The sequence below is a fragment of the Mytilus edulis genome, chromosome 2 (genome assembly GCF_963676685.1).
Source record: "Mytilus edulis chromosome 2, xbMytEdul2.2, whole genome shotgun sequence".
NCBI lineage: Eukaryota > Metazoa > Mollusca > Bivalvia > Mytilida > Mytilidae > Mytilus > Mytilus edulis.
In genome coordinates this window covers 43,088,447-43,232,625 of record NC_092345.1, presented here as the reverse complement: position 1 = coordinate 43,232,625, position 144,179 = coordinate 43,088,447, and the positions used below count along the sequence as shown (strand labels likewise).

The window sequence follows — 144,179 nt, the reverse complement described above, 5'->3', positions numbered from 1 at the left end:
ACTAGATCTAGGTCGTAAAGGTCCTATTACATGTTTGATTGCCAAGAGCGTTGAAATAATTCTGTGTGTATCCAATATGACACCTTGCTTTATTTTTCATTACCGCAATAACGTTTTGCGTTCGAGTTCATATACCATATATTATAAGTTACTTACAGTTTAGTGACTGTGTGAATCCTGTATTAATTTATAATTGACAATTCTTCAAAATAATAAGTATGATATCCAAATTGCAGATAGTATGTATGTGCCGTATAGTCATGAAAGCTGGTGCAGGGATATTATTACAGCATAAAATCAAATTAGTCACGGTGACAAGTACATTTTATACTACACTGATTTGAATAAAACTTATATCTCAGTTTAGTTCTCAGGGACAAATAAACTAATTTTTTTTTAAGTCATACACCATGGGGATTGTAGCAACATCAAAGAAAAAGTAGACATCTCTGACTGAACTGTTTTTTACGCTTAGTTGACTAGTAAAATTGATTTTCCTTCTTTTTGGTGTATCTGATTTTAATGAATATCTAAACTTAGGAAAATTAGCAACTGGAAAATCACATGATATATTTAGTATAAAAGCAGGGATCAGTTCTAAAAGTATCTATGGCAAATACTAGAAAATTTGAGATGGACTAAAAGTCATATAAAAACAATTGTTGACTTTTGAATTCAGTTGATACAATGATTTATCAAATTATTAGTGACATATACATGTAGTTGTTAATTTCTGTGTCATTTGGTCTCTTGTGAATAGTTGTCTCATTATAATCATACCACATCTTCCTTTTTTTATATTGTACAATAGAGTTCAGCAGGCGGAGACAAATTATTCAAACTCGCATATCAATTATAACGTCCACGTTCTAAGTTACTATTCACACGGAAGATAAATTTTGCTTCCATGTCCAACTTAAAGAAGATTCAGCAGGGTCGGATCCAGGTGAGGGCGTAATGGGAGTATGCCCCCCCCCCCCTTTAAAAAAAATATTGTAATCTGCTTATATTGTATTGAAAATGGCAATTTATTTTATTCATTAATCAAACACATGCTCTTTAACTATAAAACATACAGGCTCCAAGTCAGGAACCGTTACATTAGTGCATTTCACAATTATTGTACGGTTTTAAGCAAAAAATGGTCCAACAAATTTTTATCAGTGCAAGTTTCTTGGTATTCCGCCCATTCGTTTCCAAGAAGTCGCCGTAAATTGTATTCATGCGTGAATTTAGACGTCTAGTTCAAAGAGACATAGGGCGTTTTTGACGACTATATGCGTACTGGTCATAAGATGTATACTACATCAGTCATCTTATTCATTACAGTAACAACGTCAATATCCTTTGCAAAAAGGATTAGATATGTAATAAAATGGTAAGGTGAGATTTGTATTTCACAATCTAAAGAATGTTACGGTTCAAATGTTTCTATTTTAAAGATATAAAAATATAAAAATAAGACGATGTGGTTTGACTTCCAATGAGATGTAACTCTCCACAAGAGGCCATATGACATATAAACAAACAACTACAGTCCACCGTACGGCCTTGAACAATGAGCAAAGCCTGAGTGAAGTTTATTTCCTGCGGTATAATTTATTTTAGATCAAACAGCTAGATATGTAGTGTTACTTCATATAAACACGATAACATGTTAGATATGAATACAGAAAGTTTATCATAATAGATATACTCTAATCGCGATAATAGATATACACTATTAGTTTACAGGTCATCAACATGTCAATAGTAAGTTGAATTTTCATACAAAAGAAAAACAACGAATTTAAATTATTGAATTAGGATAAATGAAACTAGTCAATTGTAATGCATAAGAATTCAACACGTGATATTATTCCTCTTTTATTTGACTTTGAAGTTGTATTTTTATATTCACCTCCCTCTTCCAATATAAGACGTCTATAGTGATGTGTTGCAATGCGGAGCTGCTGAGGTTAACAGTAAATAATAAGTTAAAATTGCAGAACAAACAGACTAGAGTTTGTACGTTTGGTAGCTAAAAAAGATATCGTATTAACGAGCCCATTATAAGAACTATGTCCAATAATCAAGGATAAGTATGAAACAAACAAAAACAAGAATCAATGTGTCCATAGTACACGAATGCCTTATCCGCACTATCGTTTTCTTTGCTCAGTATCTTTAATTGGGCATTAAAATTAGAAAGATCATATCATAGGGAACATGTGTACTAAGTTTCAAGTTGATTCGACTTCCACTTCATCAAAAACTACCTCGACCAAAAATTTAAACCTGAAGCGGGACAGATGGACGAACAAACGAACGAACGGACGCACAGACCAGAAAACATAATGCCCATCAATGGGGCATACAATAAAAATGTTCTGACATTGAAACCCAGTCTGATAAAAAAAATCGTTTTATCCTTCTATTTGTACGATTTAACTCAACGGGAAATGGGCGAGATTAAACATAAAATATCCCTTTATAGATTTTACGCATCCGATACGCTCTTCTCGATTTACCTTCATCAAAACAGCTTTAAGCCAAATATTCAAAAGGCATTGATGTATAAGTACCGCGACGGGACATTACATTTGTTTTGTAACTCGCAAAACACTTTTACTAGTTTCTCAATAATTTTCAGTGCCTTCATAATTAGAAAAAAATCAGGAAATGTTGCTAATCAGACACTTATTCATCTGAGACCATAGGACTAGGATATAAGCAATTATTGGTCACCATACGGCATAAGCAATTTGCAGGGCCCTTTCCATAAAGTCCCGGGATAACTAAATGTATTACAATTTAAACGAAATTCCAACGGCGTTATTTATGCTTATAAATGTAAAAACAATACTAGCAAACAAAATCCAACGATAACTCTCATTGGCAATCATACCACATCTTCTTTTTATATAATGTACAAAAGAGTTTAGCAGTCGAATACAAACTTTTTAAACTTGTACAATTGCACAAACCTATCAAGAACTATCCTGGTTCCCGGGACTACGTTCCAGGTATTAGCTATTAGCATACTCTCTCACGAGGTTATATTGGTATATGTGTAACATACTTAATATTGCGATCGGGAACCAGTCTAACCAAGAACCTACCCGTGAAGCAAAAAATGTTCAACAGTTTAATCAGTAATCAAAACTATGTAAATAAATAGTACAAAATACACTCGTCATATCTGAAAACCAAACTCATAGTTACCAAACCAAAGAACAACACAAAGAAAGCACGAACCGTAAATGCAGAATGTAATGCTTCTGCTTTTGCTTTTTGGTAGCCGATATCGTTTCTGATTATTCTACCAATTTTGGTCAAACTACTGCACGCATATACTGATTTACCAGACATTTCTAACATGCTGTAAATATAAAAATGTGCTAATTTAAACAAACTGATTTCATTCTGTATGAATCAGATTACTGAGTCTTGGTTGATTCAAGACTCTTAGTAAGATGGTACTTGAAAGGAACAGCTACTGATATTTCGACTAAATCTGGTTGGTTTAATTAGTCTGTCAGAGACAATTTTGTAGACTAGTCCATTTACGATTGTACAAACGTACTAATCTCGATTTTCTTCTACATGATGCCCGGTCTCATTTTTCTAGCATATCAGTGACAGATGAGTGTTTGGTGTTTGATTTTGAAATCACAATGACAATGAGAGAAATATCACACTATCAACTAGGTATACTGGAGGAAACACCAATGAAACCAAATTGAAGCCATTTAACAGAGAAATTTTAATATTGAAACTGGGAGGTATAGCAAACCAAAAATTTTAGCAAGTGAAAGATACTGCAAACTTTGTAAAGATAAAGTGGAAGATGAAGTTCATTTTCTTTTACATTGTCCTCTATATAAAGACCTTCGAGAGAAGTTTGATATTTTCAAAAACCTTAATAATGATGATGATATTAAATCAACGATCTATTTACTTAACCCAGTAAATCTAGTTAACACCAGACAAATATGTAGTTATTTAAGTCAAGCTTTTGAAGCTCGTAATAATAATCTAATGTCAGTTGGTCTACCATAAGTATAATACTATGTAATACTGTGATATTATATATATAATTGGTACTTCAAATGTTTTCTTTATGTTGTATTTGCATAAATTGTCATGTTTAATGTGTTTATATCTTGGAATACGCATTGTATCATATGTGCTTTGTCCAATAAAATATTTGAATTTGAATTTGAATTGTACCATGTGTAAACAATACACGCTTCGCGTAGAAATAGTTAGTGTCTCGGGGACAATATTTGATATTGACCTCATAGCCAGTGAATATGTATGTATATACTATTTCAGCTCAACTTGGCAAGCTTGAAATCAATATAACTTTGTTAAACATGTAGGAAAGTAACTTTTCAGCACTTTACCTTGTAAACATAAGTTTTTGGAATGATCAATTGTAATTTTACTGTCATGCACATATGAAATAAAATACATGTATCGATATTTTCAGGAAAAGAAAATTTGGTTGGAAGGCCTTGTTCCTGCTGTCTTTACTCCGATGAAAGAAAATGGGTGAGTTCGAAATGTAACAAATAAACAATGGATGCATCGTTCAGTGCGCATTATAAAAGGTAATAACGACAACAATGTAACAGAAAATAAAAAAAAACCAAATAAACAAAAGTTTCGATACACATTATCTCGTCAACATAATGTTACAAAATCAGTACATACGTGTACATAGCAAAATAAAAAAAAGTAAAGGAACAGCGCTTCTATTGCTGTCCTTCTCAAATTTTAATTAGATTGTTCTTCTTAAAGTCACAGTGACGCCTCAAATATAGTCAAAAGGAAGTCTTGATTGTTTTCTCTCTCTTATATAGGAAATCATGTAAAAAGCTATTTTTGTATACGGCAAAGAGATCACAGCACGATGCTTGGCGCAGACCAAACCAGAAAGACATTTTGAGGTTACCGAACTTTCCTAAAGCATTATTTGGTGACAGTAAAGAACAATCAAAAGTACCAACATATCGTGACTAATTTAAAAAAAAAACATGTCAACTGTACAAAATGTATATGCATATAGTTAAACATTTACTAAAATGCTAATTTGTTGTAAAGGAAAGCGATAAATTTCCAAGTTTGTGTCTTATTTCTTACACATGACCTGGTTTTTAAAAAATAAATTACAGATAGAAAATTGATTTCTGTTGTTTTTTATTTTTTTATTTTGCAGTGACATAAATTTTTCACAGATTGAACCATACTGTGAATATCTAATAAACAACAATATTACAGAGATCTACGGTGAGAACAATTTTTTATTGCAATAGATTTAATCATTAGTAATAACATAAACGATACCATTTTTCTGATAACAGATACACAGAAGATGCTAAAGGGATATATGAACTCATTAGTCGAGGACAACGCCATAGTACACAAACGAAAAACAACCAAAAGACAAACAACAGTAACACAATTATACAGAAAACTGAACAACACAAATCCCGCCAAAAAAAGGGGCTGATGTCAGGTACTCTCAAAGGGTACGCAGATCCTTTCACAAGTGACACCTGTAGTGTTACTCCTATAAATTACTTTGATAAAAGCATCTAGCAATAACAGGTTTGAACTTGAATAATATTTAACCTTGATACATCACAAACTTTGTAAACAGTCACTCAAATACATTACCGAACCCTGAAACTTTACCAATATGAACTTCTGTTAGAAACGTATTTCATGACAAAGACCTGAAAAGAATGTTACCGGTACAAATGTATAAATAACACAGAAAAAATATCTTAATCAAATAAAAGTTAACAACGGATAAATATTTCGGATAAGAAATAGCCGTCACCAGTATCAATTACCGAAGTGTGTTATTGGTGAGAAATGGGAAATTTACGATTGATTTTTTTTTAAATCACGTTTGTAAATGTATAGATTATAGTTTGAAGTCGCTATATGTGTCAATATGAAGGTTAAGATCAAGATATGAAGCATACCTCTTACTAAAGTTAGTATATATATCTTTATTGCAAAATTACACCCATAACGGTCAAGCAATACAAACAAACAATTAAACATTTTAAATACAATGCAATACAATGAAATACAATAAAATATAATAAAACATATTTTAAGGTTCAAATTATAAATTGATGTATAAAACATAATCATGAGCTTGTCTGACATGGGTCTGACCCCCTCAGTTCTAAAGACTGCTTAATGAAGACACCAATATGACAAACAAGTTCAGGGATGGGGTTTAGAATGTGTTTTAGTTTATTAAATGCATCAAGATGTCGAAATAATGGTTCATAGTCTTTTAGATAAGCAAACAAATTAGAACGCAATGATATGTTAATGTCACAATACAACAAGAAATGAAATTCGTCATCTAGGACTCCACATTTTTTACATAATATTTGTGCTCTTGGAATGTTTCTGTACCTTCCCAATTATCATATTCCAAAGTTCAATAGAACTAGAACACATCCGCGAAATCGCAGGCATTCAGAGCGTAGTTTAAAGTATATAAAGTGTTGTTGGAAGAATTTTGTAAAATACTGAATGACTGGAGAATTTCAGCAAAAGTATCATAGGTCATAGGTTATTGGGGACAGGAAAATGTTTTTTTTTATCCCTCCACCTTTATTTCCAAAGTTCCCAAATTTTGGTTTTCTATCAATTTCAATATGAACATACATTTAGTATGTTATGAACATTTAAGTAAGGAGCCTGTAATCTTAGTGGTTGTCGTTTGTTTATGTGTTACATATTTGTTTTTCGTTAATTTTTTGTACATAAATAAGGCCACTAGTTTTCTCGTTTGAATTATTTTACATTGTCATTTCCGGGCCTTTCAAAGCTGAGTATGCGGTATGGGCTTTGTTCGTTTTTGAAGGCCGTACAGTGCCCTATACTTGTTAATTTCTGTGTCATTTTGGTCTCTTGTGGAGAGTTGTCTCAACATGGCAATCATACCACATCTTCTTTTTCTTGTAATCAATGAATTTTGTAAAAGATTTAATGACTGGAGAATTTCAGAAAAGGTATCAAAAGTTCACATGAATAATTTTAGCGCTTATCTGTATATTATGAACATTCATTACTAGTTATATAAATAAAGTGTATTTACTTTCAATTCAAAGTTAACTAATCGATCCATGGTGGTCATTGATATAGTATACAGACCCTCTCTATTTAATAAGCTCCAGTGGCGGATCCAGAGGGGGGGTTCCGGGGGTCCGCACCCCCCCTTTATTTTGGCCGATCAATGCATTTGAATCGGGACATATGTTTGCACCCCCCCCCCCCCCCTGCACCCCCCCTTTGCCCTGGGCTAGCACCCCCCCCCCCCCCCTTTTCGAAAATTCCTGCATCCGCCACTGAGCTCTGTGACCGCCGTATACAGAAAAACGCAAACCGGAAGTCTAATCTGACTTAAAATTTCGTCCAATGACGGGACAATATCCGGATGCCTTTATTCTCGTTTTTCTCCCAAAATAACTCAATCTGAATAATCATATGAATGGATGACAAATGCGACTATGCACTGTATCTATAGGACACAGAGGCGTGTTGATTAATTTATTGTGGAAAGAAGAGAAGCGACACACAATATGAGGTCTTCTCGTTTAATAGTATAGATATATCATATGCAAGCACTCATTGAAATGTGGCCTGGTTGCTGAGTGACATAACTTAATATATATGCCTGAAAGTGAAATTAAAAAGCTTTGCAATATACTCATAACTTTTAATCTAGCTTTTAATCAAATAAAGTTATGTCCATGCAATTCCTGGCCGCATTTATATAAGGTTTAACTAATGTGCATGTATACAGATGTTTACCGAAATAAACAGACTGAGTGTTCTTTTACTGAATAGTTCAAAAGGTGGTCATTTATTTGTAATTCGTAGTAGAAATCACATAAACCAATTGTGTTTAAACAAATAAAACCAATGAATATAACAATTTCGAAATGTACTGCAGTGAATGGAACTACAGGTGAAGGGAAGTCATTAACAAAAGAAGAAAGAAAAGAAGTCGTAGAACATTGGATTAAAGTTTCCAAGAAGAGGTACGGAATCGATATTTAGGAAAACTGCCATTTTTTTCATTTCAGTAAACCCATCTACATTATAGTATGAATACCAACATGAAACGAAACACATGCAATGTATTTGATTGAAATCATCTTACATAATAAAAAAAAAAAACAATTTGTTATGCTCTATTCTGAATACAGTTGTATTTTTCTTTTTTTAAGACTGATTGTAATTGTGCATGTTGGCTGCATTAACGTGAAAGAAAGTCAAGAATTGGTATGTTAATTCTGTGGTAGTCTTTGGGAGAAAACGGGTATTGTATATATATATATATATATAGTCATGATACAAAACTCGTGTATGCGCTTTTAAAAACAAGGAGAAGTGGTATAATTACCAATGATACAAGTTGTCAGAAAAGTTCAAATGAAGTGAGTGTAAGAATTACATGTATAAGGAACCATGACCGCATTTTAAATAACATTTTAAAATGTTAATATAGTGCCATTTGGTATTTTAAATGTTTGTTTATTATATCATACACCATTTAGTACAATAGTGCAATGAGTTTTAACCATTTTTTTAAATTTCTTAGGCTAGACATGCTCAAGATGTCGGTGCTGATGCTGTGGCATCGTTACCGTCTTTATTCTTTAAACCGTCAAACATAGGTAAGTAAAGTTGTATGGTAATATTGTCAATGTGTTTTTCGTTTGAAGAATTTGCTGATAATATTGTTTTTTAACAGTTTTTATTTAATTCATCCACATATTTAGAATGTAGGAAATGGTACGGACACCTGTCTATAGTTGTAATTTTAGATGTCGTTGGTAATATGCTGTCTTAATCAATGGTATCTCTATTCATTCATATCAATAATCTTAATTATCAACTATCATGTTGTTCAGATTGTTGTATATTAAAACAAGTAAAAATAGACCCCAGAATAAGTTATACAGTTTCAGGAAATCAGAAGTCACGATTTCTAAGCATAGTCGAATCTTTATAGTCATAATTATAACATTTAAGAGTCAGTTTCAAAGAAACGTATTTTTTTTCTTCAAGATTTTATTTTACAGATGCCCTCGTTCATCACTGTGCAGAGATTGCTAAAAGTGCACCAACACTGCCTTTTATTTATTACCATCTCCCAATAATGACGGGAGTAGAATGTAAGTATAAGTATTAGTATACATTTATATCTAGTTTGTCTATTGTATTGAAAGCTTCACCAGTTATGTTTTGCAAAATACGGATTCTAAACTGAAACGTACTTCACTTTACTAAATAAATCATGTCATAGGAATGAACACCAATGGTAATCACACTGCCATTCATTACGAAGATCAATGCAAAACAAATAGTTAACTGAAATTGTGTTAAATTTCATTGAAGGGGAATAAGAGGGATCGGGGGTCTAAATTAAAAAGATAATAATAATAATTTATCAAATTGTAGTATATATCATGCTTCTTATGTCAAAGTTGTAAAGAATGAATCATTATACATTGCATTTCTGTAATTTAACACAATTTGTTTTTACTAGTTTGACGATTAAACGAAGAATTCACAATGCCGATTAAAAGACTGCACTCAGTTACTGAGTTTCTTAAGCTTGTTTTCAAGTACTCTTTCATATTTGTTTCAATATTTATATTTAAGTAAACATGGAGGACTTTTCATATAGAGCACAGAAAGAGATACCAAACTTTGGAGGAATAAAATTTTCTTCTAAAGACCTTCCAGATATGATTGGAGTGGTTTTCAGTGGTGTAAATGTTCTGTTTGGTTGCGATGAGGTAACGTTTAGTTTCTTCGTTATCATCAGTATTAATATTTTTATCATCATCAACTCTGCTTAAATTATATTGAACCAGCCACAAAAAGGGCAGCAATTTGTTTTTTCCCCCATGATACTCACCTAATTTTAGAAACGCTGACTGTAATATTAATTTGCGCTTGAATTGGTTGATTAATTGATTGATTGGTGTTTAACGCCACTTTTAGCACCATTTGACACTTCGTGGCGGTAAGATTTTTATTTAAGGAATGACTGTAATATTTTTTCTGTCTATGAAGAAATAACATAAAAAATTTGGTGCACACTGAATAACGCGCGTAGCTTGTTATTTAACCCTCTTGCTGCCGGAGGGACACATATGTCCAAACCGGCAGTGCCGGAGGGACACATATGTCCATGGATAAATTTATGCAAGCTTCTCATCAATGCTGTATCTCTTTCAATTAAAATACCGAAGATAAAACAGAGTTATGTTTTCTCCAGTGGGTCCCAAATGTATTGGTCAATATGTCGTGACGTCATATATCGAATGACGTCGTTGTTTGGCATGTTACGTCACAGACGTTGTTCTGTCGTATTTTCCGGCATATGAAATGCAACCTTGAAAAACGGTCGGCAGCAAGAGGGTTAACAGTGTGCACCACATTTTTTATGTTATTTCGAATAGACAGAAAAAATATTACAGTCATTTCTTATAATTTAATTCTACATTCCATTTTAAACCGTAGAAAACAATGAAAAAACGTTGATGACGTCACGGTCACATGACTAAATTATGTCTATGGGCTCATAACAAAATAACGTCAGCCAATCAGAAGACACGTTACATCCAAAATTAAATTATTGAAATTTGTTTCCCGATATATAATATAATCAAAACCCCCAAAACTGGAAACAAAATTAAGTGACTTAATATTTAATTTGTAAAAAAAAATTACCTTTAATTATTTCATTAAACTTTTTATGGTTTATATATATAAACACGATTGTCAACACGATTTAATAACAACATTTTCGTATAATAACATCTTATATCAGTACCGTTGTGCAAATTTTTAGACTGATATATTTTTTTCCTTATCTGCATAGTATCGCCTATTCTAGACGATCCGGTACGTAGTAAATTTGCTGGTTGGTCCTTTATATATGGGCGTTTTTCAATAAAAGCATACATTTCAGACCTAAAAAAAATGAAAATCAACTTGTCTAAAATTTAATTTCAAGATTTATTTTGAATACCTCTATAATAGACCTGTTTGTAAACAAAAAGTGCAATCTTAAATATTCTTTAAAATGATATTATTTTCATAATTTGTGTACTGTTTCGTAGGGGACTTTTGTCCCCTACGAAACTTCTTCTAAACACACATGTTTTTTGCAATTTTAAATGTTTCCTATAGACATTCCAGTTTGTTTACTTTAAATACTAGAAAAATATCATTTTTTTTCTGAATTAGTAAATCATTTTTATCGATAAAGATTAGACAGCACTTCACATATGAAGGTTCAACTCATGTTACGTAGTGGACATTTTGATGCGTTTCGTAGTGGACAAAACCGTTTCGTAGTGGACAAAAAGTTTCGTAGTTGACATCAACCCTATTATATGTTAATAAAATCATAATAAAAATTACATGAAACTAACCCTTGTTATTTGTTTTGCACGAATATAATTGAAAAAAGATTAAAAAAAGACTACATGGTAGTGGTAGTGTCCACTACGAAACGTTTTTCTCCCATACTTGTTTCGTAGGGGACCGTTTCGTAAGGGACGTATTCGCATGCTTTATTTTTTCCCCACAATCCCTATATTGCAGTAGTAACCAGACTGATTGTATTCATCAAAGCATTTATCAAGCTGTACACTGATATTTTTTTCATAATTTTAAAACCAGATACTGAAGGAGATTTGATCCGTTTCGTAGGGGACATTATCAAAAATACGGTATCACTCTGGTCCATTTGATGTGCTCAATTTTTCTTACCAACAATTTAATTGCCGTTATAAAAGCATCACTTCTTTTGTAAGACCCTAATGTTTATATCTCTTGCAAACAAAAATTACATTGATTTTATAAAACTGTTTATTGGCAAATTTTAATGACTTCGTTTCGTAGTGGACAATTTGTGAGGGACACACCTTCTGAAATTAAAAAACCTATATTGAAAGCTGTTTATTCGAATATGTTGGCTCTGAACATACTTTTGAATTATTAAAGAACTTATGTAAAGTAAAAAAACATTAATTTCTTCATTTTTTTACGATATTTTAGAGTATGAATGTTGAACAGGCGGTCTAGGGACATGCCATTTTGGTTGTTTTGAACCATTCAGGAGTCAATATCTTATCAATCCCTATAAAAAATAAACTATTTCTTTGCTTACTGTATTGTTAAAACTTGTGACACTTGAAGAAGGCCATTTGTTGAGCCGAAATATTTGTCAGCACGAATTAATAACAACATTTTCGTATTATAACATCTTATATCAGTACCGTTGTGCAAATCTTTAGACTGATATAATTTTTTCCTTATCTGCATAGTATCGCCTATTCTAGACGATCCGGTACAAAGTAAATTTGCTGGTTGGTCGTTTTTATAGACTTTTATATATATATATATATATATATATATATATATATATATTTCTAGCAATTTGTTGGTGGTTTAGCAATGGGTGCACATGGTGGGGTTGGTAGTTTGTATAATTTTATGCCGAAGATTTACCATAAAATGATAGCGTTGATAAAACAAGGGAGTCTGCCAGAGGCCAGAGAAGAACAAATGAAAGGACAAAGATTATGTCGTGTTATGTATAAGTATGGTAAGTTAATAAGCAAATTAGGAAAGTTGTTGATTATATATCTTATTATAAGTAAACAGGTTTTACCTAAAGATTATAAATTCAATAAAAAAATATTTTTCCTCTGGCAAAAGACAAGCGGAAGATATTTAAGAAACATTCAAACTCATAAGTCGGAAAAAACGCAATGCTAAAAAATAATAATAATAAAACAAACAAATAGTGCACAAAAAGCAACATAGAAAACTAAAGACTGAGCAACACGAACCCCACAAAAGAACTTGGGGTTATTTCAGGTCCTCCGGAAGGGCAAGCAGATCCTGCTCCAAATGTTGCACCGTCGCAATTTATCATAAATACTTGACCCATTTCCCATGTTATAACAGGAGATCTTAACATCGTTCAAGACCGAGAGTTAAAATCATTCCTCAGTAAAGGACCTAAATATCGTCCCCCGTCAATTATTAATTGGAATGAGTGTCGTAATATCATCCACGACTCACTCCATACTTACTGTATGAAATGGATAAAACGGGAAAAAGCTGACAACAAATCTTTGGACTCTTTTTTTAATTCAGTAATGAAGATAGTTGATATACGTATTCAACATTTTAAAGAACATTTTACTATTAACAATAACCACAAAAAACCTATTTCTCGTATCAAACATAAACTAAAAGAACAGCCAAGAAATTTGTTTTTGTCCCGGCCGATAAAGCTGCTAATAATATTATTATTGTTTGACGTAAATTTTACATTGAGGTTTGAAAAAAGAAATCACCAATTCACCAACATTCCAACTGACTCCATTTTCAGAAAACGACATCTGTAACAAACATAAACTTTTAGCTACCGCTTTACAAGCAGAGCCAAATACAATGAAAGTCCCAACTATGTACTGGCTTCCGAAGATACATAAAACACCTTACAAATATAGATTTATTTCGTCTTCAAGCCATTGTTCCACTACTAAATTGTCTATTCTTACCAGCACACTTGGTACAATTAAAAACCTGATAATAAATTGTTCAAATAAGGCCTTCGAAAATAGTGGAATTAATTACTTTTGGAGTGTCAAGAACTCGTTGGAAGTACTTGATAAATTGCATGCTTATATTGGTGATTTTAAATCTGTTCAAAGTTTTGATTTTTCTACCCTGTATACCACATTGCCTCACATTCTCATTAAGAAAAAATTCACACACCTAATTAAATGGGCATTTAAAAAGTCAGAATGTGAATATATATGTTCAAACTCTTTTAGGTCATTTTTTAGTAGCAATTAACAAAAAAACTATGTCAATTGGACATGCTTTGATTAAGAAATAATTCATGGAAGCCATAGATTTGTTGGAAATTTACACATGGCCTGGGCCGTGATATTCGAATTTTATCCTGAGCGTTAGCGAGGGATAAAATTAACGAATATCACGGCCCAGGCCATGTGTAAATTTACAACAAATCTATGGCTTCCATGAATTATTTCGATTCTAATAGGACAAATACGATCATTAAAAAACTGAAGCGATGATGGGTATACCGTGTGTGTGGCTGTTCTATTTTACCCACTGTTCGGTAAATGTAAAACAAATCACATAAATCTGCATGAATGATTTCTTAACTAACCGCTAGAAAAAAAAGTGATTACTTTTTTTACTTCTCAGTAAACCCAACATTTGCAATTTTAGATTTGCATTTTTTATCGTAAGCTACCGTCAAATTCACTGTTGACATGTTGTAACCAAGGAGCCGCCATGTTGACTTGCTGAAATCATTAAATGTGCGAATATTGCAATAGAACAGAAAACAAGCAACACCTACCTCAATACTTTATTTTAATGCAATTGTATCCGAGTTTAGAAGGTAAACGCAATCGAAAAACCTTCAGCTTTGACGTTTTCATTCGTATAACGTCATGTTTTGAAATGACGTTAATGCGCAAAAATCACTACTGGAATTTCGCGGAATTTTAAATTGTTTTGTTTTTGTCCATTTTTCCGTTCTCTAATGTGTAAATTCTTTTTGTTATGCATCAGAATCAGAATAAATGTTCTGTAGGGTTTTATTCAATTGTAATTGTTAACACAGCGAAATCCACAACCGTTTACACATAGGTTACGATACATGTGGATTTACGTGGGAGGCATATTTAAACAGCCATTTGTGTACATCTTGGAGTCTGCGCTAAGTATAGATATATCGAGAATTTTATCACGGTGTTGTTTACAAAGCGAAAGAAGCACGTCATATTAGAATACTTAATTACACCTTATATAAGAAAGCAAGATTTTGATTGGTTGATAGCCAGTGTATTTTTCGCATATTCTAATATGTTTTCCTCATTTCAAACGAATTTGCCTGTTTTTCACCACTGCCGGTGAATTTGCCTCAAATACCATGGTATTTGCCATTTTGGATATTCCTTTTTTACCCTCGCGAGCAGCTTCCCGCCAAAAGATTTCGGATATGACGTTACATAATGAAAGCGAGCTAACGCGTATTAGAACATGTATAATTCCCGCGGTTCTATGATAATATCCACTTATACCCTAAATTATGCATAAACATGTTTATGAATTGCAGCTTGATAGTATTTATCTGCACATGTACAGAGAGTTTCAATCCAAATCTATTCGGTGTAATTAAACAGATATATCATGTTATGGAGGGGTATTTGCGATAAATACCAGTCTTGGGACAGAATTTCCCTTGACTGGTATTTTTCGCAAATACCCCTCCATAACATGATATATCTGTTCAATATATGCCCTTGAATTTTTACTAGATAACATTTTTGTTCGCTTTGGGGATTCCGTATATCGTCAGATTATCGGAATTCCAATGGGGACTAACTGTGCACCACTTATTGCGGACCTGTTTTTGTATTCCTATGAGTTACAATTTATGACAAAAATAAGCAAAGACCCATCGAAACAACATCTGATAAACAAACTTAATAATACTTTTAGATATTTGGATGATATTTTGGCTCTCAATAATGACGACTTCAGTATGTATATTAAAGAAATTTATCCGGTTGAACTTACTTTAAATAAAGCTAATACTAACAATGACCACTGCCCTTTCCTCAATCTTGATATCTATATCACTAACGGAAAGCTGAATACTAAAATTTATGATAAACGAGATGATTCTTTCATTTCCTATCGTTAATTATCCATTTTTAGATGGTGACGTTCCCTTGTGAGAGAAATTTATGTATTACTGAAAAATTATTACACCAGGGTTTTCGATATCACAAACTAGTCAAAACATTTACTAAATTTTATCATCGGTATAAGGACATCATTCGTAAATATATCTCAACATGCAGACTTCTTATACGTTCAGGTATTTCACATCCAATTTTTTATGGAAATATTCTTTATAAAGCACAAAGGTGTCAGTATTCACCTCAAAAACTAACAAAACCTTTGAATAGACTTATTAAGAAGGGATATAGTTACGATACTGTTGTCAGGTCATTAAAGATTGCATATTTTGGCGTTAATATTGATTCACTAATAGGGTCTTTGCATCGGAACTAAACACATTTATTCAAAAACCAGTTGTTGACATGACACGGGTTATGTTCTTCTCATATATGTTATGATGGTATGATACTAAACCCCTAACGGGAAGGATTGTGCCTGATGTTCATATGATGAAATCATAATCTTTCAGTCAGTTTAATTGAAGTCTGGAGCTGGCATGTCAGTTAACTGCTAGTAGTCTGTTGTTATTTGTGTATTATTGTCATTTTGTTTATTTTCTTTGGTTACATCTTCTGACATCAGACTCGGACTTCTCTTGAACTGAATTTTAATGTGCGTATTGTTGTGCGTTTACTTTTCTACATTGGCTAGAGGTATAGGGGGAGGGTTGAGATCTCACAAACATGTTTAACCCCGCCGCATTTTTGCGCCTGTCCCAAGTCAGGAGCCTCTGGCCTTTGTTAGTCTTGTATTATTTTAATTTTAGTTTCTTGTGTACAATTTGGAAATTAGTATGGCGTTCATTATCACTGAACTAGTATATATTTGTTTAGGGGCCAGTTGAAGGACGCCTCCGGGTGCGGGAATTTCTCGCTACATTGAAGACCTGTTGGTGACCTTCTGCTGGGTTTTTTTCTATGGTCGGGTTGTTGTCTCTTTGGCACATTCCCCATTTCCATTCTCAATTTTATTACTCATCATGAGACTTCTAGTCTTTGTATTCTCGACCTTCCTATAGTAGTAAGCTGGGCATATTTTGACTCTACTTTTCAATATTTTTTCGTTCTATTATTTTTATCAAAATCATGTTGGTAGCTGCACTGTGCAGTTTTGTAATGGTTCTTTTAGTTTTCCATCTAGGTAACTCACCATAATCTGTTAAATTTTAAAACAGTCTACTATTATCTGGCCTATGTATTATTTGTTTGTTATATATGGTGGGGTCTTAAGAGTCGGGTGTTGACGGCCTGTTATACATTCCGGTATATTCTACTTTTATAATATCGATTTTTGTCTCGTCTAATGCAAAAGTTGCAGAATTTATTGTCCTTCCCATTATTTTCATGTTTCACTGACTGCTTGAAAAGATTGTGTTTTGTCATATGCGATACTCACTTATTATGAGTAGTATTATAGGAAAACTACATTTGGTATATGGAAACATTGTAAGGTCTACATGTCCGTACGACAGGATTAATCTTACCTCGACCACATATAATAGACCAGTGATAAAAATGTTATTGGTTTAGGAGTAAAGTCCGTATTTCAGACAATATAAGTAGTTATGGATTAAATGTATTTGGTAAATGGGATGGTTTCAAGGTATAACATATATTGTAAGACAGGGGTCATCTGACTTGTCCTCATTTTTAAGGTTCATAGGTCATTGTTATAAAATAAAAATTGTAATTATGTCTTTTTCTCTGATACTATAAGCAATTATTGTAGTTTAAAAAAAAAATTGTGCAATGTGTGAACAAAATTCGTAATAAGTAAAGTAGGAGAGACATCTCAGCGTGTGTGCTATTAAAATATGCCATATGACCTTGTCCTTTTATCTACTGACATCGATTTAAAAAGATTTTCTTCATAGCGTGGTCTGAAATTTTGTTTTAATAGGTTGGTCACAAACCCAAAAGATATCCCCTGGAGACCAAAAGTTTAACAAAATATTAGTCTATCATTCGTCGTTGTGAACTTGTCAATGACCTTCGACATCAGCAAAGAAAGCTTCTTTTGAAATACAGCTTTGAAAACTTTTAAGATAGTGTGAGAATGACCCAAAAGGTATTGTCCACAGACAAAAAAAACTTGTGACGTCCGGTCACCTTTATAACCTGCCGGTTTTCAACATCGTGTAAGCTGACTAGGATCATGGCGTATTCATCAAGGCGTTTGACAATGCTTTAAATGCTGTTTTATTTTAAATATAAAATTGCAAAGAGTATGAAAAGGTCGAAGTATACTTCAATTAGACACGTATCCTACATATATACTGGTCAACATTTTTATTTCAATAATAGACATGTGTCAAACAATATGTAAAAGTGTTCAACATGGAACTTGTGTGTTTTCTCTCATTATTATATGATACGTACATCGTACACTTATTTCACTTCTAATAAAAATGATAAATCACAAGAAAAAGATAGAGAGAGATATTTACTTTTTCGTGCATTTGCTTGTCTACTATTATTGATTCTACAATAAATATAAAAAATTGTTAGCGAATTCTGAAAATCTGTGCTTAAAATGTAACATGATATTAAATTTTTCAGGCAATCTTCAAGGCGGAAATGTTGCTGCTTTAAAACAAATTATGTCATATACGGGAGTAGAGATGGGACCACCAAGGTCGCCAATGAGAGAATGTACAAAAGAAGAAAAAGAAAAATTCAAAAACGAACTTAAAGCTATAGGATTCTTTGAGTGGCTATAGTTCATAGTATATAGTACATTGTATATTTCATATATACTATAAAAAAAAATCCAATTGGAAAAGGACGTCTTGTTAATTCGTTCAAAAACATAAAAAAGAAGACAATTATAGTTTTTCAGGTGGACTGTCATGGTAGTTTTATTATTTTTTTTTTTATCAAATATTAGTTGTTCCTATTTTTGAAAGATATTTTCTTCGCTGCTGTTATTGTAGTTTGAAAAAAATCAGTGCACTGTATGAAAAAATTAAAAATTAAGTGTGGAATTTTATTATCAAAGTAGCAATGTGTAAAAAAAAAAGAGGCGCCATATACCAAACGAACATCAAAACTTTTTGGTCGATGCAATGGCAAAAAACGAAAAAAGACAAACAGACAAACAGCAGTATACAAAACTCTACATGAAATTGAGCAACTTGAACCATAAAAAAAACCCAGAAGTGATCTTCGGGGCTACGAAAGTGTTAGAGATTTTCAGAAACCACTTCCTGTTTGGAGGTACTTAGATAGGTTAGCTATCTTTTTAATCAATGAATATGGAATTGTTCGTTAATGTATATTAACGATTGTGGAAACGTTGCAAGATTTCGCGTTCAACTCCTTGTTTGAATTACCATAATTAAGGTAAGAACAAAATCTAAAAATGACACTCCTATATGCATTAAAGACAGATAACCTACAAAATGTAGCTGGTAAGTTGATGTACAAATTTATTGTTTGAAAATAAGAGGACAGCTCTCTCATTTGATATAGTGCACACATATTTCTTTTGTAAATTTTCGACTACATTTTCTACAATGGATATACATGAAACCAAAGCAAATTTGAATCAAAAGATGCATCAGAAAATGTTACGGTGGGAAAAATAAACATGCACAAAAATAAAAGGAAGATTCTTTGAAATTTTCATTGAAATGCGTTTAGAGATTAAGATTCAGTTACAAATACGAAGAGATAAATTCTAAAGTTATGAGAACCTCTCATGCAGATCTGTTGAAATGGAAGACCTTAACTTAATTTGGATGATGAAATTTCGAACACTGTAAAGTGTACAATCTGATAAGAAATTGAATATTGTGTTTATGCCTTTCTGCAATTAACGGCTTTGTTTTCGATTTCAGGTTGTTTGGAAAAGAGAAAAAAACATATAGTTTATAGGATATCTTATATAGTTTATAAGATAGCTTATATAGTTTATAAGATATCTTATAATAGTTTATAAGATATCTTATATAGTTTACAAGTATGGACACAGACGCAAATTGTCAGTGGGGTTAAAGGTCGTTACAAATGTATTGAAAGCTAGACTGGAAATGTGTATTAACAAATTGAGTTGATGTGTACATGTCTTCATTCAAATGCATTGACTGATAAAAAAAAAGGGGGGGGGGGCTTCAACTTCCACCCCTCTCTGTGAATTAGTTGTTTGAGTGTTTGAATATGGAGTTTGTTAATAAATAGCTGCACTGTAAGCGCATGATATGTCTTGATTCCTTTTAAGCTTGCTTAAAGGTTGAACTATTTTGTTTTGTACAATTATTAGTCTATTTGTTTTCTCATTTCAGTTGTTTTATATTTGTCATTTTAAGGTCTTTTATAGCTGACTGTGCTGTATGAGCTTTTGTCATTGTTGAAGGCTATTTGGGGACCTGTAGTTGTTAATCTTGTTTTAAATTTTGGAATGTAGCTGAAGTCAACAGACATAGACAATTCACCCAAGTTTTATAAAATGATGTGGAAGTGTTTATGTGAATAATTGAGATGGGAAATGAGGAAAGTGTCAAAGTGATAACAACCCAACCATAGAGTAGACAACAGCTGAAGGCCTCCAATGGGTTTTCAATGTAGCCAGAAACTCCTGCACTTAAAGGTGTCCAAAAACTATAAAATCCCTTCTTTTTTTTTAGCATATATAAAAATTCATAACACAGAAATGTATAATCTGAAATTTATTACAATCAAAAGGGACCTTAGGTCAATGGTGTAAACAATTCACCAAAGTTTAATTAAAGGTGATGGATGCATTTTTGTGTTATTGTTCAAAATTGGAAAATTCTCTCTTTTTTAAGGATAAAATCTCTCTTCATAACATGATAATGAAAATTCTAAAATTTATAAAATCGATGTGGAGCTTATGTCAATAGATATAAACATTTCAACAAATTTTCTTGAAAGTAGGGGGAAGTGTTTTCTAGTTATTGTCTGAAGTGTGGATGATGGACTAATAGACAACAGTATACTATATTATGTTGTGTGTGAGACATTGGTATAATAAAATGGTTTCGAATGAATAATGATTAGAAACTGTTTAATGCAGTTATTGAGGGAACGACAGTGAAGAAATTCCTGAGATCAATGCGTTTGAATCCTAAGAATTCAATTTTAGTTGAAATGAAACAAAGTTCAATTTTTGACCCTTTGGATCTTAATGTAAACCAATTTGAAAAAGGGGCAATCCTGTGCAATTGAATATTTCTTGCTATTGTGCAATACTGTGCAATTAAAAATTTCTTGCTATTGCACAATACTGTGCAATTGGAGATTTCTTGCTATTGTGCAATACTGTGCAATTGAAAATTTCTTGGTATTGAACAATACTGTGCAATTGAAGATTTCTTGCTATTGCAGAATACTGCGCAATTGAAAATTTCTTGCTATTGCACAATACTCAGTTAGTATAATAATTTTTGACCCCGATTTGGACCAACATGAAAACTGGGCCCATAATCAAAAATCTAAGTACATGTTAAGACTCACCATATCAAAGAACCCCAAGAATTCAATTTTTATTAAAATCAAGCTTATTTTAATTTTGGACCCTTTGGACTTTAATGTAGACCAATTAGAAAACAGGACCTAAAATTAAGAATTTGGACATGGTTAGATTTGGCATATCAAAGAAGCACAATACCGTATTTCATTTTTTTGATGAAATCAAACAAAGTTTAATTTTGGCCCCTTATTCCTTGGGACCAAAATTAATCCAAACCTACCTTTTGTGGTCATAAACCTTTATAGATTTCAATTAACTTATACTAAAGTTATTGTTCAAAAACCAAGAAAAATGCTTATTTGGGGCCTGTTTTTTGGCCCCTAAATCCTACACTGTTGGAACTAAAATTACCAAAATCTATCCCAACCCTCCTTATGTGGCCATAGACCTTATGTTAAAATATCATAGATTTCTGTTAACCAACTTAAGTTATAGAGCAAAAACCAAGAACAATGCTAATTTGGCCCCTTATTCCTAAACTGTTGAGACCAAAATACCCCAAATCAATCCCACCCTTCCTTTCATGGTCATAAATCTTGTGTCTAAATTTCATATATTTCCATTTTACTTTTACTGAAGTTAGAGTGCGAAAACCGAATGTCTTTGGATGAAGACGATGATGCCAACGTGATACCAATGTACAACCAAAAAGTTTTCAATTTTTGCGGTTGTATAAAAATGATGTCAAATCAAATTTTTAATGGAGTTTGCAACAGTAATTATTCAACTACTCATTTTAATACATCATAAAGTATTAAAGTGTAAATGTCATACAGTCATGGTGATGATGCCTCCGCTAGCATATAACGTTATAAAGGTACATAAATCAAGAACTGTAAAAGTGAAGCTGCTAAAAATTGAACTTAAACCAAGTTTAGAGGTACCGGTAATAAGCATTTGTATACACATTTCACTAAATTTAGTTGAGACAAACTTGAGAAATTTTTCCATTTGTGAAAGGGGATAACCCTAGAATGATAATCAAAGTGCTTGTAATCACTGAATGGCTATTAAAGACTGCTTAAATTTATCAGTTGGTAGTAAAGTGAATTTTGCATTGTATATTGTATACATAGCATTATTTTAAGTCGATTCAACTACTTTTCTGGACAGAGACAGATAACTCCAATTTTCAAAGAAGATTTCATAAAGCAATGGTTTTAGGTAATATTAATTCAATAACCATTCTGGACAAAGAAAGATAACTCCAATTTATTGCCTTGAATCTACAAAAATGTTTGTTTTTGGCCCTCAATTCCTCGACTGTTTGCCCCATAACCCACAAAATAGACCCCAAACTTCTACGTATGGTATTAAATATTATGGTACAGTTTCAAAACAATTGAAATACTTATACACAACTTTTTGTACTGACACAAGATTAATGCTTGTTTTGGGCACCTTTGGAACCCTTATTCATAAACCTTAGGGACTATATATATATAACCGCCCCAAAACAATCCCAAGCTTCCTTTTATGATTATAAATATTATGTTATAATTTAATGGCTTCCTTTTTACTTATACTGAAGTTATTATCTGGAAACCATCCGTCTTGGGAAGACGACGACAGGATACCTACATGTATTTCAACTGCAAAAATTTCTGTGGTTGTATAAAAATTTCAAATATGTACAATGAAATATAGTTTCAAAATTGATAAGCCTAGATAGGCCTTATAATTTTTTCCCCACATAGTTGAAGGACCATTTACACTCAGGACTGAGTCATAAGTAGGCAGTAAAGTCTACAGATGTATTAAAACAACCTAGCATCATATTGCTAGTAGTGGGAGTAGCATTCTTGGGTAAATTTGTTCTTTTTTTATATAATATGTTTGGTTCAAATCAAAATAGAATGCTTTTATCTCCCTAATACTTACATTGTAAATAGAGGTGGTACTACTTTGACAAATCCTTGTACATGAGAGTCTTCTGTCAAATCTTTATTTCACAAAGAATGAATTGCATAACAATGAACTGAGCTCAAAGCAAAGTACTTTAATAATACACTTAGACAAAGAGCTAAATCCAGTGATATACTTTGTACTACTGGTCCTTCATTAACATCCATTGACCAAAACCACATCTCAACGACATTCCATACTACATAGTTGGATTCGGAAGTCCTGAAAAAGACGTGATTTTTTTTAACATATTTTAAGTATATATATATACACAGGTTAAAACTTTCTTGTTGTATAATCATTCCGTATCTAGCAACTATCAATTTGCTTAATGCACATATTGATATATGTTGAGTGTACCTCTGTTGGAAATAAGAACACACAAACCTCCACCTAGTTTTAGTCAATGGACAAAACATTCAAAACTATAAAATATTATAGATCTAAGACTTGTCAGTGTCTATTTACCATTGCCACTGAATCAGTGATATATGTATTGTACACATAATTATATACATGCAAGACTAAAATTATAAAGTACATACATGTTTGTATATAAGACTAAAACTGACATTCAGTCTTTACAACATCTTCATTCCCAAAGTCATTTTCAAATCTGACTTCATGGTAAAATAAGATTCCATATCTACAACCAATTAAAAGGAAAAATCCCTCTGATAGACTAGCATTTAAATCCGATTTCTAAAATGGAAGCTAGGTCACCTTGGAACTTAGAACTAAAAAAAATCAAACAATATATCTGATATATTTCAAATGCATGTACATGAAATAATATAAATCTCTAAAATTCACCATATTGTTCCCTTTTTCATCTTCTGTTAGATACTGTATATCCAGTGGCGGATCCAGAAATTTTTTTAAGTGGGGGCCCACTGACTGACCTAAGAGGGGGCTCGCTCAAGTCATGATTCAGTGATTCCCTATATAAGCAACCAAATTTTGTCTCAAAAAGCAGGCCCCCCCCTAAATCTGCCTCTGATATCAACCTCTAGATGTCTTTCAATTACATTCAGTTTAGTGTGGGTTGATCTTTGATTGTTGTACATGTTACAACCAGATTCCCGGCAGGGGGCAACTTTGTAAGACCGCAGAGGTTCAAGCTTAGATTAATAAGGGGGAAAATGTAACCTTTTCAATTTATAAAACAGGTTCAACATCATTTCTGTACATATATAAACATATTCTAAATTGTGGACACACCTTCATTAAATATTCTACTTCAATTAGTGGAGGAGATCAAATTAAAAAGTTGCAATGGTTAAATACTCCAATCACAGTCTTTCCTGCTAAAATCTCATGTGTAGAATGTGATAAACGGTTTTTGGGTCTATATATTGTCCTTGATATTGAGGTTATCTTGACACAGCAAAATATAAAGAAAATGTAAACTATGATCTGGAAATTGACTTCGTTTTCCCAAAATAAGCCCACTTAAACTGAACTTTAAATGCAAAAGACCTCTAAATGGCTAACAGATATTGCTATATAAAAGAATAGTCCATGATTATACATGTATAATGATATTAAAGAATTCATGAAATTTACACTGATTCTGTCAGTTAAATGGACTAGAATGAGATAAGTTATATACATGATAGACATAAAGGTTTTTTCCAACAGTTGTGGTGTAAATTAATTCAGTTGTATTTTATGGTTGATATATTTATGTATATACATGTATGTAAATCATTGGCTCTTCAACCAATGATATTTTACAATATCAATTATTTGTTTATTTTTCTAATGTTGGTATTTTTCAGCATACTAAAAATGTTTTAGCACAACACGAGCACAAGCTTTATAGGGTGTCCTCACACAGGGTTTCCACTGGCCGTCGCCATTTTTCCCAATTTGCGAAAAAATAATACTTGTGGCGATGAAAATTCGTCATTTGCTTAAGAATTTGGCGAAAGAAATATATAGAAAGATTTATTTTCCTCCTTCTTGTTTATTTACTTTTTTCGAGTTTCTCAGACTTTAACTTATCAGACAATACTCGGAATTCACCTTGACCTCATTAAGATTTTGACAGAAAATCAATTATCAGCTGATTGCAATTTACAGCTATCGACAACAAAGGACTAATTAATAAAGGTGTTGATTGAATTGTTTGTCAAAATGATATGGTTGAATGACTTCCACTAAATGTCACATACAGGAGTTATTTACCACTTTTCTACTCATGTGTTTGAAGAACTCTTTTGACGTCTCCTCTCCATGTAAAGATAGTTTAGAAAAGAAAGTTGTTGTTGTGACAATAAATGTTAAAGGGCAAGAAAAATCTCCGATTTAAAACTTGAATTATTCTTTGACTTTGATGTAAGTAATTGATCAGGGAGACTACTTTAAAGTCGTTTGAGTGACACACGTGTTTCAAGCATAGTTTACCGTCTAAACTTTTTCATTTAAGATGGGCAAGAAAAGATGGTCAAGATGGTGGTTATGAAGAAGGGGGGGGGGGGGAATGCATTCTGGCATCACAATTTCAAATGACAGAGGATAACATATGATCTGTCCATATACATGTATGGGGGTATCTTATTGAAGTATTCTTGCCAAATGAAGATTAAACAGTAATTCTTAGACATGACAATAAAAGAGGGGGGATAGGACCTTTATCGGGACTCCGGGATCGGGTGTTTTTAAGCTCGGGATTATCCCCCCTCATAAAATGTACACTTTTTTCAAGACGATTAAAAAATCAGCTGAATTTGACAAATCACACTATTTGTTTTCCAAAAATAACTGTAATTGGATGGGGGTTCTGTGTATTCACATTATTTTAACAACTCTCCTTGGGCCGAGAAAAAAAAAATCTGTGTTTCAGGTAACCTGACCGACCCTGTTTTTTAGCCCCGACCCTAACTTTTTTATTGGATCTTTCAAAAAAAAAAAAACAATAATAATTATCAACCGACCCTGTTTTTGACACAGGCTTCTGATAAATGACATAATATTTTTTCTCTCTTGCTTCCTCTTGCATAGAAAGCCAGTAAAACATTTTATTAATGTCAAAAGGTATTCCAAATAGATTAAAATCCAAGAAATTTGCACAGCAGGTGCTTCAAAAACATTGCAAATGGCCCAAGACCACAATTAATGACCCCGCTTTTCGTTGTTCACGAATGTAGTTCCTTTTAATTAGTGTATTTTTCCTTAATTTTTTTTCTTTCCCTTCCCCACTCATTTCTTAGATTTTATTGGGTGGAAATGAAAGATGAGAGGTAAAATAATTTTTTGGATGTTGTATTTAAACTCATTTTGATATGGAATGAGTGATTAGGCCAAGTGCAAAAAGGTCATATTTACAGTTTTCGGAACATCTCTTGACTTGTCCATAGGGGTATGGATGTATATTGGCTAAATTTGTAAAAGTGATTGCTTCAATCTTTCTGAATTTTGGATATATTTTTGGACTAGTGCTATACATAAGACACACAAAAAATTTGACAAAAGTGCATGGTGCAATTTTTTTAATGATACAAAATGTTCTAAAGAAATGATAGAGAAATTAATTGTGGTCTGTGGCCAAATGGCACACTTCCGGTTTTTGAAACTAATTATGGATCCGGACTTGGAAAAAACATGATAAATACTTAATAACTCAAATATGAAATTTTGAATCATCACCAAAAAGTATACAGATATTTAGATTAATGTAACTAAGAAGTGTTTAAAGTTTTAAGCCATAATCAAGAATTGTTTTTGAGATACGGTGTGACATGTGAAAAAAACACCCCCCTGTTTAAGTTACAATGTGCCGTAACTCAAAAAGTTTTAATCTTATTTTCACCAAAAAGTATACAGATCATGTGACCATCATAAGAAACAACTATATTAAGTTTCATGAAATTTGGATAAGTCGTTCTCAAGTTACGGTGCCACATGTTTACGCTGGACAGACAGACGGACACCTGACATTTGTATACCATAATAGGTCCCGTCTTTGACGGACGTATAAAAAGCAGTACTAAGCGTGCATGTTACGCTAGAAACATATTCAAAGAATACAGTTTTATAACTTCTTAATGTCATATCCAATATTTATCAAAACCTAAAGGGGAGTTACATGTATCTTACTTCCTATATTTTTTCGTGGATGTCAATACACCTAATCGCTATTTATTCCATACCGGATGAATTCTAAAATTACACAACTTTTTCATCCAGTTGAAGCTATCTGGGGGCCGTTGAAACAATTCACCATGCACAATACTTTTTAATGAGACCCGTTTTAACTTATTGTAAATACTTAAAACAAAATAATTTTTTACTTCAATTTTCAATTTCGAAAAATAGTGGATTATTAACTATTAAAGTTTCTTGATGATCGCTTTCTAAAGTTTTTCCTCCATCAGCTCTCTAGTAAAAAACCTTTATTTTCAGTCGCATGACCCAAACAGAAAGTTGTACATACAGTGTATTACTGTTTTTCCCAGATTGGACTAAATAGCGATAATTAAATAAAGTGTAATTTCCGGGATTGTTGAAAACTTGCATATTCATCACTATCTGATTTTGTGGTTTTAACAATCCAGACAGACAAATAGCAATAAGGTGTTTAGAAAGTTTTTTAAAGATGACCTAAAACCTCCTTCATATGAGACAAAAAAACATGGGAACTCATACTGAATGGTCTAATGTGTTTAATATGAAAATTTGGTAAAATCACAAATCAGCCGTTAATGTAAATGGACTATAAGTATGACTTTTGAGCAAATTTAAAGGGAAATGACGGGGAAGGGGCAAATTAGCTTTCAAGGGGAGCAAATGCTGTTTAAATTGGTAAGCGGGTTTTAAATATAGAGGGAAAGTGGAGTCATCTTTTTAGACTTTAGTTACATGTAAATATAACTTATGTAGACTTACCTTCTAATTCTATAGACTATTAAAAAAAAACACACACACAACTCGGAACTATTTCTAATTCACTTGGACTACTGATATGCAAACCTAAAAACAAAAAGAAAAATATCATAAAATAGTGATTGAAAGATTCATAACACTTTAAAAGGATAATTCAGACACGTGTTACACGGGGAGCATGTTTGTTTACATATAATAATGTCACGTGATCGCGCACTGACCTCGCATGCTGCATCGCCCTTACAATTCACTAATACATGTACATAACCATTTTCATGCAAACATGCAACGTGAATGTGATTGGTTATCAAATAATACAAAAATAATGCATGAACCGTTGAAGAAGAAATTATTTCATCAAATAGAGTGGATTTTTACTTTCGACACGAATAGGTCGAGTTGACATTCCTGTCATCGGAGATAGTATTGAGATAAAAGGGATAAAACGGACCGTCAAAAAGGTCTAGAGAATCACATCAGTAGAACCTTAACATAAATAAGTAATACTTGCCAACATTTCTCTAATTGATAACCTATAGAACTGAAATTTCACAAAAATACCGGTAAATAATTTTGTTGTGATGCTGGTTAAATTGGCGCTAAATAAATATTCTTACTCCTATTGCTTCATGTAAAAAAAAATGTATAGAATTGAATTCGACTACAGTTCAGAATAAAAAATAGTGAATATGCAAAAGCCAGGTAATATGTTAATGATAAAGTGTGTATAAATTTTCGTAAACGAAGTTACCCGTATACTTCCCCAAGAATTACATTTGAGCGCAAAGTTCTGTAATTGTGTGATATGGTTTTGGGTTTATGTAACATAAATTAGACTGGGATCCTGGCTAATCTTGACCTTACGACGCGCAGCTAGATTGGGCCGGATCCCAGTCTAATGTAACATCAACGGAATTTTTTGCGTTGCTATTAGATCATTGAGGCCATCTATTTTTATTGCGGGTTCCACATATTTAAATCGGAATTATAGAAAAAATGGAATGTTGTGAGCAGAATCAAAACAGAAATGATGAACACTGCAACATTTCCAGAAAAATATAAATAGGATGGAGGATCTGTGTATTCACATTATTTGTAAAACTCTCCTTATTCATGTGAAGCGTGTGCTTTACATCGAGGCTTATTCTTTACATCGAGGCTTATTATGCTAATCATTGACGCCACAGTACTTCAACCAATCAGACAATGTTTATTTGGGGCATTCGATCGATTTTAACTCAGATTTTGGAATATTTCAATCGAAATTATAGAAAAATGGAATGTTGCTGGTACATATAAAATAGAAAATGATGAATACTTTTAGCTAAAGATAATTTGGATGGGGGTTCTGTGTATTCACATTATTTGCACAACTCTCCTTACTGATGCCATATTTTGGAATTTCCGTGACCTAAATGGTTCGGGAAAATTAATATTTGTATATATAGTATAGTAATAAGATATTTTAGATAGTTTATAGATTTTCAATGCGTGACTAACTTTTTTTGCAATCCGATTTTCACAAATCAAATTTAGTTTAAACAATATCTTATTCACATAAATTGAATTGGATTGGGCAACAGGCATAGCCTATGTAAGCCCTCTCCACAAAACAAGGTACAATATATTACATTCAAACAAACAACACGTACACAAACATAATGACAAAACAGAATTATTTTTCACTCTTAGCTGACTGGAATGATGTTTCAAATAGTTAACTCTCAAAAATAAAAAAATAAAAAAAATTATGAAAAAAGTTTAAATATTTAAATCAAATTAAAGTATAATAATAATTAAATACAAAAAGATGTGGTATCATTGTCAATGAGACAACTAGACACAAAAACTAAAATGAAACTGGCATTAACAACTACATACATGTATAGGTCACCGTACGGCTTTCAACAATGAGCAAAGCCCATACCGCATAGTCAGCTACATGTATAAAAGGCCCCGATAAGACAAATGTAAAACAATAAACGAGAAAAAAATGGCCAAATTAATGTACAAAAAAATGAACGAAAAACAAATGTGTAACACAGCAACAAACGACAACCACTGAAATACAATCTCCTGACTGACACATACACATATAGCATATACACATATTGCGAAATGTTTTTGTTTACCCCGTCCTGAATATTACACAACGCACTCGTTTTATTTGCTTTGCATAGACAGGAATACAGTTTGTCCCACTAATTTGCTGTTTCTCCTTACAAAAAGGTCTAAACTATATAAATTGAAAAATGACTATTGAATTAAATTTCATGAAGAAAACTTGATTCTCTGGTTCAGGAATAAATGTGAATAAATAGTGCGGACTGATAAACGAACAGATTCTCTGGTTCAGAAATAAATGTGAATAACTAGGGTGAACTGATAAACGAGCAGAAAGATAATTATACTAAGCCTATACTAGGTATATTTATCTACGTTATTTGGTCTCTATAGTGGAAAGTTGACTCTTGATAATCATACGGAATTATCTATAATTGTATGGCAAATATCTAATCTTGCATCCTACATACTGCCATTTTCCGATGAAAGTTGAAATTTTGTTTGACCGATTTATTGTAAATTTATTCTCGTCCTGAATTTGCAGCCATCTTTGCCACTAGATATTACATGTAAGCAAAAACAATCAATTAGAGGTTTGACTTAACGGATTTTGATTGGACTGGCAACTAAAACAATTGTTGGACCGTCTGATATGCCGTTCTAAAGTTACATTATGGTAATCGTCAGACAGAAAATGGCTATTTTTTTTTAAATGTACTATGTTGTTAACTCGAATAATTCTGCGCCCTCTAGCGGCATAAAGCCTATCCAGGTTTAGCAATCGGAGATTAGACGGAGATCGGCGGAATATAACGACTGACATTATTCGGATTACTATGTTGTGTGTTTGGATCAATTTACTGCAAAATTAATACTGTTGTTGTGTTTGGTGAATGCATAATTTCGAATTTTTTAATTTTTGGTTTGTCATTCTAGATTCATGGGACTATAAACAGTCATAATTGAAACAATATTTATAAGACATGTATGTTTTTCCCCTTCAGAGTCAATCTATATTCTTCGTACTGAATGTCTTAATTCTATCCAATTTGAAACAATTTCAATATGCACAAAAATACTGAACTCAGAGGAAAATCAATTCGGAAAGTCTATAATCACATGGCAAAATCAAATAACAAAACGCATCAAAAACGAATGGACAACTGAACTGTCATATTCCTGACTTGGTACAGGCTTTTTCAAATGTAAATTAAGGGCATATATGTGGACATTTTCAAAAGTAAATTAAGGGCATATATGCGCTCTTGGTGCAGCTATTTAGTTTTTATATTGTGCTAGCTGTTACACTAATGTGCCAGGGTAGGGGAATATTTGGAACCCCCGCCACATTATTTGACTCAGGCGTGTCACAAGTTTTATTTTCGCTTAGGCAATTGTCTCAGAAAGGAATCCTATTTGAGAGTCACTGATGAGTCTTGTGTAGACGAAACGCGCGTCTGGCGTACTAATGTATAATCCTGGTACCTTCGATAACTATTTACACCACTGGGTCGATGCCACTGCTGGTGGAAGTTTCTTCCCGAGGGTATCATTGGCCCAGAAGTCAGCACTTCGGTGTTGATATGAATATCAATACTGTGGTCATTTTATAAATTTCCTGTTTACAAAACTTTTTCGAAAAACTAAGGATTTTCTTACCCCAGACAAAGATAACCTTAGCCGTATTTGGCACATCTTTTGGGAATTTTTTTTTATCCTCAATGCTCTTCAACTTTGTACTTGTTTGGCTTTATAAATATGTTGATATGAGCGTCACTGATGAGTCTTATGCAGACGAAAAGCGCGTCTGGCGTACTAAATTATAATCCTGGTACCTTTGATAACTGTATACCTGCCTGTTGTTTTTCGTTAAATTGGTATCATTCATAATTCAAGTGAAGAATGGATAAGAGGCAGTAACTGGGTAACAGTTTTATTCACGTGATGACAAAATAATATCCATTGTTTACCTTATTTCGATAACAATATTTGTCAAGTAAATCATCTTAAAGTACCTATCATATTGAATCCCTCAACGATTAAATTAAAAAGCGATGTGTTAGATCTTTTTAAACCAATATGATAAAATTGATACTAAATTTATTAACTATAAACCTTTAAAACAAATCACCATAAGAGACCAGATTTATTGATAAGCTTTAAAAGTGTGGACACAGATCAGTATGGATAGTATGTTTGAATGATTGACAGTGTGTTCTGACAAAACAGTTTCTAGTAACTGTTTTTCTTCTCTCCATAATGTTCTATGTTAAACTGTGTTCCATTGTGCATATCAGGCCAGAACCAACCACTAAAACAATTGAAAACAACACGATTTATAATGTTATGCGTCCAATGCGCTTTTCTGGATTTACCTTCATGCAGGAACACTCAAAGCCAAATATTTAAAAGCCGAGGATGCATAAGTACCGAAACAGTTGAATAGCTAAAGACAAAAAATACCTTAAAAAAAGGCCAAATCCATCTAATTTTTTTGTTTGGTCAACTTTGCACGAGGAGTTGAAACGGACAATTTTTAGAAAGGTTTGTTATAATTCATGTCAGTTACGAAGTACTAACTGCTGAGCGAATTATACCCTCGGAGACTGATAGTCCACCAGCAGAGGTATTGACCCAGTAATGAAAAAAATTGAAAATAATTTTAGGCGTCCGAACCGCTTTTCTTGATAAAAATTAGCAGCAGTGTCACATATTCAACATTTGTTGTTAATTGTTTAGACTGTCATGGAGGCGACACTATTTGTATATTTTGCATGGATGACTAAATGATTCTGTTAAACCATAAATCAATATAAATATTTCAAACTAGAAGCTCCATGATGCCTGTATTACTCATTACGAGATAGGGTACATGTTTTGCTCATTGTTGTAGGTCGCACTGTGACATGTTATAGAAGCTTACATGTAGGTCTATTGGCTTCTGGTGGATAGGTTGCACGTAGCAATTGATTCTGACATAATTTAGAATAAACCTCTCTAAAATTGTTTGCTAATTATTTTCTTAATTATGAAAAACTGAGGTTTTAACTCTCGCAGGAAAAAAATAGGGATTTGGCTATTGATTTTGGTCCTTTGTAGTCATATGTTTTGATTTTTATACATCATTGGTTCTCACATGTTGGGCTTTGGGAGTTCTTGATGAAGACAAATCCAGAAAAGCGTGTCGGACGCATGAAATATACAACATTTTTTTTTTTTTTTTTGTTTTGCAATCTTAAAACGAGAGTATTTTTGGAATTGATGAAGAGTGTTTTAAACATAAATGCATAACACTCTAGAATATTAGAGTTTAAATGTCTAGGTTGGTATCATGTGAAGAAGTGTATTGAAACAATTCGTACATTGATTTTTTTTTTTAAATGTTGCATTTTTCCAAGAGACATGTGACGACTAACGTATATGTAAGAAAATAATTATCAATAGCAAAACCCAATCGTTTGATTTTGTTATGGGAAACACCCGAAATTAACTCGAATCCAAAACATAAATAAGAGGTGTCCATCTGCATGTCAAACAGAAGACTACACTACGTTTACTGAAATTCCCTTAGTTTGTTTTTCAGGATTTGCGACAATCAATATTTATAAGTGAATTTAAAGGGTTCAGTAACAGAGGTTTAAAATTATGCAATGCAAAAACCTTGTAGTTAATAAAAAACCAGGTCAAATTCCGAAAACTTAATTTGTCTCTCATTTTGCGTTTTGTTATATCTTTCTGAAATTATTTCTTAAACAAGTTCATTGCCCTTCATTATATTTAACATACGGTTTTTTACATTAAATTGGAACGCTTTTTTTTTTTTTATCGAAAACAAAACATGATGCAGATGTACTGTAACACTTTACTTGATGTGAATGCTTTGCATATACACTACGAACAATTTCTTGTTTACATAAGTAATTGTTCAAATGCTTCGGTTTTTATGTATCTAAATTTTGAACTGTTAAGTTAACGCTTATCTCTAAAGAGTACCTTTTATACTTAAACATTCCATTTGTAACGTAGTAGATAATCGGTCTGCAAATTACTTTTTCGATAAAAGTAGAGCGTAACCTTAAACAATCAGAATTATGAACATGTGATAAATATATGTGTTAGTTAGTCACCATAACCCCTTATATACATTAGATATCTTCAGAAGTTCACTTTTCTGCAAAGAGATGGCAGTTAAAGTGTCCTATCTATTGCTTCTGTTAGTTGCAAAATGTTTCGGAAAACCTAGTCCAGAGGATAGTTTGCCGGCAACTACAACAGAACCAATTCCTACCGAGAGCTTTGGTAACGTCTGGAAGTTAGATGTACAAGGGAACTACTGGCTGTTTTGGAAAACGAACACATCACACGTAATCTTTGAGACACACGTGAAAATTAAAGGATATGTTGGTTTTGGGCTTTCATCTAATGGTAAAATGTTTCCCTCAGATGTTGTCATCGGATGGGTTGACAGCAATGGCACAACACACTTTAAGGTTTGCGTTTGATAGAGTTATAACATTGATAATTTGTAATGAGAGGTAGAGAAAGGGGTATAACTCAAGCCATCTTACATTATACAGTTTTTAAATATTATTTACATCTGTACTTATTAAAGTACCAATTTGACAACAACGCTTCAAGGGACCGTATCTTTTTTTAAATAAAAATATTAGGCTTGATATAAATGAAATGTTCATATATATGCAAGGATTTGAATTTTGTACGCAAGACGCGAGTTTCGTATACAAAAGACAGTGACACTCGAATAAAAAAAAAACTAAATTAGCCATCGCTTAGTCTTATTTGGAAATACAGTTCTCGAATATTTCTGTTTGACAAGAATTACTTAAAAGAAATAACTGTTGCATTGGCAGCAATGTAGTGTGCTAAGCTTTCAAAGTTCCAAATACGAGCGTTGGACGCTGAAAACAAATTACATACATGTACATATTTAGTAGTTCATTATGTCTAATTCTAATCAATTCAATGAAATTCAATTGATTTGTAGGATTGTCATACAGAAGGACATTATGCACCGATAATTGATGCTAGTCAGGACTGGTTTTTGTTACTCGGCAAAGAGGATAATTTTGGAACAGTTCTTAAGTTTACTAGAAAGTTGGACACATGTGATGATAAGGACTATCTTATAACGGTAATTTATACAATAAATAGTTTACTTTATTTGATATTTATTTTGCCTATGTATGGATTGGATTTTGAAATAATAATTTTGCTTATCTTATAGAATTTTGCTTAAAATAAATGATAATCGGACTCTCATTACAGATCGACAAAACCATCAAGTATTAACAGTAGAGTTTACAATAATGAGGTGTCAATAATGTGTTAATGTGTTTATCTTATTTTTTTCAAGTGACTTAGACTAAGTTATACTGGAAAGTATTATCATGTTTTTACTGTTTTATGTATAACTGTATTCAAATTCTGTTTATCTGTCCGATAAATAGATAATCAACCGAATATCTCAAAACGGTACCAATGTTATGCTGCTTAGTAATTTTGTGTTCTTCTCTTCCTGGGATTCGCGCTACCAATCTCTACATAATTGGGTAAATGAAAATACATTTAATGAAATTAGATTCAATGAGGTATAATTATTCACTTGCAAGTGAATAATTTATCAGTGATGTTCTTTTCTCATCGAGACAATATTAAATCAAAATGGCTGCAAGTCCAGATAACCAAATTATACATAAGACAAAAGTAACTTCTAAAGAATGTCAATGTAGTTTGAAAATATAAAAATTCAAAAAATTAATTGTCTCCCATAGATTGCCATAAATCAGCCTAAGTCTATAAATTGATTAAGAAACTTTTTTCCCTCAGGTCAGAGTGACTACCAATGACTAATTGTTATGTCAATGACATTGAATATAATATTTTGTTACTTTGTTTAAAATTCCCCATTTCCATTCTCAATTTCATGTCATATAAATTTATCAAATTATTTACTGTTCTTTGTTTTTTAATTCATTTGATTTTATAGCTCAAACTTTGGACACCATGATTGGTCAATACAATATCTCGAATATTGTAAGGCAATTTTTAAGTGTTTATCCGTCTGCCTTATCACGGAAAGATTTTCTCACTTACAAGTATCTAGTCGACAACAAACGGAACAAAAGGCAAATCCACTTGACACTTTGTTCGAAAGCATAGTTCTTTCAAAAGAAGTAAATGCTAATCGATACCCGTAAGCAATTCTCAGATAACGAAAATGATTTCATATCTTATATTTCAGGAAAGTACTGTCAAAGTAATATACTCATACCATCCTGATGATCCTGCTTCGTTTAGTTCCCTACCTTGGCATGGTGCAGAAAGACGAGGGACCAAAAGTTTGATGTTGCTGACGTCTGTAAAAGCAAATGAATACGTCCCACCCTCTGATGCAGAACAGTTTGATATGCTTTACCATAATGTAAGACACATTACTATTTTTTTTAAATACGAAAATAAACACGGTTTAAATTTTATAAATATCACTCTTACGCTTTCACATTTCGTACGACTAGTCTGTATCCTTTTGTGGAAGACCCGTTGGATACGATCATGCAGCGCAATTGTCGTAAAGAAACATTTTTCTTTTATTATTATATCTCCAATTTGTGAAACAAATAAACTGGTAACGGTTTCTGTTTACTGTATATTGTTGAAATAGTTCAGCATGACTAATGATAAAGTTGATTTCATGATGTTTGATTATTTGTGCGTCGGGTTTAAACTCAACTTCAATTTATATTCCTTTTGTATTAAATCGTCAATGCATTTGAAAATGACAATCAAGTGATTATACTAAAGAACAATACTAATGTTTTAGCAGTTATGATCAGAAATTAAAATATTACAAGTTACTGTTTGAAGACATTGATAATCTTAGACCTTACGTTCCTGACGATGAAAACGCTCAATGAAATATTTGATTGTTACTGATAAAATAACTGGTTGCTGAAATATATGATGATTAAAAAAAACATGATAGAAAACTTGAAAAAATTGATGTCATTTTGGGATCAAAAAGAAGAAAAAATATTACATTGGACATCTTTCCTATTTAAACTTAATACTCATACTTTCCATCCTTTTAAAACGATCTCGATACCAAAATGTTGTACTATTCATATTAATATCATAAAAAATGGATCATGACAAAATGGTTTGTAAAAACACTGTGTATGCCTTTGTGGCCATTTAATTTAAGCAACCTTACAAGATTGATAAGAAATATTGCTAAAGAACAGCATCATTAAGATCGTGCCAGTGTGCAAAACAAATTTGCTGGAGAAATTTACGTTCTCGATAAAAGAGGGGCGAGCGATAACAGAAAAACAGTCAAACTCACCAATCGAAAACTAACTGACAATGTCATGGCTAAAAAAGAAAAAGACAAACAAATATTTGTAAACAAGACACAACATAGATAACTAAGCAACATGTACCCCACCAAGAACTGGGGAAGATCGCAGGTGCTCCGGAAGGGTAAGCAGATCCTGCTCCACATGTGGCACCCGTCTTGTTTCAAATATTAATACAAACCTTGTAAATAGTCTTATCTGATAGGTCATATTCAAGAAAAAGGAACGGGATTGTAGTTATGACATAAGGAACATATCCGATATCAGCTGTGAAACGAATATTCTGTTACGGTCCACCAACTCGTGATGGCGTCCGTAAAATATACAAAGAGATGAATTCAACTTCACCATTTGGAACTCTTGGTTAAAGCTTCCCTGTGAGCAGTAACCCTGTATCAAAGAAATCATGAAAGGAAATACAAGTCCGGGATTATCGTATCAATTGGGAGATATATACTCCGTATTATTTTGTTCACGTTATATAATTTTCTTTTTGAATATTGTAGTTCCATGTACCAGCAAAGAAAACGACTTATCAATGTAAAGTTTTTAAAGTCCCGCAAAAACCTCAGAAGTATCATATGATCAGGGTAGGTACTCTTACTTGTTTCTCTTGTCGAATTTCTCCCGAGAATACTGCTGTTATTTTATTTAATATCATCTTGAGATTTTTTATTAAAGTTAAGGTAAGGTAGGCAAGGATGTAAATATACACCGCCCCAAAGGAGGACAATGTACTGCTTTATCATGTCATAAACATTTTGTGGCATTTGTATACGCCCTTTCGGGGAATGTATTGTGGTTTAACGTTGTCCGTCTGTCTGTACATGTCCATCCATCCGTCGTTACCATGTCGGAGTTTGCCCCATATTTGCATGAAACTTAAGGGAACTGTTTATATTTATTGATTTTAGCTCTCTTTCGATTTTTATTAATATTGAATTTAACATATCCGAGTTATTAGGGCTTAGTCATTTAAAATGGTGATATCCAGTTATCGGACAATAACTGAAAGATTCTTCTGGCAGTTTTCATGAACCTTTAAACAATAAAAACAACACGTTCTAAGTTTCATGCGGGAACATTTTGCCCCAAGGAGTTGAATCATATCAATACCAAAGCACTGGCTACTTATCTGATGATATTCTAGAGGACTGATAGTCCACCAACAGAGGTATCGATCGAGTGCCTTCCTCAAGATTACACAAAGTCGATCATTTGTAAGATAAGAATGTACAAGAAACAAAACAGTCGAAGAGCTGTATAACCAAAAAGTACAAAAACATAGCCAAAATCCATCTTACTTAAAGGTCAATTTTGCCAAAGGGAGTTTGAACTTAGTTTCTTTATAATTTGTGAATTTATGAACAGACAATTGTAGAAATGTTTGTTGATTAATCATGTCAGTTCTGAAGTATTAAAATAACTCCCCTTTAGTTTTTTTGATAATTTTCTTATATCACATTGAGAAGTTATGGAACTTGGTTCTTGTTAAAGCGACGGACGTATCATGCTCTAATGGCACAAGTCTTTATCATTAGGAACTGCATTTCACAGTTTCCAGAAATTTGGTAAGAATCTTTGTTAGAACTTGATTCACAGTGTACTGTAATGTATTTTCACATCCATCGGTCATCTACTTTCGATCAACCGAATAATAAAAAAATTCTTACACATGAGGATATGTACATGTATGAAATTAATATAAAATTTTCGTCGCTTTTTTTTTCTGGAACTAAAAGTCATTGCTTCCTGAAATTTTGTGCCATGCTTTAAGTGGACAAACTCTACCATAATATGCATTTGAAACCTTTGCTGTATTAAAGTAAACAATTATTGTATCATTTGATAATTTCAGTATGAACCAATAATAACACCAGGTAATGAAGATTACGTTCATCATATTGTGGTTTCTAATTGCCCAAACGCTACAGATGCTGATAAAGACGAGGTATTTGAATGCTATGGACATCGACCTAAACATCTAGAGTGTAATGATATTGTGATTGCATGGGCTGTTGGAGGTGTCGTAAGTAAACTTACTAACGAATTTTATTTCAATTTTATTTTCAGTTAAGTAAGAAATAACCTTCGGTTTTCCTATAACCGGTGGAAATATTGAATAAAATATTCTCAAAGAATTTAGTAATACTCTTAGCAACATATCTTGTTTGTAGTGTTTCAATTTAAATTTTAGTGTTGAGAACTATGCAATCTATCCCATGTCTGGAGCATCTGGCCTTTGTTAGTCTTGTATGATTTTTGAATTTTATGTTCTTTTGTATAATTTGGAGTTAAGTATGACGTCCAAAATCACTGAACTAGTATATATATATATATATGTTTAGGGGCCACCTGAAGGACGCGGTGCGGGAGTTTCTGGCTGCATTGAAGACCTATTGGTGACCTTCTGCTGTTGTCTGTTCTATGGTCGGGTTGTTGTCTCTTTGACATATTTCCCATTTCCATTCTCAATTTTATTTAACTCAAAATGGTTTGTTTGTAACTAATGTTCGTTGACAGTGCATTAGACGTCTATGATCGTGGGGTAAGGATTTTTCTTTTTTTAAATGTCCTGTACCAAGCAAGAATATGACAGTTTTTATCAAAAAGTTCGTTTCTATGTATGTTGGCGTTTGTTTTTGTTGCACTTCATTTTTCCTGTTGCTCCTTTGTTTTCCTCTTATATTGTTCTATGTATTTCCCTCGGTTTTCGTTTGTAACCCTGTTTTGTTTTCTCTAAATCGATTTATGACTTTTGAACACCGGTATACATCTGTTGCCTTTATTGAAGGCATACTTAGACAGATGATCACACCTTATTTATGATATTCAGTTGAAAATATTTCTCAGATGATTCCATTAAAAATAAGAAAATGGACACTTACAGAACTTAATAAGAAACATAAAGTATTCTATAAGGAAAGTTCAGGGAAAATGAACATTCGTTCTTATGGTGTACTGTTATACCAGGTTAGGGGATGGTTGGGATCCTGTTAGTATGTTTAAACCCACCACATTATGTATGTGTGTGCCTGTCTCAAGTCAGGAGCCTGTAATTCAGTGGTTGTTGCTTGTTTATGTGTTCCATATTTGTTTTTCGTTCATTTTTGTACATGACTCAAGCCGTTTGTTTTCTCGTTTGAATTGTTTTACATTGTCATTTCGGGGCCTTTTATATCTGACTATGCGGTATTGGCTTTGCTTATTGTTGAAGGCCGTTCGGTGACCTACAGTTGTTAATTCTTGTGTCATTTCGGTCTTTTATTGAGGTGTAATACCACCAAATCATGGTACGTCACATCCGGTTGTATACGAAAGTATGTCGAAAAAAATATTCCCTTGAATTTGATAGTTGTAGGTAATTAATCCTACATTTTATTGCAGTAAAACCATTTCTGTGTCATAAACATATGTCTTGGGTATTTCAAAACACCATTATTTTTTATTTGGGATTTCTATAGAAAATTGTGTAATCTTGAGGTTACATTGTGACTAAAACTCGTACACAGATAAAATAAGGGGAGAAATTTGATTGGTTAACTTCCAATAATGGTCATTTTCTTATATGCAATGAAATGTTATGTGAATTTTTTTCTATAGAACTGGACAGGATAAAACTTTACTCATGCCAAGTATTTCTTTATTTGAAACAAAGATAAATTCTGCACATTTTTTTGAAAAGTGCAAATTTAACAAAGACTAATAGAGGAAAATCAATAGGGGTATTACACCTGGAGTGTTGTTTCATTGGCAATCATACCACATCTTCCTTTTTATATATAGATGGATTTGGCCATTATTCATGTTCCTAAAGGAATTTTTCTCTTGTGATCATATATCCTTTCACGTAGTCAGGTGGTTATAAATCGTTGGTTTTCAATTTTTTTAATATGAGCGCTCCTGGTTACGGTTACTAAAAAAACACATTGAACGCAAGGAGGATGTTAACTAAAGGCTAGAATTGGCCATAAGATTTTCAAGGTGTTTTTTTTTAAGTCAGACCAAAGTACTTCACATTTTACATAGAAATACTTGTGATAATACTTTTAAGACATAAATGCATTTTTTGCACCTTCCCTCAAAATTTATGATCCAAAAAGTTTTTATTTTGGTGAATTTTATATCAAAATTTGAATCTTTTGGTTAAAACATTTTGAATCCTAGGTGGCGGCCAAGGTTCTACGAAAACTTTTCCCGCTATATAGATGATGTTCTTTCACTAAATAATTCAAAATTTGGTAACCATGTTGAACGAATCTATCCAATTGAACTAGAGATAAAGGATACTACAGATACAGTTCAGTCTACCTCATATCTTGACTTACATTTAGAAATTGACAATGAGGGTCGTTTGAAAACAAAACTTAACGACAATAGAGATGATTTCAGCTTCCCAATTTTGAACTTTCCATTTCTATGTAGCAACATTCGAGAAGTGCCTGCATACGAAGTATTTAATCTCCCAATTGATAAAATATTCCCGGGCTTGTATTTCCTATCATGATTTCTTTGATAGAGGGTTGCTACTCACAAGTCAAATATAAAATCAAGAGTTCTAAATGGTAAAGTTGAAATCATCCCTTCTTACATTTTACGGACGCCATCACAAATTGGTTGACCGTTATAGAAACAATCGTTTCACAAATGAAATCGGATATGTTCTTTTTGTCGTAGCTACAATCCACTTTCCTTTTTAATGAATGTGACCTTTTTACCGGGTTTGCAATAACATAAGCAACACGACGGGTGCCATATGTGGAGCAGGATCTGCTTATCCTTCCGGGGTACCTGAGATCACCCCTAGTTTTTGGTGGGGTTTGTGTTGCTAAGTCTTTAACTTTCTTTGTTGTGTCTTGTGTAATTTTATTTGTCTGGTTTTTTTATAGCCATGGCGTTGTCAGTTTATATTCGATTTATGATTTTGAGTGACCTTTTGTTATTTCGCCCACTCCTTTTATGTCTTAAAGTAACACAAAATCATCAAATTATGACAAAATTTTCTAAATTGGCTTATTCTGGAGAATATAATTTACTTTTATGAAAAGAACTGATTTATTTAGAATAAGGCCTTTAAAATAGACCAATTTACGATCTAAGTTGAGACCTTTATGCTATGATAAAGTTGATATTTTAGACCAAGTATACCTTGTTCTTTATTGATAGTTGCTTTCATTTCCTGCACTAGCTCAAAACAGGTGCGATGCTGGTGGGCTGTTTGCCCAACAATCATCAACTCAGTTGTCAGTGCTTAGATATTGGTATGTTTTATGACACATCTTTTAAAATTCTCTATTTATGATTAATTTAGAATCTAAGGCATCATATGAATTCTTTAAAGTTTATGTGCCAAAGACGAAAAAACACCTTTGGCGGAAAATGAATAAGGGTTTTGGGGATGCTAACTACTAATCAAAAGTACAACGAAGTAGTTAGTAAATCGTTTCATTTAAATGTTGATTTCTGAAATGATTTGGAGATGACTGTCTCTCAAACTTGCTTGCAAGTCCCCAGCCAGAAATAAAGGCAACAATAGTATACCGCTGTTCGTAAGTCATAAATTGATTGACAAAAAAAAAATCCGGGTTACAAACTGAAACCGAGGAAAACATATCAATTATAAGAGAAAAACAACGAAACAACAGAAACACTGAAGTGAACAAACAAAAACAACGACAATGCAACACACACAAAAACGAACTATAAGATAACAGCTGCAATTTTCCCGACTTGAAACAGGACATTCTAAGAAAAACTTGTGGGTTGAAACTGGTTTTGTGGCTAGCCAAAACCTCGTAATTGAAAGTCAATATTAAATATAAAACTAAAATGACACCGTTAAATGACAGGAATACAGTACAAAGAAATGCATGAACATTCCGAACAGTGAAATACACACATAAACAATACAATATTACATTTCGATATGCTAACCATAGAATAAAAACGAACACGTAAAACAACATAGAACAACACTAAAACAGCACAACAGGAGCATGTAATTTAGTCGTTCTCGTTTGCTGCTGTGTAGCATTTTTGTTTTTAATTCATGTTTTGGTACATTAATTAGACCTTCGGTTTTTTTGCTTGAATTGTTTTTGTTTGTCATTTAGGGACCTTTTATAGCTGATTATACGGTATGAACTTTGCTCATTCTTGAAGCCGAGCAGTGACCTGAAGTTGTTCATGTCTGTCCCAGTTGTGTCTCTTATGAAGGGTTGTCTCATTGTCAATCATACCACATTTTCATTTCTATATTTACAAAAAATGTAAGTCTGCTTCGCACCATTATGGTAACCGAATTTGTAAAAAGCTTATATAAAACTGTGAATAAAAACGGGGAATGTGTCAAGGAGACACATGCCAATATCACCAATGGGTCTTTAACACAGCAAGAAAATCACGCATCTTGAAGACGGCTTCAGCTTGCACCTAAACACTGATTTATACTGGTTCAGCAATAATTGACGTCACACTAAACTCAAAAAAATATAAATGAATTAAGATTAGATAAAAACAACACACAACATTTACGAAACACCATTGGTTCTTTACTTTGGACAGGGGCAAAAGTGTGCAGGATTAAACATGTTTTGTAAGATCTCACCCTTCCCCGTATACCCTGAGCCATTGCGGAATAAGCAAATAAACAGAAGTATGAACAGTAAAACGTAGTTGAGAAAAAAATCCAATGTTAGAAAATTAACAGAGAAAAATCTATTTTTTTTTTTTTTACAATAATAGCATAAATTAACAAGGACTACTAGCAGTTACCGACATTCCAGCTCCAGACCTCTAAGCACAATCTTTCCTTCTATGGATTTAGTGTAATGACATCATAAAATATACGAGAAGAACATGACTCGTTGTATGTCAACATATACAATGGTTTTATTTCTAAGGTCTCAGATTTAACTATTTTTAGTCAGATAAGTTAAAAAAAAATGTTTGTTTAATTTCAATGTGTTTAAATATTAATTTCGATATATTTTTGCGTTTTTTTAGGCATTTGATTTCCCATCGAACGCTGGATTCTCTTTCAATACACCAGGTGACCCGAAGTTCCTTTTAATGGAAACTCACTTTAATAATCCAACAATGAAATCGGGTAAGATTCATCAAACTATTTATAAGGCATATTGTGTAATAGAAAATATCTTCTCTATTCAGGTTTAATACTGCCAGCCAAATACTACCTACCGTTGTGCTGACATAATAAGATATATTTGGCTATTTCTAATTTGAAAGGTCTTCAGTGTAAATTATATTGGATAACAATAAAAATAAAAATTGACATAACTGCAGAGCTTTAAGGTGGTACCCAACACTTTCACTAAAATAAATTTGGCTCGTTTAATTTTCATAAAATTTTGACAAAGTATTTACTTTGACCCTTTAACAAAAATATAAAAATTTCAAAAATTTTGAACCAACAGTTTTGTCAGAAGAATTACACTGGTTATATAGTAGTTTGACTTACACCCATTTTGATCGTTGAGAAGCTTATTATTCCCTTTACAACACAACGTAATTAAAACGTTAAGCTGATTTTACAGAGTTATCTCCCTGTAGTGTTAGGTACCACCTTAATATTACAAATTTTTTTATTAAAGCGTCAAGCGACACAATACAAACTTATCTTAGATATAACATGCCCTGAGAGATCATTACTAAGATGAATTCGTCTTGTTATGTATTTCTTTTACAAATGCAGGTATTATTGATAGTTCTGGTATAAGGATAACAGCTACACAGAGACTACGTCAATATGACTCCGGAGTTTTGCAAACAGGTGCTATTGTTAATAAACTTCAGTTTATTCCTCCCCATGAGAAAAACTTTTTATCAAGACATTCATGTAGTCAACAGTGTTTAGAAAAGGTAAAACATTTTTAAAAAATAATTAAAAAAATATAGAAAGAAGATTTATTTTCTTTGTCGTGAATTTTTACCATTACACGCTATTTCCGTATCATCAACGTTTTGCAATTTTTTTTTTCGTTTTTAATTACTATATAGCATTTAAACTTCTTCAATTTAGCAATGGGAACATGGGAGGAATTGAAATCGAGTACATATGACTGTGTTTATGTATTCAAAACTAACCAGAACTAGTGCGACTTCCTAAAGGGGAACGTAAATGTAACGTTTGTTGCATCTACCAAAGGAATCAAAAGTTTATCAATGTCACGTCATACGTGTACGATTTGATTGGTTTTTTTTTTGGTATGTTTGTTTGATACGAAATGGAAAGTATTTTATTTTCAAAACGAGAGAGAAATTAACAATAACTAAACATTTATGATTTGTCAAGAGGATGGAACACAATATTTTTTCATCTCGAAATGGCACTTCCTTAGCATGTATCATATTTTATATATCCAGTTATCCATATAATTGTAAGTAATTTTAGCAGTTAATTGTTTTATTGTTTTTTAACGAATGTGCAAGTTACCTAATTTAGTTCTGTTATTTTATTTTGTGTAATTTTTTTAGAAGAGAAAATATACATACCTTTTTTTTTAGGCTTTGGTGACCCAACAAAACAGTATGAAAGTTTTTGCAACACTTCTTCATTCCCATTTACTTGGCACGAGTATGGTAGCTCATCATATTCGGGGTGACGTAGAATTAGAACCTTTGGCACAAGACCTTTCTTATGATTTTGATTACCAAGATGCGAGAGTTTTATCAAAAGAGAGAGAAATTAAATATGTAAATAAGATATATATATATATATGTATTGATGATTGATGCAAGCTGTGTTAAATAGACAAAATAACAAAATATATAGATATTGAGATACAATTGATTACAATGATACAGATTGATTAAATGATTGAATTTCATTGGACCATTGAATAGCTTTGACTGATTCTTTTTCTTTTTTGTTTTGCTGACAACAAAATATGAAATATAATGTGGGAAAAGTGATGTCAGTATAAAAGTTACGCCTATTATCAATATGACGGTATCAGTATACGTATGATTTTATTGTTTTGTTTCTGAACCCGATTAATAGAAAAGTCTATTTTGTACCGTTGATTTTTATAAATGATTGACCGATATATATCTCCATTCTCAAAATTAATGCTTCCTAAGAATAATCTCGAAACTAAAGGTGATGCTGTATAATTTCTATTACCGCATATCCAATACAACTTTGTAAAATTTAAGTATTTCTGTCTTATTATTGTGAACAAGAACCTATTTTTGAAAAGAGATTGCATTGTGTTTATTAGAGGACTAAAAGAGGGGCGAAATATACCAAAGGGACAGTCAAACCGATAGATCGAAAATAAATTGACAACACCATGGCTAGAAAATAAGAGAAAGACAAACGGACAAATAATAGTACGCAAGACAATATAGAAAACTAAGCATCATAAGCACCATCAGATGAGAAGACATTATCTGTTTTAAAAATAAATTGCATCGTTTTTATGTGTGACACAATGGTAACTTAGATAATTGTTTAATTATTACTTAATAGATCTTGTTTTAATTTTTCAGGGCGATAGTTTAACAATTGATTGTCATTATGATTCAACAGGAAGAACTAAACCGACATTGGTAATATATTTTATTTCACAACTGCTACTGGGGGATACACATAACCAAACAGTGGATGTATCCAGTTTGATGCTATTAGTAACGATACAATTTTCCTGCACCAAATGCACATTTCGACTAATGATGTTTCTTGAATTGGCTTTTTTTTGGTAGAAAAAAAAAAACCTAATTAAATTTTGAACTATCCCATATATGAAAAGTACAACCATTACTTATAGCAAACAAAAAGGTAAAATCACAAAATACTGAAATCGGAGGAAAATTCAAAACGGAAAGTCCCTAATCAAATGGCAAAATCAAAATTTCAAACACATCAAACGAATGGAAAACAACTGTCATATTCCTGACTTACATTTTCTTATGTAGATTAAACCTGGTTTACAGCTAGCAAACCTCTCACTTGTATGACAGTCGCATCAACGCGTTGTAGTGGGAACTGTGTTACAGTCAAACCAGATTAAACCGGACCCGGAATAAACTGGATTCCTGTCCATTTCGGTCGTAAACTAAGGTTCCATTTTCCCCCTTCAATGTCGTTGTTAAAATACTATTGTGAACCGGGCCCTGTGTATTCCGAATTCCCGCTGAATGATTGAGTCCCAATACTCTTAATTACATCAATTATTACCTGATAAAACCGGTTTGTCTACTCGAAGTAATTTAAAATTATAACAGTATTGATCGATATACATTCAAAACATATTTGTTTATACAATAATTAATTAGTCAGGTGTTGAACCTGATAAAGTTATGACATTTACCAACGTCGGAAATGACGCCAAAGAAAACTCTCCTGTCACAACACGAGGATTATGATGCAAACAATGAACACAAAGTAAAAGTGAAACTGACAAGTCCGACACTGATGGTACCGAGGTCTTTTTGACACGGGAAATCGATCTGATAGGCTTTCCAGTATTAAATTGATAAAATCTCCGACTTTACGAGACTTCGTCATATTTGTGGATTTTGGTAGCGTCTGACTGAAAAAGTATTAGAACTGCACAATAAATCAACAACACCGCTAATATATATGTTCACACTTCGACATACGAGGATAAGTAAAAAATAAAGTTGAATAATACTTAACGGTCGAAGAACAACCACTTTCTTGACTTTCTATAGACAATGCATAAAAAGATACATAACGATCGTGCAAAGTTATTACGTTTTTACGTTTTGTATTTATTAGTTTATAATAAAAATTTATATTCAGACAATAACTTTTGCATGCAATTTATCGAACATCACAAGTCATTCACTTCCTGTCAAAACAGAAACCTGAATATACCAGCCGACTGTCCAAACCAGCCGTTTATTATAATAGTCCAATAGCCGGCCGGTTTATACAGGTTTTACTGTACCTAAATTGTTTATTTGTAGTCTTTAGTTGTCCGTAATCTGTCTATCTGTTGCATCTGGGTTTTTTTTTTGTTCTTTCTTAATTTTGGTCATTGTATTAAGCGTATTTGTTTTTTGTTTGAGTTACGATTCTATAAAAGGAAAAATCGTTTTCCAATACTATTTCAAGTAAGTGTATTAAAAAATATTTAATATTTTTTCTAGGGAGGATTGTCAACTGCAGAAGAGATGTGTTTAGCCTTCATCTATTACTATCCAAAAGCTGAAATAAGCAACTGTCAAAGTTTGCCATTGTATGATCAACTCGGTTCAAACCCTGGTCATAATGTTGATATGATGTATAGTTGGAACTGGCAGAACCAGGATGTGAAGGCCAAATTTCAAGATATTATGAATAAGACAAATGTTTACCATATATGCAATAGTCCCACACATCCTGATAGCACAAATGTATGTATTGATTGTTTTTGTATGTTGATATGATTTTGATGATATAGTTGAAATTAGCGTCTTACAAATAGAATTCCATATTTTGTACACACAAAAAGGACTTACGATCTTTTTTAATTTCACTGTTTTTGGGAGACGTGGTATGAATGGGTTGATATGATACTTCAAATTCAAGTGTTAAATGTTGCTTTCAGTAAATACATGTTGTCATTGATACGGTTGGGTTTGTTAAGTAATTTTGTACAAACGAAAAAGAACACAAAAAATATTTAATATCTTTATTTATATTTTATTGTGTATTGATTTATGTTTGTAGGTGTAATTGTGTATTTGTTCATTTGTTTTTAATAGGCAATTATTATTTTTTATAATATATTATTGTGTGCATTAACGGGAAACATTTTCTTTTTTCAGTATCAACAGAATATGTACCGTGTACCGGAACCTCGAACAAAATACACACCACCTCCTAGACAGTGCCCGGGTAGCCAGTAAAGGAACAGATTTTTTTTTTATTTTACGCACATTTATATAATAATATAATAACAATAGTTTTGTCTTTTGATGGATTTATATTATTGCAGAAGATTCTGTTTCGAATTGTAATAAAAAGAGTTAAAATTCAAATGTCTAATTTTATTTGTTTAAGATAACATTTGTGAACGGTTAAAATTTTCTTTATATAGACGTTGATCTTTCTGAAGGTTTGAATAAATTGAAAGAAGAATTAGTTAGAAAAATCATTAAAGACATGAATTTGTTTCAATCTTGCTTTAACTGGCCTACTCTTTGTTTTGTATGCAAGGTTTGTATAAGATATGAGGTTTGATATTGTAAACTGTTGGCATTTATTTTATGATGACATTTTTAAAATATGTCTATGAGCCGCAACTAAAATTTGGCACGAAGCTATGCATATGCTATATTTCTTTTATTCTACATAAAAACGTCAATATGTCAGATTTTGATAGGTTAAAACGAGGGACATATTTTCGTCTTATAGCCTACCGGGAGACAGTTTATTTTAGTGCCATCGTTCTTTTAGATTTGATTCCATTTATTTTTTTTTCTAAAAAGAAATTGTAACAAATAGAATAGAACAATTGCATAAATAATTTATGTAAAACTTTGGGCCAAAAAACAGCCTGTAAAAATGCTACATCATATAATTATCATAATTCTTTCTCTCTCTTATTCTCGTCCTTTTTAATATTATGCCCGGAGGCAGGTAGGGCAAGGAATAGATCTGTCCACTCATCTCAGTTCTGTGTTTTCTTTTCTATTTCTTCACAGCTGATTCCATGTTCTTTCATTTCAGCTTCAACTGTTGTTCTTCTCCAAGTTATTTTGGGTCGTTCTTTCTATCTTTTTTCCTCAGGTGCCCATCCTAGGACGACTTTGTTCAAGTCCTCAGCTGGTCCTCTAAACACATGGTTAATCCATCTCCATCTTTTATTTGCTCCAACAGAGTCTCCATGTTGTTGGATCCTGTTGATTCATTGAGGTCTCTGTTGGTGATTCTACGCGGCCAGAATATCCTTAAGATCCTTCTTATGTAATTGTTATGAAATCTGGAGAGATTGTTGATGTCTTTATGCCCCACCTACGATAGTAGAGGGGCATTATGTTTTCTGGGCAGTGCCTCCGTTCGTTCGTTCGTTCGTTCGTGCGTCCGTTCGCTTCAGGTTAAAGTTTTTGGTCATGGTAGTTTTTGAAGAAGTTTAACTCCAATCAACTTTGAAACTTATTAGTACACAAGTTCCCCATGATATGATCTTTCTAATTTGAATGCCAAATTATAGTTTTGACCCCAATTTCATGGTCCAATGAACATAGAAAATGATAGTCCGAAGTTCAGATTAAAGTTTTTGGTCAAGGTTGTTTTTGATGAAGTTAGAGTTACACCAACTTGAAACTTAGTACACATGTGCCCTATGATATGATCTTTCTAATTTTAATTCCAAATTAGAGTTTTGACCCCAATTTAACGGTCCACTGAACATAGAAAATGATAGTGCGAGTGGGGCATCCGTGTACTATGGACACATTCTTGTTTTGTCATTCTCCAGAATTCTGCCCAATATAGTAGCACTGCTAGTACACAACTAGTGTAAAGTCTAAGTTTAATGTTCTTACTGATGTTGCTTGACTTTCAGATATCACGTAGCTTTAAAAATGCAATTCTGGGTTGTCCTATTCTGGCTCTGATGTCTTTGTCTGCTCTTCCTGTAGATGTTACAATGCTGCCCAAGTAAGTAAACAATGAGGTGTAATCCAAGTGTGTGCCATTGAATTCTATTACAAGAGGCTCTGGGATGTTTAGAGGCCTGACTTCTAATTTCTCGATGTTGATATACAGTCCAATCATACTTGCATTTTTTAATGGTTATCGTAATATCGTGACTTAAGTTTTAATTTTTACGGCAAGTTCTCATTTCGCCATTATGCTATTTAAAAAATGAACAACATCCAAAATCTGAGCTGAAGGAAAATGTTTTCTTCATATAACTTTATAACAAAACAACAAAATTGGAGGAAAAACCCTCACTGTACCATATCGTCAGAAAATAATTTTAAAGTAAGGAACACAACACGTATCCCAATTTTGTAGATATACGGTAGCATCTGAATCATGTTAACAACATGCCTGCAATAGAAGTTTAATCAGCAAATAGATCAAAACCAAAAGTGTAACATATATACATAAACCTTTACCATATTCTAATCTACAAAAGGGTCATATGGTATAATATGAAACCATTCAAAAGCGATAACCAACAACTATATTTTTAATACGTAAACAATAAAAAAAAATATAGGATAAATAGGATAAACATCAATTACTTAATCACTGATTCCTGCCTTAAAACATACACATAACATTGGTGGTATTTATGAGCGCCCAATCATTCACCTTAGCTTGGGCAGTGGTGTCACAACTCTAAAAAATCTATAATTTCAATCAGAAGCTTGAAAGTGATTAACACATCAGAACAAAATCCAAACAACAAAAATCAGTTGATATATAGTAAATATCTAACAGTACTGGCAGTGCAGTGATTGAAAGCTAGTGAACTGATTCCCTTTGATTCTAAAAAGATCGCATGAGATCACCCCCGTTTTTAAGTTGCTCAGCCTTTAGTCTTTTACTACGTGTTTGTTTTAGTGTTTGTCTATTGATCTTTTTATGTGTTTTGCCATGACATTGTTTACTTGTTTTCGACGTTGAATATCCCTTACGATTCTCTGCCTCTCTTTTTTTTTTTAATGAAGACCAGGGCCGTAACTAGCCTCTTTTAATAGTGATGCAAAATTTATTCGCCGAGAGGAGCGAGGCGAAAAATTTTGGGCGAAGGGTCTGGGGGCCGCTTAAGGCCCCCAGAAACTCTGAGAAAAATAACGCAAAATCGTGCATTCTGAGCGTTTCCCAGATTCTTTCTTGCATTAATTTTTAGATTTTTTTTTCGACAATCAGGTACGAAAGCAAAAACAAAGATTCATTGTAATTTAAGACTTTTAGGTATTAGAGACAACATTAAAAGACCGATATGTAGGATAAAGCAAAAATCGTAATTCTCACAATTATTAATACCGTATCTGTCTGTTTGTTCTTGTCTTGTATTGTAATTAGACTTTGAAGATTTTTTTTTATGACTAGATTTAAATATAGTGACATTGCAGTATTATACTTTAAGTACTAGTACTGCTTAAGTCCACACTAGGGACCGTCTTCACCTTGTTTTACGATCTTTTACGGTATTAATGATTCTTTAAAAGTATTGTTGAAGACCATCCGGCAACTATCAAGATGAAGAGCAGAACACAAACTTTGACCATTGATCATTTGTATTTTTTCTATGCATTGACTTTGTGTGCGGCTATGTCCCCATACTCCTTTATTATCTGTTAAAGGTTCTCAACACGACTTAATGCAAGTTTAACCTTTCAATGTAAAAGGTCATATATGGCAATACCTTGTTTTTTTCTTCAAATTATTTGATACCGGGAAATATGTGACCTTACTTTGATTCAAACTATGTCAGCTATCTAGTTTTATTTACAATAAAACAAACAGTTTTGTATTCTTTGATATAAACTCTGAAAACTAAAATGAAACTAGAAACATGAATAACAAAAAACATCCAGGGGATACACCAGAGATTGAAGAGAACGTCTTGCTTCTTGCAAGACACTTTCCGCGAATTTGATATCAGAACAACCTTTTGTTCCATTTTTTTTTTGAAATGTTTTACATGAGGCATTTGCCTCATTTGCCTCAATGTAGTTACGGCCCTGAAGACTTATCTCACGAAATAGAAATGCAGTGTTCCTCCGAAAAATTATGATCCACAAACTACAGTGTTGAAAAGTTAAACTGACAACCAGTTTACTAGCTTAACATTGAAACAGAAATCAACGCTGGTTGATGATGATGAAATAATGTTGAATTACCAGTTGCAATACAACTCCAACTTACATGTATGGTGAGGAGAATGCGTTCATTATTTTCTTCTGAAAACGAATGCTTTGATTTGCTGTCGTAGCATTTTAAGTATTCAAACTACAGTTGTTGTTCTGACATACAAAAACATGTGAGTACTACCATAAAAGTACTTCATTGTCATTTAGTAACTACATACTATATGTACTATAAGTATTATAATGTTTTCTATTATATTTCTCCGTTGTCCGCATTCAAACTATATTGACAATTTAGAACTAAACACTTTAAACAATTATGAACAACTATCACATTAAATCATGTCTGCATCAATATCATCTATCATGTTAAGCCTGTTAAAGGGTAATGGATTTTAAAAAACAAAAAAAATAAAAAATAAAACCCACGGAGCTGACAGTATCATCACGACTTACAAATAAGAGGGAACAACCTCCGTAATACAATACTACAAATCCATCTCTATAAACATCATTAAAAAGGCACCAAAACACAAAATGGTAATAACAGACTTCGACTCTAAGACATACAGTTAACACAGTAAACCAATAAAATTCAAATACATATCTACTAGTATCTATTCATGCAAACCCCATTTCCTAGTAATATTGAAAGAATTCGAGAAAGCATAAAACCGCGGTCTCCAAACTGATATTGCCATCTTAAATTTCTCTAAAGCTTTCGACAAACTTCTATCACAATTGGCGAGCGTGGAATTAGACGGCAAATAAAAAAGTGAAAAACAGGAAAAGGAAAATGTTAATAGAAGGAAAACATTCATCGAAAGTAACAGTAGAATAAATAAGAAGATATGCGTGACATGTAGAATGATTTTATAATCTAAAAATCACCAATCCGATTGAAAAATTATTTGTCCGTTTGAGTGTTATGTTTTTCCAAATTGTACATATTTGTTTAGTGGCCAGCTTACGCTTACGGGTGCGGAAGTTACTGCATTGAAGATCAATTAGCCGTGGCCTTCGGCTGTTGCTTGCTCTATGGTCGGCTTGTTGTCTGTTTGACACTTTACCCATTTCTTTTCTCAATTTTATTCAAAAATATGTGAAAAAAAAAATTCTGTGAGTTAACAGTTCCAGATCCTTTATAAACATGTAATACATAATTATTTTTTTAGCATGCATTTTTTCTAATGATGTCATAAAATGTTTATCCCCTCAATCAATGAATATTCAAACACCTTAAGTAATGTCTTCATTAACATCAATATTTTATTGTTAAGAGGCTGTCCAAGTAAATATCAGGCAAATCCTATGATATAGGTGGCTTTGAGAAAGAATGAATTTGTGATATGAAATAGATGAAAAAAATTTGAAACCAAAATATGTCATGTGCCATCCACTGCCTGGTTTTTCCATGGACACCCTCTTAATTGTTTCGTTTAGAATGAATTGCAGTAGTCTTAATTGTCACTGTTATCCTCAACTTCGCACATACATTGTAACCCGGCTGGATTCCAAAAATCTACCATGAACAGATGACCAGGTTAGTTTACCTTTCTCAATGATTCTTTGAAATCGACATTGTTATTACCTAACTAGAATTGCACATGACCCCAATTAAGGAAAATTAAACGAGCCAAAAGGTTACTCATAGCTTCGTTTTCACTGCATAATTTTGCCAATCAGGAATATTCACATCTAGATCAAATATATCCCATCTGATATTCTGGTAGGTTTTTTTTAGGGGTAAGTTGTCTGCGCGTTTCTACTACAGTAGAAAGGGGAAAAATGAAATAATAAAAAATTGTTTTCATTCATTTTTCTGTAGATTATAATCGAATTATGTACAAGAGAGTGAAAGATGGACTTTGTCGGAAATTTGTAGCTTCATTTTTTTAGTGTTAATAATTATTTCAGCTTTTCAAGTTATCGTTTTTGCAACTTACATCTCAACGATCTTGACCATATCTACAAGAAAAAATCATTTACATTCATTCACGATGACACTTTGATAAAGTTGGCGATTCTCTTATCATGATTAGCATGCTAACAATGTTCATCGCCTTATCAACAGAAATCGGCGTTACTAAGCGAGGAAGAAAACTGAGTTTTGGGGAACGAAAGAACATTTTGATTTACCTTCATAATTGGTATTAGGGATATGTTTCCCTTTTATCACAACGTCCTTTGAAACTATAAGTCTTTTTTTATGTTTTTATGGCAAATAATCATAGAATAAATTTTTGCATTACCGCCCCCCCCCCCCCTCCTCTTTTTCTCTTCCAACCACACACCCTTTTTCAAGATTTTTTGGGAAGAAAAATAAATGACTATCGAGTATGAATCAAACGGCAACAATTCTTTAAACGTACCTTTATTTGACAAACAAATCCAACTGACAGATATAGATCACGTCACTATTTGATTGACGTATCTAAAAGTGTAGACATGTTTTATTGGTTAGGGTTTAACCTTTAACATGTGTCATAGCCCATTAATGTTACAAATCATACATAGACACGCCTTACTCATTAACATATTTAATCCACCCAAAGCTACGCTTTTCGTAAATTAAATAAAATAATTCGTAAAAAGTAAAATCCCAAAAATACTGAACTCAGAGGAAAATCAATTCGGAAAGTCCATAATCACATGGCAAAATCAAATAACAAAACGCATAAAAGGCGTGCTATATATATAACTTGTATCTACATTCCAGTTGCCGATTATGTCTCGTTATTATTTGATGTTATTCATTATTTTCTTTTTGCGTTTTCATTTTTTTTTTCTTGATTACTTTGCTAATCAAAAGGAAGAAATCCTCGTGTAATTTTGTATACACTGAAAAGTACTCGACAACGATTCTATCGATGAACTGACGTGAACTAAAATGTACTTAACAGTACTGGATTTAACGTTATGCGTATTTTCTTAAATACCCGAACCAGTACTGGCTGGTACCTGATCGATCGCGATAGTTCGTGTATTGAACATGTACTGAACAACTGACAAAAATCTTGACATTTTTCCTTGCGGATATTCAGGCATTTAAGAATTGTTCAGTTTAAAATTACCGTTTCAGTAATAAAAACAGTTACTAGTGAGTTTACTCTGCTGTTCCACAAGGCTCCGTTCAATGACCGTTACTCTTTGTCATATATATTATGTTATATTATTAATTCGTATATTTTAACAAATTTGATTCGTTTAGGGATAGTCACATGCATATGTTAAACTATATTTTCGAAGGTAGAGAGAAAACGGCGGATAGCAAAAAGCATATTGCACGGTTATTTTTAGAATAGCTAAAAAACCGATATACTTTGTGACGTCATGTAATGAATTTCAGGTTATCGTTAAACGTTTTGAAACAAATGATATCTGTGATCGATTATTTGACGAAAAAAATCTTCAAATACATAAGATGTCAAACAAATAAAAAAAAGTAACTAATATGTTGATATTGTTAAGGAGACAATATGATATCTATAAAATTCAAACAAAATCAAATGACGATTTTGATACAAATATGGTCTTAAATTAATAATATAACAAATATAGCCTTTGTATTAGATCAATACAGGATATATCGACCCAAAGAAGTATATCGACCTCGGACAATATACTTCTTTCAGGTCAATACATCCTTGTATCGACCTCATACAAAGGCTATATTTGTATTATATTATATGTAACTATTCAGATCCGCAGAGACACAAAACCAGTGACATTCTAAAAAGATCTTCAGAACTTAAAAGTATTGGCTATACACTAGGAAATAAGGTTCAACGCAAAGTAATGTTTCATTTAAAGCATAAAAAGAAGAGAATAAAAATTTTATGCTTTAAATGGACACATTTTACAAAAGTGAAACATAACCTATACATAAGATCGCGACTATGAAACTTAAGAAGACCTAAAATAGACCATTCATAGTTTTACCTAAGCGAAAAAGTAGAACTAAACACTAGGTTTTCTGAGAAGGAATAGGAAATAATGTCCCCAAGAATGCAAGAAAACAGCATATAGTTCACTTTTGAGGTCAACAATATGTATGTAGCGAAATTAGAGACACATACACACCTCCAGACATCAACCGACGTGTAAGAATACAGCGACGATCAGCAACATTTATAACAGTATATTTCATATCAAACGAAGATGGTTGTTTCCCTTATAGTTTTCTTACCTGAATCTTCCAAATCTCCAGCAAAAAAAGGTCTTTTGTGGGTTCAAAGTTAATTTATAGAACCAAACGAATATTCATAGGTTGCACTTTGTAAATACAGTTGTTTCACATACCATGTTTATCTAAGGATTATGTACTCCTGTGTTGATTCAATGCTAAACATATGGAAATTTTATAGAAAAACAACAGCCTTATTCCTTGTGCTCTCAAATTTGGCAATTCTGTACTTGATAGATAGAGGATTATTGCATGCAGTGCTAGCAATGATTTCCTTAAAACAGACTTATAAATTTAGATATTGATTAAAATAAATACAAATATTAATATGGACCAATTCAAATACATCTTCTAGGTTGCGATCGACTTTAGTGACTCAGCACGAGGTGTTTAGGAATTTAAAGCTGATAAAAAAAAAAGAAGTTGGTAAATTATATTTAATAATAAAAATATCTGTATTAAAGTCTGTGCATTTGCTACAAAATTTTTGATTTTATTTTCACCAAATTCCCTTTTTCTATTAAACTATAAATAATTATGCTTTTCACAAAGGTTCCCTTGGTATATGTACAGAATGGCCCATCTCTATTATTCATTATCTTTGCTGTTTTGATACTATTGCAGTTTGAAAAGTTCATAATTCACAGGCCACAGAAGGGGTCATCAACCTTAAAAGAGATATATAACGTTTACAGATATTTTGTTTAGTAAACTACTGGTTCCAAGACAAGATCTCTATGTTTCATTTCGTAGAGACATAACTTCTGAATATTTACCAGTATCAATAAACATAAATAGCGGCCAATTTGAATTAAGGAGAAAAACAAAGTAAAAGGAGAGTCTGCACAAAAATATTGTACAAATTTAAACAGTAAAAAGTGTCGGTGTGGGGGATAAAAATGTTCAAAATTTGCCACACGTACCTTACAACCGTTAAAGACAAAAAAATGATAATACGAACACTTAATTTGCCTCTTATTTTGAATTTTGTAATGATATCTTTCGGAAATGAATCTTTTGACAAGTAAACTGTACTAAATTAGACAGATATTTACATTAAATTGGAACTATTTCATTTGAAAATTAAGAACATGGAACCGATTTACAGCTTACTTGATGTGAATAATTTGCATTTACAAACAATTTCATGTTTATGGAGGTACATGTACGTTTGTTTAAGGTTCGGTGTTCTTGTACTAGCGAAATTTCAAACTATGAAAGATAACGCTTATCTGAAGAGGAAATTGATAGTCATACACATTCCATTTGTAACGTAAACAATCGCTTTGACAATCCAAATTCCGATAAAACTATACAGTAACCTTAACTTATTAGAAATAAACTGGGGATAAATGTGTGTAATTTAGTTACTATAAACCCTTGTAGATATTATATATTTTCTAAAGTTTACTTTTCCGCAAAGAAATGGCTGTGAAAGTTTTTCTATTTATTGTCCCTGTTAGTAACAAAATGTATCGGAAAACCTAGTACAGAAGATAATGTTCCGGCAACAACAACAGAACCAATCTTACCGAGCGTTTTGGTAATGTCTGGAAGTTAGGTGTACAAGGGAACTACTGACTGTTCTGGAAAACGAACGCAATACACGTGATCTTCGCGACACACGTGAATACTAAGGAATATGTTGGTTTTGGGCTTTCATTTGATGGTAAAATGTTTTCTTCAGATCTTGTCATCAGATGGGTTGACAGCAATGTATAACCGTTTCATTTTTTTTTTTTTTTTTGCAATCATAAAACGAGAATGTTTTTGGATAGATGAAGAGTATTTTAAACATAGATGCATAACACTCCATAATATAGAGTTTAAATGTCTAGGTTGGTACCTATGTGAAGTGTATTGAAACTAGGAAAACTAGAAACTAAAAAAAGACTACAATACGTTTACAGGAATTCCCTTAGCTTGTTTTCCAGAAATTTGGACAATCGATATATATCAGTGAATTAAGAGAGTTCAGTAAAACAGGATTAAAATTATGCGATACAAATACCTTGTAGTTATAAAACAAGCCAAAAATACGAAAACTTAATATGCCTCTCACTTTGAATTTTGTGTTGACATCTTTCGGACATTATTACTCAACAAGTCAATTTCCCTGAATGTTTCAGAGGAGAATGTGCAACTGAATTACAAAATTTAAAAAGAAAGATTCGTAATATAAACATATGCAACCTGCTAGGAAGATTAGAACAAGAAAACACAGAAGAATATAAACAGGAATTAGACATCCTTTCGGTCTTTATTGTAAAACAGGACGTTTTTACTTACCAGCACATCTGCAACCTCAATCATAACAGCAAAAACAGATTAAAGTACACGGAGGAAAATACACGGAGGAAGATTCACATAGGGCGTGATAAGCACCAATGAGAGCAGTTATGCCATAAGGCCATAAGATTGAGGAGTGATGTCCCTTTATATAACATACTTTTTTTTACATTAATTTGAACGATTTCAAACAAAAACAAAATTATGATGCAGATGTACTGTAAAAGTTTACTTAGTATGACTACTTTGCATATACAAACAGTTTCTTGTTTATATAAGTTATTGTTCAAATGCTTCAGTTTTTATTCTACATTTTGAACTGTTAAGATATCTCTAAAGATTACATTGATACTAAAACATTCCATTTGTAACGTAGTAGACAATCGGTCTCAAAATTCCATTTTCGATTAACTTAGAACGTAACCTTTAACAATCAGAATAATCATGTGATAAATGTGTGCGTCAGTTAGTCACTATAACCCCTTATAAACATCAGATACCTTCTGAAGTTTGCCTTTTGTGCAAAGAGATGGCATTCAAGGTGTCCTATCTATTGTTTCTGTTAGTTGCAAAATGTATCGCAAAACCTAATCCAGAGGATAATGTTCCGGCAACAACAACAGAACCAACTCCTACCGAGAGTTTTGGTAACGTCTGGAAGTTAGATGTACAAGGGAACTACTGGTTGTTTTGGAAAACGAATGCAACACACATAACCTTCGAGACACACGTAAAGACTAAAGGATATGTTGGCTTTGGACTTTCTTCTAATGGTAAAATGTTTCCGTCAGATGTTGTCATGGGATGGGTTGACAGCAATGGCACAGCACACTTTAAGGTTTGCGTTTGTAGAATTATAAAATTGATCATTTGAACATAGAGATAGGGAAAGGGGGTAACATAAGCCTTTGAAAGTTTTAACACTATACTGTTTTGAAATACTAGAATTAAGAACAATTGTATCATTCTAATTACCAATTGGACAATAAAACCTCACTGCATTTATTTTAAATAAAGTGTATTCTGTGTTTTTTTTTAATAAATAAAATAATCATAGATACCAGGATTTAATTTTTATTCTCAAGACGAGGCTTTCGTCTACACTAGACTTATCAGTGACGCCCAACTCAAAACAAGTTAAACCACACCATAAGACATCGCTGAATTTTATCTGGAAATACACTTTGATTTTATTTGGTTTTTATATAAGAAATACTAAAAACTGAAAAATGTTGCCTTGTGAAGGATAATGTGTCTTCAAATTTCCAAATTACGAGCGTTGGACGATGAAAACAAGTTTTAATTTCAAATAATATGCATATTAATATTTATTAAAATGTCTAATATAAATTTAATGAAATTCAATTAATTTGTAGGATTGTCATACAGAAGGACACTATGCACCGATAATTGATGCTAGTCAGGACTGGTTTTTGTTACTTGGCAAAGAGGATAATTTTGGAACAGTTTTAAAATTTACAAGAAAGTTGGATACATGTGATGATAACGACTATCTTATAACGGTAATACATACAATATATGATTTATGTTAATTGGGTCTGTATCAGCTGTCATTAAAACATGTACACCACATCAAATAATTTTGCATCCCTTGACGTTTATACCCAACTACGTCAGATTTATATATCTACATATTTGCATATATAATCTACCAGAAACGCATCAAAAGGTTATTTCACTTGAAAAATCGTTTAAGAGCATAGTTTTTTTCAAAAAAGAAAATAATAATCAAGATGTATAACCTACCAATCTAGGCCATCGTGACTGTCATAACCGTTAGCAATCCTTAGGTATTAAAATTAAATTTACATCCTATATTTCAGGAGAGTACTGTCAAAGTAATCTACTCATACCATCCTGATGATCCTGCTTCGTTTAGTTCCCTACCTTGGCATGGTGCAGAAAGACGAGGGGCCAAAAGTTTGATGTTGCTATCATCTGTAAAAGCAAATGAATATGTTCCACCCTCTGATGCAGAACAGTTTGATATGCTTCACAATAATGTAAGAAACGATAACCAACAGGTCTAAATTAATTAAATATCACTCATATGCATCAATACCTAACACGTATAATTTTTAAGGCCTGTTTGATACGATCATGCAGTGCGAATTTCACAAGAAAACAATTATTTTATAATTATTTCTTATGGAAGATACTATCAACAGATTTGGTTTACTGTATAAGTACTTCTTTGTCTATTTTTGTTCCTTTTGTAATCGCCAATGAAGTTTGAATATGACAATAACGTAACTTTACAAAAAATAACAGTTTGTACAATTTTCCAGACTAGAGTGGAAACAGTTATGATTGTAAATTAAAAAAAAAATACCAGATATACTTTGATGGCAATGTACACGTCATGTGTCACAAGTAGAGCAGGATCTGCTTACCCTTCTGAGACAACTGGCATCACACCGGGGATTTTTATGGGATAAATTGTTATCATGGATTGACCGTCACAGACATCGACAAACACGATAACAAAACTGTTTGGGAAGCTTTATAAATGCATAGACAAATATAGCTTTACGGCAAAACTGTAGAATATTTCCAACTTTATATAAAATTCAAAGAGAGACAGAAAATACCAAAGGAATGGTCATACTTAGATTGAAACAAACTGACAATGAAATGGTAAAAACCGAGGAAAAAAAAAAATAAAAAAAATTAATAGTACACAGAACACAATATAGAAAACTAAAGTATAGGGGGTGATCTCAGTTGTTCAAGAAGGGTAAGCAGATTCTTCTTTAGATGTGACCTTAACGTGTTTATCATACACTTGCAAGTATGAAACCACTGACGAGTATAATTCACATTTCAGAAAAAAAGGACGGAATAGTGGTTAAGAGTGTTGTTATCATTTAATTTTATTTTTATACATCATGTTAAAATACTAGATTTTGATTGGTTAATACATATGGACAATTGACCCTATCCCATGGCAAATACTCTATTACCACCCACTGAGACGCTTGCTCAAGTGTGCACTCTGATAAATACGGATGATTGTTATGTACAAAACGACATAGTTTATAACTTTAAATTTTAAATTTAACAGACTCTGTAATAACAAAACATTAAGTATAATACATTAAATTAAATATATCTGAGAGGTTGATAGAGCAGATTGTAAACCCTCGAAAAGACATTGTCAACGTTGGCTTCGCGTACGCTGATAACTTTTCCAAGGGTAACACTCTGCTTTATCACCCTCTCAGCTATGTGTTGTTTACATAGTGACAAGTGTTATTCACATGACTATTTTACTGAAATTTTGTAAAAGAAGTTCATTATCTAAATCATTACTGTGTTAAAACACCAATAAAGTAGGAGGGAACACGAACCCTCGGGGATTACAGCCACACCGCCCACAGATATATAGTTCTGTATGTATGATTATATGATTTTCTTTTGAATATTTCAGTTCCATGTACCAGCAAAGGACACGACTTATCAATGTAGAGTTTTTAAAGTTCCGCACAAACCCCAGAAGTATCATATGATAAGGGTAGGTACTTTTACTTGTTTCTTGTCAAAATTCGTACGTGAGTATTAATTTACGTAAGTTTCTCGTTCACCTTTTAGTTAACTTTAAGGTAGGTTAGGGTGTTATTATATCCCGATCTGAAATAAGGCAGCATTCTGCTATATCCATGTCGGTTCGTCTTATGAAATTCTTGTGGCATTTTTACCAGGAACGTCATAAGCTACCAGAAATTTGATATCAATCTTTATGTGAGCACGTTACACAGTGAATTGTATTTTCACATCTATCAAACACCAAATTTCGTCTTACCGAAAATTTAAAATATCCTTACACATGAAATTAATATGAGATTTGAATGTTTCTGAAACTTGAAATCACTTCTTCCTGAAATTCAATATTATGCTTTAAGTGGATATGTTTTACCATGTGATGCTTTTGGCATCAGTCGTATAATTTATATATGTGTTTCATTATACTTAGTTCCTGCTACTGAATTTGACTATAGTTGATTCATTTCATAATTTCAGTATGAACCCGTAATATCTCCCGGTAATGAGGCATACGTTCATCATATTTTGGTATATAACTGTCCTACCGCTACAGATGCAGACGTTCACAAGGTATATGAATGCTATAGACATCGACCTAGAAATCTCGAGTGTAGTGAAGTGGTGATTGCATGGGCTGTTGGTGGTGTGGTGAGTAAATTTACTGATTAATTTTATAGATTATTTCTTTTTAAAGTTCATGTTGAGAACAATGCAGACACTATAAAAAATGAAAACACTATTTTAAATAATTTCATTGGTGAGAGAACTTTTCTGGATTTATCTTCATCAAGAACACTCAAAGACGAATATTTGACGGCCTAGAATGTATAAGCAGTTCCTATTAGTAGAAATGTTAGTGTTGCATGACAACCATAAACAATATATGTGATCATGCGGCAAAATTTACATCAAATGCAGTTGAATGAAATCGTCATTTTTTTGGCTAAATGAAAAAAAAAAGATTTGTAATGACTCCGACGAACAGAAACGGAATTTATTTCCTGTACGTAAAATATGAATTTGCTTTTCTGAAATTTTTAAACCTCAATGCTTTCGATTAAACTTTAAATCCTGTATCATCCAATCAGAAGCACGATTCTTTTTCGAGTACCATCGTTAAAACTTGTTAAAAAAATGTTAACAAATAATGGCGCTTTGGTTATATAGCTCTTCGCGCAGTCAGATGCTTATACATACTTAGCTTTCATTTTTGAATTGAGCGGTCCTGGTGAACGTTATTGAAGAAAAGCGTTTTGAACATTTTACCTAAGGAAAGCGTTATCCAATCTTACAGAACATTTTTGTGAGATTTCGTTTAAAGTAAATACATTTACATATTTTAAATTAAAATTGTAGCGCAAGATACACGTGATTTAAACACTGTGATTATTTAGTTTGAGTAGTGAAGTTGTTTACGAGCAACAACAACATTCGATGATAAATTCATAAAAGATTATGCAATTTTCGAAAAAGAAAAAGAAAGAAATAGTAAGTTAATCACTTCATTCAAATAGTGATTACTTAAATGAGATATTAATGTTGTAAATTTAAATTTTGATATGACTGTCTCACATAATATTTATATTCATGTTCTTGTGTTTCGCACTATTTTTGTTAACTGAATTTGTGGAAAGCTTACTATACTAATGGTTTTGCTTGCTCATATTTGACTATTCAGTCACAGAAGTTAAACTGTAAATCTTATTCATTTTATTAAATACTTTCTTTGTTTTAATTCAAATTTTGATATATTAACGTAGGCATTTGATTTTCCATCGAACGCTGGATTCTCTTTCATGACACCTGGTGACCCACAGTACCTTGTAATGGAAACTCACTTTAATAATCCAACAATGAAGTCGGGTAAGATTCATGAAAAAAATCATATTTTTCCGTATTGTGTAATAAATCTTTTGTTATAACCTCTTATGTTAAATGCATTTCTCTCGGTTTTTGTTTGTACCCCGGATTTGTTTTTTTCAATCGATTTATGAGTTTTGGACAGCGGTATACTACTGTTGCCTTTATTTGTAACTAATTCAAAGAAGCCGTCATTGTAATCAGCTTAGTTCTACCTTTGCACTGGCTTTATAATATATTTGTTTGTAGTTTTGAATCTGAAAGTCAATTTGTAAATGAAAATTCATCCTTTTCCTGAACACTCTCGATCTTTTTAACGATCGTACAAATTGTACCATTGCATTGAGTTTGATACGATACTTCTCATCCGAGGCATTTTAATATCCAAATTAATATTTAAATAAGGAGATGTGTCGTTCAAATCGTATTGCATTACATTTTGAGTTATATAATATGTAAACAAGTTTTGTTTTTCTTTACCTTCACAAGGGATTGATTTGGGTAAAGAACCCCTGAATTAATATGAGTTTTCTCACGGGGTATCAAAATTTTCCCTCTAGAACCGTATCAGTCTGGTGTTGTTTAATCAATATCATCTCAAATTCTAAACATTATCATGTAATCCTTTCGTTTTGATGCTATGTTTTAAAGTTGGAATACATCCATAACAAACAAAATAGTATGTAAACATACTGTTTTCAGAATTAAATTATTATGTCTGTGATTTAAATATCACTTTATGATTGACCTAGAAATCCTTTTTTTTCTGAATGTTAACTTTGACATCATCTGACCAGATGTTTAAGCCATTACATCATCAAGTCCTAATACCTTTTTTGTGTTTTTAACCGGATTTTTGTGACGAAAATGTCGGTTATTGATTTGGGGATGTACGGCAGTCGGGTTTTTGGGCCGGCGGCAGTCAAATGTTGTTCGTGCATTTACTCATGAACCATTTAACCAAGCTTTAAAATTTTAATATGTTGTTACTGACAACAAAATGGAAGTCAAGTTCAATAATGACACTTTTGACTTTTACGGTTCTGGAGTTATGGTTCTTGAAAGATTGAAAAATGGTGTTTTCAGTCCTGTCCGTGAATTTACTCATGAACTGTTCAACCAAAGCTTTTAAAATTTAAATATATTGTTACTGATGACAAAATTGGGGTCAAGTTCAATGAAGGCGATATTCACTTTTTCTATTCAGGAGTTATGGTTCTTGAAATATGGAAAAATTGTGTTACCAGTCATGTTGGTGCATTTACTCATGAACCATTCAATCAAAGCTTTTCAAATTTTGATATGCTGTTACTGACAACAAAATGGAGGTCAAGTTTGATAGTGATGATTTTCACTTAAACCGTGCATCAGTTATGGTTCTTGTGATATTGAAAAATGCCAGGACACGAATTAATATGAATAAATCCAGTTGCAATCGCTCTGACAGCCAATTATTTTCTCTTCCATTAGTTTATGTTTCTGAACTTGAATTTTAGTTAGATTTTTATTAAGGTACTCGGAACTGTAAGTCAAAATCATGCTTCAACTGGGCTAGAGGTATAGGGGGAGGGTTGAGATCTCACAAACATGTATAACCCCGCCGCATTTTTGCGCCTGTCCCAAGTCAGGAGCCTCTAGCCTTTGTAAGTCTTGTATTATTTTAACTTTTAGTTTCTTGTGTACAATTTGGAGTTTAGTATGGCGTTCATTATCACTGAACTAGTAATTATATATTTGTTAAGGAGCCAGCTGAAGGACGCCTCCGGGTGTGGGAATTTCTCGTTACATTGAAGACCTGTTGGTGACCTTCGGCTGTTGTCTGCTCTATGGTCGGGTTGTTGTCTCTTTGGCACATTCCCCATTTCCATTCTCAATTTTATTTAAAAAACTGAATTTCGTCTCGACTTATAAATGTTTGACTAGCCTCATAAAAAACACCTTATAACTACGTTGAAAGAATTGTTATGTATGGACCTGCCTCATTTTTCCTTTAATTTCTTTTTATAACAAATGCAGGTATTGTTGATAGTTCCGGTTTAAGGATTACAGCTACGCACACAATACGTCAGCATGATGCTGGAATTTTGCAAGCAGGTGCTAAAGTTAATAAACTTCAGTTTGTTCCTCCGTATGAGAAAGACTTTCTATCACGACATTCATGTAGTCAACAGTGTTTACAAAAGGTAAAAACTTTTCTAAAATGTAGTTCATAAGACAGATGACGCAATAATAAAATATACTTCATTTATTCGTTACTAAATTGTGCTACTTTTTGCTTATGCATACAAATGTTTACATATCGTCTAATTTGTAAAGTTATCGTCATATTTTCCCGCCAAAAACACGCAAGGCCTTTGTGAACTAGATCCTCTGTATTCGCTAACGATTATAGATCGGCACAACTCCTTGAATTCAATTTGATGAAAATCCCAGTAACCTTAACTGATTCTTCTTTATTTTTTGGGCATGACGTTTTGCACCGGCCACTTCAACTTTTAGTCTGATTTTGAATATGTGTGTGGTTTTTTTGTGAGTGGGGGAGTCTATACTACAAGAAATATTACTCAGTGTGTCTGTTAATCATTTTATGTCAAAAGAATTATTCTAAGAACTCAAACGCGTATACCTTTATGAAGTCTTTTGATATAACATATAATTGCTGCATTTCTAAAAACACTCAAATACTGCCTTTAACATTTCATTTTTTATTTTTCCTATTTCAATCAAAAATAGGAACAGTTTTAAAAACGCTTTATATTTCCATTTTTTGTTATGTTTGCGAGGTAGAAACTTCTATAGTCAGGTCCAGAAAGAATTGAATATTAGCATAACATAATAAAGTTTGTCAAATAAATTGATACGTAGGCGTCATGCAGTAATTGAAAGGGTTACCCCGTATACAACACAGGACATATAATATTCTAGTGCTCCAATAGTGTAGATCAGATAAAATATAACTATGCACTAATCTATATACTTGTAAGTCATTTTGAAGTTAATGCCTGATGATTTAAGGATGTACTTAGGTGATCTTAGATAAAATTAGATAAATAAAGAATTCAAAATTGATACTTTAAGCTGGAAGAGTGTTAGTTAAGGATCAAAATAAGCTAAAAATATCGATAGATCATTGAGCCCCTTTTCCAGATATTTGATTTATAAAATATGGCAGGAAAAGGCTGCCTCGGACCTTAACCTTATATTTTCATTGGTATTTTTTGGGTCTCAAATCAAAAGAAAAGAAACTCAAGAATCTACCTAAATTTTGTCAAATTACCATTTATGAGCTATTAAGGTGGTACCTAACACTTTCACTAAAATTAATTTGTCTCGTTTAATTTTAATAAAATTTTGACAAAGTATTTAACAAAAATATAAAAATTTCAAAAATTTTGAACCAACCGTTTTGTAAGAAAAAATACACTGGTTATATAGCAGTTTGACAAGCACCAATTTTGATCATTAAGAAGCTTAATATTCCCTTTACAACACAACGTAATTAAAACGTTAAGCGGACTTTACAGAGTTATCTCCCTGTAGTGTTAGGTACCACCTTAAGTCTTATGTTAAAAAATAAATATGTGTTATGGGGCAAAATATTTTACCTTGTATCTTGTGGAAAACACTGAAGAGTCCGAACATTTGACTCTTGTTCTAAAACCTCACCGAAGTACATCCTCAATCAATTATTATTGGTGATTAAATCAATTACTGCGTTTAGTTTTATATGAATTTTGTTATTACATAGGCAAGCATGTAACTATAATACATTTACTCTAATTTTCTCAATTATATCATTTGCATAATTTTTAGAAAGAGGAAATTCACATACTTATGTTTCAGGCTTTGGTGACAAATCAAAACAGTATGAAAGCTTTTGCAACACTTCTTCATTCCCATTTACTTGGAACAAGTATTGTTGCTCGTCATATTCGTGGTGACGTAGAATTAGAACCTTTGGCACAAGACCTTTCTTATGACTTTGACTACCAAGATACTAGAATGTTTCCAAAAGAGAGAGAAATTAAATATGTAAGTACTCAATGTTTGTATCGTGGCGCATGCTGTGTGAATAGATCAATTAAACTATGTTAAAATATTGGAATACATGTATTATAGTTTATCTAAAATTACACGTTACAGCCATATTAACATGAACATTCAACATGTTTTTACTGTTAAATTTTTTTTCTTGTTTGTGTTGACAAAGCATACATGAAAGTACGAGTGTGAAACGTCATGTCAGCATTTAGGGTAAGGTGCATATGTGACTGATTCAGACGAGTGTAACTATGAGAACATTAAAGTAAAAAATAAATGCATTCGGCAAGTAAAGGCAACAGTTGTATATCAGTATTCAAAAGTCATAAATCGATTGAGAATAATCAAATCTGGGTTACAAACCAGAACTGAAGGATACAAAAGAACAGGACAATAACAAACGTAAACATACAAAAATTAACTATTTGATAACAAATGCCATATTCCTGACTTGGTAACGGATTGGTTAATTTTGATTTATTTTATTGTTTCCTTACCATATAAATATGTATATTATGTATGTATTTTTGCACCGTTAATTTTTATAAATGAATGGACTGTACTCCATCCTCCAAATCATTGCTCATAAAACTAGTTTAGACTCAGACAAAATTGATGCTGAATAATTTCTTTTATTACATATTTACGTTTAGACATATTTATTTATAATGGATTGGGAAACAAGTTTTGCAACTGATATTAATCCCTTTCTACTTTGCGGGTTTAGCATAGCGTTATGATATTATCATAGTTTTGTGAATACGAACATATTTTTGAAATAAAAAGAGACCAAAAGGAAATATGTAGTAGCAATATCTATATTCAAATGATTGGCATCTGTATAAGTGTGACAGACTTGGCAACCCAGACAATCTTAATAGATAGTGTTTTACTTTTTTCCAATAGATCTTGTTTTATTTTTTCAGGGCGATAGTTTAACCATTGACTGCCATTACGATTCAACAGGAAGAACTAAACCGACATTGGTAACATCCATTTATCCTAACAATAACTAGACATATGGGTGGGGCAGATATACATAGGTTGATGTGTGATATACATGAACGAGTCATTGCTGTTTAAACATAAATACAACCCTCCCCAATTATTGTTTATTGATATTTGGTTTTAAAGGTCTGCAAAAGTTTTTAACATATAGCGACATGAATAACTTCAATTCAAATGCAACACTATCATGAACTCTACGAAAAAGGTTAAAATTAATATTTTATTGTCTAGGTCTATTTTTATCTCTATTTTTAAAAATTCGGTTATACAAACATGTTTTGAGTTAAGTATTTTTTTCTTCTGGTATATATCTATCGTACATTCTTTTATGTCGGTTTTAATTATCTACTGACCGAAATTTAGACTAGAGACTACCAGGAGCCTGTGTCGCTCGCCATATATTTTTTATTTACAATTGGTGCATGAAATAATGCAACCGTTATACTTTTTTGCTTTATGCTTTAGGTTTAGAGATATAAGTCAAAAACTACATTCCCCCCTATGTTCTATTTCCTACCATTTTTGCCATGATTGTTGACAGGCAGGGTCATCGGACACTTTTTCAACAAGCTACTCTTATGATAAATGTGGCCAAGTTTGGTTAAATTTGTCTCAGTTGTCTCAGGAAAATGTAAAAGACTACAAAAATTTCAAGAAAAAATGTTACATTTGTCTTTAAAGGGCAATAAATCCCGTTGGACCATTTTGATCCTGTTGATCTTTTTGTAGATCTTGCTTTGTGAACATTATTGCTGTTTATAGTTTATCTCTTTTTTTAATGATATTGAAGATAATAACCAAAAACTGAAAAATTTACTTACAATTACCAATTCAGGTGCAGCAACCCTACAACTGCTTGTCTGATACATCTGAAAATTTCAGGACAGATAGATCTCAAACTGATGAACATTTTGACCAATGTAAAATTTGCCTTAAATGCTTTAGTGTCAAAGATATATTTCAAAAACTATACGTTCTATTTTTAGCCATCTCGTCCATGCTGGTTGGCAAGCAGAGTCATCGGATACAATTTTTAAACTAGATACTATAATAGTGATTTAAATCAATTTTGATTTAATTTCTCTCAGTAGTTTCAGAGGAAAAGTTCAAATATTTACTCTTGAGATGAATTATTTGAAGTGTGCTTCATCATGCTTTTAAATTAAGGCCATTTTGTGTAATAACCTTTGAATGTATCAGACGTGTATTTCAAATAATGTCTCTTGAGTAATGCTTCGTCCCGAATATTTTGAAACTATAAATTACGTTATATGAAAAGTATGATTTTCTAATTCACCCAGCTCAAACGAATATAAAGCATTAAATAAAGAAACGACACAAGCAGCCTTTAATATAAATTACAATCAAAATTCTTCAAACTTAAACAAAGTCCTTCACTATAAATACAGGCAAGCAAACTACCGATCCAATCATATACTAGCTCAATCAAGATCTATCTTCAAAAGAGGAAAATACATATTTATATAATGTGATATATTAAATTTATAACCACACGAACAATAATCAAATGGGTGGGTAGTTATAACGATCTGCTGCTACGTTAATTAACGGCAGGCAAACTTCGTATAAATTATTTTTTTAAAACAAACCCCTTAGATTATACTTGGTCATGCTTTTAACGAATCTCATGAGCTGCATGTACCCGTACAAATCTGTTTTATTTGATTTCTTCTCTGGTCCATTGTTTGACTATCTGTTTCACATGGGTAGTTTCTATTAGTCAATGTCAATTTGTATTTAAAACTTTAAAAGTTTCTTTTCAGGGAGGATTGTCAACTGCGGAAGAAATGTGTTTAGCCTTTATCTATTACTATCCAAAAACTGATATAAGCAACTGTCAAAGTATGCCTTTGTATGATCAAATCGGTTCAAACCCTTACCACAATGTTGATACGATGTATAGTTGGAACTGGCAGAACCAAGATGTTAAGAACAAATTCAAAGATATTATGAATAAGACCAATCTGTACCAGGATTGTGATAGTCACACACATCCACATAGCGCACTTGTATGTATAGATTGATTTATATGTAAAACCATTTTGATAATATCATAGTAATAAACCTCTTGCAAATAACTGCAAATGTTTATAAAACGCAAACAAGACTGTTTGAAATAAACGATATAACTTGGTTGATATGATAACTAGAAATTTAATTGTTAAGTGTTGATTTCGGTAACAAGATGTTCTCAATGAAACGGTTGTTTTTTTTTAGTAATTTGGGTTATACAGCCACAGACCACAATTAATTCCTCTGTTAGTTCTTTATAACGTTATGTCTCATTAAAATTGGCCCTGCCATTTTTGGAAATCTTTTGTATGTGTAATGTATACTGTATAGTACTAGTTCAAAAATATCTCCAAAATTCAGAAAGATTGAAGCGATCATTTCTACAAAGGAGTAAGTTCGGTAAGGGCCATATTTGGCCCCGATTATAAAATTGAATTGTAGAAGATAAAATATGTTTTAATTTGTCTTAACCTTTTCGCGGCCAAAATTTTTCAAAATCAAAAATAACGTTACACCTATGACGTTGATAAATTTTACTACAACGTCGGCGAATGCCATTGAAAACCTTGTACAAATGCAGTGTAAACGTTACGCTGCACACATCTGTCATCTTCAATAAATCAAGTTCAAAATATACTGAATTGATGCAAATTTTGTTTGGCATATACTAATGTACAAACTATTTAATTCTTAATATCGAAAGTAAATATGATTTTTATAATTATAGGCTACAATATCCTGAATATGTGTGAAATGTAACGATTACGAATATTAGTGAAAGAGATTTGCATTCCTACCAGCCCCATTCTCCCATCCTCAGAATTTTAAATGGTCATCCCTAAAGACTGGATTTCGTTGACCGTCAACGGTATTCATGACTTCGTAATGGCTATGGCCGCACCTTCTGTTGCATAAGTTTACAAAACAAGATAAAGAAATACTTTCAGAATATATGTTAAAAGCGGGAAAACATTAACAAGAAAAATGGGTCCTTTATATCATAAATTATAAATATGTTTGTTTTAAGTAAAACACTTGATAAATTTCATGCTTCCGTAGCCCTTTTCTGGATTTACTTTCATCATGCAGAAATGCTTAAAATTAAATATTTAAAAGCAAAGAATGTTTAAGAAGCGAAACATGTGAAGACAGTACATGATCAAAAGTATTCGTCACCTCTATTTTTTTTTTGGCCATATATTTATTTTATGTAAAAACAACTTTTGGAAAATAGGAGGAGGGCAAAAAAAATGTGCCCAGTCCCTAAGTACCTTTGAATTTTGATACCTCTCCTGAAATTCTCCAGTCAGCATATTTTTTTTTACAGTTTACATACGCTCTATTTCCCCGCGATTTCGCGGGTGTGTTCTAGTTTTTTTGAAAATACGTAGTTATATATGATATATAAAGTGAAAGATCACAAGTTACGAATTCTTATGGACCAAATGATAAAAAAGACCAATCTGTCTTCGTTCAACTTAATATGTCTTATTGAAATTATCAACAATATAAACATAAGAAGATATGGTATGATTACCAATGTAGCAATTGCCAAACATCTTCTTTGAGACCATTTGACGTGATGAATGATATCGTAAACCACCGTAAGGCCTTCAAGACCTTCAACAAGGATGAGCAAAACCGATATCGTACAGTAAGGATCCGAAATGACAAAGTGTGAAACATTTAAAACAACAACAAAACAAAAAAAAAACCAACGGATTGATTAACGAACAGCAAAATTCAGATATGATAGCTAAACATGCATGACATCATTGTAACGTCATAAAAATGGCTAAATGACGTCATGAAAAATGAAAAAATGAAATGAGAATGAAATGGCATTGACAGAACATCATTAAATTATGCTTTTATTGCTAAAATTAATATTTATTTTATTAACCTTAACCTTCGGCCATATCGGCCCATTGGCAGTTAAAGAACAACTAAATCGGCCCAATCGGCCCTTTGGCAGTTAAAGACAACGTCAATCGGCCCGATCGGCCCATTGGCAGTTAAAGGTAACGTCAATCGGCCCAGACAGGTTAGAAATTAAAATTGAACTATTTGAATCAAAGTTTTTATTATAAAGCGTTGATTTCTACATCCAAAAAAGGTCAAAATAAGAGATTTTGACGAAAATTGGCCAGATTTGAACTAAATTTTGGACCCGGAAAAATAAAGCGCAGGCGTCGACAAACTAAATATTCCAGTTAAACATGTAAAATGTCATTACAAACATCGTGTTCAAAAATCTTTTGTCGACGTATGCGCTCTATGTTTCCTGTCACATAATCAATGCAAAATTTACCAATTTTCATTGATTTTTCGTGGAAAATCAAAATCAGTACTTTTTGTGACGTCATCAGTAGAACGCAGGAACGTAAATTTTCAACAAATAGGTTTATTTCCTTTCTAGTCAATGTATTAGCTATGAATCACTGTGATATTGGTCAATAAATCCTAATTTGAAATTTGAGGTAAAAAAGAGGGCCATTTTAGGGTCTTATCGAACCTACTCCTTTAGCCAATACACATCCTTACCCCTATGGACAAGTCAAGCGATGTTCGGAAAACTGTAAATATGAACTTCTTGCACTTGGCCTAATCACTCTTTCCATATCAAACTCAGTTAAAATACAACATCCAAAAGTTTATTTCACCTCTCTTCTTGAATTTCCACCACACAAAAAAAAAGAAATGAAAGAGGAAGGGAAAGAAAAAAAATAAGAAAAAATATACTCTATAGTCGCCGTCACGTAAAATTGGCACCATGTTTTTTGTCAAATTTTCCTTAAATATCGACCATGTTTACTAAAGATCATGTTTTTCAATTAGTGGAATCAAATATCATTCCAAAAATCAACTACTGTCCTACCTTTTATTGTGTTTGCACTGTATAATCCTGACCTTCACATAATCCAAGATCATTTTGTATGGTGGAATCCGACATTGTTATTACCGGAAGTGTTTCCGTTGAGTTCCACGTGCTCTCCATTTTCTTGTGTCTCTCTGAGCTTATCGTCATTGTTACGTTAAAAGCGCGGGAAATTGTATCATCAATGACAATGATATTACCAAAGAGTAACGAATGTTATGGAATAAGGGACCCTCATAGAAACCAAGATGGCGGTTATACAATGTAAATAATCTTGAAAAATGTGAAGGTCAGGATTATACAGTGCAAACACAATAAAAGGTAGGACAGTAGTGGATATTTGGACAGGAATTTACTTCCGCTAAATGAAAAACATCATCTTGAGTAAACGCGGCTGATATTTAAAAAATTTTTGACAAAAAACATGGTGCCAATTTTACGTGACGGCGACCATAATTGAAAATAAGTATATGGACAACGAAAACTGGGGTCATTAATTTTGGACTTTTGCCTTTTACGTAATTGTGCAAAAAGGTTTTTCAAAAGAACCAGGACCCAAAAAAATAAAAAAAAAACCAGACAAAATCACGGATCCATTATTATGCATCAACATTGCATTTTTTTTTATTCTGCATTTAATTAACTAATGAACTAATTTACGAAGAAAAGAGAATTTTTAATTCCACCTCATTTTTTATAAATTTTTGAAACAAAAAACAAAAACTTATTTCGATTTTTTTCTCAACATCGTTGCCAATGTCTCCCTTATTTTTCATCTCTTTTTTTTGTTTGAACGAATAGAGGCTAGATAAATGTATAATTTAAATTGATTCCATGATTTTATTCTAATTTTATGATGTATGAATTTGTGTGTGTTTGTTTATTTCTTATTTCATTTATCTTTATTCTACGATTGTATAATTGAAATTGATTCCATGACTTTATTCTAATTTTATGGTGTATTAATTTATGTGTGTTTGTTTATTTCTTATTTTATTTATCTTTATTCTTTTATAGTTTTCATTATAAACGTTATCAGAACAATTTTTTTCTTTTTTTCAGTATCAACAGAATGTTTTCCGTGTTCCAGAACCTCGAATTAAATACACACCACCCCCTAGACAGTGCCCGGGGAGCCAGTAAAGGAGCAGAATTTAATATATTTCTTGCACATATGAAATACTAGTATTAACCTTTTAAGAATTGATTTAAAACATAAGATTCTTTTCTCGAATTGTAATAAAAAGAGTTAAAAGTCAAATGTCTTATTCCAATTTATTAACAAATCAAATCAAATATTTTTTTTTTTTTTTTTTTATTGTCATATTAACTTTACAGTTTGTGACCAACATATATAAACACAATAATTAACGATAACATTTGTGAAAGGATGGAAAATGTTTTGGATTGACGTCAATCTTTCTTGATTAACTTTGCTTGCTCTTCTTTTGCGTCTAAGGTATGAACAACACTGAAAATCTGAGATTGAAGAAATGTATCCTTTCATAACTATACAACTTAAAGACAAAATTGGGAGAAAAATAAGCAGCGTACTGTATCATAAAAAAAACAATGTTAAATTATGGAACAAAAAGCGTATCTTAATTTTGTAAATATACGGCGGCATCTGAAACATCTATAATACTAACATGACGAGGTCCAATTTGTCAGCCGTCATTAAAATTTTAATCAGTAAGACTTTCTTAGATAACAATACGAATACTAAAAATCTGGACTTAAAATAATGCGTATAGGTACAGTTTTCAATTTGTTAGCGGGCATGACGTAAAACAGCGAATCAAAGAATTCAACTTTATTTATATCTAATATAGGATAAAATTGAGAATGGAAATGGGGAATGTGCCAAAGAGACAACAACCCGACCATAGAGCAGACAACAGCCGAAGGTCACCAACAGGTCTCCAATGCAACGAGAAATTCCCGCACCAGGAGGCGTTCTTCAGCTGGCCCTTAATCAAATATATACTAGTTCAGTGATAATGAACGCCATACTAAACTCCAAATTGTACACAAGAAACTAAAAGTTAAAGTACAAGACTAACAAAGGCCAGAGGCTCATGACTTGGGACAGGCGCAAAAATGCGGCGGGGTTAAACATGTTTGTGAGATCTCAACCCTCCCCCTATACCTCTAGCCAATGCAGAAAAGTAAACGCATAAAAATACGCACATTAAAATTCAGTTCAAGAGAAGTCCGAGTCTGATGTCAAAAGATGTAACCAAAGAAAATAAACAAAATGACAATAATACATAAATAACATCAGACTACTAGCAGTTAACAGACATGCCAGCTCCAGACTTCAATTAAACTGATTAAAACATTATGTCTTCGTCATATGAATATCAGGCACAATCCTCCCCGTGAGGGGTTTAATATCATACCATCATAACATATGTGAGAAGAACATAACCCGTGTCATGCTGGTTTATTAATAATAAATGTGTGTAGTTCCGATACAAAGACCCTATAAGTGAATCAATATTAACGCCAAAATATGCAATCTTTAATGACCTGACAACAGTATCGTAACTATATCCCTTCTTAATAAGTCTATTTAAAGGTTTATAATCCTGGTACTTTTGATAACTATTTGTTAGCTTCTGAGGTGAATACAGACATTTTTGTGCTTTATAAAGAATATTTCCATAAAATATTGGATGTGAAATACCTGAACGTATAATAAGTCTTCATGTTGAGCTATATTTCCGAATGATGTCCTTATACCGATGATAAAATTTAGTAAATGTTTTGACTAGCTTGTGATATCGAAAACCCTGTTGTAATAATTTTTCAGTAATACATAAATTTCTCTCGTTAAAATCTAAAACATTGTTACATACACGAACGAATCGTACAAGTTGATATATATAAACACCGTATAGGTGACAAGGGAACGTCACCATCTAAAAATGGATAATTAACGATAGGAAATGAGAAATCATCTCTTTTATCATAAATTTTAAGATTAAGCTTTCCGTTAATGATATATATATATATCAAGATCGAGGAACGGGCAGTGGTCATTGTTAGTATTAGCTTTATTTAAAGTAAGTTCAACAGGATAAATTTCGTTAGTATACATACAGAAGTCGTCATTATTCAGAGCCAACATAGCATCCAAATATCTAAAAGTATTAATAAATTTGTGTATCAGATGTTGTTTCGATAGGTCTTTTCTGATTTTTGTCATAAATTGTAACGTAAAGCAATACAGAAAACAGGTCCGCAATAAGTGGTGCACAGTAAGTCCCCATTGGAATTCCGATAATCTGACGATATACGGAATCTCCAAAGCCAACAAAAATGTTATCTAGTAAACATTCAAGGGCAGATGTAGTATCAAAGCATGTCCAATTGACATATTTTTTTTTTTGGTTTATTGCTACTAAAAAATGACCTAAAAGAGTATGAACATATATATTCATATTCTGACTTTTTAAATGCCCATTTAATTAGGTGTGTGATTTTTTCTTAATGAGAATGTGATGCAATGGGGTATATAGGGTAGAAAAATCAAAACTTTGAACAGATTCAAAATCACCAATACAAGCATGCAATTTATCAAGTACTTCCAACGAGTTTTTGACACTCCAAAAGTAATGAATTCCACTATTTTCGAAGGCCTTATTTGAACAATTTATTATCAGGTTTTTGATTGTAACAAGTGTACTGGTAAGACGAATAGATAATTTAGTAGTGGAACAATGGCTTGAAGACGAAATAAATCTATATTTGTAAGGTGTTTTGTGCAGTTTCGGAAGCCAATATATAGTTGGGACTTTCATTGTTTTTGGTTCTGCTTGTAAAGCGGTAGCTAAAAGTTTATGTTTGTTACAGATGTCGTTCTCTGAAAATGGAGTCAGTTGGAATGTTGGTGTATTGGTGATTTTTTTTTTGTAGAACCTCAATGTAAAATTTACGTCAAACAATAATAATATTGTTAGCAGATAGGACAATGTTGTTGATTAAACAATTATTATACTCCATTCACCTTTTGTTTTCCAAATAATTAATATTACCAATAATTGATAAGTTCCAGGTCGACGGGTTCACACAGAAAGAGTTTGAAAGCAGAGAAAACTGTGTATCTTATAATCGGCATAACTTTATCAGATGACAATACCAATACTTAAATAAGGCTTACGCATAGTTATATACTTTAATTCAGTCACGGACCTGCGATTTTACGGGTGTGTTCTTATGTAAACAAAATGTCGGCAAAGAAAGTTAAATCAGTAAGCAGATCAAGAACAAAAAAGAAACGTATGTACGAAAGCTGACAAAATATCAGAGGAGAACCAATTTAGTTTTATTCTTTTCAAGTGATAAGCCTGTGTCCTCGGTGTTACTTAGGAATTAAGGGTATAAGGGGAACTAGCTGTCTACTGACGTATACTTTTCTCTACTCCATAGTTTGGTTATTGACGACAACGTTGTCGTTATTTTACAGGTATCTCACTTGAAATGTCCCAAGAATAACTGACTCTTGTATAAAGTTACATTTTTAATTCCATCTCAATTATTGAAATATCTTTTATAATTATTAATAGGTGTGTATAGTTTCAGCTAAGATTAACAACAGGCCACTCATAAGTATTTCTTTCTCATTCCCACGATCGCAACTTTAACCTTTCAACTCTAACATGTGTTTTCATTCAATTCTCACTCCTATCTAGATCTTACCAACTTTACCCTAAAGTGCACTCGCCACACAAGTTACAACTGTATAAAAACACGATGTTCTTTAAATATTACCACTATTTGTTACTTTGCACAATGTCATACATAATAGACGGAACATTATTGCGTACTTTGCCACACGTAATACACATTAAAATACCAAATGTATAGCATATTAAAAGTAATTGTTTATTCATTTGTTAAGAAATAATTTTAAATCTTCTTTAATTATTCAATTGATTCATTTATTATTCATATAAATATAAAATTTTATAAAATGCTACCATTTTACTGTTACATACAATCATAAAAAGAAGTAGATTTCGCAAATGAAACAAATATGGTAGACATCAACCACTTAATCACTAGTCTGACTCGTATCTTTACTTCCATCTAGATATAAACAATGGCTCCTAACAAAATTTTGAGACAACAGAGGTGATTTCAGTTTCAAAATTGTGAACTTTCCATTTCTATGTAGCAACACAGTAGCAGTACTTCCATATGAAGTATTTATCTCCCATTTGAGACGATATGCCATGGCTTGTAGTTCCTAACATGATTTGCTTGATAGAGGGTTGCTTTTCACAATGCAGGTATAAAATCAATAGTTCCAAAGGATAAAAACATCCCTTCAACTTTTTACGGACAATATATCACGAGATAAATCAACGCTATGGAATACCGGTTTCTATTTCTGATGACGACGGATATGTAAAAAATGTCGTTATCACAATTTTTTCTTCTTTCCTCCGAATGTGACCTAATCGACGGTTGGTACTAACATGATTTCACTAATGGCGGCCAATGCGGATCATGATCTGCTTACATTATCAACGTACTTGGGATCCCACACAATTTATGTTGAGGTTCAAGTTGCTTTGTTCATTTTTGTTTGTCTCTTGGTCTTTTTACGTGTTTTGCAATGGTCTTATCCGTTTGTTTTCGACTAATGAGTTTAAATATGTATTGGTATCTTACGGCTCTCTTTTTTAAGGTAGAATTATTTCAATAAATAAAATGCAAGGTTCTTTGACTAAAAGTCTGAGTGATACAGAAATTAAAGTGATGAAGAGTTATATCAACAGTAGGCCTTGCTTAACAGTGAAACTGAAATCAACGCTAGTTGTTTATGATGAATTGATGGTAAATATCCAGTGGTAAAAAGTGTTCTCGTTTATTATGACGAAAACGCGCTGATAAGTTTCTTTTGAAAACGAAAGTTTTGTTTAATACTTTGGTAATATGCTTTGTCTTTTTGTGTTGTTGGGTTTCTTTGTTACATATGACGTGGCTCTGTACCTATACATCACGTCGAGAAATTCAAGTTATCAAACTACAATTGTTAGTTTAACACACAAAATTGGAGAAAATCCCTACATCGACGCAATTAAATAAAGCGAAGGTAATACAGCATATAAATATGGAAACACTAAGCGGTGGAGTCTTTATTCAAGTTCATAACAGTAGACAAACCAGGGTTTATATGCATAAACTACTTCAGTAAAGATATACAATCACAGTACTTATTTCTCGAAGGACGTGTAAAAAAATCCGTCTGTTCGAAACAAATCTGTCTATTCATGCGAACCCCATTTACAGTCATATTGAACGTCCCCATGAGAGAATATGACCCCGGTCCCTAAACTGATATAGCCATGTCCGATTTTTCCAAAGCTTTTGACAAATTATCCCGGTTCATACTACTTTCAAAATCAGCGAAATTCGAATTAAATGGTCAATAAAAAAGTTACTAGACATGGTTTTAATAAACAGAAAAAATGATATTGGTAGTTGAAGGAGATCAATCAGAGGAAGTAGCAGTTCACTATGCTGTTACGCAAGGCACAGTCAAAGGCCCGTTACTCTTTCTTTGTCATATAAATAACTATCCAGGTACAGTCAATGTTTGTTTATGTAATTTATACGTGTTTCTCGTTTCTCGTTTTTTATATACATGTAGATAAGACCGTTGGTTTTACCATTTGAATGGTTGTACACTAGTAATTCTTGGGGCCCTTTATAGCTTTTTGTTCGGTGTGAACCAAGGCCCCGTGTTGAAGGCCGTACATTGACCTATAATTGTTTACTTTTATAAATTGTTATTTGGATGGAGAGTTGTCTCATTGGCACTCACACCACATCTTCCTATATCTATATCATGTTTGATTATTCGACTGTTTACTATTCACAAATACAAAGACGCATAGAATATATGGTTATCTCTAAAAAGATCTTCAAAACCTAGAAGTATTTGCTGAACATTAAGGAATGAGATTCCATAGTAATGTTAAATCTTGAGCATATAAAACAAGAGCCAAAAATCTATGGTTTAATAGACAAACTATGCAAATTGGGTTTATTCATTGTTGAAGGTCGTACGGTGACCTATAATTGTTGATTTCTGTGTCATTTGGTCTCTTGTTGACAATTAGATTACATTTTCCTATTTCTTATACCATGGATTCATTTATTTTCGTGGGTATCAATTTTCGTGGATTGCCGAAAACTTGCTTATTCGAGGGTTTTTGATTTCGTGGTTTTGCCAATTCGTTGTTTTGCCAATCTCTGTAGAGAAAGCCTATTAAAAAAAGGAAATTCGTTGAATATTTAAATTCGTGGTTCGCCTGTTACCACAAAACACACGAAAATTGGTATCCATAAATAATAATGAATTCGCAGTAGTTTATATCTTCTACCGAAGTCAAACATAGGCAATACTTCTGCCGGAATTCGAAATATTGCCCACAAGAATCAAGACAACATTTAATATTTCACTTGTCAGATCAACAATGGTTTTTGGAGCAATATCATGGGACCCATGCACATCTACAAACATCAACCAACTTGTATACACGAAAAGATACAACATTTAAAACAGCAGATTACAAATCAAACGCTAATGGATGTTTTATAAAAGGGCTCGCAAAACTGGAACTTCAAAATTTTCAGTGAAGACGCTGAGACAAAAGTTTTTTTCAAAGTTGTTGAGGGGATGGTTATAATAGAGTCAAACGAATATTTACAGAAAGTTCGTCTAAAAAGACTAATCACTTCATGACTTCCAGACAATAAATATATTAGAAAAACAAGTGAAGAGCAATATAAACTGTTTCGATATTTCAAACAACAAAATACCATAATATTCAAACTCATTATTTGTGATAACCTTAATCGAGTGAAACTATCTTGAAAAAACTGAGTGTTGGTAGTTTCATATCTACTCTCTTGTACCGTACTTTAATCGACGGCGAGCATTCCGCCGTTGTATTAAACGCATTATTGTATCCACAACGTATGTATGCAGAAACCGATATAGAGCTGTTCACTTTAGGTTCATAATAAAACAAAATTTAAATACACCATAACGTATCAAATAGAGTTTTAATTCACCAAGATTACCCTGTAGATGAACGTATACTATAATGTAGATAATATAAATTATGTCAAACTAGAAGTACCTAAATATAACAGTGAAAGTCACCACTATGTAGTGAAAGTTTTATGTCAAATTCATTAGATATAAGATGGTGTTCTGAGGGGGAAAAAAATCTTCACAATATGTAAATACAATTAAAATATTTGAAGGTACCATGACATAATTATATAAATTCTGCACCAGATGTGCATTTTGACAATTAATGTCGTTTCAGTGATTTTCGAGTCCCCAATGTTTGAAAATTAAGCTCATAAACTAAAAGAACAAATAAAAAAAGGTAAAGACAAAGCCAAATATATAAAATTGAAAAACCTTGAACATCAAATATCTTTAAAAAAAAAGTCCGACCATATTTTGATCTCTCGTTTATCTTAAACATTTTTTGCCGTCATGGTCAACATTTCATACTCAAGAGCTTCAGGTAGCTTAAATGTAAATATTTATTCAACAATCTTATCAGAATTTATTTCAAAATAGACATCAAATTCTATGTTACAGTGGATTGTATCTGATTATTAGCGATAAAAAAAAAGTTACGTATGTATAGGTTCTTAACATATCACAATACATTTCAAAATCATCATATCTAGTTATTCACCTTTAGTCTGTAGGTATTTAAGCAAGATTATACGTTAAGGTATTGCGAGAAAAGAAATTACAATGAAGCGCGCAATTTATTTTGCATTTCTTTATATGTTCGGTACAAGCATAGGAAAACCAAATGCCGTTACCCAACATGTGTCGCCCTCCAAACCGACGCCAACTGAGATTTTCGGGAATAGCTGGCAACTAGACAGTGATGGAAATTATTGGTTATTTTGGAAAACTAATACAACACATATAACGTTTGAGACTCACGTTAAGACTAAGGGATATGTCGGCTTTGGTCTATCATCTAATGGTAAAATGTTTCCATCTGATGTAGTTGTTGGCTGGGTTGACAGCAACGGAACGGCTCATTTTAAGGTTAGTCATTTAAATATAGACAGTTTTACATCCAGTACACGCGTGTGTGTGTATGTGTGTTTGTTTGTACATTGATGTTATAACATTTAAGAGATAAACTTATAGAGATAAACTTATTATTTAGTATTTTTGATAAATGTATATGTGAATGCAAATTTTCAATGTATTTTACTTTTTATATGTTATATCAATGATATTCAGGGGTTTTCATGGTTTACCATAATTCATATAGGATTGTCATACTGAAGGTCACTATGCTCCTACCATTGATGTAAGCCAGGACTGGATGCTTCTACAGGGACTTGAAGATAACTTTGGAACAGTATTAAAGTTTGTTAGGAAGTTAGATACATGTGACGACAAAGACTACCAAATTACAGTGAGTATAATTTTGTCTAGAAGATTTATTAAATTTTTGAACTATTTAAACATTTAAAATGGAAAAAAAAGATGATAATGTAAAAAATGAGGAGATATAAAAAAGAATAATTAAACCATAACTAAAAAAGAATAATTAAAACCACTAACTAAACAAATATAATTAAAACCATAACTAAAAAAGAATAATTAAAACCATAACTAAAAAAGACTAATATAATAGGTAAAAAAGAAGACGAAAAGACCAACACCAGTACATAAAATACTGGTCGAAAATGTAATGATTGAGGGAAATTCCTTCAAATATCATTACCTTTGACTTTGGCGGAAACACTAGTCTTCCATTGTATATTGACCGTTAGATATATATTCCATATTCAAATGAAGCATGCATCTTTCTTCATCAAAATGTAAAGTTCACGATAGGATGATTGAAGTCATCTCTTTCAACTTCTCAGCTATGAGTTATTTAACTAATTTGAGCTAATAATCTTTTTTAGTTTCTAAACACGTATATTTTAAGTGTTTTTGAATTAAAAAAAATATGCATTGTTAAAAAAACGAAACAAAAGACAAACACTTACTAGTACATGCCATTAAGATTTTAATTTACATTTGTCAATTATTCTAATTTATATAATTTACTTTGAAAAGGATAATACTATCAAGGTTATATATTCGTACCACCCTGATGATCCTGCATCGTTCGATACACTGCCATGGCATGGGGCAAACAGACGAGGAGCTAAAAGTTTAATGTTGCTCTCGGCGGTCAAGGCAAATGACTACCAATTACCACCTGATGCAGAACAATTCGATATACTTCATAACAATGTAAGGATATGTTTCTATACACTTATGTAAAGTAAACAAATAAAGGCAACAGTAGTATACCGCTGTTCGAAATTCATAAACCGATAGAGAAAAAACAAATCCAGGTTGAAAACTAAAACTGAGGGAAAATATAAGACAACTAAGACACAACAGAAACACAACATTAAAATGTAACACACACAGAAACGAACTAAAATATAACAATGGCCATTTCCCTGACTTGGTACAGGGCATTTTTAAATAAAAATGGTGGGTTGAACCTGGTTTTGTGACATGCCAAACCTCCCGCTTTTGGACCTTTTGGATTATAGCTCTTCATCTTTCATATAAGCTTTGGATTTCAAATATTTTGGCCATGAGCATCACTGAAGAGACATGTATTGTAGAAATGCGCATCTGGTGCAAGAAAATTGGTACCGTTAATTGTATTACTACCACAGGGTCGATGCCTCTACTGGTGGACTATAAGTCCCCGAGGGTATCACCAGTCCAGTAGCCAGTACCTCGGTACTGGCATGAAAATACGGATTTTTTTGTGTAATTAAAATTTGCTGTTACAAAGTAATAGAAGTTATTATAAATTAAGGACTGTATCTCCCTCATGCAAAGCTGTGATTCCTTTCACGGATTTGGCTATACTTTTTGGACCTTTTGGATTGTGGCTCTTCATCTTTTATATAAGCTTTGGATTTCAAATATTTTGGCCACGAGCATTACTGAAGAGACATGTATTGTCGAAATGCGCATCTGGTGCAGGAAAATTGGTACCGTTAATTTTATTAATAGCAATGCTAATTATAACATTAAAATGACAATATTACATGACAGGACTACAATACGAATAAATGAGAGAAAATATAGGACAGAGAAACAAATGAATAATAGCCAACAAATGTATCAAGTTAAAAAATTAACAAACTTGAAACAGAATTTAAAAATTTATTGGTTAAATTATTCTTAAGATTGACGTTTTAAACATTTAAACATTGAAGAAATCAAAAGTTATTTTGTTATTCAAGATGTCGATCATTAGAAGACACGATTATTTTATAGGTTTGTTTTTCAATATCATGTTGATTATTGCTTTACGTTCTAGTGTACTATTCTTCATAAAAATAACTACAGGATAATGCATTTGGCTAGCAAATAAGAAAGGAAGATAATAGTGACATTACGTAGGTAAATAACATGGATACGGAATGTAAGATTTGATTGCCTTACAATACGTTGTTCATATTCATTTTTATTTCAGTTTCATGTTCCAGCCAATACAGATACTACATACCAATGTACAATTTTTAAGGTGCCAGAAAAACCTTCCAAGCGCCATATGATAAGGGTACTTCTTTTTTTACATTTTCACTTTTATCAATGAACTTTTCCAATAAACTAGGCACAAATTGTGTAAGCCAACCCCGAGGTTTGTCTACAAAAGACATACCAGTCAGAGTGTATAAGGCAAATTAAAGTACGAAGTTGAAGAGCATTGAGGATCAAAAATTCCGAAGTTTTGTCTACGCTTAAGTAATCTGTTCCTGTATTACATATCGATCAGGGGATATAAGCTGTCACATTTATCAACTCCGAATTGATCGACACTGTCTTATTTGATTCTCAAGGCAATTACATATCTACGATGTATTAAGCTGTTTTTTACAAAGTTGAACCAAACTGGTTTTTTTTTAAATTATTAGGTCAAGAACTTTATTTGTATAAAGCGTCTCATAAAGAACTCTGCATTTTGTTTATTTCATGTTTCAACCAATTTATTCAATCTCTAAACTTATTTCTATTTTTTTACAAAATTGTGTTAACCATGTACTATAATCTAATATATATATATATATTCAATAACCCGAAAACGAAATTATGCACTGCTAGACCAATGTTTATTCCAATTTTTTTTAAAGTTTGAGCCAATAATCACCCGTGGTAATGAAGATATCGTCCATCACTTTGTTGTATACAGTTGTCCAACTGCAACAGATAACGATGAAGGATCTGTCTTTAACTGTTATGGTGTCAAACCAAAGAAATTTGAAAAATGCAACGATGTCATGTTAGCATGGGCAGTTGGTGGCGTTGTAAGTTATATAAATAAAGGCAATATTAGTATACCGGTGTTCGATGAAGTGATTTACAACTGTGACCCTTTTTTTCTAAACTTGCATTCCATCAATATATTAACTTTTCGAAAATTTCTGAGTCAACTTTTCAAGATTCTAGGACTGCAGGCATCCGTTAGCATCAGTTTGTTTATGGTAAATGCCTTGATATATTTGACTAATGATATAACGTCATACTAGAGATAAACTGACATGGGTTTTATTGGATTAAAATGAAATTTTGAACTAAAATATATTCTTATTTTTGGAACTAAAGCTTTAACAAATCAGTTACCCGCCACAACTGTTGTCTTAGCAAATTATTTTTTGTCTTTTGTATTCAACAATAATTGAAATGAAAAAAGACATTAGAATTTAGTATATGATATGCGATGAAACGACAAGTGTGTTTGAAGTATCGTCTACACAAGACTCATCTGTTGCACCGCTCTAATCTAGCGAGTTCAAATATCAACTTTATCAGTTGAAATGCATTGAAAACAAAAATTGAAAACATTTCATGTCCACAATAAGTATTTTTGTTAGAAATTACAAAAGCGCCAACTATCAAACTAATGCTACTTTGAACTCGGAAACGATACTTCTAGTACAACTATTATGAGGTTTAGATAAAAGAGGGGCGAAAATTACCAGAGGGACAGTCAAACTCATAGATCGAAAACTGACAACGGTATGACAAAAAATGTAAAAAGACAAACAGGCAAATAAGAGTACACATGACACAACATAGAAAACTAAAGACTAAGCAACACGAACCTCACCAAATCATGGGGTGATCTCAGGTGCTCCGGAAGGGTAAAAATGATAATATCATTTTTTCTGGTAAACGGGAGATAACAGAAATAAACCACATTGAATCGTCCATTTCAATTAAGTTATTAGTTATGTATATGCCCTTTTTCCGGCCGTCTTTACAATCATTTTCATTGAAAATCAAAATAACTTTGTAAATATTCAATTTATTCTTGTGTGTCAACTTTTATTAAATATTTCAGGGATATGACTTTCCTCATAACGTTGGGTTTTCATTGAATGCACCTGGAGATCCACGATATCTACTTCTGGAAACACATTTCACTAATCCAACATTAAAATCAGGTATGGGTGCAGAGTAAATAAATTATGTCGTCGGTATTCCCTGCTTACTGCAATTTTTCTTTAACGAAACAGAAAATTCAGTTCTATTCAGTGAAGGTGTCAAAAGAAAACACTTGGCTAATATTTAACGCAAACGAAGAAACTAACGAGTTTTTCAAGCAGGTGTATGAATACTAACAGTTAATCTTATCGTCGTATGGTGTCCACCTGGTATCCGCGGTACTGGTCAATTTTACTTACGATTTAGTAATTTTGTAAAACAATTAGTCAAATGTAACAGACTATATATTTTTGGTCTTCCAACAGACTATTGGAATCTCAATGGGTACCAATTGCGCTCCTCAATACGTTAGGATTTTATTAGTCCAGTCTTTTAATTTTACCTTTCGTACTGTCTCTTAATAATAATAGATTCAGTGATCACTTACATTTACTATATCCAAGTAAAATTGAAATTAAAGATACTACCGACACAGATAAATCTGCTTCATATTAAGACCTTTTTCTCCAAATGACTACTGATGGTAGGTTGAATACCAAAATTTATGACAAACGCGATCATTTTAATTTTCCTATAGTCAACTTTTCATTTCTGTGTAGCAACATCTCAGCAGCACCAGCATATGGAGTTTATGTGTCTCAATTGATACGTTACTCTAGAGCTAGCTCAAAGTATGTTGATTTTGTTGAACGAGGAATACTGTTTTCTCAAAAGTTGCTAAGACAGGGCTATGAATCAATCAAATTAAGGTCATCAGTCAAGAAATTTCACGGTCGCCATCATGAGCTGATTGACCATTATGACAAAAGTGTGTCAGAAATCATATCTGATATTCTTCCTCAGTCATAATAACCTTCCATCATTACCGAACTGAACATAGAAATAACACGACGGGTGCCGTATACGGTGCAGGAAAGGCTTACCCTTCCGGAACACCTGATTTCACTCCCGGTTTTTAGTGGAGTTCGTGTTGTTTCTAATTTATTATTCATAACTGTTGATGTAAATATTCTTTGTTTTCTCCTTGGTTTTGATTGTTATTGTCTTTGTATATATAACTTATTTGAATGTAAAGTCCAGTTCGTAACCTATCGAACTATCATGTCATATATCATTTTACCTGTTTCAGTTCTTATAATTCCTAGGCTTTTAAATATAGCCTTGAAAGTTCCTAATCCATTTAAATTCAGAAAAGCGCTTTGGACATATGCAATTTAGTAAGTAGTGTTTTTATTTTGAACAATACTAGGTCGATACGGCTGCTACAGAACTATGAGCCACCTCCTCCCCCAGGGTAACACGAACTCAGGAGTTAGTGCTTTAGTACTGTTTTATTACAAATTTATTACAAATCTCTCTAAAATTGTCCGTCTGTGAATTGATAAATTATAATGAATCTACGGTTTCAACTTCCTCCGACAAATTTGACATTGGACGGATTTGGCTGTTTTTATAATTTTTTTTTCTTTGTATAGCTCTTCAAATGTTTGGGTCCTTATCTTATTATTTCCAACCTTATATCTTCGTCTTTGTTGAGATATGTATCGTATACCGTTATCTGTTGCACTTTGTTCAGCCTCAAATATGACGTCTTGCAATTCAATTGTATGGCAATTTGTTTATCTGATTCCGTGAAATCTAAGAAAGTAAACTTTCAATAATGTGACGTGACTCCGAACAATCACATATAGAATGCGTTCGACTCTCCTCTAACATGGAACCGTTGTGTAACACCGCAACCTGAGACCACCAAATAAGATGACACTGTAAAATCAGTTGTAAAGGATTTCTGACGTTTAAAGTGTAATATTATTAGGGCTTTATTCCAAGGCTGGATATAGATATATAAAATAACTGACTGTACAAAAAGTAGTTATTGATGATGCAATCTAATTTTCTTAACAAAAATATATTTCCAAATGTTTGTTTTTGTGTCAATGATAATGTTTACTATTTAACTATAAATAGATTACAAAAATTACAGGCATCGTAGATAGTTCAGGTTTCAGAATAACAGTCACGCCAACATTAAGACAGTATGATGCAGGAATGCTTGAAATTGGTGCAATGGTTAACAACTTACAGTTTATTCCCCCATACGAAAAGGGATTCGTATCAAAAAGTCACTGTCACGAGGACTGCATTAAAATGGTAAGACTGCATTGCTATGATATTTTTCTAACTGTTATTGTATTACCAATTGACTGGATAAGTCGTATACTGTTCTGACGTAGCATGTCCATCCGCTCGAGGTTCTTTTGTCTTTTCGTCATTTATTCTCTCAAAAAGTTTCGTTACTTCCTAATATTGGTTGTTGAAAAAGGAAAGACAAAAGATCCCAGTGGACATTCAAAGTCAAAAGTCGTGTCTAGAAAATAAAAAAAATAGAGACAAACAGACAAAGAATAGTTCACAAAACACGACAAAGAAAACAAAAAAAGAGCAATACGAGTGTTAAGGATTGACTCTGTATCTAATATTGAACATCATTATGCTGAGATGTAACAACTTACAGTTTATTCCCCCATACGAAAAGGGATTCGTATCAAAAAGTCACTGTCACGAGGACTGCATTAAAATGGTAAGACTGTATTGCTATGATATTTTTCTAACTGATATTGTATTACCAATTGACTGGATAAATCGTATACTGTTCTGACGTAGCATGTCCATCCGCTCGAGGTTCTTTTGTCTTTTCGTCATTTATTCTCTCAAAAAGTTTCGTTACTTCCTAATATTGGTTGTTGAAAAAGGAAAGACAAAAGATCCAAGAGGGACATTCAAAGTCAAAAGTCGTGGCTAGAAAATTAAAAAAATAGAGACAAACAGACAAAGAATAGTTCACAAAACACGACAAAGAAAACAAAAACAGAGCAAAACGAGTGTTAAGGATTGACTCTGTATCTAATATTGAACATCATTATGCTGAGATGTAACGTGTAAATGATTTTCCGATCTACTGGAAGACATTTTCTGTAAACAGTATTTTTAATTTGTTTGTATCCCCTGAGAATAGACGTATTCCATGTATACACCAATATTTAATTACAAGTAAGAACATACTCTTGCAACATATTGCTTTCTTTGATTAGCAGGAAACATTCAGATAGCTATGTTAACCTCATCAAAGAGTTATTGCCCTTGACCGATATAATTTACTCGTGTATTTGTGTTTACGTAAATTTAAGTAGATCGAAAGGAAATATATTTTACAAAATGACCATACGGACAAGATCTTATATTTAGTTCATTCAGCTTTAAACCATGTTTTTTTTTGCGTAAACAATAGAAGTTGGAAAGGAACTGGAAGTAACAAACTTTATCAGCAATACAAGGACATGTCATATTTCGACAATCATCATATCGATAGATATGAGAAGATGTCATATGAGTGCCAATGAAACAACTCTCCATCTAAATCACAATTTGTAAAAAGCAAATAAATGTAGGTCAAAGTACGGTCTTTACATCGGAGCCTTGACTAGCCAATGACTAGTGTAAATAATTCAAACAGGGAAAAACAACGGTCTCATCTATATTTAAAAAAAACGAGAAACGTATTTCAATTTTTTTTAATAAAGCCAACAATAGTATACATCTAGTTATAAAACGATTGAGTGAAAAATTCTGGTTCACAAATCAAAACCGAGTTAAACACATCAGCTATAAGAGGAAATGAAAAAAACAACAGAAACACTGAACTGCACAAAAAAAGTTAAATAAAAGTACCACTCAGGACAGAGAAGTACATTACTGAATGCGATTTTGTTTTCTCTTTCAGTGGAATAATTTTCTTAACTTACTTATCTTTCTTTCGAAAGGCGGTTGGTAATCAGACAAACAGTTTAAAGTCTTTTGTGTTCTGCTTTCTTTCCACGGGCTATTGGTAATCAGACAAACAGTTTAAAGGTGTTTCGTGTTCTGCTTATTTTCCACAGGCTGTTGGTAATCAGACAAACAGTTTAAAGGTGTTTGGTGTTCTTCTTCATGCCCATTTACTGGGTGCCAAGTTGACAGCACGTCATTTTCGAGGGGATAGAGAACTTGAGCCATTCTCGAAAGACGACAACTATGATTTTGATTACCAAGATTTTAGGGCCATGAAACAAGAAAGAGAAATCAAATACGTAAGCTTAGTCTCAGTGCAATATTCTAATTTAAGCGTCATGTTTTAATTCTACATCTAGATTAATAAGTTGCTGTTGTTGATAACTATGTGTATTTATTTTAACAATACAATTAGTGTGTCACTATATCAGAGGTATGTTTATTTATTGAAGTGATTGCTTCTGTTGTGTTTGTCTTTACAGCTCATATACTTTTGTCTTTAATCATGGTCTGGATCGCAATGCTTCTCCTAATAAATTAGTTGTGACCGATTCAAAATAAAATTGTTTTTTTACCTTTTGCAATAAAGTTAATCTCTTTCTTTTTAATAATTTATACTGAAAATATCTAAATATTTAAGCGTTTAATACAAGAAACACACGTACGAAACATAGATTCTATTTATATAGATATATTTAAAACGTCGATGGGTAGAAAATACATAATAGTTTTAAAATTTCAAAACCAAAAACATAAGAGAACGAATTAGATGTTTAAAACCAAAACACAAAAAAGAATTCAACAATATTTGTGCTTGTTTTAACACTAGGAGAGAAATAAACATATAGAAAAAGACATAAAACTCAAACTTTTTTATACAGGGCGACAGCCTTGCAATGGACTGTACCTACGATTCCTCGTCAAGAACCAAACCAACTGTTGTAAGTTACTTTGATATATAGTTTATTAAACTAAATGCATATTTTCTCCTTGGTTCATCGTTATTGCTAACCTTGTTTTCTTCTTAACTTAATAGATTTTGTTCATTAATTGTACGATTAAATAGGGTAAAGGTCCTCCATGACCAAGTGGTCTTAAAAGGTTCCATTACTGTTAAACTATACTGTCAACATTGATGCTGATGAGTTTAAACCTTGCACATGGCAGGTGATATCGACTACACGAAATATTTATTGTGTTAAAATTTGCAATTAAATCCAATAAATTCAATCAATAATAGTTTCATTCATTTTCATTTTAAAAGTTTTGTACACATATCGATGCAAACTTGGTGCCTTTTTGTTTATAAAGCTCATAAAAGGATACTTTTGGTTTTTTTTTTCATCCTAACATAACACGTGTTTCAAAATTTATAAAAATATTGTAGGGTGGTTTACCGACCACATCCGAGATGTGCTTGGCTTTCTTGTTCTACTATCCAAAAGTGAATGTTACGTTTTGTCTCAGTCAACCCAACTATGACCAACTTAGCAGCGTTCCTTGGCATGCTGTAAAACAACTAAATACTTGGGACTGGAAAGATAAATCTGTTCGTGATAACTTTAATGAAATCGTTGACAATTCTACGTACAATTATATCTGCTATGGACTTGACAAAAGCGCTAATATCCATGTAAGTAAACAGTATAAAAAGAGAGAGATAATAATCCCAGATATTCTGCAAACGATAATTAACATTAAATGATACAATTTAACTGAACTTCGTAAACCAATTTCTCTTCTGTAATTTCAATGTTAAAATGTTTGGCAATGTTATACCGTATAACGTCAGACGTCAGTATAGATAATACTAGGGCGTCTTCAGCAAGAGACTGTGAATTTTAAATATTTTCCCAATAGATATGTTATATATAACAGGATACCTCAACATCGTTCAACATCAAACATTTTTTACGGTAGTCTTTCGCTTGATCAATCCTGACACTAATCGGTGTGTTAAACAACACAAATAATTACTCAGAAATGAAGGTTACAATTCCGTTACACAAATTTTCACCTTAGATGAATTCCGCAATCCCGTTTATATCTTTTTGTCATTAAGCTCCTAACATATTCATCATTAGATTTTAACTGTTTATAATTTAAACATTTCTGATTCTGAAGAGTGCTTGATAAAGAAATATTCATATGTTGGAGCCCACTGACTGCCTAAGAGGGGACCAGCTCCAGTCATGCTTCTGTGATTCCCTATATAATCAAATAAATCCGCCTCTGTGACTTTAAAGGACGTTTATGAAAATCGTTTTCTACTGACCATATGCTTAAAAGCATACACATTTTAAAAAAAGTACATGCCACAATAAAAAAAAGTCGCTGTTAAAAAAAATGGAAGGTTGTGATAGCAAAGTTGAAATAGTGTTTGACGTTCTGTTTTCCAACTTTTAAAAAAATTGATATATAAAGAATGACATTTTTTCTATTATAATTGACTTATTCAGCTGTGTTTAGTTTTTTTTAAATACGTATATGACAACTGCATTTATTTTTTGGAAGCATTAGTCCAAACGTTGGCTTACTAACCCCTCCCCCTTTCAATATCCTGGATCTGCAGCTGAAATTATTAGCGATTAGTTCGTCATTTTTTAATTTCAAATTTGAACTTTTTTAATGAAACAGGCACTCTGTCAGTACTAATGTATAAGTTTTATATATAAAGTTCTTCGACGAGAATGTACCAATTTATTACATTTTTTATATTTCAGTTTAAACAGGGCAATTTCCATCTTCCCGAACCAACAAAGTATGCTCCGCCTCCTAGACAATGTCCAAGTGGTCATTGATACTTTTAAATTGTGTAATAAAATAATATCTGAAATTTATATGATTGTTTACTGTATATGTTCAAAAAGCTCTTATAACGAATGGAAAACGTCTTGAACCATGTTTATGGTTCTGACATCATTTTCACAAAAGTCAGCAGTTTCGGATTTCCGTTCTGGTAACCCTGAGCTGTGTTGGTGAAATTTTGCTGTGCATGATATCAATTTTAAAACAAAACTATTAATTATACTGGCATTGTATATATTGATTGTTTATTTTCATTCGTATCTCTATAAACGTTACAGATTTCTTAAGATGATATCAAAAACACATTGGATGAGCAATTTACTTAGCATGTCGTGGTTTTATTGTTGAGTTTATAATGTATATTGAAAATATTTTATTTTAGGTTTTAAAGTTTCAAAAGTAAGGTTATTAACTTATCATTTAAAAAAAAGGATTTGATTGTTATATTATACAACCTGTAAGTTTTAAATTATTGCTCTCTAGTATTATGTGGCACCAATTCAAATCGCTTGGTCTCAGGCGTTCCTGCTTTATCTTATTAGATAAACACATGAAGGGCACATTACATATAATAACTATTTCCAGAAGTGCAACATATAAAAGAAAATTATTGCAATTGACGTTAATGTAACCTACCGAATTAGAATATTTACCGAATTTGTAATAACATAAGCAACACGTAGGGTGCCACATGTGGAGCAGGATCTGCTTACACTTCCGGAACACCTGAGATCCCCCCCAGTTTTTGGTGGGGTTCTTGTTGCTTAGTCTTTAGTTTTCTATGTTGTGTCTTCTGTACTATTATTTGTCTGTTTGTCTTTTTATTTTTAGCCATGGTGTTGTCAGTTTATTTTCAATCTATGAGTTTGACTCTCCCTCTTGTATCTTTCGTCCCTCTTTTATTTACGTTCATACACAACAAATACAATGGTTTCGTATAAAGTGATTTAAAGATTGAATATCACAACACCAAAACAGCAATTCTATAACACTTTAATGTACGCTTTACTTAAAAACTAATCAATATTTTACCCTAAGAACGAACTCTTTTCATTGTTTACTTATCAGACAGTTCCTTTGTTTTATGTGTTTTGTTCAAACTTTATCATTTGATAACAATGTTGTTTTCGAGCGAAGTGATTTCACTGAAGTCAGACAACAAACCATGGAATTTAGCGTACATGTATGTTATGTAAATGTGAACAACAAATCAGAAGTTAAAAAAGCGATGTTCTGGATTTACCTTCATTAGGAACGTTCAAAGCCGAATATATAAAGTGTCAGAATTTTTATAGACAATACAATTCGACTTAATTTGAATGTTTCTAATGACAACAGAGAAAAACCAAACTAAGCTGAACAGAAATATAAATGTATATAGATGAAGCAAGATGTACATGTGCAGTTAATTTCTTTTTTAAATTGCAAGATGATATAATTTTGCATATGGACTGCAAATGATCCTTGATAGTATAAAGCAATGAAGTGCCTTTGACCATACAAGAAAATAGTACAGTGTTCAGTGTCTTATATTATCTCCTGAAGACCGCAGCGTAATGTAAGCGTTCTGTATACCATGATCGATAGTATGTAATGTTGCTTGGCAGTGCAGCTGACTAGCTAATTTGGCTATGTCACATGTACTTTAAAACAGTCTGCGTTTTAGTTCAATGTTTTTCTGCCTTGTATCGATCTGATGAGTTAAACCCTTTTTAACTGTTTTTTATAGTATTTTTCTTGTGTTGTGATGTTACACCACTGTCTCTGGTTAGGGGAGGGTTTGTTAACTTCTATGTTATTTTTTGGATATTTTTGTATATGGGGGAAAGTTGTCTCAATGGCAATCATTCTTTTTTATTATTCAAAAGCAGGGTGTTCTCTGGCTATTCCTACATTTTGTATTGTACTAGTTTGGCTGTTCCTAAGGTGTCTTCCCGATTGTCCCACTTTTTGAAATGACAGGTAAAAAAGTAAGGAAATTTTGTGGTCAAGCGGGAATATGTTTGTGGGATAACTGGGAAGTTTAAATATGGGACAATTGGGAATTGTTTTGGTAGTGATTAATCTGTATTTATAGTGTGTTACAGTTGATTAAAGATTACTAATAAATGTAACTTATAAGATATGAAAAAAGTGAGCAAACTATAATATTTGCATACTAGTATTTTCTTTTGCACATATTATGTACAATTGAGGTAACTATCATCAAATATGTACTTTGATGCTGTTTATTTTGGAAATTATTCTTAATTAAGGAAAGTTTCTTCGTCATGCATAGCTCTGTTTCCTTACCAGGTTTTATTATACTTTTGATGTTTGCGGCTTTTGATTTTTTCCATTTTAGTAGGGACTTTTCGTTTTGAATTTTCATCGGAGTTTAGTATTTTTGTGATTTTAATTTTTATCAACTCTTTAAAGTTTGTATTAGGTTTGAATTTTTAAATATTTTGTCGTCGATCATAACAAAATAAAAATAATTGGTCGCAATGTGTTTTTGGTGCAGAACCATTTGTAACATTAATGTAATTATACATGCAGTTGTGCATTTAAAAGACACTTAACCAAGCTTTAATCGGTAAAAGGAAAAACCAAAGAGTCGACAGATAACAAAGGCCATCACTCAAACTCATAAGTCGAAAACTTGAAGTGCCTCGATAAACTTTAAATAATATATTTATGTCACTTGGAGTTTTATCTATAAATAATTCATCTTGGATTTTGTCACAAAGGCCACGCCATTCCAAGCAGAACTAGTTCTATAACGTTTATTTTAATTGTTTGCTGCTGACACGAAATTAATGTCAAATCTTACTTAAAAGGCATTAAAAAAAGTCCCGAAAGTATCGAATGTATGGAATTTAATCTACTTATACATAGGCTTCAGAAAATTAATCATTTATCAGAAGATATATTTATTGTCATGTAAAAGGTATTTACATTTATAAAGTGAAACAATCCCCAGTTTATATATGTATGAAAATAGTTTGCATGGATTCAACAATATTCAATCATCATCACAGTCACGGATCATCTCTTGAAAACATGTACAGCACAGTGTCCAAACAAAAGTCTTTTTTGGATATGCAGATCAAAGATAACATTTGTACTTATAGTTACAATCTTGAATGTTATATGCAAATTCACATTCTTTGCATATGCATCGATGCAATTCTTGCTTTTCCGAACAACTAGACTTCGGGAAAATATCATCTGTTACCTCACAATTTTTTTGTTTTTTTCTCTTGTTTGCCATTCCCCGCCATACGAATACATAGACATACCTGTAAAAACATGTAATTTTGATTCATAAGTGTTTATTTTTTGTAGCGATAGATTTACAAACGTATACAGGATTAAGTTGCATATGGTTCGTGAGTTAAAATGTCCATTTGTTGCCTTTGACAATCAAATGATGCCTTTACGGCCATGTAAAAGTGAATATATAAAAAAGATGTGAAACGATTGCAAATGACATAAAAATTAAGAATTACAGGTCAGTGTACGGCATTTAAAACTGTGTAAAATCCATACCGCATAGTCGGCTATAAAAGGTCCAAAAATGACAATCAACTTTATATGAAATTTAAAGAGAGACAGAAAATATCAAAGAAATAGTCATACTTAGTAGAAGTCGAAACAAACTGACAATGAAATGGTAAAAACAATAAAAAAAAACAATAAAAAAATTAATAGTACACAGAACACAATATAGAAATATATAAAGTATAAGAAAAAAGATTTCTTCAAAAAACCGGGGGTGATCTCAGTTGTTCAAGAAGGGGTAAGCAGATGTGACCTTTACGTGTTTATCATACACTTGCAAGTATGAAACCACTGACGAGTATGATTCACATTTCAGTAAAAAAAAAGGACGGAATAGTGGTTAAGAGTGTGGTTATCATTTAATTTTATTTATATACTTCATGTTGAAATACCAGATTTTAATTGGTTAATACAATTTGAAAGTGGACAATTGACCCTATCCCATGGCAAATACTCTATTACCATCCACTGAGACGCTTGCTCAAGCGTGGACTCTGTTAAATACGGATGATTGTTATGTACAAAACGACATAGTTTATAACTTTTGATTTTAAATTTAATAGACTCTGTAATAATAAATAATGAACTAAATAAAATATATCTGAGAGGTTAATATAGCAGATTGTAACCCATCGAAAAGACATTGTCAACGTTGGCTTCGCCTAAGCTGATAACTTTTTCAGGGGTAACACTCTGCTCTATCACCCTCTCAGCTATGTGTTGTTTATAAAATGACAAGTATTATTCACGTGACTATTTTACTGAAATTTTGTAAAAGAGGTTCATCGTTTAAACCATTCCTGTGTTAAATTACAAATAAAGTGGAAGGGCACACGAACCCTCCGGGATTACAGCCACACCGCCCATAGATATATAGATCTGTATGTATAATTATAAATAAAAATTGGAGTCGGATCCTTTCAAAAACAGCTAGCCGTGGTCCATTTTGTTAAACATTTTCGGCATTTCTTGTACGGTAGGCGGTTTCTTATAAGGACAGATCACAGCTCATTACAATAGCTCATTAGATTCAAAAACCCAGAGGGTCAACTAGCCCGTTGGCTTGAAGTTATAAGTTCATACGATAAGGTTATTAAACATAGACCAGGTATCCGACATCGCAATGCCGAGTCGTATTCCTTGTAAGCAGTGTGGCTTTGTTAAGAACTGGGAAGCAGTTGGCATAGTCAATATGGTACAATTTCAGGGGGACCAGGCTGATGATCTTGAGCTAGATTCGAGACAATTGCAAGAAACAGGCAGTGACTTGCAGACTGTCATAGGATGGTTGACCACTGGCTCAAAATCTTCATACTCACAAATTGGCAAACACAGTTATGTTGTTAAGTCCCTTTAGTCCCAATGGAATGTTATGAAGGCTCAAGATGGTATATTGCTTAGGGAAGATCCAGAAACAAATTTGAAACAAGTTGTCATACCAATGAAAGAAAGACGTACAATTGTTGAGTTTGCTCATGATAATAGGACAGCTGATCATTTGGGCATTAAGAAAACTTTGCCTAGGATTACGGAAAAATTTTATAGGCCAGGTGTTAGAGGTGATACTTGGAGTTACATTGCTGGTTGTTCAATATGTAATAAGAAAAAGAAACCAATTCCTAAGAGAAAGGCCCCAATGCAAGTTAAAGAGTCAGGTTATCCCATTGAGAGAATTGCCATGGATATCCTTGGGGAACTCCCAGCAATTGAAAAAGGCAACACATACTATATCTTAGTTATAAGTGACTTTTATACTAATTGGACAGAGAGTCACCCCATGCCCAACATGGAGGCATCTACAGTTGCAAATATTCTTATGACTGAGGTTATTTCTAGGTTCGGGGTACCAACTATTATTCATTCTGATCAAGGTAGTCAATTCGAGAGCCACTTGTTTAAGAAGATGTGCAAGTTGCTTCAGATAGAAAAGACCAGGACGACTCCTTATCACCCGAAATCTGACGGGATGGCTGAACGTTTAAATAAAACTCTTGCTACCATGCTCACGGGGTATGTAAATGAATATCACTCCAATTTGGACGTATTACTACCTTATGTCATGATGGCTTATAGCTCCTCTCAACATGAAACCACTGGTTACACTCCCAATAGATTGTTGGGAAGGGAAGTGTCTACTCCCCTAGACTTAATATATATTAGTTACCATCCCAAGTTAAGGCAATACCTCAGAATCAGTGGGCATGGAATTTGGAATTACAAAAACACATGGAAGAGGCACATTAGAGTGTTCAGAGACATGTTTCTGGTCAAATGTTAAGGCAAAAGAAAAACCATGACATAAATGTCAGTTGGGCTACATTTGAACCTGGCAACATGGTTTATGTATACTTTCCCCTTAGAACCCCGGGTTTGTCACCAAAGTTCACTAACCAGTGGCGTGGTCCATATAAGGTGATTAAGATAAACTCAAGTGTCAAATACACCGTCAATTGTGGGCGTAAGGGAGCGGGTCAAGTGATACATGTTGATAGGATGCGCCCTTGTCCCCAACAAATACTAAGGGGAGAACTTGTTGACGAACAAAGTCCTGAGAAAACAGGAGAGATAGAATCAGAGATTCATGAAAAGAAGTTATCATTGACTCTTTGCCCTTATTAGATCTAGATGATTATGAGGACGTAGACAATGATCGGCCAAGGAGGTTTAGAAAACCTCCATCGTGAATGAAGGACTACGAACGGTAAATTGTGTGTTTTGAGTTGTAAACAGACCGTGTAAATATGTATTTTTGATATTAAATATGTTTTTATTATTGTAGATCTAAGTTTGAAATATGGACTGGTAAAAGATACCCGATATTATTATTGTGCTTTTGTTTTAATTTTATGGGATCCGTCCGGTCGGACTGGGGACGTTAAATCCGATGCCCCGTGTTCAAGAAATGTCACGTCCTGTGCACGTTAAAGACCCCTTTGCAACTAGGATTGTTTCGGAAGATTAAGTTTCCAGTGACAGTTTAAATTGATGTATGCCCTCGGTATTTAGATTTCATATAGTAAGGGTAAGATATTAAGTTAAGTAGTGCTGTTAGGAATCCATTAACAATTGGTAGTAGTATTGGTAGGAGCTGGTTGAAATCTGAGCATATGGTAGATATTATGTCTACGAGCTGAAAAGGTGGACATTTATTTTGTTCAGTTAATTTTGTCTAGTAACATGGAGATTACTTTACTTTTTGAGAACATGCTCAGTGGTTACTGTCAAATAGATAGTTGATAGAGTTTTGGTCTGAAAAAGGGCCAGAGGTCGATGATTTAGCTCGAGTATTGTAAATGCGGGGCGCATTTCTTTTGAGGCGTTGGTAATGTGACGAAAATTATTCAGTTACCTTAATTATGTTAAGAAGTTTTTAGTTTATCTGTTAGGAAGTCGGCAAATGTTTAAATCCTTTCACTTTCGTTTCTTAATGAAGTACGTTAATTACGGTTGTAATACGGAAAACGATTTCCGAAGTTTTGATACTAGTTCCGATCCTATCTAGTTGAAAATTAAGTGCTTGATATTAAATTACTATAGGCGTTAAACTAAAACGTAACAGTAATACGGAATATATTTATTTCTGTTTAGAGATTATATGCATTTTGGATAGAGATTATTCTAGTATATAAGTAGAGATTCTCGCAACGTTAATCCGTTCGGTCAGCAGAGCTCCCAGAGTGAAGACTAAGGAAAAGGGAATTATAACTATTTATGAATAATAAGTAGCTTACCAAGGACCTTTGGTTAAACTTTTATAAGCAAGAGCCAATTGTACTAACTGAACTAGGTGGTGACATATTGTCCTGTGGTATATAATTAAGGTGACAACGTGATACTGTCCCTTAGGACCAGTGACACCTTGGCCTTGAATAAGGACCAGGGGCGCACTGGAAACCATAATTCCATATTACCTTTGAATCAAAGAACTAAAGTACTGTAAGGCAAATAGGTTATAGTCATATACGAACTTTTGAAGTAAGGTTAAGTCACAGCTCCAATTAAGCGTCACTTGTATTGTACTCCATTGTTAGGTTAAGGGTTCCATTTTGTATACTTATCGGAAGTAATCTTTTGTTACTTGTTGTTAGGCTTTTATATCTAAGGTTGAATTAGTTCAGAAAACACGTTACCATTTGTAAGGGTTAGCCAACGATACACAACAAATACAGGGAAGTAACCTTGGTACGGATCTACGGGTACACAAAGTACCATCTGGCGTGTAGGACCCCCTGCATGTTACATTACTAATGACAAAATTTAGGTCAAGTTCAATGAAGGCGATATTCACTTTTTCTATTCAGGAGTTATGGTTCTTGAAAGATTGAAAAATTGTGTTACCAGTCATGTTGTTGCTTTTACTCATGAACCATTCAATCAAAGCTTTTCAAATTTTAATATGCTGTTACTGACAACAAAATGGAGGTCAAGTTTGATATTGATGATTTTCACTTTAACCGTGCATCAGTTATGGTTCTTGTGATATTGAAAAATACCAGGATACGAATTAATATAAATAAATCCTGTTGCAGTCGCTCTGACATAGAGCTCCTTGAATTCAAGTTGCGGAAAATCCCAGTAACCTTAACTGATTCTTCTTTAGATTTGGGCATGACGTTTTGCACCGGCCACTTCAACTTTTAGTCTGATTTTGAATATGTGCGTGGTTTTTTGTGAGGGGGGAGTCCATACTACAAGAAATATTACTCAGTGTGTATATTAATGATTTTATGTCAATAGAACTATTCTAAGAACTCGTATACCTTTACGAAGTCTTTTGAGATAACATATAGTTGCTGCATTTCTAAAAACACTCAAATACTGCCTTTAACATTTCGTCCCACTTCCCAGGGATAATTGCATTTTCAAATAATATTAACTATGGTTCCTTTATAAAAACAAATAGAAGGTGTGTTATTATTGCCAATTAGACAACTATCAAGCAGAGATTAATTGCTGTAGAACTTAAGTTAACTATTCTATGTTACAGTGCAGCCTTCGAACTTGAGAAAAACCCATACCCTAAAGTAGGTTTTAAAGGTTGCGATATGACAAATATAAAACTAACTGCCTGGTGTCATCATTTGTCTTTTATTGTGGCTTTGATGTCTTTATATATATCTTGATAAAAAATAGAATTTTTTTATCATATCTCAGACTGTATATATTATCACTCAGTCTCTTTAAAGACAATCGTTGTTGTATCTCTGAACCTGTATTAGTATTTCACCGCTGTTATTACATATGCAGAACGGTTTCACAGACCTCAATTCCAAACATTTGATTATTCTTTCAGAATCGTTCTCACATCGTAAAAAAGTAAAACTTAAAAGAAAATTAAATGTTTCGTTCTGTTGTGACATCTTATGTCTGCATTTACACATCTCATCGATTTTAAGGTTGTGTTTGTTTATCTTTAATTTATTTTCTATTCAATTTAATTTTGTATTTTGATGGCGACAAATGAAAGTTTGTTACGATATTTAACCAGTTAGGGAGCAACCACTTAATTTCAAGGGAGAAGGGGCGATAATATTTTGTTTTTTAACACAAATGTTGGTTTTTTTTTTATCGCAAAGTGTTGTAGATTTTCGACGCTATCAATCAAATTGTTTGTTTTAAAGAATTTAACAATTTAAAAAATAAAAGGTATGCGGAAACTCTGAATTCATTTTTTTTTTTTGTCATCTGCTTGCCCCAATTTTTTTTTCTCTCATCAAATTAGGTATCAGAATTCTTTTTTTTTTTTTTTTTTGCAAAAGCAATAACCTCCAACAATTTATTCGGACGTTAAATGGTCTTAAAGTAATGGATTTATGATGATTTTTTATTTTTTCTATTTCAATCAAAAATAGGAACAGTTTTAAAAACGCTTTATATTTCCATTTTTGTTATGTTTGTTCGTAGCGAGGTAGAAACTTCTATAGTCAGGTCCAGAAAGAATTGAATATTAGCCCAACATAATAAAGTTTGTCAAATAAATAATATTGATAGGTAGGCGTTAAATGAAATTTGTCCAGGCAACAGGAAATAATTGATTGTATTCTTTAAAGGGTAGATATGTTATAAATGAGCTGAGCAGTCAAGCAGTTATTGAAATGGTTACCCCGTATAAAACATAGGACATAGAATATTCTAGTGCTCCAATAGTATAGATCAGATAAAATATAACTATGCACTTATTTATATACTTGTAGGTCATTTTGAAGTTAATGCCTGATGATTTAAGGATGTACTTAGGTGATCTGAGGTAAAATTAGATAAATCAAGAATTCTAAATTGATATTTTAAGCTGAAAGAGTGTTAGTTAAGGATCAGAATAAGCTAAAAATATCGATAGGTCATGGAGCCCCTTTTCCAGATATTTGCTTTATAAAATATGGCAGGAAAAGGCTACCTCTGACCATAACCTTATATTTTCATTGGTATTTTTTGAGTCTCAAATCAAAAGAAAGAAAATCAAGAATCTGCCTAAATTTTGTCAAATTACCATGTATGAGCTATTAAGTTTTATGTTAAAAGATAAATATGTGTTATGGGACAAAATATTTTACCTTGTATCTTGTGGGAAACACTGAAGAGTTCGAACATTTGACTCTTGTTCTAAACCCTCACCGAAGTACATCCTCCATCAATAATTATTGGTGATTAAATCAATTACTGCGTTTAGTATTATATGAATTTCGTTATTACATAGGCAAGCATGTAACTATAATACATTTACTCTAATTTTCTCAATTATATCATTTGAATAATTTTTTGAAAGAGGAAATTCACATACTTATGTTTTAGGCTTTGGTGACAAAACAAAACAGAATGAAAGCTTTTGCAACACTTCTTCATTCCCATTTACTTGGAACAAGTATTGTTGCTCGTCATATTCGTGGTGACGTAGAATTAGAACCTTTGGCACAAGACCTTTCTTATGACTTTGACTACTAAGATAATAGAATGTTTCCAAAAGAGAGAAATTTAATATGTAAGTGCTCAATATTTGTATCGTGGCGCATGCTGTGTGAATAGATCAATTAAACTATGTTAAAATATTGGAATATTATAGTTTATCTAAAATTACACGTTACAGCCATATTAACATGAACATTAAACATGTTTTTACTGTTAAATTTCTTTTCTTGTTTGTGTTGACAAAGCATACATGAAAGTACGAGTGTGAAACGTCATGTCAGCAATTAGGGAAAGGTGCATATGTGACTGATTCGGACGAGTGTAACTATGAGAACATTAAAGTAAAAAATAATGCATTCGGTAAGTAAAGGCAACAGTTGTATATCAGTGTTCAAAAGTCATAAATCGATTGAGAAACATTAAATCTGGGTTACAAACCAGAACTGAAGGACACAAAAGAACAGGATCACCATGGTGCAACAAAAACAAACGTTAACACACAAAAAAATGAACTATTTGATAACAAATGCCACATTCCTGACTTGGTATCGGATTGGTTAATTTTGATTTATGTTATTGTTTCCTTACCATATAAATATGTATATTATGCCAGCTTTAGCTGGCACTTATGGTAGAAGCATCGTTTTGGAATAAAGAACGATAACTCTCTCTACACGACCCATCTGAAAAGTTTCGTCACTCTCGTTAAATCTCGTACGATTATTTTTTTTAATGGCGGCCGAATTTAACGTTTCAACGCGAGCTTGAAAAAACGGGACATATCAGAATAATTTCGATGTTTAATACGACATTAATTTTTATGTTTACAAAAACAAGAATTCAGGAATTTTGGTAACTTGTGTAGCTTATTTAATTTTATTGTACCACGGAAATTACCGAAGTTAGGACAACAACAACTGACGCCATGTTTCGTCTGCTTCAACTTTCCATTATCAGTGAGGTCAAATTACTTAAATAATCACAGGTGCTTCATTTAAAAGTCACAAAATCATAATTAACGATAACATATTTAGCGTAAAAGTTCCGTCCAGCTACTCTGCAAGCAATACATTTCGGATTTTTTTTTTATAATGACCATGCGGCATGCAGGGTAAACTCCGGTGCACTGGTTGACCTTGACTACTTATGTTCATCTGCCACATAATTCCCCACATCAAGGAACAATGATAATGATTATCATTGTTCCTTGATGTGGGGAATTATGTGGCAGAAATGACGTTGGTTATACTGTTGAATGTGATCACGGTTATTATACCCCCCCCCCCCCTCCTGGATTCGCCTATGCTATGGTAGCCCACAGACTAAATCACAACTTTATTCTTTATTAATAACAAAAGTTTAAAACAAAAAAATATATTGAAATAATTCACAATCTTCTTATTCTGTACTTCCTCTCAACAAATCTTTTCATTGATTATGTCATATCAGATATCTAAGATACCTTATTAGTCCCAGGACTCAGAAGAAGGAAGCTGTTTTGTTTTCTCTCTCTCTAAGTTTAATCATAAAAGGAGACTTGAGTCTGAGTAGTACTGACACTGTACAATTAGTAATGTATATATTGTATGCTCCCATATTGTTCAAAATTGAATTTTATGGGAAGATGGAGTTATTATGATAACCCATGAGAATACCATGACTTTGATAGGTATATACAGGGCATGTTACTTGGAAGTATGTGGGCTACATCCTTTAAAATTCAAGCTGCAGCAGTCCCCTTTATATTTTATGAGTCAGTTTAAACCTGATCAAAGCATTTTTACTCTACTAAGTACTTTATCACTATATACATGTATCACTATCAGGTTCACATTTCAATCTATTTAGCAATACACACTTATGGTTACATGTATATAACATCACAGTACCAAAATTGCACTCAGTTACCAAATTGCACCTATTCAGCCAAAAAAAACCTGCAGAAATCTTACAAGTTTTCTTTCACCATTATCTAATTAAATCATCTTTTTAAAATGAGCAAATTAAATTTGTTACCAGCATCCTTTTCTTCAAAAAATAATAGTTGAAGCATGGAGTAATGTCAAATTGTTTGAAATATTTGAAGAAATAAAACAAAACATATGTTTATATTCCAGTTTTAAGGATTTGAAATCAACCATACATGTAATGATGTATGGAATTTTGGTACTGACCTCATTACAGTATCATGGATTGTTTGGAGGTCATTTCAAACCCATTTTTCTATGACTCTACATGGACTCAAAATTAAATTGGCGTAACTATATTGTAAACAAGGATAGTCTACAAAATAAGCACAGAATAAACTTTTGCCTGGTACATTTAAAAAAGTTGGTGAAAAAACTGACAATATAGGAGCAATTTGGGTATTCTCATGTTAGCAACTTCACAACAGAACTACAAATTAATTTTCATGACCAAAAAAAAAGGACAAACCTAAAGGCAATAAAATGCTTCGCAAAGCACAGCCTGATATGACCACAGATGTATATTTAGCATATAAAAAACACCAAATTTTTATGTCATTTGAAATCAAACATATTTTAATTTTGGACCCTTCAAACTTCAATATGGACTAATTTGAAAACAGGTATCAGGTGAACCTAAACATTTCTATTCAGCAGAAGTCTCTAATGCCATAATTTCATATGATAGTAAGTCCTACAAAAATATTGAAAATGTGTACATTTAATTTTTTTTCTAGCTTCTCTCATGTGAAAGCGGTACCTTTTTGGTCACCATTTATGTGTTGCGTCTAAATAAGAATTGTAACACTTTATAGTGACTGAACAGGTTAAACAAATACTTCTCAAGAAACAGAAAAAGAAGACAACTTGGAACAGCACCAGCCATGCCAGTATATGTATGAATAAAAACTCAGATTAGAATAGCATGGACAATATGTTCTGCAGATAATGCAATTTTATTAAGTGTTTTGTACATTTTCAGTTAAAATTTTTACACAATCAGTGAAACATTCAAACAGGCTAAACTAAATTTTTATTACTGAAAGTTTCAAACAATGACAAGTGTTTTATTTACTAAATAACTCATGTGTTTCTGTGAGAGAAAAAAAAATCATGTGTAATTTTGGAAATGAAAGGGAAAGAAGACCCTTTTGAAGCACACTGGCGCATGTCAATTGTGAATATATATATACTTACCAAATATATTTTCTTTATCATGATTCTCACATAGACATTATCAAGAAGTACACATCATAGGGAAAATGCACAAATTGCAGATAAAATTTTTAAAACACCCTATTTTGTGTGCATCTCCTGCCAAATCAGTATTTGTTGGATCTATATATACTAGACCAGTATAATCAATGTAAATAGGGTAAATTTTGGAAGAAAAACCAAAAAATTTGAAAAAAAAACAACCCCAAAATGTTGTACCATAACCCCAAAATCAATTCTTAATCTTCCTTTTGTGTATTGATCCTTCTAGTAAAATTTCATAGAGATCCATTCACTTATACTCAAGTTATTGTCTGGAAACCAAATGTGTCTTCTTGAAAACAACTATGACATGCTTAAGCATTACTTGAAAGCAAATTTTTAACATGCTTGTATTTCCCATTTCAATTCTCAATTTTATTCTCAATTTCTGTTGTCATATAAAAACTTGAAAAGTAAGCTACATCATGTACATGTAACAAAAAAAAATATATGCAAGAAATGACATAAAACTGACTGAATTAGTACATGAAATTGATGTAGAAATCACAAACTGAAGATGATCAGGACTATCGCGTCAGATTTTTTTCACTGAAGCTCTTCAGCGCTAACAATTAAAATTATTTAGTCAAAATTTAACACTAGTAAGTTTTCCGTTTGAATGGTTTTACACTAGTAATTTTGGGGCCCTTTATAGCTTGTTGTTCGGTGTGAGCCAAGGCTTCGTGTTGAAGGCCTATAATGGTTTACTTTTTAAATTGTTATTTGTATGGAGAGTTGTCTCATTGGTACTCACACCACATCTTCCTATATCTACTTAGTATTAAGGTTTATCATAACAAATTGTCAAATACGGCCATTGTCACCTAAAAAAACTACTGTGTACAGACTTACCTGTGCGGTTTGGGAAGTTTTAAATGTTTTAAGATATATAAAAGTTAAATTTATTTTGCATATCTGAAAGATAAAATCATTTTTGGTGAAGATCTGGATTCAAATATTTTTTTTTGTCCTCTGTTTGAACAGATTTTTTATTCATCAATTTTGGAATCAGAATATTTTTTTCGAAAAAATACCATAACCCCTTCTGCCTTTTCAAGTTCAATGATCGTTCCCTAAACATTTTCCATCTGAACTTATAATTTTATTTTAGACATAAACAATATGACGTAGCCTAGGACATTCGTTCTGAACATGCATGAAATATTTGCCACTGGACGTTAAACAATCAACTACCAATCAATATATATAGGACATTGTCTTAGTATAAAGCTGGCATTTAAGGTAGCGCCTTCCTCATATTATGTATGTATTTTTGTACCGTTAATTTTTATAAATGAATTGACTGTACTCTATCCTCTAAATCATTGCTCATAAAACTAGTTTAGACTCAAACAAAATTGATGCTGAATAATTTCTTTTATCACATATTTAAGTTTAAACATATTTATTTATAGTGGATTGGGAAACAAGTTTTGCAACTTATATTAATCCCTTTCCACTTTGCGGGTTCAGCATAGCGTTATGATAATATCATAGTTTTGTGAATACGAACATATTTTTGAAATCAAAAGAGACCAAAAGGAAATGTGTAGTAGCAATATCTATATTCAATTGATTGGCATCTGTATAAGTGTGACATACTTGGTAACCCAGACAATCTTAATAGATAGTGTTTTACTTTCTTCCAATAGATCTTGTTTTATTTTTTCAGGGCAATAGTTTAACCATTGACTGCCATTACGATTCAACAGGTAGAACTAAACCGACATTGGTAACATCCATTTATCCTAACTATAACTAGATATATGGGTGGGGCCGATATACATAGGTTGATGTGTGATATACATGCACGAGTCATTCTTGTTGAAAATAAATACAACCCTCCCCAATTATTGTTTATTGATATTTGGTTTTAAAGGTCTGCAAAAGTTTTTAACATGTAGCAACATGAATAACTTCAATTCAAATGCAACACTATCATGAACTCTACGAAAAGGGTTAAAGTATCAATATTAACATTTTATTGTCTAGGTTTATTTTTATCTCTATTTTTAAAGATTCGGTTATACAAACATGTTTTGAGTTAAGTATTTTCTTCCTCTGGTATATATCTATCGCACATTCTTTTATGTCGGTTTTGATAATCTACTGACCGAAATTTAAACTACAGACTACAAGGAGCCTGTGTCGCTCACCATATATTTTTATTTACAATTGGTGCATGAAATAATGCAACCGTTATAAGTTTTTGCTTTATGGTTTAGAGATATAAGTCAAAAACTACATTCCCCCACTATGCTCTATTTCCTACCATTTTTGCCATGATGGTTGACAGGCAGAGTCATCGGAAACTTTTTTTAATAAGCTACCCTAATGATACATATGGCCAAGTTTTGTTAAATTTGTCAAAGTTGTCTCTGGGGAAGACTTGTAAAAGACTACAAAAATTTCAAGAAAAAATGTTACATTTGACTTTAAAGGGCAATAAATCCAGTTGGATCATTTTGATCCTGTTGACCTTTTTGTAGATGTTGCTTTGTGAACATTATCTCTGTTTATAGTTTATCTCTTTCTTTAATAATATTGAAGATGATAACCAAAAACTGCAAAATTTACTAACAATTACCAATTCAAGTGTAGCAACCCTACAAAGGTTTGTCTGATACATCTGAAAATTTCAGGACAGATAGATCTCAACTTGATGAACATTTTGAACCATGTAAAATTTGCCTTAAATGTTTTAGTTTCAGAGATATATGTCCAAAACTCCATTATTCCACTACGGTCTAATTTCAGCCATATCGGCCATGCTGGTTGGCAAGCAATCATCGGATACATTTTTTAAGCTAGATACTATAATAGTGATTGTGATCAAGTTTGATTTAATTTCTCTCAGTAGTTTCAAAGGAAAAGGGATACGAAAAGCTCAAATATTTACTCTTGAGATGAATTATTTGAAGTGTGCTTCATCATGTTTTCAAGTTAAGGCCACTTTGTGTAATAACTTTTGAATGTATCAGACGTGTATTTCAAATAATGTCTCTTGAGTAATGCTTCGTCCCGAATATTTTGAAATCCAAAACATAACATAAGTATAAATTACGCTATATAAAAAGTATGATTTTCTAATTCACCAAGCTCAAACGAGTATAAAGTATTTAATAAAGAAACGACACGAGCAGCCTTTAATATTAATTACAATCAAAATTCTTCAAACTTATATAAAGTCCTTCACTATGAATACATGCAAGCAAACTACCGATCCAATCATATACTAACTCAATCAAGATCTATCTACAAAAGAGGAAAAATACATACTAATATAATGTGATATATTAAATTTATAACCACATGAACAATAATTAAATGGGTGGGTAATCATAACGAGCTGCTGCTACGTTAATTAACGGCAGGCAAACTTCGTATAAATTAATTTTCTAAAACAAACCCCTTAGATAATACTTAATCATGCTTTTTACGAATCTCATGAGCTGCATGTACCGGTAAAAATCTTTAGGTTTAGTCATGTTTCTCCAACATTTGATAATTAGACTAAAACAACATAAGGGATTATGGGGTCCTCATAAGGACTGGCATCGTGATAATTACCTGTAATTCAACTATATCAGGTCTTAACTAAAATATTGTAAAAAGGGATATTGTTAAAAAATATTTATATCAAAACATTAACAAACCATATATTTTTGGTCGAGTATAACCAGAAACGGTTACGTTATTATTTTCATCCGCCGTATTTGATTTACAAAATTAAAAAGGTTATTCAACAAAAAATAGGCCGTTAGTTTTCTCGTTTGAATTGTTAAACATTTGTTTTCTCGGGTCCTTTTAAAGCTGACTATGCGGTATTACTTTGCTCATTGTTGAAGGTCGTACGGTGATCTATATTTGTTAATGTCTGTGTCATTTGGTCTCTTGTGAATAGTTGTCTCATTGGCAATCATACCACATCTTCTTTTTTATGTATAATTGTTAAGTTCTGTTTCATTTTGTCTCTTGTAGAGAGTTGTCTCATTGTCTATCATACCATGCACATCTTTTTTATATAAAATAAAAAATTACATTACTGTGTTAGACTATATGGACTTTTACAATTTTGGGAGACTATTAAAAATTATATATATATATGTATCTTTAAAAAATATATACCTTTTTAACAATATTTTGGTCAAGAACAGGTGAATTACAGGTAGATATCAAGATCGAGTCCTTAAGAGGACCCCATAATCCCTAATGTTGTTTTAGTCTAATTACCAAATGTTGGAGAAACGTGACCACACCGTTTTATTTGATATCTTCTCCGGTCCATTGTTTGACTATCTGTTTCACATGGGTAGTTTCTATAAGTCAATGTCAATTTGTATTTAAAACTTTAAAAGTTTATTTTTAGGGAGGATTGTCAACTGCAGAAGAGATGTGCTTAGCCTTCATCTATTACTATCCTAAAACTGAAATAAGCAACTGTCAAAGTTTGCCATTGTATGATCAACTCGGTTCAAACCCTTACCACAATGTTGATATGATGTATAGTTGGAACTGGCAGAACCAAGATGTTAAGAACAAATTCAAAGATATTATGAATAAGACCTTGTACCATGAATGTGATAGTCACACACATCCAGATAGCCCATATGTATGTATAGATTGATTTATATGTAAAATCATTTTGATAATATCATAGTAATAAACCTCTTGCAAATAACAGCAAATGTTTATAAAACGCAAACAAGACTGTTTGAAATAAACGATATAACTTGGTTGATATGATAACTAGAAATTTAATTGTAAGTGTTGATTTCGATAACTACGTGTTGTCAATAAAACGGTTGGTTTTGTGTAGTAATTTGTGTTATACGGCCACAGACCACAATTAATTCCTCTGTTAGTTCTTTATAACGTTATGTCTCATTAATATTGCACCCTGCCATTTTTGTCTGTGTAATGTATAGTATGTGTAATCTTTTGTATGTGTAATGTATAGTACTAGTCCAAAAATATCTTAAAAAATTCAGAAAGATTAAAGCGATCATTTCTACAAATTTAGCCAATACACACCCTTACCCCTATTGACAAGTCAAGCGATGTTCCGAAAACTGTAAATATGAACTTCTTGCAATTGGCCTAATCACTCTTTCCATATCAAACTCAGTTAAAGTACAACATCCAAAAGTTTATTTCACCTCTCTTCTTGAATTTCCACCACACGAAAAAAAAGAAACGAAAAAGGGAGGGAAAGAAAAATAAATAAGAAAAAATACACTCTAATTGAAAAGAACTATATGCACAACGAAAAGTGGGGTCATTAATTTTGGCCTTTGGCCTTTTACGTAATTGTGCGAAAAAGAACCAGGACCCAAAAAAATCTTTAAAAAAACCAGATACAATCACGGATCCATTATTATGTATCGACATTGCCTATTTTTGTATACTGCATTAAATTAACTAATGAACTGATTTACGAAGAAAAGAGAATTTTTTATAAATTTTTGAAACAAAAAAACAAAAACTTATTTCGATTTTTTTCTCAACATCGTTGCCAATGTCTCCTTTTTTCTTCTTTTTTGTTTTTGTTTGAACGAATAGAGGCTAGATTAATGTATAATTTAAATTGATTCCATGACTTTATTCTAATTTTATGATGTATGAATTTATGTGTGTTTGTTTATTTCTTATTTTATTTATCTTTATTACAAAACACTGGACACTTTTAATTTGCAAAACACTCATTTGCAAATCCGCCGCCGCCTCAAACAAGAGCTACAATATCATGTATATAACCAAAATGTGCAGAATTACATGGGATTCAATAATTTCATTGGTTTTCTACAGTTACTTTCATATTTATTTTGCAATTTGAATTATAAAAACATGGGATTTTCAATATCCCATGGGACAGGGCAAAATCCCATGGGATTTACCATTATCCCATGGGATTTTGGTTAAATCCCATGGGATTTTTTTTGGTCCCATGGGATTATTGTAGTCCCATGGGATATTTGTTGTCCCATGGGACAAAAAAAATCCCATGGGATTTTTATTATCCCATGGGATTTTAAATATCCCATGGGACAAATTAAAATCCTATGGGATTCTAATTGTAAATATATAGATATAAATAAACAGTAATGTGTATGTTACAATGTATTCTATTTGGTAGTAAATTATTATAAGATGAATCTTTTTAATTAAATATCTTTTTTTCTTGGGAAATGTTAATTTAGCATATTGTTCTTTAACTGTTCAAAACTAAACTTTTAAACAACAAAGCAGATAATGTAAGTATCAATATATGTTTATTCATGAATTATAGAATACTTTCTTGAAACACAATTATTTGCCATTTGAAATGAATAAAAACTCTATTGTTAGGCTTAACATACTAGTAGCTATTTAAGTAAATCTATTTTTTTCACAATATCCCTCAACACAAAACATTAATAGTTTCTTATCATCCAGCATTGTTTGATGGTATAGTCCACTTTTTGGACATTCAGCACAGAACTTTGACATTATTGTGGTTTCAATATTTTTTGGAATTTAAAAGAACTTCAAATCATTGACTGAGAGATGAAAATAATAACTGATCCAACTTTTGTCTTTGAATTTATTCTGGTCTTGTTTCTATGTTTTCTCCATTTATTCTAGGTGGTGAATTTCAATCCTTCTGAAAAAGAACCAATAAAATCTAAAGTAATGGATTATACAAAATTGTTTTCATACATGTAGCAATAATATGATTTTCAATAAAAATAGCTATGCGGTATGGATTTTACTGATTGTTAAAGGTTGTCCAGTGTCATCAGTTGCTAACGGCCTACATCCTTTGGTCTCTGATGGAGGGTTGTCAAATTAGCAATATACCACATCTTCCTATTCTAATACCATATAACAATCAATTAATTTATTCTTCTTTATAACATTTGGGTATTTTCCCAAGTTATATACATAATATATATATATACTGTAAATTCGGAATTAATGCGAGTTTTTTTTTATTGCGAAAAATGCAACGGAGTTGTAAACGCAATAATTTAAACTCGCATTATGAAATATTTTATATGGATTACAAGGGGCGGATGCAGGAATTTTCGAAAGGGGGGGTGCTAACCCAGGGCACCCAGGGCAAAGGGGGGGTGCAAAACATATGTCCCGATACAAATGCATTGATCGGCAAAAATAAAGGGGGGGTGCGCACCCCCGGAACCCCCCCCCTGGATCCGCCACTGGATTAAACAGGATTTTTCTCAAAATCGTAAAATTTAAAATCGCATTTATTAAAGTCTAAAATGACAGAATCGCAATAATAAATGCACGCAATAATTTATGAATTTACAGTATAAAGATCAATGTTAAAACTTTAGACAACTATAATAACATTCCATTATTCACAAGAATTTGCAATATATTATACAAAATGCAGACAACAGAAACAATATTTCTTTAAGCTTTTGAAGTTCAGACAGATTTCAATTTGTGTTTTATTTCAATGAAAAAATACCTTGAACTCTTTGAACATATTGGAAATTATAACATTGATACAAAAAAATATGTATGTTTTATCCTTATTTTTTGTGTTGTTGGCTTGCTGTCTCATTTTAATATACATTTAAACATACATCATGTACATCAATAACCTTCTTCTTTATTAAAAGTAAAAATGGGATATTTTTGATTTTGATATCCCAAAACATTATAGTTCTATCAAATAACTTATTACCAAGTTCAAAAACACCAATGTGTTTGATATTAATTTTAAGACATGTATAAATGTTCCAGACCATATCAGTATTCGGATCTTACTTTTACGGTCCAGAACTTAGTCCCACCATATGTGTACAGTCAGACCATTTAAAGTATACTTGTACTGTTTGGTACCAGCTCGACCAAACCTGTGTTTTTATTTTAACTGCAATTAAACTTTTTGTATTAATTTATTAAAGATTTCAGTTATGTTGATCTGTACTATACATTTGTTTGTAATAAACTTGACCAACTTCTTAAAATTGGGCAGACTGTATGTGTACAGTCCAAATACTTGTATGTTCTGGAACATAAACATGATTAACAAGCATTTGGAAGGATGTCATGCTAAAATCCCATTAATATTAGTACTAAATTTTGAGTATATACATGTAAATCCACAAGTTACTTACTGAAATTCATGGTGAACACTCACCAAAAACTTACAATTTAGAGGAAAGACTGGAAAGATGAATGCACTAACACTATCAAAACAGAGCATAAAACTTACCGAAAAACAAGATGTTTTACATTTATCCAGGAGCAGGATAATTGAAAAGTTGTTTTTTTCTTTCTCTGCTGTCCATCATATAACCTTTGAATTCATTCATGCAAAATATGAAAATCTGCAAAGGTAAGACCTAGAACCTCAACTTATCCACATTTTGAATTTTGAACTGCATACTTGTCCTTTTCATCTTGCTGACAACCTAAACATAAAAAAATGATAAAAACATAATTCTAGATTGACTTTGTGTTTTTATTTTTGTTGGTACATGTACAAACAATTTTCCCAACTTTAAAACGAAAACATCATCACCAAAGAGGAGGTCATACTAACCTCCGAAATATTTAAACAAACCGAAATTATTACTTGATAAAGATCTTGTCGTAATTTTTGAAAACTTGATGTCTATTGCATACTTATATTCCTTTGTACGAGAGTATGCATATTAAGATGGACTCCATGGACTTTTATGTAAGCATGATTAATTTTACAGTCACTGACAGTTTTTCAGCTCTATGTGTACATTTTTAGAGAATCTTGCAATACTGTATATTCTGATATTCAGAACTTATTGTAAGATTTTTATTAAGACAACTGAAAGCTGTATCTCGTTTTCATTTCTGATACATATTTATGAGCTGAAGACCAGTGCCGAATTTTTCTCACTGCATTGAAGACCCATAGGTGACCTTCGGCCGTTGTCTGCTCTTTGATTGGGTTGTTGTCTCTTTGTCTAATTCCCAGTTTCCACTTCCCATTTTATATCATGTATGCTGATTTTTTTTAAATTACAATATTCAATCATGCAATTTTGTCCATTATTGAAAATACGATAAGCAAAAATAAATGCACAAAAAATTTAACATTGTTATATCTATGTAAAAGACTTTTTTTTAAATTCAAAACAGTTGCCTACACTGTTAATTTCCTTGTTTGATTTCATATTTTTAAAGCCTTTATAGCTAGCTAGATGGTATGCCGGGGCGGATCCAGCCATTTTAAAAAGGGGGGGTTCCCAACCCAAGACAAAGGGGATGGTCCTATATTCATTTGATTTGTTTTATTGTCTCATACAAGAATATATATGGTTTGAGGGTGGGGATCAGGGATCCAGAAATTTTTTCACCTAACCACGGGATGACAGGGGATCTCAACCATTTAAAAGTTTCTCAAACATGTGGGGGGTGGGGGTGAACCCCATGGACTCTCCCTATATTTCCTTTGATATGTTTTATTGTTCTATACAAGAATATATAAATATGGTTTAGGGGTGGGGATCTTGACCGTTTACAAGTTTTCAAACTAGAGGGGGTGGGACTTCACTTTTATTTTATTTCATTATTAATTTTATAGTCCCCGACAAGAATATATATGGTTTAGGGGTGGGGATCTGGATCGTTCACAAGATAATAGCACATTCTCAAATTGAACAGGGTGGGGTAACCCCCAAAGACCTCCTTTTAATTTCATTTGATTTGTTTTATCGTCCCATTCAAGAATATATATGGTTTAGGAATGGGGATCTGGACCGTTTACAAGATAATAGCATATTCTAAAATTGAAAGGGGTGGGGATTACCTCCCATGGACTCACCCTCCCTTCTTTCTTCCCCCCGAAATACCTTTTAATAAGCCCCAATGCACAGATAGTTCACAGTATTTTCCCTTGATTTACACTAAAGAATATACACTATACAGGTGTAATTTTTTTTTAAAAGATAATACAACTGAAGACCACCATGACCACAGTGGTGGATCCAGAATTTTTCATAAGTGGGGCCCACCGACTGCCTAAGAGGGGCCTGCTCCTGCCATGACTCAGTGATTCCATATATAATCAACCAATTCTTTTCCCAAACAGGGGGCCCTGAACTCCTGATCCCCCCTTTTTTTCCTCATTTCAATCACCCTGATATAAATTTAGTATTATCACTTACAATAGGAATGGTTTGAATTCCCCAATAATTCTTATATACCATTAATATCAACATATTTCATTTTTGATAAATGAAAGGCAAAAGTTTTCTATGCCTATGGGTAGAAATGGATAGTGGGAAGCTTTCAGATTCACACCATGCCGGTGGCTGTGTTCAAAGTGCTGGGTTTTTATGACCCTCGTTGTTTGCGGACTAACTATTTAGGCCAGTGGTGGATAATAGTGTGCGTGCCTTAATCTTCTATACCTTCTTAATCAATATATTCAAATACTGACGGCAAGTGTTGTAATGATGTATCAATGTCTTTTTGAAATCACCGTGCTATTTACATGTGGGATCGAGAATGCAGGGGAAGGAAACTTGTCAATTATGTTTATTTCTAAGCCAAAATAAAATGAGCCGCCGTAAAATTAACCTTGGGTAATAACAGTGCATGTAAGGCTCGTCTCGGAGGGGTGTCTTTTTTTCTGTCTTCTTTTTTTAGTTATATTTTTAATAACTTACACTTTTTTTCCATTATTCTCTTTCTTTCACTATTCTTTATTCCTCTTTTTCTTTGTCCTTTGTTCTCTATTCTGTCAATTCAAATCCATACCCTCTTATGTGGACTTACGGTAGTTTATTTTTTAGTTCTGGCAGAGATATTAGATACAATATATATGTCTCTGGTTCTGGTATTATGCGATAAGTCAATTTCTTTTTCATGCAGTGTCATGAAATATAATGGTTTTATGCATATCAGCCAAGATTGTGCGCAACATTTTAATAAACAATTCAACACTATATACCCGTTATGTGAATTTTATTAAAATCGATGAGGAACATGAATTTGGCAGCTAGTGCCCCTTAAACAGGTAAAGTTCAATTAACAAATTCTGATCTACTGGCATTCAACACCAAATTACTTACTTGCTGTATATTGATAAATGTGATTGTATATTGTCAATACCTCAACATCGAGAATACGTCATGTGAGGTGTTGGTCGCTACGTTTGATACGGGGTCAACGGTTGCGGCTTCGAGACAGAGAAAAACATCCAGGTAAAAAGTGTAGAATTTTGTTTTTGAAAATTTGAGTTGTAAATTTTCCTAAAAAGTACTTAATTCCGTTCATCTAGTTGTAAATTTTCCTTAAAAAAAAGTACTTATTTCCGTTCATCTGTTATGGGTATAAACTAAACTGAACAAGAAAAGTATTAGTAAACAGACAGAAAGTCCGACGCTGAATTAATTATTTTACAATTAATTGTTTAAATATATGAGAGAATGTTTTAGGCGAATTTTCTTTAATAACAGATAAATGTATTTTAGGTTCAGGAAATGATTTATTCTTCGGGTACGTCTAAACAACCGCTCAGGACCTCCTGAGTGCACTCAGGACATACAAAGTGCACTCAGGACCCATTACCGTAATCATATCTGCACACATGATGGATGTTTATATTCGTTATACGATTCTTATTTTAGAGTTAAATTTTGGTAGAAGTTGAAATCGCAGGGGCGGATCCAGCCATTTTAAAAAAGGGGGGGTCCTAACCCAGGACAAAAAAGGGGGGGTTCAGCTACATGTCCCCATTCAAATGCATTGATCGGCCAAAAAAAAGGGGGTTCCAATCCCCCGGAACCCCCCTCCCCCCTCTGGATCCGCGCCTGAATCGAACTTAGATAGATATGTTAATTCTTATAAAATAATGAGGGCACGTGTCACTGATTACACAACTACTGAGCCATGAATTATCCAATCAACAAAATTGATTGGATTATCTTTATTGTTTTTTAGGAATTGTATTGTTTAGTTCAGTTTTACCTTTAACATGAATTTGCATATAGAAAAAATAAAATATATATCTCATTCGATGTGCTTTTTCAGTTTATTTTTCATGATGACGGGTAAATTAATTTGTTGTGTTTTGCAGTTCACGAATAAAGAAAATTATTTTATAGTTGCGTTTTTTTCTGTAACAAGTTCGATTTTTGTTTTTCAGTGTGACTCTCTCTCTCTCTCTCTCTCTCTCTCTCTCTCTCTCTCTCTCTCTCTCTCTCTCTCTCTCTCTTTCTCTCTCTCTCTCTCTCTCTCTCTCTCTCTCTCTCTCTCTCTCTCTCTCTCTCTCTCTCTCTCTCTCTCTCTCTCTCTCTCTCTCTCTCAATCAAGTTTTTAAACAAACACAATGTTGACTGAATATCAAATTTTATTACATTTGTATATCTTTATGCTCAACAAACCATTATACAAGAGAAGACAATTATGTACAATATTCAGTTTAACCTTAACGGAAATCTGTGCACGAAGACTTAGTCGTGGTTTGAACGGATTTCGTGTCAATAAACTGTCTTCGAAATAGTCTTTCTTTGTTAATGTTTGTGTCATTTTGGTCTTTTGTGGATAGTTGTCTCATTAGCAATCATACCACATCATCTTTTTTTATAATTTCTCTCTACTACAATCTAACTTACATATTTTTTAGAAATAATTATACCCAAAATATCATAATTTTCAAAAAACGGAGACGAAAACGGAGACAAGTTCATTTTCAGAATTTATTTTCGCATTGAAATTCGTTTCAGGCTTGTGAAACTGGACAAAACGACTTTAATTAGAGAAAAAAAACTTAATAAAAACGGATTTCTTAAAATATTCGTATAACTCAAAAATAAAATTCCTGGACAAGTTCGATAAAAATGAGAAATAACATCTTACTACATGTATATGAGTTTGATTGTTTGAAAAGTACGGCTTTTACCGTTAAGAACGGATTCCATATACAAAACTTTAATTAATATAAATTCTTTTATTAAAGTATGAACATTTATTTCCCTTTTCAAACTCGTGCAAAGAATTAATTACTGGTCCAGGACATGATAATAAAATTAAGAATAAAACTTAAAAATTTATGGAACGAAATTTTAATAAAAGACGAAAATCTTAAAACATCGTGATATTCATTCTAAACGTCACAATATTACTTCCCGCATGGTCACACTGTACAAACAACACAATATATAAAACAACAATAAAGATACTCCAATTAATTTTGTTGATTGGATAATTCATGTCTCAGTAGTTGTGTAATCAGTGACACGTGCCCTTATTATTTTCTAAGAATTACAAATGTAACATATCTATCTAAGTTCGATTTCAAATTCTACCAAATTTAACTCTAAAATAAGAAGCGTATAAAGAATATATGCATTCATCCTGTGTGCGATGACTATAAAGGGTCCTGAGTGCACTTCGTATGTCATGAGTGCAATCAGGAGGTCCTTCAAGCGGTGTTTAGACGTACCGTTATTCTTCTGGAAGCTTCAAATATTTTTTTTATCAATAACTTTTACATAAGGAGACATTTTTGTTTTTTGACAGCATGAACCCCAGTTAATGAGCAAACACAAGTTAAGAAAGAAAATCGTTTACAATTAAATTTTAAAGAAGGAAAAAAAGGGGGGGGGGGGCTAATAAACAAATTTTATTTACGCTCACATCCTTCTAAACAGATTTGCATATGTAAGCTCTCTATAGATAATGTTAAATTATTTCAGGAGTTTTGAAAAAAAGAATATATACAGTTTAATTTCGACTAAAATGGTGATTCTTTTTATAGATTAGGTACCTCAGTTTCGACTCAACATTTCATTTTGAATTGTTAGATGGCAAACTCTTTAGAAGAATATTGTATCTGTTCTTTATGTAATTATGGTGATATTGGCGATAATATTCATTATAACAAGTCCCACATTGTACATATAATAAGATCTATATTTTTCAACGTTTTCAAAATGAAATAACTTGAATTGAAAATTTCCAAACTGTGAAAATTTGTTATTTCTAAACGTCTTTAATTATTATTTCGGAAAAAAAATATATTTAGCATATTCATATATTTTCATAAAGTTTACTTCTATATGTTTTTAACCATCACCAGCGACTTATTCTCTGCCATCACCAATTAGTCCTAATTATTAAAGATCAATTGACCAAATTCAAATGATGATTGGTATATCGTATTGAATATGACCATCGGTCATCCGTGACGTATCCCAAATAACGACGCATGCCGATAGATAGATCAAAGTTTATTAATTAGCGTCTCGCAATTTAAATTTCATCAAGGGGACTTAATTAAACCAGTTACTATACAAATCTTGAAAAAACGATGTACATGTACTTTTTAATATTTTTAAAACAAATTACGAAAACGTTTAGTGTAAAAATCACCAAATATAAATATTTCTTTCTTGCAGGTTTTGGCATTTGAAAATAACATTAACGTTTTGGAATTCTAATGCAAAAGACAGTCGATTCAAACTGAAATAACTTCTTTAAAGATGGTTTGATTTTTTTCAGAGACACATGTATTATATATGTCTCAATACATGTATTATATGTCTCTGATTTTTTCAAAACAAAAATTACAAAATTATATAATATGTTAATTATCGAATGTATACCCTGAACTCTTACTATTTATATACATGTCCTAAGTTACTTAATGTCCTGTGTGCAACCAGGAGATCCTGAACGGTTTTTAAACGTACCATTATTTCATATGCATATATTCAAAGCTGTTCTTAATTATATGCATACTAGGCACAGGCACTTGTCTCAAAAAAAAATTTCCTATATACCTTAATATAACACGTGTTATATTAAGGTATAAAGGAAATTTATTTTTGAGACAAGTGCCTGTGATACTAGGTATCAGTGGCGGATCCAGGGGGAGGGTTTCAGGGGTTGGAACCACCCCTTTTTTTGAACGATCAATGCATTTGAATGGGGACATATGGTTGGAACCACCCCCTCCCCCTTTTGTACTGGGTTGGGACCCCCCTCCTTTTCAAATGGCTGGCTCCGCCGCAGAGGTATATTTATATATATATGTGTGTACCAGCCCCCCTCCTAAATCTTGGGAAACAAATGGTAGATTATATAGGGAATCACGGAAGCATGACTGGACGTGACCCCTCTAAGGCAGTCAATGAGTCCCCACTTATGAAAATTTCTGGATCAACCATTGCTTAGTTCTAGTTATCTTAGGTCCTAGTGTGAAATAAAGCCAATAGGTCTTTTTAAACACATCTTTATTCATACATGTATCTATACGTTTTCTCACGGATTTGTTCATGCAATATTGAAATTATGTTTACTCAATGCGCAATTACTGAAGTTTATATTTGCTACTTTTCTTCTTAATTTCATATAATTTTTTTTTTTTTTTTTTTTTTTCTTCGAAAAATTAGTGGTGTTGAAATAGGGAATGGACACAGATACCTTATCACATTTAACCAAAGAAATGTTGTATAATGTCATTAATCTGTATTACACGTAGACAGGATGTTCTCTAGAAAACTATACGTTATACACAACCGAGAATACACGCACTGTCGTAATGGAACTTGATTTACTGTATGTTATAGTTACCTGTAATCAGCTTTGCAACACCATGTCATGACAGTTCAAAAAGATTTTCTTCAAATCAAAAGGGAATATTCATTTTTTCTGTAAAATTTAAAACTTAAAAAAGTAGACTTTGACAAAATTATGAAATAGAAAGAATTGAACAATTTAAAATCGTATTTCAACAAAGATTTAGATATAATTTTACAACGATCCTTAAAAAATAACCAAACAAACGTTGAATCAAACGATATGAACCTACGCAGTTTTATATTAAAATACTGACACACACCAGTTTGCCATCTCAGTATGCAAGGCAAGGGTGCTTGGTGAGGTGCTGGAACTTGATGTACATGTATAATTAAGTTAATACAGTTCTGTTAGGATTGACTGCCTTTTTACAGAGACTTTCTATTCTTACTGTTATCAGTTAGTATAGACGGTTCCTGGCTTAGAATGATTCTCTGCTCAGCAAATGGTGCGTAATTAGCATTTGAGTCAAATTTCTTGTAGAAGTAAAAAACACAAATTAATGTATTTGACAACTTTATTCAGGAGCACAGTCTATATTATCCGGCGTAAATAACTTCGAGATTTATGTGGAAGTTTACTCTGCTGCTCGATCTATGCTAATCGATGTTCCAGTATATTTCATATTTATATTTATTCGTGAGGCCTCGTCATCGTTTATATTCACTAAAAGCACAGTCGCCTAAATATTTTATATGGCGAAAAAATTGCGAAAATTGGGGGAAATAATATATTTTTAGTAGCATTATTATTTTAAAATCTTAAGAGATTGCTTGCAAATTTAACTCTAAAATGAGAAGTGTATGACGATCTATAACGAATATATACATCCATCATGTGTGCAGATACGACGGCGACTATATAGGGTCTGCCATGAGTGCACTTTGTATGCCCTGCATGTGTGCACCCAGGAGGTCCTCCTGAGCGGTGTTTAGACGTACCGGGAAAATCTTATCTGATTCAGGATCATTTCATCGGTTACACTCCCCTGTCACCAGTGATTCTTTTTTGCTGACATTCTGAAAAAGTATTGTGTAGTCCCTGTGTAAGTGTTGACTCTCAACTTGCACATGTGATTTTTTAACACTCCCCGGACTTCTGCGAAAAACAATTATTCAGTTCACTGATTAAGATGGAAGGTAAACGAACAGAAAGTCACAGGACATTCCGACAAAAAGTCACAGGACAAAAAGTCAAACACATGTCAAACTCAGGCATAAAGTAACAAAGTAGATAGGACAAAAAGTCACAAACAATTTGTTGACAATTGATTGAATATAAATGAAAACAGATTTTGAAATATCTTCTTTTTATTACATATATTCATTTTTAATTTTAGGAAATTGTTCATAATATAAAAAAGAAGATGTGGTATGATTGCCAATGAGACAACTGTCCACAAGAGACCAAAATGACACAGACATTAACAACTAGAGGTCTTTACGGCCTTCAACCATAAGCCAATATAAAGAAGATATGGTATGATTGCCAATGAGACAACTGTCCACAAGAGACCAAAATGACACAGACATTAACAACCATAGGTCACCCTACAGCCTTCAACAATGAGCAAAGCCCGAGGTAAAGCCCATACCGCATAGTCAGCTGTAAAAGGCAATCATACTATATCTTTTTTTTTTATATTTACATGTTAAAAAATGCGTGCAAATGTAATCAAAAGCTGCACACAAACGTAATGATTTTTGTGCGCAAATGTAATGGTAATGTGCGCAAACCTAATGCACTGATTTATTTGTTTTTAATAAATTTTAATTTAAAGTTGCTACATCATGTTCATGTATAAAACTTCAAGAAAATACAAAAAGAGTGTTTTCTTGTTCAAAGAAAAATAATCTCAAAACTAAATTGTGACTTTTTGTCCTGTGACAGTGTGTGACTCTTTGACTGTGACTTTCTGTCCTACATTCAGATTGAATAGGGGAGTTTGGTTGACCCCGCCTCCCTCTATCTGAGACTACTATCTCAGTGATGAGCTTTATGTTTCATGTACAAATGTATTGTGCTTGTCATATATGTATGTCGGATAAAAGCTCTACAGACCTTTAATATGTTGTATTGTTATATGTATAACCGACAATAAAGAAATAGCCCCTAACAAGTAAGAATTAGGTTACTTCTTTTTGTTTTGACATCTTGCATGGGTTTTTATAGCCCCGTATTAAAATTATGCCCCAACTTTAAAAAAGGGGGGGTATACTGTTTTACCCCTGTCTGTCCATCCATCCTTGCGTCAGTCAGTCCGTCCGATGAATATTTTTCGTCCCATTTTCCTTAGGAACTACAATAGAAGGATTTCTGAAATTTGGTTTCAGGGTTAAATAAGTCAGCTATACTGTGTGATGCATTTTCAGATTCATCACTCGACAACTTCCTGTTTTCCCAACACTTGTATGATTTTACACATGATAGCCAAGTTGAAAGTTGAAAACTAACAACCTAATTTATGTACAAAAAAATTGAAAACAGATATGTTACACATAAACAAACGACAATCACTTAATTATCGGATCCTGACTTAGAACAGGCACAACCATAACAAATTGGCAGGGTATAAGGAACTTTGAAAATATTTAGTTTTTGTGGTTTGGTCTATTTTCCGGATACTGTAAGCAATAAGGCCCCTTTATTTAGTGAATGAAATAATTGTAAGATGCACTTAGCTGTCTGTCATATTTTATATGAACTTGACCTCATTTTCATGATTCATTGGGCAATGAAACACTGCATTGTTTTGTCAGTTTATCATATATGTTTAAAGTTACAGGTAGATTCTATTTGGTAAATATGAAACAATTGTAAGTTGTGCATGTCTGAATGGCAGATTCATATATAAACCATGACCGCATTTTATTGTTCTTTGGTCAATGATAAGTTTTCTTGGTTTTGTCATTTTATCAGGCCACATTTAAAAGAATGTCTGTTTCCCCTCCCCCGGGTCTACCCTTTGTAAACAGACCAGGAAGGCAGGTTCTTTTTAGCTCACCTGACCTGAAAGGTCAAGTGAGCTTTTCTCATCACTTGGCGTCCTTCGTCTGTCGTCCTGCGTCTGTCGTCCGTAAACTTTTACAAAAATCTTCTCCTCTGAAACTACTTGGCCAAATTCTACCAAACTTGGCCACAATCATCCTTGGGGTATCTAGTTAAAAAAATGTGTGGCGTGACCCGTCAAACCAACCAAGATGGCCGCCATGGCTAAAAATAGAACATAGGGGTAAAATGCAGTTTTTGGCTTATAACTCAAAAACCAAAGCATTTAGAGCAAATCTGACAGGGGGTAAAATTGTTGATCAGGTCAAGATTTATCTGCCCTGAAATTTTCAGACGAATCGGACAACCTGTTGATGGGTTGCTGCCTGTGAAATGGTTATTTTAAGAAAATTTTGCAGTTTTTGGTTATTATCTTGAATACTATTATAGATAGAGATAAACTGTAAAAGCAATAATGTTCAGCAAAGTAAGACCTACAAATAAGTCAACATGACAAAAACTGTCAGTCGACCCCTTAAGGAGTTATTGCCCTTTATAGTCAATTTTTAACAACTTTCATAATTTTTTGTAACTTTTTTAAAAATATTCTTCTCTGAAACTACTTTGCCAAATTTAACCAAACTTGGCCACAATTATCATTGTGGTTTGTAGTTTATAAAATGTGTCCGATGACCTAGCCTACCAAACAAAATGGCCGACATGGCTAAAATTAGAACATAGTGGTAAAATGCAGGTTTTGCTCTATATCTTTGAAACTAAGACGTTTAGGGCAAATCTTTCAAGATTTAAATGTCCATCAGAATAAGATATATCCCCTCACAAATTTTCAGTTGAATTGGACAACCTGTTGTTGGGTTGCTGCCCTAAAATTGGTGATTTTAAGGTAATTTTGCAGTTTTTGGTTATTATCTTGAATACTATTATAGATAGAGATAAACTGTAGACAGCAATAATGTTCAGCAAAGTAAGATCTACAAATAAATTAGCATGATCAAAATTGTTAAAGGACCCCTTAAGGAGTTATTGCCCTTTATAGTCAATATTGAACAACTTTTCGTCATTTTTGTAACTTGTATAAAAATCATTTCTAAAACTACTTGGCCAAATTTAACCAAACTTGGCCACATTCATAATACTAGGGTAACTATTTTTTTAAAAAGTGTCTAATGACCCCGCCTACCAACGAAGATGGCCGACATCAGTAAACACATTAACAGGTGAGCGACACAGGCTCTTGAGAGCCTCTAGTTTTTTTTAACTGGATGTGATTGTCATAGCATGGTCACATGAATGGTTTGACTTGTCCAGTCCAGGCCACTTATCAGTTGTTTGTGCTCAATTTGAGTGTATTTATTTAGATTATCAATCCTTCTGCTTTTAACCAAAAACGGAAACAAATTATTTTCAGGAAAAAATTAATTTCGATTTTTTTGTGGAAAATATTTTTTTGACCCGGGCGCTTATTTTTGACCCGTGTGGGGGGAGGGGAAACAAACATATTTTTAATTTTGGCCTTAGATTTTTTAAGCATAGGTCTACTTGTTGTATGGAATGACTACAAGGTATCATATAAAAAAAGATGTCTGCCTACCAAGGTTAATTTTACTGTGACCTCATATTCATAGAATAATGGTAATATTCATGATATTGAACAGCAAGAATGATGAGTAAGTTGATGTTATATACAAATAAGACAAAATTTTCAGTTGCCTACTAATTATGTAATACATGTAGTAGTTATTTTTGTCATTAAATGATGTTTACCCTTTTATGTGTAGGGCAAGAACTTGAAAGATAAAGAGGAAACTATAAACAGAAGAAATTAGCAACAAAATAAGATTTACAGAGGTCAACAAAGCCTAAATGGTAAGTCCACTTAGTTTTTTTCCTTGAATAATGATTAAATATTTATTAAAATAAGATGTGGTATGATGAAAGAGAAAACTATCCATCAGAGTTCAATTTAGTGGATGTAAGCATTGTAATTACTTATTAGAGGCCATTGATGACCTGTAAGTAATGAGAAAATCCATACCTTATACATGTTATAGTAATCTATAAAAGTCAACACTAACCATGCTAACCAAATTTAAAACAGAGCATCAATTCAAACGTCAAATATACCAGACTAATTTATAAAAACAAAAAATTATGAAAAATAAAAATGACGGATATGAACCAACATCAACCACTGAACTATGTACAAGCTCCTGATATTAGACAGGTATAATATGGCTGGGTTGATATAAAAATAAGAAACACTTAGTAGTCTGATTTCCAATGAGACATTTCTCCAATAGAGATCAAATGACATTTAAGGAGGCTCTAGGGTATAACAATTTCAGAAAAATGTTTAATATTTTTTTTTCATAACTCATTTTATTTATAACTTTATCATATGGTACACCAAATCATTCAAAACAATCAATTTGGTTTGGCCCCAGATGACTTTTAAAATGCATATATCATTGAAAAAGCTCCAAATTATCTCCCTTTGGTGCAAAAATGCCATTTTTTGGCATTAGAAATGTAATATCTTATTTAACTCATATATGACCTATATTTTTTTATTATAATTTTAAATAAGCTGTACTTTAACTAAACTATTATAAAATTTAAGCGATTTCTGTAATTTAGTACTTGAATATTTATAAAATTAAAGTTTATCATATTAATCATAAACATGATAAAATAGCCATTTTATTGATCTCTTCACTGATAATTTTTGAGTTTGTGTATTTGTAGGTCAGACATCTCGATTTTCATGGTCAGCATTCACAGATCAATACTGAACGGAAAACTTAAAGCTGATATTTTTCTCCATAGTGCGACTTTTTTTTTTTAATTTGAAATGGAACATGTTTTTTCCTACATTTATTTGAAAGAGGAAATTTCAACATGATGACTATAAACAAAAAGGAGTCATATCATCACGATCATTGATGCACAAGAACTTGATCATATAAATACAACAATGTAATTATCAATTGAAAGATGGAACGAATGAACAAGATATTAGAATGTTGTTGTCCAAATAAACTTGCTTTGTCTTCTCATTTGAATCTCTCCATTCAATAAAGATGCACAGAGGAAGATCTTTGAAGAACAGATTGAAAAAATGTTTTGTCTAAGAATTGCAGGAATATTCTAGTGAATGAAATTATTTATTGACTTCACTCTTATATAGTGGACTGAATAATTGTACATAGCAAGTTGTGAATAAAGAAAGCAAAAACTTTAACAAAAAGTGTTTATATTATAAATTTGCAAATATAAGCATACTATTATGTACACCACAAAGGTATATATAATTCAAATTGTTTGCCTATACAAGTATTGCAATGAACCTATAACAAAGAAAATCTTACCTCATGAAAAGAGTGAACTATTCAGTCAAAATATGAAATATTTTTTCAGTTCTATTTTTCATAATAGAATAAACAAGACAAAGATTTCAAAACAATATTTTTTTCATTTATTTAGAAATTTCATCATTTTTTTTCAGTTAAAGGACTTTATTCTTTGACTGTAAAATATTATTATTATACATTCCAAAATAAGAATAATCTTTATTGTCATATAAACAAATAAAAAACATGTTTGTGACAAAAAATTTTTTTTTTATATATATGTATATATAAAAAATATAAAAAACTCGTATACATTTAAAACATTTTACTACCAAACAGCATTCATTGTAACATACACATAACTTTATATTTATATATATATATTTATAATTTTAATCCCATAGGATTTTATTTTGTCCCATGGGATATTAAAAATCCCATGGGATAATTATAGTCCCATGGGATTTTTTTTGTCCCATGGGACAACAAATATCCCATGGGACTACAATAATCCCATGGGACCAAAAAAAATCCCATGGGATTTAACCAAAATCCCATGGGATAATGGTAAATCCCATGGGATTTTGCCCTGTCCCATGGGATATTGAAAATCCCATGTTTTTATAATTCAAATTGCAAAATAAATACGACAGTAACAGTATAAAACCAATGAAATTATTGAATCCCATGTAATTCCGCACATTTTGGTTATATACATGATATTGTAGCTCTTGTTTGAGGCGGCGGCGGATTTGCAAATGAGTGTTTTGCAAATTAAAAGTGTCCAGTGTTACAAGATTGATCGTTTATATAAATATACAGTGTCAATTTCCATTGTTTAACGCGAGCGTACATTTTAAATGAATAAATTGAATGAAAACTACGGTTCCTTATTTGTGCATTGTGATTAAAAATTCGTAATTGTAATTACTTTCATTTGTTTCCAACTCTGTCTTGTATTGTTCTGGTCGTACTATTGGAAATATTTAATTTCATGACTGTATCATGTGTTTCTATCAGTTTACCATAGTGCTATCACATGGTAAGGTTAGAAATTAATGGTAAACCCTAGTTTTAAGTGTTTTAAAAAGTTTTATCTTACCGTTTTAATTTATTGACATAACTGCACCACCCGATTTTCAATTAACAGTGGTAAGATAATCGTTGCAAAGAATCCTGCTCAAACGTTTGTGAAAGACGGTTTTAACTTTGAAATGTTGGGAAAGTTTATGTTCTATGTTGAAGGCTCTTGTATATAGTGACCTGCAATACAAGTACTGTTCCATTGAGTTTAGTTATATGTCTTCTGTTTCTGTCCCTGACCCATATTTTCTGTATTTGGCATGTGTAGTGCATCATGACATAAGCCATTGTTACGTGTACCGTGATGAACTTTTGTGCAGGACTGCTTTGTGTATTTTTGACATGGAACTCTTGACCAGACTATGACTTTTTGACTCTTGACCTATGCACTTTGGGTGTTCATTTGTATATTACCCTGACCTAAAATTATAATTCTAAATTGACCTTGCTTCTGAATATGTAGCATGAAAATGTATTGTCATAAGATGGTGAGTCTTGTGGAACGAGAAACTTCATATGAGCTTGACCTTTGCCCTCATTGTACAACTTGTATATTTTGATTGAATTATTTGGAGAATTGTCTAATTGCACTTATACCACATCTTCTTACATTTATTTTAGATCTATAGATATATTTGTTAGTTTTTTTGTACCACTGTGTTTGTGTTCCTCAAAATCTGCTTTGTTTTTTTTTTTTTTTTTTTTTTTTGACATGGCACTCTTGACCAGTCTATGACTTGTTGACTCTTGACCTATGCATATTGCATTGGGTGTGCCTCTTGGTATGATTATATTTACCTTGACAAAGTCAGGAGTCTCTGGTTTTTGTTAGTCTTGTATGTTTTTAATTGTAATTTCAGTTTTATGTATTGGAGTTTGAACTAGTACAGATTTTGTTTAGGGGCCATCTGAAGTCCGTCGCCGGGCGAGAGATTTTCTTACTTTGTTAAAAACCCATTGGTGGCCTTCGATTGATTTTTACTCTTTTGTCATGTTACTGTCTCTTTAACACATTTACTGATTCAGTAGCACTATGTGCTACCAGTTGTGATAGATGATTCAAAATGTTTCAATCATTTCACCTTGGACTTCATTTCATGGACATGTAGATATGGATAGTCTGTTTAAGCATCTTGAAAAATCACACAGAAGGTATACGCATATCAATTAACTGAACTCAGTGCGAAGAACCTTTAAAGTACACTTAGACTTAGAGCTCTATCTAGTGAAACACTTTTTTATGCTGGTTTGTTATCAAACTGCACCGCAATCCTAGAAAAATATGCAAGTTAATTCTAATAGAAGTAAAATCCAAAGGAAGTAAATAAACTGTTTACTAAAATAAATGTACAATAAATGTACAATATGTCTATATATATGGGCCACATATGCCCCTGCTTGTGAAAAAAACCAACAAGTAAACTTCCACATATAGATGCAGGATTCACGTAATGTTGAAGTTTCAAAACATTTGGTTGAGGCAAACTAAAGTTAAAGAACAGAAACAACAGATTTAGCATTATCCTATCTTAAGGCTACGTGTTGATATTTGTATTATTAGTACTCGCACCAACTTCTTATATCTAATAACTCATGAACGGAAACACGACCCAATATCGAACTTGATGAATCTGTGTTATAGGGTAATAAACATTATGTATAAGGTTTATAGCATTTGATTGAATCAAAAAAAAAATTAAAAAGAACGAAAACGAAAAATTCAGCATTGACGGTAAAAGTGACGCTACCAAATTTCAAATTTATTTTTTTTTATGTGGAAATAAGCATTGTCCCAGGTAAGGGATATGGTGTAGACCCCGCCTTATTCAGTATGCATGTGCCTGTCGCAAGTCAGGAGCCTATATATTTGTTCGTTTCTCTTTTCGTTTGAATTTCGTTTTATCGTGTGTTTTTCTATGTTGTGATGTTATTCTATTGTTTCAGAAAAAGGGAGAAGGTTTGGTACCATTGAAACGTTTAATCCCGCTGCAAATGTTTTGCACCTGTCCTAAGTCAGGAATCTAATTATATTAGTTGTCGTTTGTTTATTTAATTTATACGTATTTCTCGTTTCTCGTTATTTTATAGACTATTAGACCGTTGGTTTTCCCGTTTCAATGGTTTTACACTAGTAATTTTGGGCCCTTTATAGCTTGTTGTTTGGTGGGAGCCAAGGCTCCGTGTTGAAGGCCGTACATTCACCTATAAAGGTTTACTTTTATAAATTGTTATCTCATTGGCACTCATACCACATCTTCCTATATCAATTTGCTCATTGTTAAAGGCCGTATGGTGACATATAGTTGTTAATTTCTGTGTCATCTGGTCTCTTGTAGGGAGTTCTTCTTTGGCACTCATGCCACATTAGGTGGAGGGTGGGGATCCCACTAGCATGTTTAATCCGCCTCATTCTGTTTGTATGTGCCTGTCCCAAGTCAGGAGACTGTAATTCATGAATTGTCGTTTGTTTAGGTGTTATATATTTGTTTTTGTTTATTTTTTGTATATAAATTTGTCCGTTTCTTTTCTCGTTTGAATTGTTTTACATTGTTATTTCGGTGCCTTTTATAGCTGACTATGCGATATTGAATTTGCTAATTGTTGAAGGCCGTAGGGTGACTTATAGCTGTTAATTTCTGTGTCATCTAGTCTTTTGTGGATAGTTCTTAATGGCACTCATGCCACATCTTCTTTTTTATTTTGTGTATAAGTTTTGTAGTATTTGGTTGAGGCAACTAAAGTTAAGAGAACGGAACCCTTTTTAGACGTTTGGGACGAACGGACTAGAGTAACTCTTTATGCCCCTTTACTATGGTACCAACACAGAAGTTCACAGACAACTGAATTAAATAAGAGGATGTTCGATATAATGTATATTTTGTTTTATTTTTAAAATCTAAACGATGCTTTATTTTTATCTAGTTTCCTAATCAAAATTATTAAAATGAGAAAATAAATACCTTACAGCTTCTTTTACTGAAATGTTTAATGTTATAAAACAATTTTAGCGTCTTTGACCTACTTTATCTTTTTATTCGGATACTTGTGGTTATCTTCTCCAAGTTCAACGGGAACATTAGAATAATCTAGAATAGAACCCAGATGGAACCAAGAAGTCGGGTTGCTGTAACCAAATAACCCGGATGTTGAACCATTTACCATGGTTTCGAACCAAAGAACCCGGATAGAACCAAGGTTCAGAACCAAGCAACCCAGATGAAACCAAGATTTAGAAGCAGAGTGCCCGGATAGAACCTTATTGTATTCGGAATTCTCATGACTTTTTATACCTTCCACGTATTTTCCAAACCATTTATTTATTTAGTATATCTATATATAATTTTATAGTTTATCATTATAAACGCTATCAGAACATTTTTTTTTTCTTTTTTCAGTATCAACAGAATGTTTTCCGTGTTCCAGAACCTCAAGTTAAATACACACCACCCCCTAGACAGTGCCCGGGGAGCCAGTAAAGGAGCAGAATAATTTTAATATATTTCTTGCACATATGCAATACTAGTATTATCCTTTTAAGAATTGAGTTAAAACATAAGATTCTTTTCTCGAATTGTAATAAAAAGAGTTTAAATTCAAATGTCTTATTCCAATTTATTAACGATAACATTTGTGAAAGGATGGAAAATGTTTTGGATTGACGTCAATCTTTCTTGATTAACTTTGCTTGCTCTTCTTTTGCGTCTAAGGTATGAACAACACTGAAAATCTGAGATTGAAGAAATGTATCCTTAAAAGTTTCATAACTATACAACTTAAAGACAAAATTGGAAGAAAAATAAGCAGCGTACTGTATCGTAATAAAACAACGTTAAATTATGGAACAAAAAGCGTATCTTAATTTTGTAAATATACGGCGGCATCTGAAACATGTAAACAAAATGTCGACAAAGAAACTTAAATCAGTAAGCAGATCAAGAACAAAAAAGAAACATGTGTACGAAAGCTGACAAAATATCAAAGGAGAACCAATTTAGTTTTATACTTTTCAAGTCACAATTGTATAAAAACACGATATTCTTTAAATATTTCTCACTATTTGTTACTTTGCACAATGCCATACATAATAGACGGAACATTCTTGCGTACTTTACCACACGTAATACACATTAAAATACCAAATGTATAGCATATTAAAAGTAATTGTTTATTCATTTGTTAAGTAAATTTTAAATCTTCTTGAATTATTCAATTGATTCATTTATTTAACATACTATATAAGAAAATATTATTTCTATCGATCATCGCGGTAGGAAGTCGGCAAGAACACAGTATTATTTTATTTAGGGGGTTCACTCTATACACGCAAATTTCATTAGTCTTCACTTCAAGGTTAATCGAGAAAATTTGAGCAAATTTTTTTTAATAATGCTTTTTACAGTTTTTTTTTACTTTACTACGGGCTCATGAGGATCTTAAATCTGATCTTATTGCTGTGTCCACAATTATTATTCTACGTATTTCACCTGTATCGGTTTGGACAATTCCATGGACTATTCCATACACCATTATGCTTAAGGGGTTTTCATATGTCGTGTCAAGATAATGTATGCTATTTACCGTTGTCTGCGGCAATTTTTTTTTTTTCTGATAATATAGTTAACATATATATATATATTATCTAACTGTGTTCATTGACCAGGATATTTTTGACAACCCACACCTAAAATTCGTTTTTGGTCTATCCCGCTTAACACATGGACATTTCCGCGGGAAATCTTCTATTGAGACGTAATTAATGAACGTAAATTTGGAATAATGCCTATTTAAGGGCATCCGATACAGTTTCAAGGGAGTTAACTCTTGGCGCGACGTAAAGCGTTTGAATTCCCGCAAAACGTCACTTTTTGCGGGACGTAATGCGTGTAATTTTCCGTAATAAGAAACGTAATGTGGATTTTCCGATGCTCCAATTTCTGTTTCTCCCGCATGCTAACTTCTACACCATTATATTAGCGCATTTGATTCTAAAAGGATAACAGTCTAATAAAATCATAAGAAATAAAACCCATTACTGTTTCTGTGAGATCTTCAACAAATTTAAATATCGTATAGTTACCAATCTCAAGATGACTGACCCTTTTGATGTTACTAATATAATGCATGTCAATAATAATTTTAATATGAGGAAGGTGCTACCTTAAATTCCAGCTTCATACCCAGACTATGTCCAATAAATTGATTGACTGTTGTTTGCTTAACGTCCAGTGGCAAATATCTCATGCATGTTCAGGACGTATGTCCTACATATGATATAGTTTTTGTCTAAAATAAAATAATAAATTCAGATGGAAAATATTTATGGAACGATCATTGCACTTCAAAAGGTTGGAGGAGGTATGGTAGTTTACTAGTCCAAACGTCTTGAAAGGCTATTATATTTTTTTCTTTCACGCGTCACAGGAAGGCGGGACGTCAAAGCAAATATTTAATATACCCTTCCTTACTGTCATAATTATTTGGACTATACTAGTTGTATTTGTCTTGAAAACATATTCTGATTCCCAAATTGATGGAAAAAAATATTCTGTTCAAGCATAGGACATTTTTATTATCATTCATCATCCACAATTTATTCCCGCTCCGATTTTCTTTCATTTTTTTACAGCACAGAAAAACAACAATGATATTTTAAAACTGATACCAAAAATTTAGGTACAAGAAGAAGTAAACTTCCTAACTGAACAATTGGGCACTTTTTATGCCCCACCTTCGCTCTAATTATATCAGATGAACCAATCACTATTTACAGTCTAGTCATATGCATGGTTTTACCATATTGGTTACATGAATAATTTTTATATTTTATAAAATTTGTTTTTTCATATAATTTGTACATGTGTTCTCTTGTTTGATATTGGCATTTTATATTAAATGCTCACTTTCGATATACAATTGTGTTGGGTTTTATTTAGAGCGAACAACTCCTGTATGCCTCTCTGTACATGTATATCGTTGTTGTAACCGTGTTACATTGGCGGGATCATAAGAGTCAGGATATACTTAGCATTACTTCCTGAACAAGACCCGTGTTATTTCAAAAACATGTATTATGGTTTTTTTTTTTTACATAAGACGACGGGCGTATCATGCGCTCGTAGCGCAGTTGTTTGTTTTGTTTGTTTTGTTTGTTTTTATTTTTTTACAAATATATTAAGAGAAATGATAATGACAGCAAATACAATGCAATTTCCAATATAATTAATATTTCCAAATGGCATAACCCTTTTAAAGAATAGTTGATATGCACTGGTTTTCGAACGTGTCCATACGATATCAGTTTTATAGAAACTTGGCAAGAATTGTACACTTGAAAAATCTGATTAACCATAAGGACCGAAAGGACAGACAGAGGAATGAAAGTGCAATAATTTATGTACCCCGCAATGCGTCGCGCTTTGATGAAAATATATAGTTATTTACCAATGAAATTACGCATAGGTAATATGTCCAGTCCTCTCGCTATTAATTCAATGGTTTTTGCGAAATCCAAAAATTTCAAAATATGGTCTAGTTTCTCTCTCTGGACAAAAGCATCCTTTAGCATATTCCTTGATAAGATTTGGTTTTGTTTTCTGATAACATTAAAAAGAAGATAATGGTATAATTTCCAATAAGACAACTCTCAACAAGAGACAAACATGCCACAGAAATTAACAACTATAGGTCACCGTACGGTCTTCAACAATGAGCAATGCCCATACCTCATAGTCAACTATAAAAATTGTGAACTTAAAAATATTTAGGAGTCTCCCAATTTTATTCAATTGTAATCATTGACCAGAATAAAAGTTGAATTTTATGAATAAATGCGAAATTCTTAAAAGTGATTAAAACGTGAATAGAAGGATTTAAAGGAGTATTGTAATGAAATAGCAGCCAACCAAAAAAAAAAACAAACAAAAAAACAACATCTAGAGGTCAACATATGCTATAAATTAATACATAAATTAATGCACGAGTGTGTACAGTACATGCAACATGTGTATGACAAGTTTCAAATTGCTGAGTCTTTAATTTTAAAAGCCGTAAAAATTATCATCAGTCCGTAATCACTTTTCTTGGTATGTTTCTCACTTAGAAAGAGACGTATTTATGATTCACATGATTTTATTTCCGAAAACAATATTACCAATTTTTAGTTAGCTCTTTACAAGCAATATTTATACATCTGAAAAATGTCGCCGGTAATTTGCAACGATTACGTCGAAAAAGTCTGCCATCGACGTCGTGCACTTTAGCGCTAACGTTGAGGTTACAAAGGGGGGACGCAATTTTTAGGATAAATCGCGTTTATCATAGAATCTAGCACGGTGACATATATTTTTTATTTCAGATTTGGAGAAAGCATGACAAAATGCAGTTCATGCAGAAAAATGATGAAAATGACATTTTCAGAAACACTTTATTTCTATATTTTTTGGATTGAAAAAATCCCACTTTGAGCATCTGGTTCGCAATGTCAAGCAAAGCTTGGAAATTTGTATAGTCATTCGTGTAGGGATTTATTTTTTTCTTTATTGTCACTTATCACAGCTTCAAATTCAACCCGATCTTAATAATTTACGAAAAAGAATATTTGCTCCAAAAATTTTATAACATTGTTTAACTTTTTTGCAAAATTGCACAAATCCCCAATTTTCAGCCTCAATTTTCTCGAAAACGAGCACGGTGACCTATGTTTTATTTTGTGTTTTATTTTATAACTCGCCAAGGCCTACAACATATTTAAAAATTAAGAAAATGACATTTTATTGAGAAACTGTATCGGATGCCCTTAATGTGAAAATATATTGTTCTATGCGTTTGTATTTTTCATGAATTCAAAGGATTGAATGTGATTACATTTTCTACATTTTAATTTGACAGGTCCTTTATACATTTAGTCTCCTATCGCTTCGCTCCTATCTATTTACATGATGTAGTCTATATTGAAATCACATCACATCTCATTGTTTTGTTTTTCAATAATCTCTTAAACTACTTAAAAATTGATGTGACAAGCTGTAAACATCGGTAATAAATTTAGAAAAATAATAGAGTGAGTGACCCATATTCGCCACATAATTCGTTCATTCCCACTTACATCCATCCTGCATTCAAATATTTGCAATTTTTATGTAGGTTTCAGAAATTTTACTATAAGAAAAAAATGTTTGATAAAGGAATTATCTTCATAACATTGGTTAATTGTTCATGGCGTTATGCGCCAACGACTCTACATATATTTTATATCGTCATACTGCAGTAAATGTTTGTTTTTGTTGTGAAAATATTGACCTAGAACTGTCTTTACATCTCTTGAATCTGGACAATCAAAGTTTCAGTTCTGTTATAACATGTTTAACCATTTTCGGTCCAAGTTTGCAGTGTTTTTCATTTGTTTTGGACATTTCCCTATAATGCAGCATGTCAGGCCAAATATCTCGGCGCTTGGATCTTTGCATATGGCCATAAACCATGTAAACCGGACGGCAATTCGAGAAGCTAAAAATAATTGGACGTCGATAAGAGAGGCCAAAAAATCGATGTCGAGTGACCCTAAACAAAAATGTATAGATGTACCGATTCAATACAATAGTCTTCCCATGAGATGACTGAGATACACTTACTTCAATATTTATCATGTTTTTATTCATTGAAAATAAGTGGAATCATCTTTTAGAAAAGTTGTTCCTATGGTAATGACCCCCTCCCACACACACACACCCTTTATAAGTTTAAAAGGCTACATCTATTACTTATTTTAAAGCCTTAAAATATCTCATTTTTATGGGGGGATATTTTTCATATCGGGACAGTTTTTCTCATTTTTGAAGGCTGTATACTAATGTATGGTTGCCTATACTTAGTATGTCATCTTAACCTCTGTGGATAGGTGTCTCATCATGCACATTGGTAATCATATTATACACATATATTACACATTGTAATTTTTATATGTATCCATTCTTAAGAAAAGTTTTTGGAATGTACTGAATCCCCTCCAGATCCACCTTTATAAGTTGAAAGGGCTTCATCTTCTTATCTTCTTTAGAACATTGTTTGTTTTTGTTTTTTGTTGTTGTTTTTTTTTTGGGGGGGGGGGGGGGGGGCGGGTCAAACCTGTTGTTTATAAGTTGTAAATCAGGCCATTTCTTTTTCTCAATTTAATTGTTGCGTATTTAAATGTCTGGACTGTTTTTTTTCCTCTTTTTTGAAGGCTGTGTAGTTAATCACATTTACTGTGTTATTTTAACCTCTGTGGATAGTCGTTTCAATGGCAATCATACCACATGTACTGATTTTTATATGGATTGCAGACCTAAAAAAGAAGTCAAAGTTGAATATGCTGCAAACTTCAAACAGCATACTACAACTAGTCTTCACGCTGAACTGCTAAATCTACAGGCCCGCAGCTCAATTTTTGAAAAATTTTAGTTAGATTCTGTTGGCCTGTAGGTCTGATTTTTACAGGCACAAGAGCAGCCGTGAAGACTGTACAACTTATTTACCATGAAACTGTTGATCAGAACTATATACCATATAGTTGATAGATACTGAATGCTTCTACCACAAATTTGTGAAAGTTTTAACCGGTATATATACTTAAAATACAATAAAATTAATGTCTTTCTGTTTCAGGTCTTCTGATCCAACCATGTAGTATGGCATGTTATTATGGTAATATTCTTTATAAAGCACAAAGGTGTCAGTATTCACCTCAGAAACTTACAAAACCTTTGAATAGACTTATTAAGAAGGGATATAATTACGATACTGTTGTCAAGTCATTAAAGATTGCATATTTTGGCGTTAATATTGAGTCACTGATAAGGTCTTTGCATCGGAACTAAACACATTTATTCTAAAAACAGTTGTTGGCATGACACGGGTTATGTTCTTCTCATATATGTTATGATGGTATGATACTAAACCCCTAACGGGAAGGATTGTGCCTGATGTTCATATGATGAAATCATAATCTTTCAGTCAGTTTAGTTGAAGTCTGGAGCTGGCATGTCAGTTAACTGCTAGTAGTCTGGTGTTATTTATGTATTATTGTCATTTTGTTTATTTTCTTTGGTTACATCTTCTGACATCAGACTCGGATTTCTCTTGAACTGAATTTTAATGTGCGTATTGTTATGCGTTTACTTTACTACATTGGTTAGAGGTATAGGGGGAGGGTTGAGATCTCACAAAATGTTTAACCCCGCCGCATTTTTGCGCCTGTCCCAAGTCAGGAGCCTCTGGCCTTTGTTAGTCTTGTATTATTTTAATTTTAGTTTCTTGTGTACAATTTGGAAATTAGTATGGCGTTCATTATCACTGGACTAGTATATATTTGTTTAGGGGCCAGCTGAAGGACGCCTCCGGGTGCGGGAATTTCTCGCTACATTGAAGACCTGTTGGTGACCCTCTGCTGTTGTTTTTTATTTGGGCGGGTTGTTGTCTCTTTGACACATTCCCCATTTCCATTCTCAATTTTATTGAGATATGGTTTTGGTCGATGTTCGTGAAGGACCTGTAATTAGTACAAAGTATATCACTGGATTGAGCTCTTTGTCTAAGTGTATTATGAAAGTGCTTTGCTTGGAGCTCAGTTCATTGTTATGCAATTCATTCATTTGGAAATACAGATTTGACAGACAACTCTCATGTACAAGGAATTACAAAGAAGTATACATTCTATGTACAATGTAAGTAATAGGTAGATAATAACATTTTATTTAGATTTGAATCGAACAATTTTTGTCCATTAGCCAAATTAAAAAAAAACCGCACAAATTCACCAACCAAAGCTACTCTTGCTACTAGCAATATGATGCTAGATTGTTATGTTACACTTTATTTTTTTATACATCTATACTGCCTACATGACACCTTAGTTCTGAGTGTAAATGGTCATTCAGTATGTTAAAAAAGACCAAAATTCATAAGGCCTGTTTGGCCTAATTGATTTCTTAAACTACATTTCATTGTACATGTTCAACATTTACCATTCATTTGTATATTTCTTAATTTGAGTGAATCAACAGCAAATATTATTTTCTACAATACACTTTCATACCACAACAAAACTGCCTTACTGTATTGGTATTACTTATATTTGTATCCATATAACAAAATAAATTGAAAAGGGAATATTTTTGCAATACCTTTTTCATATTTAATACTATAACTTTTTAGATCTTTAGACATACACGTATTAAAGTCATATGAAACCAGTGAGTGGTGAAAAATAATGTTTATCCAATTCTTGAACCAATGCATGTACATGTATATATCATAAACTTAGAACTCTGTGCACGATTTTGTCGTTTTTTACGCAAATATATCGTATAATCGTCAATTTTTTTTCTCTCTGTCTGTTCACGGCCGACACTCGGCTAACCGAGAGATAGGTCGGTTAATCTATATTGAGTATGCGGCTATATCGGCGGTTGGTCTGTTAATCGGGTTGGTTATACGTCTGTTAAGAGTAAAACGCACAATTTTAATATTAAAATCTATTTAATATACAGATTTTAGGTACATTATAAGAATCAAATCAAAAAAAGAAAAGTGTCTGACAAAATGATATATATCATAGAACATTTTCCAACTGTAAAAACATTTCATAGTCTGCGCAGTTTTCAGTAAAACTAAAAGGCGTCGCGCAAGTATGTAGTATTTATGCTTATACGCATAGCAATTTTTGTAATGAAAGGCGAAAAAAAACAATTTTAGATATCATTTAAAGGACACAAAATCGTACTTTGGTTCTAAAATATAAATTGAAATTAGTAAATATTTCATAATTGTAATATAACGTGAGTAATACCACGTTTTAGTGAGCATTATGGGAATAAAGTCTGTTAATGGGTTGGACAATTGAAATTGTGGCAGTTAAGAGTTGTTTAGCCACGACAATAGTTGTGCTACCTTTATATTTTCCCTTTAAAAAAGTTAAGAATGAGATGCTCTTGAGTAAAAAAAAATGACAATACGCTGCAACAGTATCCTTCTAGTAAGAACATTTTTATTTTGACTTCCTTTGCATTTTATTAAGGGGTGTGTCACTTCAATAC

The 144,179-nt window shown here is 32.5% G+C and overlaps 3 protein-coding genes and 2 long non-coding RNA genes across 5 annotated transcripts; 4 read left to right on the top strand and 1 right to left on the bottom strand.

Annotated features, from left to right (window-relative positions):
* The first annotated feature begins 1,704 nt into the window (after positions 1–1,704).
* LOC139512180 (N-acetylneuraminate lyase-like) lies at positions 1,705–18,829 on the top strand. Its single transcript, XM_071299596.1, has 10 exons — positions 1,705–1,752; positions 4,475–4,536; positions 5,204–5,274; positions 7,973–8,060; positions 8,250–8,304; positions 8,624–8,699; positions 9,108–9,200; positions 9,691–9,827; positions 12,481–12,652; positions 18,405–18,829. The coding sequence occupies exons 1-10, from the start codon at positions 1,744–1,746 to the stop codon at positions 18,563–18,565; spliced, it is 924 nt and encodes a 307-aa protein (XP_071155697.1). The 5' UTR covers positions 1,705–1,743; the 3' UTR covers positions 18,566–18,829.
* A 15,526-nt stretch (positions 18,830–34,355) lies between these two features.
* LOC139510855 (uncharacterized) lies at positions 34,356–76,493 on the top strand. The gene is made up of 22 exons (XM_071297394.1): positions 34,356–34,682; positions 35,198–35,344; positions 36,455–36,634; positions 38,075–38,158; positions 39,427–39,597; positions 44,574–44,676; positions 45,283–45,449; positions 46,095–46,283; positions 47,082–47,141; positions 48,708–48,953; positions 51,110–51,204; positions 60,289–60,685; positions 61,224–61,370; positions 61,692–61,871; positions 63,299–63,382; positions 63,889–64,059; positions 65,172–65,274; positions 67,288–67,454; positions 69,115–69,303; positions 70,239–70,298; positions 72,105–72,350; positions 76,295–76,493. Exons 1-22 carry the CDS (start codon positions 34,374–34,376, stop codon positions 76,373–76,375), a joined length of 3,576 nt encoding a protein of 1,191 aa, XP_071153495.1. The 5' UTR covers positions 34,356–34,373; the 3' UTR covers positions 76,376–76,493.
* A 7,435-nt stretch (positions 76,494–83,928) lies between these two features.
* LOC139512179 (DBH-like monooxygenase protein 1 homolog) lies at positions 83,929–95,443 on the top strand. The gene is made up of 11 exons (XM_071299595.1): positions 83,929–84,338; positions 84,571–84,717; positions 85,371–85,550; positions 86,803–86,889; positions 87,461–87,634; positions 88,672–88,774; positions 90,760–90,926; positions 92,714–92,902; positions 93,485–93,544; positions 93,991–94,236; positions 95,327–95,443. Exons 1-11 carry the CDS (start codon positions 84,033–84,035, stop codon positions 95,402–95,404), a joined length of 1,737 nt encoding a protein of 578 aa, XP_071155696.1. The 5' UTR covers positions 83,929–84,032; the 3' UTR covers positions 95,405–95,443.
* A 19,969-nt stretch (positions 95,444–115,412) lies between these two features.
* Positions 115,413–119,759, bottom strand: LOC139512181 (uncharacterized). The gene is made up of 3 exons (XR_011662185.1): positions 119,491–119,759; positions 117,312–117,510; positions 115,413–115,724 (listed from the first exon to the last, which is right to left on the bottom strand). It is a non-coding gene; the product is annotated as an uncharacterized lncRNA (long non-coding RNA).
* Positions 119,760–125,159: 5,400 nt separating this feature from the next.
* Positions 125,160–131,065, top strand: LOC139512182 (uncharacterized). Its single transcript, XR_011662186.1, has 3 exons — positions 125,160–125,805; positions 129,454–129,541; positions 130,421–131,065. It is a non-coding gene; the product is annotated as an uncharacterized lncRNA (long non-coding RNA).
* The last annotated feature ends 13,114 nt before the right edge of the window (positions 131,066–144,179 follow it).

What these genes read in the sequence shown, in the direction of transcription:
- LOC139512179 (XM_071299595.1), top strand. Translation starts at nt 84,033, where the DNA reads ATGAAGCGCGCAATTTATTTTGCATTTCTTTATATGTTCGGTACAAGC. An exon ending in CAAGAACCAAACCAACTGTT is followed by an intron (nt 93,545 to 93,990) that starts GTAAGTTACTTT and finishes AAAATATTGTAG; the next exon opens with GGTGGTTTACCGACCACATC. An exon ending in ACAAAAGCGCTAATATCCAT is followed by an intron (nt 94,237 to 95,326) that starts GTAAGTAAACAG and finishes TTTATATTTCAG; the next exon opens with TTTAAACAGGGCAATTTCCA.
- LOC139510855 (XM_071297394.1), top strand. Translation starts at nt 34,374, where the DNA reads ATGGCAGTTAAAGTGTCCTATCTATTGCTTCTGTTAGTTGCAAAATGT. An exon ending in ATAAGGACTATCTTATAACG is followed by an intron (nt 35,345 to 36,454) that starts GTAATTTATACA and finishes CTTATATTTCAG; the next exon opens with GAAAGTACTGTCAAAGTAAT. An exon ending in AGAAGTATCATATGATAAGG is followed by an intron (nt 63,383 to 63,888) that starts GTAGGTACTTTT and finishes TCATAATTTCAG; the next exon opens with TATGAACCCGTAATATCTCC.
- LOC139512180 (XM_071299596.1), top strand. An exon ending in TGAAAGAAAGTCAAGAATTG is followed by an intron (nt 8,305 to 8,623) that starts GTATGTTAATTC and finishes TAAATTTCTTAG; the next exon opens with GCTAGACATGCTCAAGATGT. An exon ending in TTCTGTTTGGTTGCGATGAG is followed by an intron (nt 9,828 to 12,480) that starts GTAACGTTTAGT and finishes ATATATTTCTAG; the next exon opens with CAATTTGTTGGTGGTTTAGC.